Consider the following 144,179-nt stretch of genomic DNA (forward strand, 5'->3'; position numbering starts at 1 on the left):
AACCAGGAGCCTAGAGGGAGCACAGAGCAATGACAACCCGAAGAAAAGGCCAGTGCAGTTTGTGGAAGACCTCTCTGGAAAACATGTGAGTAGCCACTGGGTGGTGTGAACGCCCTCCCCATCAAGTTTTCCCACCTCATTCATTCAGCCGTCAGGCATTTACTGAGCACCTACTGAGTGCTTGCTGCCAGATCAGCCTGAAGGATACTCTTTTGAATAAGCATAGTTTCTTCCTAAAGAGTTCTCAGTACTGAGAGAGTGGGGGGAAGTCTGGGAGGGGGGAGGAGACCCTAGAGGAGGGTGATAGGTAGTGAGACTGGTATTATTAGGGGACAACAGAGAAAGAGCAGGGAACCCAGACTTTATAGGGGGTATTCATAGAAGGCTTTCTAGAGGAAGTGACATCTCAGCTGAGACTTGAAGGATGACTAAGCATTATCCAGGCGCAGGAGGTGGGAAGAAGAAGAGTGTTCAGGCTGAGGGAACTGTTTAAGCAAAGGTCCAGGAGGGTCCCATCCCCTTGCAGAGACCTGGTCGTGCCCCTGAGCCCTGGGCATGGGGGCTGAGAGACTCCCAGCTTTTGATTTCACGCCTGCCTCCTGCTGGGTCTCAGCATGTTGAGATGCCTCTGCTTTTGCTCTCAGCTGGTTCTGAACTTTGCCCCAAGCACAGGGGGGCAATGCCACATGCCCCAGACTCTGCACGCTGGGGCCGGGGATAGAGCTCACATCACAAAGCCTGTGGCGTAGGCTTCATCCTGGAGAGGAGTGGAGAGAAAAGAGGTTAGGAGCCTGCAAGTAGGTGAAGGGCTGGAGCTGCCTGTGAGGCAAATGGAACAGGCTGGAGGGGGGCACAGGGAGCTTGGCACTGGGGCAGGTTCTGCAGCGACACGGGGACAAGAGGGCTTGGTGCTGAGAGCCCGCTGTGTGGGCCTTTCTGAGAACCAGGATGCAGAGTTCTTTCCCCGGACTGGGCCTCCAGCTTCAGGAAAATGGCAGCCGTGTGACGTCCTGAGGAGGGTGGTTATGGAGATGGAGATAGATGGTGACCTAGCTGTCTGGCATTGGAGGGCTGGACAAAGATGAAGCAAATGTGGGGGCTGGTTCACTGGGAAGGAGGCATCACAAGGAGGCTTTGGTGAGGGAAGAGATGGAGGGGAGGTGGGAGACTGGAATCCTGCTTCCAGGCTGCCAACAGCCCCCCAAGCTGCAGCCACACATCGTCCCCCCTCCTGTCCCGCTCTGGGTGAGTAAGCCAGGCCATGGCAGAGCGTTGCCCAGGCCCACCAGTGCAAGGACAGTGCAGAAGCCCAGCTAGCTAGTAGCAGAATCAACAGCTGATTGTGAAGCGCTCCAAAGAAATGGGCAAGGAGGCTGTTGTGTGTGGGGGTGTGTGTGCATGCATAACAGAAGATGAGAGGAGGCAGAGAAAGAGACCAGGAGACTCTGAAAAAGCCTCCCACCAGGCCTGACTTGAGAAGTAACCTGAAGCAAGGAAAATGGACACTGAAGCTGGGGTGGGGTGGGGTGGGGTGGGGAAGGGAGGGAGGGAGCTACCTGTGCTATGAGCCACTGCTGAAGGCTGGTAGCTGGGGACTGGGACAGGGCTCTGATAACTCCTGGGTGGCTGGTGAGGGACCCAACCTGGGGAATGCCCTTGTTTTCCAGGATTCTGGCATTGGAGGGCTGGACAAAGATGAAGCAAATGTGGTAGGCAGATGCTTGGCCCGGAAGCCAAGGTTCTGAGTCTGTCTTCAATAGGCAGGAGGGGTGAGTTAGTTGAAGGCCAGGGCTGGGTTGGGAGACCCGGCATCAGCCACAAATGAGGCAGAGGCTGAGGCTGGAGCTCGCTGGTGATCTGCCCCTCACATCCAGAATCTTCCATTGCCCTGGTGTGAGGAAAATGCTGGGAGCTGGTGCCTGGAGAGCCGGTCACTGAGCTGGGAGTGAGAAACGACAGGGGGGTCTTTGTAGACTGGCCTGAGGGAGGTGCGCAGAGGCCCCCAGACAGAGCAGTGTGGCCCACGGATGTGATGATTCACAGTGAAAAAGACCGGAGGATCATGGGGGTGGGGGGAGAGAATTGGTTTTTGAGGAGCAGGGGACTTTGAGGGGACTATGACCCTGCGAGAGGGCTGAATGGGGCTGTGACTGGGAATGCCTGAGAGGTGATATAGTCCGGAAGGACGTTGTTTTGAAGAAAAACTGAAAGGGGATTGTGGGCAGAAAGCAGGGCTGGAAATCAAGGTGACTCCCCCTCCCCAGCAGAGCACCTGGCTCTGCCCAGACAGTTTACCGAGTGTGGGCAGGGGGTGCGATTTTACTTGGCAAACTTTATACCTCTGAACCCCCACAGTCCAGCCTGGTTGAGCACTGTGGTTCCCAGGCTGAGCTGGCTTTTTCTACGGGGGCGGGGGGAGGGTGGGAGGGCCTTGGCAGGCCCAGTAGCCCCATGACTTTGGGTAGAGGGTGTCTGTTTTCCTGCTCTGTGCTCTACGGGCCTCTGCCTGCTGCCTGGACATGCGAAAGGTGAAGGCAATAGGCTGGCACTCTGGAGCTGGGTGAGGGGAACAGGGTGTTGGTGAAAGAGGTTCTGCCAATTTCCCCTCCCCCCCCCCCACACACACACTCACACGTGGTAGCACCAAGAAGTGACTTCTAGCACCCAGAGATGATGGGTTGAGGCTCTTCAACACCGAACAAGTGGGAAGAACACACCTGCGCATGGTTGTTTCTCTCCTAAGCATGCGTTCAAGACACTATTTTCTGTCTTATGGAAAGTGAGTCCAAGCTACAGGTGTGAGGTAGCTCACCCTCTCTCATCTATTTCTTCTTCAGCTCTAGGCAGATTCCAAAGGAGGGGGGGAAAGCATGTTTATCATGAACATCTTGATGGGCAACTTCCAATTCTACCCATTGGGAAACATGCTTCAGGCAGTACAAAATTCCTTTTTAAGTTTGGCTGTTTTTTTGGGGGGGGGGGGGCAATAGATTTCTCTTCCTAATCATATTTTGCATAAACTATTAGAGTTGATTTACATTTTTGGAGCACAAGTTGGAGGTGTGATGGAGGGGGTTAAGTGAAAGGCATGCCACTCTGGGCTTTAAAAAGTATCCAGAGGTAAACGACAAGATGGATAAAACCAGACTGAGCTAACTACTGAAATTACTAGCAGTCAGCATCCTTATGGTCACACTAGCCTTGTACACGGAAGCTTCCTTCGAGGACCACTCATATTACAGACGTCATCTCGTATAACCTCTGTGTTACAGAGGAGGACATTGATGCAGAGCCCAGAGGTGTCTTTGGTACCTTCTCCAGGACTAGTGTCTTCATGGTATTTTTTTTCAGAGGTCAAAAGATACTGGTGAACTCCAGGCGGCAATCGTATGGGGGTAGGATGGAAGTGGAAACGGCTGGAGGAGAGGGAGGGGGAGACGGCTTAGGTGGGGAAACAGGTGCAGATGGCACTGGGGCCCACCCAGTCCGAGGCACAGGCTGCCTGCAGGGGTGGTGATGGAGAGAAGACACTGGGCGCCGTTGGCAGAAACGCTGTCTCCATCGCCTCGTGGGCAAGCAGTGGAGGGCTGGGTGTAAAGGACAGGGAAACAATGTCGAGGTCTCCTCTAATTCGCATCTCTTCTAGGACTCACGAGGATGCCTCCTGGAATTCTTTTTCAGCTTTCCCGAGGGAAGAGGCAAATCCCTTGGGAGTCCAGGGAGGTTTTGTGCCTCACCAGGTAGACTTAGAGCAGCGATTCTCAACCTGTGGGTCGTGACCCCTTTGGCGGTCGAAGGACCCTTTCACCGGGGTCGCCTAAGAAGACCATCCTGCATATCAGATACTGACATTACGATCCATAACAGTAGCAACATTACAGATGTGAAGTAGCAACGAAAATAACTTTATGGTTGGGTCACAACAAGAGGAACTGTATTTAAAGGGCCAGAAGGTTGAGAACCACTGCCTTAGAGGGATGCAACCTGGCACTGGGCGCAAGCCAAGCCTACCTGCGCCCTGCCACTCCCAGAGGGGAGACAAAGGGAGGGAGGGAGGGAGGGAGGGAAGGAGGGAGGGGGGAGGAAAGGAGGGAGGGAGGGAGCGGCGCCGTGGGCGGAGCCGCCGGGGCTCCCAATCCCCTTCTTTCCCCGCCCCTTCCCCGCCCCCTAATCCCTTTCCACCAACCGCGCGCTGTGGTGGGCGGTGCCGGTCACCAGCCTTCTGGTGCAATTCATCACCCCCCTCCCCGGTTTTTTTCTCCCGAGTCTCTCTTTTTTCCCCTTCCCTTTTTTTTTGTGAATGAAAGGAGGAGGGTCGCGAGCGGTCCCGGGGACTGCAAACGCGCTAGGCGTCCAGGCGGCCGCGCCTTCGGAGCGGGCCGGGCAGAGCAGCGGCGGCCTCGCCCCATCTTCGCTCCCCGCGCGCCGCTCCAGCCTGCGCAGCCCCGGGGACCGCGGAGCGGCCGCGCGCAGCCCCCGGCCCCGGCGCGCCTCCATGACATTGGGCGCCCGGGGCGCGGGGAGATGCTGATCCGGAAGAGGCGATGGCTGCAGTGGGCGCGCGCGGCCGCTCCCGGCCCGCCGTCCTGCCCGGCTCCTCGGGCGGAGTTTCTGATCTGACGCGCCAAGGCCCGGGCCTGTAGCAGGAGCAGCAGCAGCAGCAGCAGCAGCTCGGCGGCGCCGGCATCGTCCTAACTTGCACGCGCGGAGTGACCCCAGACATTTCTCTAAAATGAGCGTGCTTAGCAGGAAGAGATGTGTTCCTTACACTAGAAATCACCCCGTCACATGTAGTGGTGTAAGTAAATGATTAATTTCTCTTATGGCCGCGTTGCAAACAGCTTCTGGGAACGCGCCGCTGCGCCCTGCTGCTCCCTCCGGGCCCTGTCTGCGCCCCTCCTGACTTCCCTTGGCTCCCACTCCTCCCTGGGCGCTAGTTGCAGCTGCTGGGGCCTCAGGTGACAGGGGGACTTACCTTTTCCGGGTTTCTCTAGGGGAAGGGAAGATGACTTGATTGCCTTGGTGTGTGGAGGCCCTCCCCCTTCCCTCTTTACATTTATTTTATTTTTATTTTGTGTGTGTGTCAGGAAAAAAGGTCCAGAGTGGTGGAAATGTTTCCGTTAAAAACCAATGGAATTTGGGTGCTTTGCTTGTCGTTCCGGATATGTGTGTGTGTTTTTTCAACCCAACACATTGCAGTCTGTGCATCTGAGTTCTGGCAAACTGCTGGGAGAAACCTTCGGCACTGGTCGTCGGTGTCTGAGAAGGCTTAGTCTGTGTTAGGCTTGCATATTTGTTAATATGCTCATTCAAGATCCCTTTGGGCCTTGCTGATCACTGGATCTTCCGGGGACTCATCTCTCTATTTTCCTTCATGTCAGAGACTCTGGTCGGAGCCGCCTTTCATTTGAAGGCCACCCTCTCTGCTCATCTCTTCCCAATCCATCCCTCTCATCATCCTCTTTTATTTTTACCTTCATTTTTAGGATAGTCCTCCCTTACCCATTTTGTAAGATGCGAGGTGTGGGATATTGGTTGCTAGGAGACAAGCCAGGCTCCCAGGGAGATTCTGTAGTTTCCTTGACAACCAGACTAGGGCAGCCACAGATGAACAAGCCTCCTATCAGCTGTGGAAGGGGAAGGGGCCTTTTCTGTGTGTTTGTGGGGGTGAGGGGGTGGGATTGGGAGCCAGTGAGGGCTGTAGGTAATCTGAGCGCACCTTGCCTTTGGGTCTGCCCTGAGTACACAGAGCTGGAGAGCAGCGGGCAAGAGGCTGTTTCTGGAAAGGGATCACGGGACCGGGTGGGAGGGAGCCTCTAGGTGACTCTGGGATCACTGAGAGGGGAGTGAATTGTGTGTTGTGATGCCAGGCCAAGGTGGCATGGAAGCTGTCGTTCACGGAGGTTATTCAGGAGTCTCGGAAGGCTTGGGATGAGGCATTTGTGCAGAAAAGTCAAGCGTCATTGAAGGAGAGAGTGCCAGAAGGAAGTGGGAAGTTGAGAAGCTCATGGAGTGGGTTATATCGCCACACATCATCAATGATACAGTAAAGTAGCAATATTTTAGAGCAAAAGTCACATTATCGCTGGTGGCGCGCTAGTCTGCAGTGCAGTAGTAGGATCTTTGTTTAAGGCAGGCCCGATGAACTAAGAGTTCTGCTGGCTCAGTCGGGCCAGGCTGCATCTTAAAGAGCGATATAATTACACATATAGATATGTAATCCAGCATTATATAATCCCACATTACATAAGAAGGCAAGGACCTCCTTTCAGCCCAGCCTCTACTGGCACAAATTCATCAAGATCCAGGAGACTTTCTTCCAAAGCCCTCATACCCATTTTCCAGAGGGCAGACTGACACCCAGAGAAGTGAAGTGATTTGCCCTTTCCTGGATACGACAAAGAAGTTTACCAGTCAGGCCGTTGGGACAGGGGTCGAGGGGGTGAGAGGGAGGAAGCGAAGGAGGAGCAGGGGAAGGATGGGGAGGGGCCGTCCAGTCCAGTCCGAGCAGCAACCAGCAGGTCTGGTGTCTAAACTCACAGCACAGTGCGCGTCGCTCTCCTACTCGGGTGGCTGTCCCCACGTAACCCTGTATGCATAAGGCAGTTTAAACTCAAGTGTTTCTGCCTCGAAATTCCATTCTGTAAAGAGCACACTACTTTTCCATCACAAATGGTGAGGCTCCTCATGGTCGTGGCGGTCTGAAAAGGGAAACCAGGGCTTGAGGGGATTGATCTAAAGTTTGGACAGACAGCAGGAAGATGACCTGTGGGGATGTGAGCGGGTAGCCACAGCCTCAGTACCACCTCCTTAGGAAACCAGACCGCCTTGCCGATGCACTTGTGCATGAGCGCTTTATCATAAACTTGCTGATCTTGGACCAGCACTCCCTGCTGTGCTGGCATCCTCCCTGCCATCAAGAGGCTCCTGGACTTAAGAACTGACCCTCCTTCTCCGTGCCTCCTCACAATCCTCCCCCCCCCCGCCCCCCCCCCCCCCCCCCCCCCCCCCGCCGGCACTAGAATCTAAATGTGAGAAAGAAGTTCTACTGGCTAGTATGTTTTTCTTTTTCTCCTACAGCTGTGTCTATATTTGCATTTGGGGTTCTAGCTGTTTTGTTCTTCAATTGATAAAACAGAAACCGCAACCCAGATGATTCCTCCCAGCGCCAACACACCCTCGCAGCTGCCTGCTTGAGCCCAGGAGCTGTCAAACTAAGGTTCCTGGTCCTCAGCTCAGGAGAGAGAGCAGGGAGGAGGCAGTGTGGTGGTTACAATAAAGGTTGCCCCCCGGGGGACGGTGAGGGTGGGGTGGAGAAGGGAGAGGAATGATGCTGTTACCCTGGACCCTGGGGAGGGACCTGCATGGAGACCCTTGCTGTTCCGGGTCCAGATCCTGTAAAATTCCAAGGAGGAGGCACTTGTCTCATTGAGAAGTCCTTGCTGCGCTTTCTGCTTAGGTTGCTGAGATGCATCCACTTGCGCAAATCCCAGTTGCCATCGTTACTTGGATATTTTGACTCCGCATGCCTGCATGCTGGCATCCAGTTACAGCCCGGCAGGAATGGCACTCCTGGGCGGCTGCTGGTGGCCTGGCGCTCGGACTGGGTGGCTCAGCAGTGAGGGCACCTGGACAGCCTCCACACGCCTCTGAGCTCAGCCTTCCTTGGCCTCGGAAGGTTTTCTCCAAGCTGTTCCAGCCCCCAGCGGATTTCATTCACACAGGGCACGTGAGCAGGGGCAGACCAATGACACTGACCAAAGAAAGGCCTGATAATAATGCCCCAGCTTCTGAGAGGGCGGTGCCAACTGGGGGGCTGCCAGCGAAAGCCCCCTCAAGCCCAGGGCCCCTCCTGGTGGCAGCTTGTAAACACCGACATGACATGTTGATTATAGAAGGTCCTCCTGCTTGTTCAGTTGAACCATCCCCTTCTGAGGGTGGACAAACCTCTCCCTCTCTGTCCTACACAGAAGGGAACTGAAGCAAGCATTTGCCCAGAAACTCAGGCCCGTTTCTGACCCTGTGCTCCCTCCCCCAGCAGCCCCGTCACCCTTGTAGCCCATTTAGGGAATCTCCTTCTAGGAGTGTCAGGTGTCTGCTGGGGGCTGGGGGGTCTCCTAGCCTGAGAATCCCTCTCCCTAGGAATGGGAGGTACAAAAGGGGGTGTAGCTCGCTCCTTCGGAGGCTGGCTGGAGGATGTTTGCAGGGCAGGCCTGGATAGGGGATGGCAAGGCCCACTGGCCGTGGAGTGTATCGTCATTGGCCCATGGTTACCCATTACCTCCATGTCAAAACTGGGCCTGCCGCTGAGTGAGCCAGCCACGCAGGCCACGTGACAGACCCACAGGAGGGATGGGAGGCCCATGGGCTGCTCAGGTGCATCCAGAAGCCTCCCACCCAGACAGATTGGGGGGAACTCTGGCACCTCCATAAAGGGAGCTGGTGGCTTGGAAATCCACGACCGGAAAAGGAGAGAGGCGAAGGTGGAGGCCAGGAGAGCTGCCTCCCAGCTCTGACAAGTCCATTAAATTTTAAAGTGGCCCTGCCCTTGGGCCTGCTGGGAAGGGGTGGGACCTGGCCCTGACTCCGCTTCTCTCAGCTGTTTGTTGCTCTGCTGGCGGAGGAGAGTGGTGATGAGTGAGCTTCCCGGGCAGGCTCTCCTCCCTCTGGGAGAGAGGGGACAGCTCCACCTGGGTTCTCTCCAGGCCTCCTCCATCGAGAAGCCCAGGTGGAGGATGGCGGCCACCAGAGGGAGACAAGTGGTTCATCCGGCAGAAAGGCTCCTCTCAGCCTGAGTGGGCTCTGCTGCCCAGAAAGCTGTCCACTCCTTCCTCCTCTCTGCTCACCTGCTGGAAGAGGGGCGCCCCGGCCGGCCGAGGAGAGCTGCTGGCCCCGGCCCCGTGGGAACTGGTGTGCGAAGCCATCTCGACTGCTCCTCTCTCCCTCAGGTCCCAATTAATGGATTCTGACATGGATTATGAAAGGCCAAACGTAGAGACCATCAAGTGCGTGGTGGTGGGGGACAACGCCGTGGGCAAGACCAGGCTCATCTGTGCCCGGGCCTGCAATGCCACCCTCACCCAGTACCAGCTGCTTGCCACCCATGTGCCCACGGTTTGGGCCATCGACCAGTATCGGGTGTGCCAGGAGGTAAGGCTGCAAGGCCGCTGGGCAGGGGTCCACACCAGGCCTCCGGGCTTCTTCCCAAGCCATTGCTTGGCGTCTCCAACCCTGGCCTGTGCTGAGCTCACGGAAGCCCCGGAGGGTAGGGTGGGGCAGCTGAAGAGGAAGGAGCCCTGGGGAGAGGGCTGAGGGAGCCTACCCCAGTGTGGGTGGTCCTCCACCATTTGTGGTTAGCATGACTGACCTGATGCCGGGGCACAGTGTCTTGTGCAATCCCAGCCCCAGTAATGGGGAGCCCCAGGGGGTGGGGTGGGGTGGGGTGGGGTGGGGTGGGGTTTGCAGAGATGAGAGCTGAGAGAAGGAAACTGCTGGCTGATACCAGAAGGTCAGAGGCTGGTAGACAGGTGATCTGCGGGTGTCGCTGGGAACCCCCATGACCCTCTGCCCGCTTAGACTCTTTCCTCCTGGTCGGCATGGCGGGTGCCCTTGTTACTGAGTCTGTAGAGAAGGATAGAAAGATTGTGTGAGGCACATGGGGCGGTGCTAACTCTGCCCTTCACCCCCCAGGCTGCCCGGGATCCCCCGGGGTGAGCTGGCACCACCCTGAGCTGACACGTGGGCCCCAAGAACTCCTGCCCTTGACTCCGACCGCGCTCTCCCTCCCCCACAGGTTCTGGAACGCTCCCGAGATGTGGTAGACGACGTCAGCGTCTCCCTGCGCCTCTGGGACACCTTTGGAGACCACCACAAAGACCGGCGCTTTGCTTATGGGAGGTAGGAAGCCTCTGCTGCCTGAGGGAGCCTGGGGGCGGGCTTCCCTACCTCCCCCAAAGCAGAGCAGCTCTGAGAAAGTCAAACTGGGAGGAAGGAGTAGAGCGGACAGGCCTGGCGGGCCTCACGGGGAGCAGCGGGAGGTGCGGGGAGCGGGTTTGGAGTCAGGAGGCCTGGTTTCAGTCCCGGCCCTGCTGCCGACTAGCTCTGTGACTTTGGGCAATCAGGGGAGCTGTTCGGAGATGGTTTTTCTCAGTCTCTAGGTGGTAAAAACAAGAGAGGCAGGAGGTCAAAACGAAAGCTCTAAAACACTAAATTAGAGCTACATAAGTGAGAGGTACTATTATTATACATTTTGGGTAAGATCGTGTGCACAGGCCACGTGACAGAGGGGGGACTGCGTGTCGGGCTGGGTGGGTATGCCTGTTTTCCCTGGTTCCAGGGGCAGGTACTCTGCTAGCTTTCTCTGCCCCAAACCTCGCTCTCCCACCCCCAGGTCCGACGTGGTGGTCCTATGCTTCTCCATCGCCAACCCTAATTCCCTTCACCATGTCAAGACCATGTGGTACCCCGAGATCAAGCACTTCTGCCCCCGGGCACCTGTCATCTTGGTGGGCTGCCAGCTGGACCTGCGCTACGCCGACCTGGAGGCCGTCAATAGAGCCCGGCGACCCTTGGCTCGGTAGGGACGCTGGTGCCTAGGAGGGGGCACTGAGGAAGTCAGAGGGAGGGGGTGTCTCCATGGCTCCCTGCTGAGCCCCGAGAGAATCCACTCAGCCTTACATCTCTCCCTTCATTTGAAGCAAGTCCGTGTAGGGAGCCAAGAGTGCCCCGTCTTTCATTCACTCATCTATTCCTTCATCTCTTACACACTATGTTTGCAATACTGAGCAGCACGTGGAGAGAAGGAGAGAAGCAGTTTTGCATAAAAGGAGCCTATCATCTTGCTGGGAGATGAACTTAACACATTGCGGATGGATCACGAGAATTCTTGTGTTTTCTGTTCTAAGGCTTGTGGCCAATCACGAGAATTCTTTAAAAAGATAGTAGCTTGTAAGAACATGTAACAAATACCTTCAAAATGCAATGGGTATTTAATTTGAAAGCGTGCCGTTAACATTTATGTAAAACGTTTTTTGTACTCGTTCCATAGAAACTTATCTGGCCACTGGGTAAAGCTAGCACTAAAACTACTGGCCTGCAATGTGTTAATATGAGAACATGTTAAAAACCAGTGTAAAAAATTGCATGCTGCCTGCCAGAGGGGGAAGTAGTGCTAACATTACTTTGGGCGGGAAATCACCGGGGCCTGACAGGTGCGGAAGGCTCCCTGGAAGAAGAGGGGACTGGAGGTAGGCCTTGAGGGCCGGCAGGATTTGGTCAGACAAAGGAGAAAGGGCAGGGATTCATTAGGATTGAGCAGGGCAGGGGTGAGGCCAGGGAGAGGCTCCCCCGCCCCCCCAAACCTGGTGAAGAACAGGCAGGCCCTAGGGACCTGCCTCCCCCTGTCCGCCACCCTCCCCAACATGACTTTGCTTTGCCCTCTTGAACGTCCAGGCCCATCAAGCCCAATGAGATTCTTCCCCCCGAGAAGGGAAGGGAGGTGGCCAAGGAGCTGGGCATCCCCTACTATGAGACCAGCGTGGTGGCCCAGTTCGGCATCAAGGACGTCTTCGACAACGCCATCCGCGCAGCCCTCATCTCCCGCCGCCACCTGCAGTTCTGGAAGTCCCACCTCCGCAACGTGCAGCGGCCTCTGCTGCAGGCACCCTTCCTGCCCCCCAAGCCCCCGCCCCCCATCATCGTGGTGCCCGACCCCCCCCTCCAGCAGTGAGGAGTGCCCCGCCCACCTCCTGGAGGACCCGCTGTGTGCGGACGTCATTCTGGTGCTGCAGGAGCGGGTGCGCATCTTTGCCCACAAGATCTACCTCTCCACGTCCTCCTCCAAGTTCTACGACCTGTTCCTCATGGACCTGAGTGACGGGGAGCTGGGGGGCCCCTCGGGGCCAGGGGGCCCCCGCCCAGAGGACCACCGGGCTCACCCTGACCCACACCACCACCATCACCACCACCATGGCCGGGACTTCCTGCTCCGGGCCGCCAGCTTTGACGTGTGCGAGAGCGTGGAGGACGGTGCGGGCTCGGGTCCCGCTGGGCTCCGGGCCTCCACCAGCGACGGGATCTTACGGGGCAACGGAACAGGGTACCTGCCTGGGAGAGGCCGCGTGCTGTCTTCCTGGAGCCGAGCATTTTTGAGCATCCAGGAGGAGATGGCAGAGGACCCACTGACCTACAAATCCAGGCTGATGGTGGTGGTGAAAATGGACAGTTCCATCCAGCCTGGGCCTTTCCGGGCTGTTCTCAAGTACCTGTACACGGGGGAGCTGGACGAGAAGGAGCGGGACCTCATGCACATCGCCCACATTGCCGAGCTGCTTGAGGTCTTTGATCTGCGCATGATGGTGGCCAACATTCTCAACAACGAGGCCTTCATGAACCAGGAGATCACCAAGGCCTTCCACGTCCGCCGGACCAACCGGGTGAAGGAGTGCTTGGCAAAGGGCACCTTCTCAGGTAGGGAATGTGCTTAGGAACTCGTAGCCAGGAGGCAGAGGGGTGCCCTCCCAGTGGCCTTCTGAGGCGCCCGGGCTCCGATTAGCGCTCGGCTGCTGATGCCCTGCGAGGCGCTGGCTCCGCCTGGAGCCTGAGCGTGTGGCCAGGTGGCGCGTCCCAGCTGTGGCTTCGGAAGGAAGCGTGTTGTCTGGGTGCGGGGTCGACCCTTGGGGTTGGTTGCCCCACATTCTTTCACCGCATCCTCACGTGATGCTTCGTCTCCTCCTGGGCAGATGTGACCTTCATCCTGGATGACGGCACCATCAGCGCCCACAAGCCCCTGTTGATTTCCAGCTGCGACTGGATGGCTGCCATGTTTGGGGGGCCGTTTGTGGAGAGTTCCACCCGGGAGGTAAGGCTTCTTCGCCTCTGAGATGTGTCATTTAATGGTGCTTTCCTCAGCATTCACGAGGAGATGGGCCTGAGGGAAGTTTATGAGGTGGTTCCCATAGCCAAGGATTCACAATACATCAGGATGGACTTGTGGTAACATCTTGACTCTGTAGTTTAGAAAGCACTTTCAACACATTATCTCAGATCGTCTCCCCCAGCCTCTCGTACATGGCTTAGCATTCCCACTTTATACATGAGGGAAGCGAGGGCCTGAGAGGTTAATGCAGCTGTGGGCAAACTACGGCTAAAAAACTAAGAAAAAAAAAAGACCGTACCCTTTTATGTAATGATGTTTACTTTGAATTTATATTAGTTCACACAAACACTCCATCCATGCTTTTGTTCCGGCCCTCCGGTCCAGTTTAAGAACCCATTGTGGCCCTCGAGTCAAAAAGTTTGCCCACCCCTGGGTTAATGACTCGTGCAAAGTTGTCTAATTAGAAAGGAGAGGCTAGATCTTGAACTTAGAACCTCTGACTCCACACTGTACCTTGCTTTCTCCCTGACACATATGAAACAACTAGAAAAAAGTCCAGTGTGTCCCCGGCTGAACCCATCACTGTTTTCAAGTGTAAGTTTTATTAAGTGAGGCATGGTGAACATAACAGATCAGGATGAGACTGCCATTGAAAAGATACATTTTACACTCACAGACCCAGTAAGAGAACGCACGCACATGGGGGCTGAGGGGTGGAGCACATGTGGAGGCACCAGGATTGTTCAGGAGACCGAGAGCAAGGGGAGCTGTGGGCAATGGCCTTTATTGTGGTTTCCTGGGAAGAAAGGACAGGTAAAGGCAGGGTAAGCTCTCAGATGGGGCTGACTTGGTTCATGTAGCAGGCTCTGGGGCATAGGGGCTGTCCTAGTCATCTGGTGCCTGGCTCTGGGGCGATTAGGGCAGGTGGACAGTGGCTAGGAGTGAGAGCTGATCAAGGAGGTGGTGCGGGTGTGGATTCCGGATTGGTTGGTTTGCATACAAAAGGGATTCCTTTACTGTCTGTAGGAGCTGGCTAGGCCTGGGAGGGGCAGGCCCTCGGCTCAGCAAGGCTCCAGGTGCCACTGCATCACATATGTAATACCTTAATCAATAAAGAAATTAAAAAAAATAAAATAAAATAAAAAGGATGGAAATAATAAAAGAAAAATACAGAAAATAAAAAATGCTTCACATCGTCACCTTTCCCTTTGATCACGGCCACTCCAACTCACTTAGGCCAGAGAGTGTCAGCAGAGCTGGAAGGGGCCTAGCAGTGTGTCCTTAGAACCACTCTCTCAAGTCTGATCTTCGCATTCTCCCAGCTCAGCAGAGTAGCCTAGGCCGCAGCCTTGGTATTCTCCATCTTCCCTGAACTTCTATTACATTAATTATTCATTAACTCAGCCTTGCAGTTAACAAAGTACTACTCTGTGCAGCTGCTTAAAGTGCTGAGTGTGCACACGCGGTTTCCCAGCTGGTCTGGGATGTCTTGCGTGCAGGGGCTGGGTCGGTACTTCGGCCAGGCGCCCCTCAGCCAGCGCTGCCCCTTCGTGAGTGCTCGCCAAGTACCTGAAGGGAAAACTGGACTGAACAACGCAGCACAGTCCCTGCGACGGGGAATAGGAGTTTCCTAGGATTTCCAGGAAGAAGTCCTTTCGGAAGAGAACTAAGCGGAGGTTGAGATCTGAGTGGGTCTCTGATCCTTGACGTGGGCGTGGGGTTGGGATTTGCTAAGTGAGAGACTAGAGACTCTGAAGCCCCAGGGCCAGCCAGCCCCGAGCATCTCTCAGTACCATAGAAGCGGCTGCGAAGCTCCAGCCGGGTCCCAGCGCAGCCTACAACTCCGTCTCAGGAGAAAGCAGTTGTTGAAGCAGCGCTGCTCTGAGCAGACCCCGGAGGCCCACAGTAGCAGCTTCGAGAAGCCAGCTGATGTTGGCTTGCCTGTCCACACCCCACTTGCTCTGCTGCCTGCAGGGCTGGGAGGAGCCAGGGTGTGGCTGTAAGTGACCTGAGGACTGCTGCCCGCATCCTCTAAGCCAGGGTGCCTCGGAAGGGTGCCAGTGAGAACCAGGTCCTTTTTAAAGCTGTTAGAGCCCTGCTCCCTGGTGCGGCCAGCAGATGGGCTAACACAGGCTGTCTCTCTGGGAGGCAGGCCGTTGGGGGCCCCTCAGCAGGTACAGGGGCTGCACAGGGGTGGCTCCCTGTTTGGGGGAGACCGGCTGTGTGGGGCGGGGCCTTCTGAGTTTCTCAGAGTGAGTGACTCTGTGACGCCGACCTCACTGCGCTGCCTCCTCCTGCCCCAGGTGGTGTTTCCGCACACGAGCAGGAGCTGCATGAGGGCGGTGCTGGAGTACCTGTACACCGGCATGTTCACCTCCAGCCCCGACCTGGACGACATGAAGCTCATCATCCTGGCCAACCGCCTCTGCCTGCCGCACCTGGTCGCCCTCACAGGTGACTACGAGTGCGCAGACCTCCCTCGGGGAGGAGGCAGGGAACCCGCCAGCAGTGCTGGCTTCTCCCCCTGGCTCCTCCCTGGGGATACACCGCTAGCACCGAGGGACCCGCTGACCTGCAGGAAGCATGTTGACGTGTATGGGGGTTGGGTGAGGACACAGATGTGATGAAGTGTGTGAGAAGGATGCTCGATGGTCACCAGTAGGTCGTATCCAAAGGCGACTCCCGCCCAACAAAAGGGTCTCCAGTAGATGCCAGTGCCTGGTGCTCCTCTCAGCGTGGCTCCCTCAGGCAAGCCTGAGGGGTCAGAGAGAATAGAACGCAGCTCCACGTTTCCACCCTTCGGTCCTCCTCCTCCTCCCCCTCCTTTGTCTCGTTTGGTCACATAAATCTGCTTTATTCTGTATTTTTTCCTTTTTCTTCTCTTCCCTTTTCTCTTCTATCTTTATTTTCTCTTTCTTCTTCCAGAAACAGACAATGAGCATTGACCTGCCACTCCTCTAATTCACTGAAAGGATTGTGAGAGCTGGAGCTCAGCATTTATTTTATTTTATTTATTTAGTTAGTTAGTTATTATTTAATCCTTACCCAAGAACATTTTTTTAAATTGATTTTAAAGAGAGAGAGAAACATCAGTCGGTTGCCTCCCATAGTCTCCCTAACTGTGGATCAAACCCACACCCCAGGTATGTGCCCTGACCAGGAATCGAACTTGCAGCCTTTTGGTGTGTGGGAAGACACTCCAACCAGCTGAGCCACCCGGCCAGGGCTGTAGCTCAGCTTTTGGAAGGCACTAGCCTTAGGGGGCCCTCAGGCGGAACAGGGAGTGAGGCAAGAGGGGAGCCAAGTGGCAGACCATGAGAGTCGGGGCCAGCAATGCAGGCAGATAGACAGCTCCTGGTGATGCTGGAACTGGAATCTGTGTGGTATTGGTGTTGGCGTTGGTACCTAGACTGGTGTTAATATGGGGGTTATATTCTTGGCTGGTCGGTGGGCAGGCAGAGAGCAGGGCCTCTGACATTGGGTCGAGGTTCAGGGAAGGCCTCAGTGTCAGAGCTGCTGGGGCCCTGGGCAGACGATCAAATCTCAGATATAAGGGAAGCATCAATCTTATGATGAGACATGGTCATAAGGTAGGGCTTAGTCATAGGAAGACAGCAGAAATCATTGATCAGAGCCGGAAGGGTAAGGGCTGAGCCTGCAAAGGGAGTCCAGGGGCCCCAGCGGGGGACACAGAGGGTGTAAGCTCAGGGAACAAGAGGGAGGCTTCTGAAGATCACAGCTGTGACAGCATGGCATCCGCACTGTCCATGAAAAGTGGTGCGGGCTTCCCAGAGCACATAAGCTGTCCACATCCTTGGGCCAAGTAATTCAACTTTATTTTATTTATTTATTTCAGAGAGGAAGGGAGAGAGAGATAGAAACATCAATGACGAGGGAGAATCATTGATCGGCTGCCTCCTGCACGCCCCCTACTGGGGATCGAGCCTGCAACCCAGGCAGGTGGCCTGACCAGGAATAGACCCATGACCTCCTGGTTCATAGGTCAATGCTCAACCACCAAGCCACACCAGCCGGGCAAGTAATTCTACTTTAGAAAGACAATCTCCAAAGAAATGACTCAAAGGAAAAACGTATATAAAGATGCGTCTGTAAGTTTGTTTCATCATGGCGGGCAATCAGAGACAAGTCAAATAGGAACCACTGGTTAAGCACACATGGGTAATTTTCACGGGGTAGCCATTACAAATGTTAAATGGCAGTGATGCACGAAAAGCCTCATAGAAAATAATCTTGAATGACTTTTCCCATGAAATGGTCTACGCACGCTAGAAATCATGTACAAAAATGTATTGTGTATACCAGTGGTTCCCAAACTTATTTGGCCTACTGCCCCCTTTCCAGAAAAAATATTACTCAGCGCCCCCTGGAAATTAATTTTTTTTAATTTTAATAGCAATTAAACAAAGATATATGTATTAATGTTTCTACCTTTTTCGTAAAATATAGTAAAGGTGTAAATTAGAAACATTGAAGTTTGAAATTATGAAACTATTTATTGAACTCAGAATTGAAAGGTAATACAAAAAAAGTTAAAACAAATGCACCTGTGGCCATCACCGCCCCCCTGGATCGCTGCAGCACCCACCAGGGGGCGGTAGCGCCCACTTTGGGAATCACTGGTGTATACCTTATCAAGGATCAGCAGAAAATGCCGGGTAGGTATAGCTGGTGATGCTTTATGTTTTGTGAGGTATGCTTTCTCTGAAGTTATAAATTCAAGCTTAAAACATTTTTATTAAATATAACACAAAACACATGTGTTCAGCTTAATGAATTATTATAAAGCAAAATGACCCGTATCAGGAGCTCGCACCTTCCAGCCACACAGTAGTCTTACACCCGTCCCTCCCAATCACAGTCCTTCCCTCCTCCCCAGGAGTCACCTCTTTGCCTATTACCCTTTGGGGAGGTGCTTTTTATGGCCTCACTTCCTTGGTCTTCATAGTTTTATCATCCAAATGATAAACCTGTTTTTACATCCTTAATCATGTTAGCATGGTTTTATTTTTGATATACTTTTAAAGTTTTTTTTCATCTATAGCAGTGGCTCTGAACCTTCCTAATGCCGCAACCCTTTCATACAGTTCCTCATGGTGTGGTGACCCCCAATTTCATTGTTACAAATTGAACATAATTAAAGCATAGTGAGTAATCACAAAAACAATATGTAATTATATATGTGTTTTCTGATGGTCTTAGGCGACCCCTGTGAAAGGTTCAGAACTGCTGATCTATAGGTACCTTGTTCATTAAAAAAAAAACAATTTTCCCGCCTTGGCCGGTGTGGCTCAGTTGGTTGGAGCGTCGTTCCGTGCCACGGGTTCAATTTCCAGTGAAAGCACATACTCAGGTTGCAGGTTCCTTCCCCGGTCAGGTTGCATGGGAGGCAACCTATTGATGTTTCTCACATCGATGTTTCTCTCTTTCTCCCTCTCCCTTCCTTTCTCTCTAAAATCAACAAAACATATCCTCAGGTGAGGATATAAAAAAAGGGAGAGAGAGAGAGAAAGAGGAAAATTTCCCCTTGCAAAGAACCCACTGATCTAGAAAATTTAGATTTTTAGTTGATTGTATTTCTATGTAGCACCATACTTCCCATAGACTAGTTATTAGACATAGAGGCTAGATCACATTCACATTCCGTTTTCTTTGGGGAAGACAACTTCATAGGTTGTTTCTTTGCTTTTCTCTCTTGTCGTGATGTTATCAGCCATTGAGTATCATTGCCTGGATCCGTTAATTTATTAGCTGCGAAATGGTAGTGCTCCAATTCAGTCATTCCTCCTTTGTTTATCTGTTGGAATATTTCCAGAAAGAGAAAAACTCCTCACCTACTGTTTGGTTAACCAGTGGCATAATTCAAATAGGAGAGGCAGGTGACTGCTTGATTCTTTCCTTTTATCCAGATTTCAAGATAAATTTGTTTCCTGTCCTTTCATCCTTTGATGGTGACCAATTAGGTTTTGTTTGTTTTTTTAAGTATTATTGTGAACCCTTAGATCAGTGGCTCTCAACCTTGGCTGCACATTAGAATCACCTGGGAATCTTTTTAAAATCTTGATTTCTGGGCCTCATCCTCCGGAAATTCTGCTTCTTTGTTATGGGGTGGGGCCACAACATTAACAAAGTGGTTCTATGAAACGAGGTGTTTCAGGATCCTTGTGTTCATTTCCTGCCCCAGACCCCGAATTAGCCCTTTCTCTATGAGATGCTGGTGCCCGAGAGCCGGAAATGGCATTCAGGGCTGCAGCCTGAGCACCAGGAATGCTCCCTCTGCGGCGAGGGCTGTTGTCGCTAGGTCATTTCCATGTCGCTAGGACTGAGCTGGGAAATATATTTTTAAAGATAAAATACCTCAGGAGTTTATACTGATACGGTTAAAATTCAGGACTAAAAGTGTTTACTTCTTCAGTATAAACACTAACTTAAAAAGCAACATTAGTACACGATTCGTTCTAAAATTTAAGTTAATACCAGTAGCTAGGTTTAATCTGGAGTTCTAACCCATAGTTCTCAGCAAACCTGACTTCATACCCTCCCCCTGGCAGTTGCAGTGGCTGATTCCATCAGGGGCTTTCATCCTACGTGTATCAGACGATTTGGAGCAGCATATGTAGCTTGAAAAAATCCTCTTAGACAATACTAACATTCTCCTTCCATTCCCACCCCACTCAGTTGGGGTAGTCTTGCTCTAATTCCGGTTACCTCACTGGTGGGAGCCGACTCTAATCGCCTGTGGCCTTTCCTGGGCCTGCTGGGACTTGCCCTTGGCTTTGTTCTCTCTCTGCCCTGCAGTAGGGCCCCTGCTGGGGGGTATAAGTGAGCACATGGCCACTCATGTGCTCCTTCAGCTGATTCCTGGCTGTGTGTGTCACAGAGCAGTACACCGTGACCGGGCTGATGGAAGCAACTCAGATGATGGTGGACATCGATGGGGACGTCCTTGTGTTCCTGGAACTGGCTCAGGTATGGTGGCCAGGGAAGGGCTCTCTCCAACAGGTTCAACTCTGGGCTCTGTCTGCCCATTGACAGTGAAAGGGGAGGGGCTGGGAGGTGGTGGGTAGGAAGGGAACCCATTGTCAGACTCAGTTCCCTGACTGGGTGAGTCCTTCTCCTCCTCCTGGCCAGAGGGTGCACCCTGACCTGCCAAGAGGAGAGCTGGCGTGGGAGCATGGGGCTGAGACTTCAGGCAGCCATAGGGTAGGGGAGCGAACCCCAGCCTCCTGTGTAGACATGGCTGCTGTCTGCCTGAGGTCAATTAAGGGACACGCAGGACTAAAATTAACTGCCCACCTCCTTATTCCCATACAAATTAGCAGAATCCCCCACACTGGCCCTTCTAGCACTAAAGATCAGTTCTGGAGTTAAAGCATGCCAGATTCGAGGCTTGCAGACACACCTGGGAAAGTCAGCTCTCAGCCTAGTCATCAACACCTTAGTGTAGACTGCTTTGGCCCCGGCCAGGGAAGAGAAGAACATCGCCCGGAGTAAGATCTGAGGAGGCAGACACAGTAGGAAGCCACAGCGTAGGGCCTGGGATTTCCACGGATGCTGGCACAGGACAGAGGCGAGGTGGTGGTGCTGGTGGTGGTGGTGGTCATGGTGGTGGTGGTGGTGCTGGTGGTGGTAGTGGTCATGGTGGTGGTGGTGCCAAGAGCGTGTGTGGCTGTGCCTCTCCAGGTGGGCTCTCCCAGTCACGGCAGGGCCTTCGCCACCTGCACTGAAGGTTCTGCTCTGACAGCAACCGGAGCTGCCCGTGCTGACCCCGCCCTGGGTCTCAGCACGGCGCCCTTCTGTGTTTCCCCAGTTCCACTGCGCGTACCAGTTGGCAGACTGGTGTCTCCACCACATCTGCACCAACTACAACAACGTGTGCCGCAAGTTCCCCCGAGACATGAAGGCCATGTCCCCAGGTGAGCATCCCCGGCAGGACCTGCTGATCCCCCGCTTCACGCTGAAGGGGCCTCCACCCTGGTCCAAATCTCTGACCGGACCCCAGGGCACCCGGAAGCTGCCAAAGGTCCTTGGGCCTAGCTTGACCTTGCAGGAGGGAAGTAGCCTGCAAAGTTGCATCCAGCCAAGCAGAGGGAAACAGCGGCGGCCTGGTGGGCAGGGCAGCTGGGGACCGGTGGCAGCTCACTCCACCTGTCAGGGCTTCTGTGCCTCACACGTATAAAGAAGGTGTGGGACTAGAGGTATTTTCTCAGACTTCCTGGACAGGACACCACAATAAGAACTACATTTTACATGGTGACCTAGGACCCATATAGAAAAGACATAAATTGTTTATAATTCTGCTCATGATACTACACTGGTTTCACAAGGTAGGAATGGCCACAAGCCACAGCTCGGACAACACAGATCCTCTGGATAGCCTCTGAGGCCCTGGGACTCTGCCTTGCATCATGAATGTGCCAGGTCCTGGGGCCCAACAGGAACTGCATGGGCACCTGGGAGAGGTGTCCCTGGCCTCCCCGAGTTCCTGCCACTCGGTGTCCTTGAGGTCCACACTGGGCAACCTCCACTCTGCGGGGCCCTCCTCCCTGCTCCCAAGTTGTCTCTGCACCCTACCCTTCTCTCACCCCTTCTCTCCCTTGGAGCGTTTTCTCTCTAAAGCCCAGCCCCAATCACATCACTCCCGATTCCAAACTTCCTGTGGCCCCTGCACCTTTCGGAATCAGTCCTTACCCCTCAGCCTCGCCTTCTCGGTCTGACCCTCCTGCAGCCCACGCCCACTTCAGCTCAGAACCTCAGCTCTGCCGGATGCTGCTACCTCAGCAGGTGCCGCACCTGCTCCCTGCCTCGTTCTTCGCCCCTGTTTTATTCCCAGTACACATGACGCACCCCTTGAGACCTTCCCATGGGACCTTCTTTAGGGAGCTCTGCAGCCAGGTGGGGGCTCTGTGAAGGCAGGGGCTTCCCCTTGTGGCCCAGGGCCTGGGATGTGCTCCTGGCTGACAGGTCCCCGAGGCATCAGGGTCGGGGTGCGGGTCCCTGGATTCCCTTCACGTCCCAGGGCTCCTCTCGCCCCTTCTGCCTTCCTTCTAACCGAGCCCTACTGCATTCTGCTCCAGAAAACCAGGAGTATTTTGAGAAGCACCGCTGGCCGCCTGTGTGGTACCTGAAGGAGGAGGATCACTACCAGCGGGCTCGGAAGGAGCGGGAGAAGGAGGACTATCTCCACTTGAAGAGGCAGCCCAAGCGGCGGTGGCTGTTCTGGAACAGTCCCTCCTCCCCGTCCTCTCCTGCGGCCTCCTCGGCATCCCCATCTTCCTCCTCGGCCTTGGTCTGAGATGCTGCCGCCCTCTTCTGACTCTGCTGCTCTTGTGCCCACCTGTCCTTGCCCCTCTGCTCTCTGCATCGCCCCCTCCACCTCCCAGGGACAAGGGGACCCACATAACCAGGACCCTAAGGGCAGGGCTGTTCTCACCAGCCACGAGCTCAGCCAGAGAGGAGCCGGGCCTCATGGGTCAGAACAGGGACCCACTTCGGAGGCCCCCAGTTCTGAAACAGGGCGGGGGACAGCTCCTGGGAGGTGGGAGCAGGGGACAGCTCCTGGGAGGTGGGAGCGGGGGACAGCTCCTGGGAGTGCTGACATCCTGTCTCTGGGTTGGACAACCCTAGAGTCAAGGGGGAAACTTCCAGCCATGAGAGCTGTGGTCTGTGGAGGCAGCCCCCTCCCAGTGAGCGCAGTGCACAGGGAGGTCCTGCCTCTATGGGCCATAGTTTTCCACCAGTGGACTTGGGGGTTGCAAGTGTTTTGTGGGCATTTCCACGCGGAGCCTACTCAAATCCTCACCGGAGAAGTCAGGGTAGACAAGCCTTCAGGGCCCCGCCCAAGGCTTCCACTTCCTGGGTGCAGCTGCCAGAGGCCACACCTCCTAGGGTGCCTCCCGGGCCGCCAGCAGCCAGGCCTGGTAAAGGGAAGTGGAGTTGTTCAGAGCTCCAGGCCTAGAAGCAGGGTCTCCTGGTGCAGTGAGAAACTTCTCCCTCCACTCTCCTTCATACTCCGAGATGGGATCCAAAGGAAACAGCTAGAACAGGGAAAGAAGGAAGCGGGTGGAGGGGGTCTGGACGCAGCAATCCTGGGCTCCTCTGGGCTCCTCTAGTTCGCATGGCTTCTTACGGGGTGGGGCAAAATTAGCAAAAAAAGAAAAAGCAACAAACAAAATCACCACCAACAGAAACACTCTAGCCTCTATTCCCTCAAAGAAAGGACAGAAAAAGACCCTGTATGGCTTACATTTTATAAAACCAAACGGGCCCCCGCATTGATGAGACAAAGGTTTAGACTATAGACGTGTTTGGAGCCCTGTGAGGAGAGGGCTGTCCCCTCAGTGAGGGATGCCCGGCTGCCGGAGGCTCTGGGGCAGCAGCAGTCCCAGGCCTCCAGCCTGCGGGCGTTGAGGGCCCGGGGCAGGTGGGGGGTGGGGGGGTGGGAGGGAAGTTGGCCTCGGGGGTTGACCGTGGCCTTGGATGGTTACTGTTGCCCATCATGAGAGGCAGGTTACCCTCCTCACCTTCAGAGGTGACCCCACAGGATGTGTTTTAGAGGGCGGGTTGGGTTAGGGGTCAAGGGCCAGGAAAAAGGTCATTGACTTGGGAATAGGAATCTCAGCGATGCAGGATCCTAGGACAGGACCTGCCTTAGTGCTGGTTTGGGATAAAAGGGGACGAGGAAGGGAGGATGGAGCCAGGGCAGCTCCAGAGTCGGTCCAGAGAAGAGGAGGATAAGGAGAACACTTGCAGCCCCACGGGAGAAGCTGGGCCGCGATGGTCCTATTTGACTCCCACATCCTTTCTAGACAGAAGATAGAGTCCCTCTGATGAGGGTGGAGCCGGAGAGACACTGCTCCGGGGCTCAGAGCTGCGGAGCCGGAGCGGCCTGGCCAGAGGAGGGACTGCTTTAGGGCCAGGCCCTGGAGTGGGTCCCAGGTCAGGCTTCAGGTCTGGGAGAGAACAAACTTGAAACAAAGGAAACCTTTGTAACAACCCCGTGGTGCCAAGACCTAGAGATTTCAGGTTAAGTCTTTGTCAAAAGAAGAAGCAGGAGGTGGCTGGAGTGGCTGTGACCCATGCTGTCTGAGCCCAAGGCCCTGGCTGCCTCCCCTCCAAGTCCTCCAGGGTGGCTGCTGGGTATGCCGGTCGCGTGCTGCCCTCTGCTGGCCGGTCTGTGGCCTCGGGAGGCTGAGGAGCAAAGCGGGCAGTGTATGGTGGGAACAGCTCTGCCCCCAGCACCTTTGCTCTGGGGAAGGAAACAGGAGGAGCCACAGGGTCTCCCAGGAGCTGTAGGTAAGAGCGAGAGCCAAGGCCTACAGAGCGCGAGGCGGGGATGTGGGAGTCTATGAGTTTGCAGGGCAGAGCCCTGGCCAGTGCGGGGAGAAAGTGAGGGTGGCCCAGGAGGCGCAGGTGTAACCCAGAGACACCACTTGGGGGAAGGGGGCAGGCCAGGCCTGGGGGTCCCTCTCCCAGGGAAGGGCATGGAGGAGAGGGAAGGAGGGGCTATAATTCCAGTCCCACTTGGAAATTCAGTCAGAGCAGGAACCCGGCCATGTGGGGCAAGTATGAAAGCACCCGGGGAAAGGAAGGAGGGAGTCCCACAGTGAGAATGGACAGCCCAGGACTCATGTCACTCCGAGCTGTTCCAGAGGATGGGAGGACGGACGCGGAGAAAACAACAAACCCACACTCTTTTTATATGAGGTTTCATATTTAATTTGGTCATGGATTCATAAATACATGAATATTTTGTACTTAATGGCTTTCCTTGTATTGTTATTGATATTTCCAACAAACTTCAAAGGTGCACTTTTCACTGGAGAGAAGCATGAAAAAATACCCAATCACTAAGGAAACACTGAGTGCCTATTAAGTGCGAGGTGCTATGTAAACTGGACATAAAACAAAATGACAACTTCATGGTTTCATGACCTTTTAAATAAATAAACAAACAGGACAACCAGGCAACTAAGAAAGAGACAACCAAGCTGGAACCTGACTGGAAAAGTCATTCACAGCATCTGACGATGTGAGGGCAGAGCGTCCTCACAGTACAGCAAAGGCAGGAAGTACCTGGCCTGTCTCATAGCACCAAGGATGAAATTACGGGTGCAGTTCATGTTTACAGACTAATAAAGGCCTGAATAAATAACCAAATAGGAGGAGGGAGGAGGGAGACAGCCCTGTTAATGCTAAGTTATCAAATATTAGCACCAGGGCAGACAGCGGGAGCAGAACCCTGACCCCTGACGTTCAGCCCCAGAGCCAGCTAGGGCTGAATGTCACCAGTATGACTGGAAGTAGCACATGACCTAGAAGGTACCTGGCACATCTCCCACCCTCCTCACACGCATCCAAAGATGAGGGAAAAGAGACCCAGGCATGGATGCCCAGGTCAGGAACAGCTGACACAGGGCCGCACCACTTCTCACTTGTTAAAATCCACCTATAAATACTCAAACACAACTATCACATGGAAGAGTGGTCCCTGTAGAGCAGGGGTGGGGAACCTTTTACTGCCAAGGGCCATGTGGATATTTATAACATCATTCGTGAGCCATACAAAATTATCAACCTAAAAATTAGCCTGCTATATTTGATCATTTAACTAAGCTCCCTGCTTCTCTTTGGTGAGGTGTGTGACGTATTTGGTGAGGTGTGTAGCTGGTATTGATGTTACTACTGGCAACTGCTTTTTCAGGTTTCCGTCGGTCAGTCTGGAGTGCAGTCAACTCTGGGCGATGGTAAGTTTTGAAAAGAACTGTTACAGGATTCCAGGGCAGAGGAATAGGGAAACAGACAGGAAAGTTAAAACAAGGCCAAACAGTGTGGGCAATTTGCAGCTTGTAACTAACAAACCATTATCTTCCCCAGCCAAGGACAGGAGAGCAAATGGTTAAAAAACCTTCCCTAACCAGAGAATGCAGAAAGGGAGGGGGGAAGAGGAAAGAAAAAAGGGCAGTTTTACTCCCTGAGCGGAGAAGCCAGCAGTCTCAAGGCTGGGCAAGATCGTGTTGCCAGGTGCTGCTCATGAATTCTGGGAAGGCCCCAACAAAGTGAAAAGGGGCCTTGGGAATGAATCTGCACCAAAATAGTCACCAGAGGAATTCTGAGACCTATAGATGGGGGGTGGGGAGGAGCGGTATACGATGCCTCAGACCCCCACCCAACCGGCTCTTCAGATTGGCTGAGGCCCGTCTGCGCTTCATTGATTTTATCCTGAGCATTGATTTTATTCAGATGCATTTGGCCTCCCAACTCATTGAGTTTAGCATGTTTTTTTGCTTTGGTTTTTTAGAGAGAGAAACATCGACGTGAGAGAGACACATTGGTTGCCGCTCCCGCACTGGCCTTGACCAGGGTCAGGGATGGAGCCTGCAACCGAGGTATGTGCTCTTGACTGGAATCAAACTGGGACCCTTCAATCCGAGGGCCGACGCTCTATGCGCTGAGCCAAACCAGCTAGGGCGAGTTTAGCATGTTTTGAGCTATAATGACGCTCCAGATTGGCTATCATTACTGCTAACACACACGAGTTTGCCTTTTACTTCAACAACAAAAAATAATTGTTTGTCCATTTCTCTTGGAAAGACTGACACTCTGCATTAACTTTTCTTTTCTTTGTAGTCGCCATTTGTAGGGTGTCACACCCTTAAGTTTTAATAACTATCCAGTGGGTGTGTCGCCTGCAACGCAATTATTTTGCTTTGATCGCTGTTCTAATCTTGCATCTTGGATTTGAAACATATCCAACATTTGTATCATCGGCTCTAGAGGTCTTTTCTTTGTACCGTAATGTCCTTAGTATTTACCTGATATTCAGGTTTTTTGAGAATTGTTGATTGTGGACGTGTGGATAAAGGGTGAATTGGAGTCATTATCTGTCAGCAAAGAAGCTGACAACATCGTTGTCAATTACTGGAGGCAAGGTCATCCACGTCGCAAGGAATCATCTCATCGCACCTCGTCTCATCATCACGGGATCACAGTAGTTTTGCCACAGTGTGTTAACACTTTCACAGCCTGTACACTCCCAAGCGGCCTGGAGCTGACTGTCCTTGGAGTCACCTCAATACTGGCAGGTGGGCCACGGGCAGCTGACGAGAAGCATACATGTCTGTCCCGTCATGTACTGGATACTGCCCTGGACAAAGCTGCCAGTACTTGAGGAAGTTCTATCATCCAAATGCCTATAGCACTTAAAATGTTCTAGAACCTTTGCAGTGTACTTAAAGTATATTTTATGAACGTCCCGTAATGGACATTCTTGCTTGTCCCTCAAAATTTACATTATTATTATGATTCACTTAATATAAATTTATGTTGCTATGAAAAAAACTAGATTTCCTGAATTTCAAGTTCCACGTGTGGTTGCCTTGGCAGGGCCAGACCAAATGGTTGTCGGCCTTACAGGGCCCGAGGGCCAGACATTCCCCACCCCTGCGGTAAAAGTGGCCGGTCCCCTAATGCTGGACAAGCTCAAACTGCACCTGAGGGAGCTGGAACTCACTAGCACCACCCGCAGAGGTGCGGTGATTCCTTTGCAATTTTGTTAACTTCTCTCATTTAAGTAACACATGTGATCAACCTAGTAAATACATTTCCAAAAAGTTTTCCATAAATATACAAATATATACAGGGTGGGGCAAAAATAAGTTTACAGAAAATAATACAATAATAAACAATAATAATACAAGAACGAACTTTCAACTATAAAAATAAAAAGAGCCCTATCACAGTTAGACATAAATACCTGGACACATAACAACACAGATGGATTATACAAAACATTAAATAACAAGTAAAAAGTAGAAGTCTATTAGAATGAAAAAGTGCCAGGCCTGGCTGGTGTGGCTCAGAGGTTGAGCATTGGCCTATGAACCAATTTGAAGAGAAATTTCTCCAAGCGTATTGATTTCAGAGAGGAAGGGAGAGGGAGAGGGATAGACACATCAATGTAAGAGAGAATCATCAAGCAGCTGCCTCCCACACAGCCCCTGCTGGGGATCCAGCCTGCAACCTGGGCATGTGCCCTGACAGGGAATAGAACCCATGACCTTCTGATTCACAGGTTGATGCTCAACCACTGAGCCGCACTGGCCAGGCATGTAGTGTCCAGTCTTATTTTCCTTTCAGGAGAAAAGGTAAACTAGGAAAGCTCTGGTCTCCAAAAGAGATTCTTTTCACTGGGAAACAGCAGAACCTGCTTCACCCACTTCATAAACATACTTTCCGGACTGCAGCAGGAGGTCCTGCATATCCTCCTTTGCTTTGGTTTCCCCCAGCTTGTCCAAGCTGTCCAGTAGGGTGTTGACTGAGGCAGCCTTCCCCTTGGTGTTGAGCCAGATGGTCAGCATGTGATACAAGGCATCCCGCTGGTCCAACACTTGTGCTTTGGCTATGGAGATATCATTTTCCATGAGGCCCACCAACCTCATGAACGGCTCCCAGCGAGTAAAGGGCACGATCCTTGAGAACTCATAGAAGCACTCCTTCAGGGCTAGATGGGAAAAAGCCACAGAGACAGTCAGGTGAGGTGGAGGAAACCCTGCAAAAAGGGCAGATGTAGACCTAGCCAGTTTGGCTTGGTGGTTAGAGTGTGGGCCCACAAAGTGAAGGGTCTTGGGTGCGCTTACAGTCAAGGACACATACCTCGGTTGCAGGCTTAATCCCAGGCCCTGGTCAGGGCGCATGTGGGAGGCAGCAAATTGATAGTCTCTCTCACATCAATGTTTTTCTCTCTCTGTCTTTCCCCTTCCTTCCATCTCTCTAAAATCAATGGGAAAAATATCCTCGGATGAGGATTAAGAACAAAAAGGGCAGATGTATACTGGAGCGCCCCCTGGTGGTTACCGGCTGCTCGTCATCCCTTACCTGCTTCCCATCAGCATACAGTACTAGAATCAGGCCAGTCTGGGCCTCGCTTGTGCCCATGGCACTTCGGAGAGTCAAGATCAACAGAGAATTCTGCTTTAAGGGAAGGCTGACAGCCACATGGGAGGGGAGATGGACGTCATGGATCGAGCGAGCGAGGAGTATGTGGTAGGAGACAGAGAGTGGGACAGACTGTAGTGCAACAGGCCCTCAGAGGAGGGAGCCTGCACTTATCCTGAGCGTAAGGTCCGGTGCTGCCACATCCGCACCTGTGCACAGCCCAAGGGCCTGAAGGGGGACGATCTCTGGCTCCACACCCAGCTTGGCCTCACCCACCAAACTGGCAGAGTGAGACGGGCACAAACAGACTCTGAGCAAGAATTTAACCCGGAAGCAGAGCAAACCCCACCCATTTCATGGGATTGTACGAAGGATTCAATGAGACGTGTGTGGAATGCACTGCACACCACTGCCCCACAGAAATATAAGGTGAGCCAGGACCACTTATTTATAGTTTTCTAATAGCCGAATTGAAGAAGATAAAAAGGAACAGGCAATATTCATTTTAACACTATCTGGTACTAATTCAATACTTACAAAATATTATATTTACAGGCAATCAATAAAAAAAAATTACCAATGGAATATTTTATATTCCTTTTTTGTATTTAAAATCGGATCTGTACTTTATCATTACAGCTCTCTAAATTTGGCCTAGCCAGAGGTCAGGTGCTCGGGAGTCTCCTGGGCTGGTGGTGGCCTGCTGGACAGCACCAGCCCCTTAGGTGCCCTCAGTGTGGTGAGCCCGGCCCTGAGCAGCCAGGGAAGGGGGAAGGTGGTGGAGAGAAGGACAGGGCAGAACAGAACATTGTTGTGACGGATGGGATGGTGTGCAGTGGGAGGAGGGGGGTGGAGGGAGAGAGGAGGGGAGCGGATTTACTGTCCTAACGGTCCAGTGACCATCAGCCTAGGCCCCCGGTTTCCAGCGTCCCTGGCTCTGTACTGCCCTAACAGCTATGCGGACAGCAGTTAGGACACTGCTCCACTGCCCCCAACAAATCACTCACTTTCTATGGGGTTCTCATTGTTCGCTGGAACCAGCAGCTTCCTTCTCATCTGGGACTCGTCAGTGCCTATCGGTCCCTGTAAAATAGAGTGGAAAACCCCCTGGGTTCAAGTCGGGAGTCCTGGATTCCAGAAGTGAGCCTGACCATCAGAAAGCTGTGTGACCTGGGGCAGCCACCTCCCTCCCAGTCTCTATCGAGACAAAGAGGAACCTCCCTGCTGTGCCTTTCAGACTGTGTCCTTGTGTGCTCATGGAGGCCCATGTTTCCTAGAGTAATGCTCACTCCCTGTCAGTTCCAGCTCTGACAGCTGGACACACCTGAGTAGCCATCACCCAATCAAGACATGGAACATTCTCACCGCCCTGCACAGCTGCCTCCTGTCCTTTCTAGTCCATTCCCACCCACCCCATCAGGAGACAATCACTCCCTCCCAGGCATGTATGTGACTCAAATAAAGAATATATATGAGGGCACTTTGCAAAATCTAAGTAAGACTTCTTCCACAAAGCTGGAGGTGCATTGATCATTAATACTGTACCACACTGATAATCTAAATAAGGAAATGAAACTATTAGATTGTCTCCATGGAGACTGAAAAGGCATTTTGTAAAATTAAACATGAATTCTGATTTTTTAAAAACACCTCAAAAATAGGGGGCTGCATCCATAATGATAAGATTTTCTATATGAAAACAAGAGTCAACATCATTCCTTTAGGTGAAGTATTGAAGGCCTTCCCAATGAAATCCAATCAAGATCGAACGCGCACCTTCTCTAAGCACCTGTGAACATTGTCAGTTCTGGAAACAAAGGAGGCAGGACTTGTGGAAAGGGCAGAAACAATCATTATTTTAGACATGATTATAAATTTTTAAAACCCTAAGGTATAAGCTACAATACTTAAAAATAAATGTGTCCTGCTGGCATGGCTCAGTGGTTGAGCATCGACCTATGAACCAGGAGATCACAGTTCAATGCCCAGTCATGACACATGCCCGGATTGCAGGCTCAATCCCCAATGGAGGGCTTGCAGGAGGCAGCCGATCAATGATTCTCTCTCATCATTGATGTTTCTATCTCTCCCTCTCCCTTCCTCTCTGAAATATAAATAAATAAATAAATAAATAAATAAATAAATAAATGCATATCTTGGTGAATGTTAATAAATATACTAGAAACAATAAATTAGAAAACAGAATTACAATGGGATCCAACCAGTAAGGGTTGCAAAACAAATAAAATACAAAGAAACAGATTTTAGTAGAAACAGGAATTAATCGGAAGAAAAACACAAATCTTAACTGAGTCATAATAAAACTCCTGATCTGAAATGCTATCTTCCTTGATAAGAAAAATATTGAATGTTGAAAGATCTCAATTCTTCCTGGATTAAGGTAAGGTAATATATTTTAAAAATGTTCCAATGACTTTTGTGGAGGTGGGGTAGAGAAAATCTTATAAATAATTCTAAATTTTATATGCATAGAAATAATATATTTTGGCAAGGTATGTGCACTCTCAGATATTAAAAAGTTTCATTTGGTAGAGTATTGTATATAGATGGCATATGCACAAAGATTTCAGCAAAGAATTCTCTCGCCAGTCGGAGAAAGATAAATATCACATGATCTCACTCATTTGTGGAATATAATGAACAACATAAGCTGATGGACAAAAATAAATCCAGAGACTTAGAAGCTCAAACAGACCGTCCAACCTCAGAGGGAAGAGCGGGGGGAGGGTAGGAGATCAACCAAAGGACTTGTATGCATGCATTTAAGCATAACCCATGGACACAGACAGTAGGGGGGTGATGAGGGCATGAGTCAGGGATGGGAATGGCAGGGAGAGGTCAATGAGGGGAAAAGGAGACATATGCAATACTTTAAACAATAAAAAATTTAAATTAAAAAAATAATAAAAGTTTAAAAATAAAATAAAATCATTTTTTAAAAAAGAATTGTATCTCATAATTACCTGAAATAAAAAAGTGGGGGGGGGCTGAAGAAAGACTGCAGGAGGCTTCTACCACTCCCTGAGAACCTTTTTGTACTATTTACTTTTTCTCACTGTGGATAAGCACTACTTTAAAAATGTGAAAAGTGATTAATCACGATCGAGGGATTATTGTCCTTTTTGGTTTGTTTCCTTTTTACTTTATCTTAAAAGAGCATACTGTAGCCGGGCTGGTGTGGCTCAGCGGTTGAGCGCTGATCCATGAACCAAGAGATCAGGTGATGTGTTCCTGGTCAGGGCACATGCCCGGGGTTGTGAACTTGATTCCCACTAGAGGGCATGCAAGAGGCAACCTATCAATGTTTCTCTCATCATTGATATTTCTGTCTATACCTCTCCCTTCCTCTCTCTAAAATCAATTTAAAAAAAACCACACGTGTTAAAAAGAGCACACCATAGATGCAGGAAAGAAACAAAGGAAACAGGAAAGTCTGTAAACATTTCACATCTGATAAGGGAAGAGCCAAAAGCCGAGGGAATGAGAGGATCCATTGTGAAATGGGGTTGGAGGAAAGAGACAGTGACTCAGAACAAGTCAGACGCCTCATGTCACATCAGGTCACAAAGTCAGTTCCATTTGGATAACAACGCTAGATGCTAAAAATCATTGTAAATTTAAAAACTCAAAAAATTAGTGAATTTCATCTTATGTTAAGGGGAATGACTTTCTAAGCTTCTGAGGAATAAAAATTAACTATTTCTACAGGTTTACCACTCAATGTCATACTAAAACTCATGAACTGATATGAACCAAAACTGTATGCACGTGTGTGTGCCCAGAAATTCTACTTCTAAATGCCACCCTACAAATAGGATTAGGTATCTAGACTAAGATTTATTATCATACTAGAGGCCCAGTGCATGGATCGTGCACCAGTGGGGTCCCGCGGCCTGGTCTGCGCCCTCTCCCAATCCGGGACCCCTTGGGGAATGTCAGAGAGGTGGTTTCAGCCCGATCCCCCCAGGCCCCATCCTCTCAGGGAATGGTAGAAGCCTCCTGCATCTTTCTTCCAGTGCATTGAGTGTTTTCTCCCTGGTGGTCAGTTCATGTCATAGCAACCAGTCACATAGGCTTTTATATAATAAGAATTTTGTAATAAGTCTGATATTCCTATTGTTACAAGGAATGGCTTACTAAATTATTTTACAACTACACAGTGGACTATCTGCAGCCCTCATTCAGCCAGTCAACAAAGACGGGGGCGCCCATCCTGTGCCTGCCTGTTCCAGACTCTGGGATATTGTGACATCTAGACAGATAAGAAGACCCAGGCATTCCACAGAGCTAACAGCTCCCTGCAGTGCAGCCCCTTCCCCTTCAGGTCCTGATCTCCCTGTACCATTCTTCCCCAGGACAGCAGTCCTGACCAGCACGGGCCTTTCCCTGCTTCTGACACAGTCCTGGGCCAGCACAAAGGCCAGAACCTGGCATGGCTGCCCCCACTCACCAGTAGAAGCTGTGCTTCTCCTGCGGGCTGCACCATGCCACCTGCCAGCTCTTCCTGTTCCTGCTCAGAGGACAATGAGTCTCTGTTGCTCTTGGCCAGGTTGTGGGCATTGTCCAGAGCCTCAGCCTCTCCTGGGGTTCGTAAGCAACCAAACCAGCCCTTGGGAAGGAAAAGAGCTGACTCAGGAGTCCACACCCAGGCTCCCTAAAGGGTGTCAGGGGACACGCAGGTTCTGCTGCCCCGCCCCTCCCAGGTTCCCCTCCTCTCAGGTTGGCAGAGGCTCAGCACATCCAGGACTTTGCTGTTAGCACCAGGACCCTGGTGCTGTGCTAAGGGGGTTCAGCACACCTGCCTGACACCCCACAGCCCAGAGTGCAGGGCTATGGTCTGGGTGTCACAAGCAGCGGGAAGGACAGGGCCACTTTAGAGAGCCGGGCAGAGCAGCTCAGGACAAACTGAGGCCACACCCACCCAGGGCCTTATTCTGGGCAGGAAGCAGTTCCTCATCACCTGATGTCTCAGGTCCTGGAGAAACCCACTCACTCTGCTCCTGGTCTTGGTGGCCACTCCAGAAACTGGAAGAGAAGGGGGTCTGCCTTAGTGTGGGAGGCCCCCTCTGCAGGGTCTCCCTGCTGGGAAGGGCATGGGCTGGGGCTCAGACACTGACAAGGTGCCTTGGGCCTGGTGACAGGGAAGGGCAATCCAACTCTGGGACACCCTCAGGAAGGGGAAGAAAGGAGGGAAAGAAGTAAAAGTAAAGACATATCAAATCTCTGTTGGGTTCTGCTCTGACCAAAGCTGTAAACCACGCCCCGCTCCCGACCTTCTCCTCCCGACTCTTGTCACCCAGTTGAGGCATTGACTACCCCTCTGCCTTGGCTGAGGGCCCTGCAGATGTGAAGAACTGGCCTGCCCTCCCCGACTTGGCAGGAGAGGAAGTGACCATCAGCCCCAAGACGGGGACTGATAGGACCCCGGCCCTCCACAGGTGCAGGTGAGGTGGGGGCTAGGGGTGATCCCAGGGAACAAGATCACAGCCAGGCCAGAAAGACCCAGAGATTTGGGAGATGGAGGGGTGGGCTTTTCTGTCTGAAGCAGGAAGTGAGGGAAGCAGCAGAGAGTGCCAGTGCCCGCCCATCGCTCCCGCCAAACTCACCTGTAAGGTTACGGCTCCTGCACCAACAATATACAAATGTGCCCAGCAGGGCAAGGACTCCAAGCCCAAAGATGCAGGCAAGTAGGGTCACCCACCATGGTGTGCCTGAGGAGAGAGAGGGAGCAGTGGGTGCGTCCAGGCTGGTGGTCACTGGCTCTCGAGGAACTGGGGCCTCCCCATGGTCCTGGATACCTGATTTTTGGTCCACGCACACGAGGTTGTTGTTGGGGCCACAGTCCCTGGCCTTGACCTTGCCATTAGGGCACCTAGGTTCAAACACAGGGAGCATGTGAAGGGGTAAGAGGAAGAAAAAGAGGGAGCAACACCCACCCAGTGTCCCCTGACGGGAGAGTGGAAAAAGAACAGCCTTCTCCTGTCTGCCTGACGGGCCCTCTCACCCCCTTGCCGGGTTCAGGAGGGACCTGATGCCACCTTCAGCCCCCAGGGGCTCCAGTTAAGTGTTCAGAGCTATACCCACAGGAGCTGGGCCTTCTCTATAAGGCCTGCACTGAGCTTCCCTGACCTGCAGGGGGAGCCCGAGTGAGGAAGTAGCTCAATCCAGCCACAAGCTGAGCCTCATTCTCTAGTCCAGTGGTTCTCAACCTTCCTAATGCCGCGACCCTTTTATACAGTTCCTCATGTTGTGGTGACCCCCAATTTCATTGTTACAAATTGAACATAATTAAAGCATAGTGATTAATCACAAAAACAATATGTAATTATACATGTGTTTTCCGATGGTCTTAGGCAACCCCTGTGAAAGGGTCGTTTGACCCCCAAAGAGGTCGCAACCCACAGGTTGAGAACCACTGCAGTCAACCCTCAATACAAGGACCCTCTTGTCCTCCACCCGTTGACTGTCCCCACCAAGCACAGCCACACTGTAAAAGACCAAATTACTATTGGCTCCTAAATCCCAATAACAGGGAAAACACAGTCTTATTGAGGGAGCAGGGCCCTGGGGGAAGGTGGCGGACCTGGCGCAGGGGTTTGAGGAACCCCTGAAGGAGCTACAGACTCGGGTCATTATGACTTGGCTGTGGACACTTACGTGTTCATGGGCTCATGCCGGCACCAAAAAAACACACACACACAAAAAACAAAACCATTTTGTGATTGAATTGCTATAAAGATGACTGCAAGTATGGCTGCATTGTACACAATCCCTTCCTTCTGATATTAAGAAAACCTATAGCTTTGCATGGGCCACTGACAGGCTCATAGGCCCTGATTAGCAGCCTACTGTGCCCAGTGGGAAGGTCAGCCTGGCCAAAGGGAAACCGAGCTGAGGAGGGGTGGGAAGAGGGTGCTGCAGCGGGAGCGTGAAGACACGCAGATGGCCACGGCGGGCTCTCGTGTCTTACCTTGTGTCGCACAGTAGGCAGAACTCAGGAGAATCCTTATCCTGGTAAGTGCCCTTCTTGCACTGACACTGGGTGTCATTCGTCCTGGTGCATGCAGCTATTTGTACTTTATCTGAAGATAAAGGATAGGATTCGGGGGATACATTTCCATCACGTGTCCCTCAAACCATTTTTCACCACTCAACTGCCCCCCCCCCCACACACACACACACTCAGCTTCACTCAGTTTGACACAGATTTGAGGGTTAGTTTCTGCAGCAATGTCTGTGAGGTGCAAAAAGGACAGCACTGTTCACCTGTCCGCAATAACCACGTACATAAAAAAGGCCATGATTCTTTATTTATTACATGAGGATTGGGAGGAAATAAATATTGGTTTACGGGATGATTAAGAAGGGTCGGGTATAACCTGAGAGACCCTGGGTGGGGAGGAACCCTTGGGTGAGTTCCTCAAACTTAACCCTGCAGAGGGGCCTTAGGCCGTGAAGGCTGAGGAAGGCAGAGAGCTGCCAGGAAGCACAGGGCCAGGAGCGGTCTGGCCAGGACAAGCCCCACATCCCGGCTCCAAACCAGCACTTTCCACTCGGCTACCCCTTCCGTGATGTGGCCATTGAGTCCTCCCTAAAAGGGACAGGTTATTCTCCCACCACTTCCATCTGATGGTTTAAAAGATGTCCCTCCTGTGTGGCATGCATTATAAAAATAATTTCTTTTTTCATTTTATTTTATTGGCCTAAGTCATATCATGAAAAAGGGTATCATGAAGACCACGCTGGGCTGGCAATTAGGTTTCTGATCCCCCATTCGATACAATTATCAACTCATTGCCCGGCGCCCTAACCGTAGGCATGAGGTCTACATCTCTACCTGCAGGGCAGTTAGAGCAGGGGCGGCAAGAAGAGAGGCGGTTGCGACTACCGGTGAAACCCTCATTTTCAGGGCATGGTGTACACACTCTGCTGTGTTCTGGCAGATAGGATCCTGGGAAAAGAGAGAGAATCTGGTGAGTGAATGACCACAGGGCTCCTGGAAGCGGGCAGTGATGGCTAAGGGAGGCCTCTTTCGGCCATCAGTGGAATCCAAACAGGAAAATCCACTCACATCCCTTAGACCCGTGGTCGGCAAACTGCGGCTCTTTGCCCCTTGAGTGTGGCTCTTCCTAAGCCTTAGGAGTACCCTAATTAAGTTAATAACAATGTACCTACCAATATAATTTAAGTTTAAAAAATTTGTCTCTCAAAAGAAATTTCAATCGTTGTACTGTTGATATTTGACTCTGTTGACTAACTAATGAGTTTGCCGACCACTCCCTTAGACCGTCACTGCCAACAGAAATGTATTACAAGCCACACATGAAATTCAAATTCATAGTTGCCATGTTGAAAGGGTAAAAAAGAGCCTCATAGATATGGCTCAGTGTTTGAGCGTTGAGCTATGAACCAAGAGGTCATGGTTTCATTCCTAGTGAGGGTACATGCCTGGGTTGAGGGCTCGATTCCCAGTGTGGATATTTTAGGTTAAAAAATACATAGTGGAGCCCACCCCCTCCGTGGGAGCATGCGCGCGGCTTGGCGCCAATTGCGGACCGCCACAGCCTGTGCCAGCCCCGTGGGGCCCCGGGCGGCTTCAGGGTGATCAGCCAGAAGACACTGTACCCCTTCTCCTCCCCTGGAGGAGGCGGAGGAGAGCGGGGATGCAGCGGTGAGCCCCGCCAAGAAGGCCCAGGCGGGGCAGGAAGAGCCTGGCACACCCATCGCCTCATCGCCGCTGAGCCCCGAGCAGCTGGTCCACATCCAGAAGAAGAAGGCCGGGGCCCTGCTTAGACTCGCGGCTCGCAACCTGCCGGTGAGTTTGGAAAACCGTATTTTAAAGGGTGTCCCAAAATTCACGCAAGAAGTAATTTTGATAGAAAACACAGGGTTATAATTAAAAATTGTAAATTTTTTATTGATTCATAAAGTATACAGTATAGGGTTGTGTATGGAATAGCACATCGGGTAAATGGCCTCCCCGGCTTTGCTGGCACATACGCAAAGAAAGCCGTGGTCTTCACTGGTCTTCATTGTCCCTGCTCCTGGGCCATAATTGGTACTTGGTAATGCTTATCAAATTGAAGGGATTGAAATCAAAGGGCAATAGATATTAGAATCTGATTCAATAAACCAAGTAAAATTAGGCTTTTATTTTTTGTTGTTGCTGTTAATGCTCACGCAAAATTCAAATCTTGCATGAATTTTGGGACACCCTTTATAAAGCTAATGGGATTTGTTGCAGAAGAAGGAAGACATTGCACTGTGTATCCACCCCCACACCAAGTCTTCAGGTGGACCCAAATGTGCAGCACAAGAGACGTGAAGGTTGTCATCCTGGGACAGGATCCATACCATGGACCCAAATGTCGCCCAGTGTGGAAGACATTTACGAAGAGCTGTCTACAGACATAGATGGTTTTGTGCATCCTGGCCGTGGAGATGTATCTGGGTGGGCCAAGCAAGGTGTTCTACTCAAAGCTGTCCTCGTGGTCGGGTGCATCAGGCCAATTCTCGTAAGGAGAAGGGCTGGGAGCAATTCACCGACGCGGTTGTGTCCTGGCTAAATCAGAACTCGAGTGGCCTCGCCTTCTTGCTCTGGGGCTCCTATGCGCAGAGGAAGGCCAGCGCCATCGATAGGAAGCGCCACCACGCGCTGCAGACCGCCCATCCCTCCCCTTTGTCTGGGCACAGAGGGTTTTTTGGGTGCAGATATTGCTCGAAACCGACGAGCTGCTGCAAAAGTCTGGCAAGGAGCCCATCAACTGGAAGGATCTGTGACCCTGAACTGGGTGGGAGGGGGCCCTCTGAGCCGTTTCTAGAAGCTGCCATTGAAGTATTTGTCAGTGACAAAGTCGAATTGAGAAAATAATTGTCCGAGTGATGGTTAAGCACTATGCACACCAGGGAGTAAGTTTCAGTAAAGTGGCCATGCGCCAGGCCGCCCAGGAGTGGCAGCGTTATCCGGCAGAGACTGCACCCTGCGAGAACGTGTCTGTCTTTGCAACTTGGCTCTGGCCTAGAATACGCGTCAAAGTTTTTGGAAAGGAGAGGAAATCAAATTCTCTGGACTCTGTTTCTTTTATGGTTAAAGATGGTGAGACACACACCGTTTTAGTATCTAAGTCAGCTGCTCGCTTTTACCTGTAGGTTAAACGTTAGGTTATAAGGTGTTGGGTGTTTTTATATAGAAAAGCCCCCTTTGCACATGGGCCAGGTCCATGCCCTTTGATCCTTTACAGAGCCCTCAGGCCCCTCCTGGAAGGAAATGGGATTTTTTTTTTTTTCTTTTTTGCCAGTTCCCAGAAATTAGGGGTCAGTTTCCTGGTTATAGCAGAGGAGAAAATTCCTAAGGAACAGTCCTTGCTGTGAGCCTTTAGACTGGCAGAGGCCAGGTGAGGTGGACGGGGCCTTGTTTATATTGTTTTCTGGGTGTTTCTAAGAATAAGCAGTGGAAGTTGAACCGGAGGAGAAAGGGTTTTGTTGTGTTTTATTTTTTTAAGAAGGGAAATGGTTTTCTCCCATGTGTATCCTGAAATGGGAGAAAAGGCAGCATAGTGCCAAATGCTGTTTTTTCTTGACTGAAATCACTTTGGGATACCATTTTCTGCAACACTGGAGAATTTCGCTCTTTTAAAAAATACGTAAATGCCTGGCCAACGTGGTTCAGTGGTTGAGGGTCAACCTATAAACCAGGAGATCACAGATCAATTTCTATGTGGATGTTTTGTATTTTTAAAATATTTTTATTGATTTCAGAGAGGAAGAGAGAGACAGAAATATCAATGATGAGAGAGAATCATTGATTGGCTGCCTTTTGCACGCCCCCTACTGGGGATTGAGCCCACAACCGGGACATGTGCCCTTGACTGGAATCAAACCCAGGACCCTTCAGTCATCATTGATGTTTCTCTCTCCCCCTCTCCCTTCTTCTCTGAAATCAATAAAAAATATATTTTTTCAAAAATGAATAAAAAGAAAGGGATCCCCGAATATCCAAAGCAATCCTGAGGAGAAAAAAAAAAAAGCTGGAGATATTTTGCTACCTGACTCAAATTATACTGCAGAGCTATGATAATCAAAACAGCATGATATTGGCAGAGAAACAGACACACAGATCAATGGAACAGAATAGAGAGCCCAGCTATAAAACCACATGTATATGGACAGATAATTTTTGCAAAGGAGACAGAAATACACAATGGAGTAAAGATAGCTCTTCAGTAAATGGTGCTGGGAAAACTGGAAAACCACATGCAAAAGAATGAAACTGGATTACAGTTTCTCCCCCTGTGCAACAATTAATTCAAAATGGATCAAAGACCTAAATATAAGACCTGAAACAATAAGTGACATAGAAGACAATATAAGTACCAAACTTAGGGACTTTGGTCATAGAGAAAACTTTATGAACTTGACCTCGAAGGCAAAGGAAGTAAAGGCAAAAATAAATGAATGGAACTGTATCAAACTAAATAGTTCTGCACAGCAAAAGAAACTGGCAGCAAAACAAAGAGGCAACCATCCAGATGGGAGGTGATATTTGCAAACAATAGCTCCTACATATGTTTAATTTCCAAAATATATAAAGAATTCATAAAATGCAACACCAAACGAACAACCCAATCAAAAAGTGGGCAGAAGACCTGAAAATACACCTCCCCCAGAATACATACAAATAGCCAATAGATATATGAAAAGATGTTCAACCTCACTGGCAATTAGGGAAATACGATCAAAACTGCAATGAGATACCCCCTCACACCTGTTAAGAGTGTCCATTAGTGCCCTACTGGTTTGGCTCAGTGGATAGAGCGTCGGCCTGCGGACTCAGGGGTCCCAGGTTCGATTCCGCTCAAGGGTATGTACCTTGGTTGCGGGCAGATACCCAGTGGGGAGTGTGCAGGAGGCAGCTGATCGATGTTTCTCTCATCGATGTTTCTAGCTATCCCTCTCCCTTCCTCTCTGTAAAGAATCAACAAAATATATTTTTTTAAAAAGGAAGAGTGTCCATTAGCAACAAGACAAGCAATAACAAGTGCTGGAGAGGATGTGAAGTAAAGGGAACCCTCATTCACTGCTAGTGGGAACGCAGTCTGGTACAATCATTATGGAAAGACATCTGGCGAGTCCTCAAAAAATTAAAAATAGAGCTACCATATGACCCAGCAATGCCTCTTCTGGGTTTATACCCCAAAACTCGAAAACATGTATTCACAAAGGTGTATGCACCCGTATGTTCATTGTAGCATTATTCACAAAGGCCAAGACATAGAAAGAACCAGTGTCCCAAGACAGTGGACTGGTAAAGAAGATGTGGTACATCTGAACAATGGAATACTGCTCAGCTATAAGAAAGGATGAAATACTGCCATTTGCAACAACATGGATGGACCTTGAGAATATTTGGCTAAGTGAAATAAGTCAGTTAGAAAAAGCTAAAAACCACATGATTTCACTCATATGTGGAATATAAAATTGAAACTCCTGAACACAAACAGCAGTGTGGTAGTTTCCAGAGGGAAAGGGGGTTGGGGGTGAAAGGGGTCCTAATATATGGTGATGGGAGATGACTTGACTTTGGGTGATGGGCACATAGTGCAATATATGGATCTTGTAACACAGAAACCCACACCTGAATTCTGTATGATCGTATTAGCCAATGTCACCTCGATAAATTTAATAAAAAAGGGAAAAAAAGAGAAAGAGGGCCAATTCATTTAACTATGTATTTTTTGACCTAACATTCAACATAGTATCAATTCAACATTTAATCAATACAACATATTGGGATAGTTTACTTTCTTGAATACCTCACTCAAAAAGTGAAATCTATGCTCCCTCCAGAGTGTCCAGGGCTTGTGGTCTGCTCTCACCTGCCCTTGTGACTTCTTTACCCCAAACTCACCCTACACTCACCCCAGCTGCCCTCCAGCTTTGCTCAAACAAGCTCTCCCCCTGCCCTTGAGATCACAGCTCCTGGGGGGCCCTCTCCGGACCACTGTGCGTGGCGCTCTGCACTAAAGACAGTTGCTCTCTGCGTCAAGGTCACATCCTCAGACGCCTCACCAACCCAGTCTCTGTCCCACTCATCACTCAATTATCCTCATGGTTCCTATCTCGTCTCTCTGTCACCTTCAACTGTCTGTCTGAGTCCATCTCAGAAGAACAGCTCCAGGAGGGCAGGGGCCTCCTGCCCTCCACCAGTACAGTGCCAGGCACTCAGGAGCCATTTAATAAATAAATACCTGTAGATAAAGAACCAGGAACTTTGGAAATCAGAGGGCTGGGAACACCTGGAGACAAGTCGGGTAAGGGCTGGAGATCAGTGTTACAATGTACCTGGTGGGCACTCCTTCTCTGGGGCAGCTGGTTGCTGGTGAATTCTGTCCGGCTTTATGATTGGGCATGAGGCAACTGGGATCTGTGGGGACAAAGCAGGGATAGGCATCAGTGGCTTCCTGACTCTCCTCCCGCCCCGGACCCCTCTCACATTCTCGTCACCCCAACTACCTAAAGCAAAAAGAACTGGGACCTTTCTTCCAGCCCTATCCTAATTCTTCTGTTTCATGTTTGTCCCTTAGCCTTTGGGACTAGCAAGTAACTCACGCCTGAAAGAGTTTCCAGTATTCTTTTATCTTATACTAAAACAAAATATATTTATTCCACATGTGCAAAGTTAATCTTAAATGGTAAGCACCATTGCAACCACATCAGTAAATCCTCAAAACACTTCAATTCAATGATAGAAATGGTTAGAATGGATGAAGAACAAGACCCAAATACATACTGTCTATTAGAGATGCCATTTAAGAAAGCAAGACACAGATATATTGAATGCAAAGGGATGGAAAAAAGATATATAACATACAAATACTAAGCCTAAGAAAACTGCTGTGCTGTCTTAATATCAGATGAAGTTGGTTTAAGACAAATAGCATTACCACAGGTAAAGAAGGACCTTTTGCTGTGTGAAAGGGTTAATTCCTCAGAGTCATAATAATTATAAATGTATATGTGCCCAACAAAAAAGCTTCAAAACACATGAAGCAAAAATGGAAAGAGTTAAAATGAATGTAACACCCTTTTCTCAGCAACTAATGGAATGATCTGATGAAAACAGTAAAGTAAAGAAAGATTTGAACACTCAATCACCTTGACTTAATTGACATTCACATAACAGATGTGCAGCATCTACAGAAGACACATCCTTTTCTGGTGAACATGGTACTTTTTCAGTCCAAATAAACTTAAAAGAAGTGAAATTATCTCTATATATAAAAGCCTAACATGAAAATTGTGCCCTGGGGAGTTCAATCTGGAGATCGGGAGTTCAATCGATCACTATGATGTGCGCTGACCACCAGGGGGCGGCACAGAACGAAGGAAGGCCCCAGCCGGCAGCCAGAAGGAAGGCCCCAAATGGCCCTGATCGCCAACCAGTCCTAGGGACCCTACCTGTGCACAAATTTTGTGCACCAGGCCTCTAGTATCATGTATATTCTCTGATCTTGATGATAATACATTGGAAATCAATAACAATATCTACAAAGGCCTCCAATGTAATTAAAACCACAATGAGAACAAAAAAAAAAAAATCACAGACATTCCAGAAAACTGGGATCTTAAGCCAGTCAAAGGAATGACATTTCAATTTTTCATTTTTATTTTTTTATTATTATTTTGTAAGGTTTTTTTTGCTTTTTTCTTTGTTTCCCCCCCTTTTTTTCTTTGTTCTCCTTTTTTTGTTTGTTTGTTTGTTCCTTAATTATCTACTTCTTTTCACATTATTTTTTCAACCACGTGAACAGCAGACACATGAGTGGCACACTCTTGTCCAGGGAGTATCAGCCCCGTGAGCAGCCTGCCTCGAGCCTAAGAGCAGCAGCCTCATGTGGCCTGCCCCTGTCCAAGGAGCAGCAGCTGTGTGAGCGGCCCACTTCCCTGTCCGAGGAGCAGCAACCACGCGAGCAGTCCGACCTGTCTGAGGAGCAGCAGCCACACGAGCAGTCTTCCTACGTCTGAGGAGCAGCAGCACTGTGCAGCCCGCCCCCATCTGAGGAGCAGCAGCTGCGCACAGTCTGCACCCTGCACTAGTCCGAGGAGCAGCAGCTGCACAAGCATGTTGCCCTCGCCCAAGCAGCAGCCGCACGAGCAGCCTGCCGAATCCGAGGAACAGCAGCTGTGTGAGCAGCCCGCCCCCATCCCAGGAGCAGCAGTTCTGTGAACAGCCCAGCTCCATTCGAGGCGCAGCAGGAGCCCACCCCAGTCAGAGGAGCAGCAGCCACATGAGCAGACTGCCCATATCCGAGGAGCGGCAGCCCTACGCAGCATGCACCGGTCCGAGGAGCAGAGCCACAACACCCTGCACATGTCCAAAGAGCAGCAGCCGGGTGAGTGGCACGTCCCCATCTGAGGAGGAGCAGCCACGCGTGCAGCTCACTCCCGTCCAAAGGGCAGCAGCCTCGCAAGAAGCCCACCACCATCCGAGGAGCAGCAGACTTGCAATCAACCTGTCCAAGTCCTAGGAGCAGTAGCCCCACAAGCAGCCCACCACCTCAGAGGAACAACAGCAGCATGCAGCCAGCCGCCATTCAAGGATCAGCAGCCACGTGAGCAGTCCGCCCCAATTCAAGGAGTAGCAGCTGCGTGTGTAGCCTGCCCCCATCCAAGGAACAGCACCCACCAGAGGAGCTGCTGCCAACTGAGGAGCATCTGCTACCACAACCGCCCGAGGAGCAACCACAGCCCGAGGAGCCACTGCCACCCAAGGAGCAGCCCCTGAAAGACTCAACATCTAAATATGTTGGTGAGATCAAACATGGGTAGGCAAAGAAACCCCCAAAGGAAAGAAAAGGAGGACTTGCCAGAAAAGCAGCTAAGTGAAACAGAGGCATGCAGCATGACAGAAAAAGAATTCAGATTAAGGATTCTAGAATGCATAAACCGGATGGAGGAAAAAATCAACAACTTATGCAAGAATCAAGAAGAAACGGATGAAAAAGATCAACAACTTATGTAAGAATCAAAAAGAAACAGATGAAAAAAATCAATAACTTATGTAAGAAACAAGAAGAAATGAAGAGTGATATAGCTGCAATACAAAAACACCATTGAAAGTTTCAACAGTAGACTAGGAGAAGCAGAGGACCGAATTATCGAATTAGAAGACAGGGAAGCAAAACACACCCAAACTGAACTGCAATTGGAGAAAAAAATTAAAAGACAGGAGGAGAGCCTAAGGGAGCTATGGGACAACATGAAACGAAACAACATACGAATAATAGGGGTGCCAGAACAAAAGAAAGAGGAACAAGGGTTAGAAAACCTATTTGAAGAAATAATATCAGAAAACTTCCCTGAGGTAGGGAAGAAAAAAGTCACACAAGCACAGAGAGTCCCAAACAAGGTGAACCCGAAAAGACCCACACCAAGACACATCATAATTACCATGGCAAATGTTCAGGATAAAGAGAGAATCTTACAGGCTGCAAGAGAGAGACAGAAAGTTACATACAAGGAATCTCCCATTAGATTATCAAATGATTTCTCAACAGAAACACATCAGGCCAGAAAAGAATGGATGGATATTTACAAAGTGATGCAAAGCAAAGGACTGAAACCAAGAATACTCTATTCAGCAAGGCTATCATTCAAAATTGAAGGGGAAATAAGAAGCTTCACAGACAAAAAAAGGCTAAGGGAGTTTATCACCACCAAGCCAGCAATGCAAGAAATGCTAAAGGGACTGATGTAAAGAGAAGAAATAAAAAGCTCAGAAAGAAAACAGGCACAAAAAATAGAAATGGCTACAAACAAGTACCTATCAATAATAACTTTAAACGTAAATGGACTAAATGCTCCAATCAAAAGACATCGAGTGGCTGAATGGATAAAAAAAACATAACCCATACATTTGCTGTCTACAAGAGACCCACCTCAGAATAAGGGACTCACACAGACTGAAAGTGAAGGGATGGAAAAATATCTTTTAGGCAAATGGAAAGGAAAAGAAAGCTGGGGTAGCAATACTTATATCGGACAAAATAGACCTCAAAGTGAAGGCCATAACAAGAGATAAGGAAGGCCACTTCATAATACTAAAGGGATCAATACAACAAGAGGATATAACCCTGATAAACATATATGCACCCAATGCAGGAGCACCCAAATACATAAAAAACCTCCTGAAAGATATCAAGGGAGAGATCGACAACAATACAATCATAGAAGGGGACTTTAATACACCACTGACATCACTGGATAAATCCTCTAGACAAAAAATCGGCAAAGAAACAGCAATCCTAAATGACTCACTAGATCAGATGGACTTAATTGACATCTTCAGAACATTTCACCCCAAAGCCATGGAATATATGTTCTTCTCAAGTGCTCATGGGACATTTTCAAATATAGACCACATATTGGGTCACAAACAAAGTCTCCCCAAATTCAAGAAGATTGAAATGATACCAAGCATCTTCTCAGACCACAAGGGCATAATATTAGAAATAAACTACAATAAAAACAACCCAAAATACTCGAACACTTGGAAACTGAATAGCAAGTTATTAAATATTGATCAAGTATTACCAATGAGATCAAAGAAGAAATTAAAAACACCCTGGAAACTAATGACAATGAAAACACAACAATCCAAAACCTATGGGACAAAAGGAAAGCAGTCCTGAGAGGGAAGTTTATAGCTCTACAGGCCTATCTCAAAAAACAAGAAAAACTGATAGTAAATCATCTAACTCTACATCTCAAAGAATTAGAAAGAGAGCAACAAGAAAAGCCCAGAGTGAGCAGAAGGAAGGAGATAATAAAGATTAGAGCAGAAATAAATGACATAGAGACCAAAGAAACAATACAGAAAATCAATGAAACCAAGAGCTGGTTCTTTAAAAGGATAAACAAGACTGATGAACTTCTAGCCAGGCTCACCAAGAAGCAAAACCACTGTTCTTAAAACTGCCTGGTACTGGCACAAGAACAGACATATAGATCAATGGAATAGAATAGAAAACCCAGAAATCGACCTGAACCAATATGCTCAATTAATATTTGACAAAGGAGGCAAGAACATACAATGGAGTCAAGATAGTTTCTTCAATAAATGGTTTTGGGAAAATTGGACAGATACATGCAAAAAAATGAAACTAGACCACAAACTTACACCATACACAAAAATAAACTCAAAATGGATAAAGGACTTAAATATACGACGGGAAACCATAAAAATACTATAAGAATCCAAAGGCAACAAAATCTCAGACATATATTGAAGCAATTTCTTCACCGATACAGCTCCTAGGGCATTGGATACTAAAGAGAAAATAAACAAATGGGACTACATCAAAATAAAAAGCTTCTGCACAGCAAAAGAAACCATCAACAAAACAACAAGAAAGCCCACTGCATGGGAGAACATATTTGCCAATGTTATCACCGATAAGGGTTTAATCTCCAACATTTATAGGGAACTCATACAACTTAACAAAAGGAAAATAAACAATCCAATCAAAAAATAGGCAAAGGACCTAAATAGACACCTTTCAAAAGAGGACATTCAGAAAGCCAAGAGACATATGAAAACATGCTCAAAGTCACTAATCATCTGAGAAATGCAAATCAAAACAACAATGAGGTACCATCTCACACCTGTCAGAATGGCTATCATCAACAAATCAACAAACGACAAGTGCTGGAGGGGATGTGGAGAAAAGGAACACTTGTGCACTGCTGGTGGGAATGCAGACTGGTGCAGCCACTATGGAAGACAGTATGGAGCTTCCTCAAAAAACTAAAAATGGAACTCCCATTTGACCCCATGATCCCAATTCTAGGAATATATCCCAAGAAAACAGAAACACCAATCAGAAAGGATATATGCACCCCTATGTTTATAGCAGCACAATTCACCATAGCTAAGATCTGGAAACAGCCTAAGTGCCCATCAGTAGATGAATGAATTAGAAAACTGTGGTAAATCTACACGATGGAATACTATGCTGCTGTAAAAAAGAAGGAATTCTTACCATTTGCAACAGCATGGATGGAACTGGAGAGCATTATGCTAAGTGAAATAAGCCAGTCAGAGAAAGATAAATACCACATGATCTCACTCATTTGTGGAATATAGAGAACAACATAGACGGATGAACAGGGACAGATCCAAAGACACAGAAACAGCAATCAGACTATTAATCCCCAGAGGGAAAGTAGGGGAGGGTGGGGGTAAGGGGAAGAGATCAACCAAAGGACTTGTATGCATGCATATAAGCCAAACCAATGGACATGGACAACAGGGGGATGAGAGCATGAGTGGGGGGAGGATGGGGGTTAATGGGGGGGGATGAGGACACATTTGTAATTCCTTAACTAATAAAGAATTTAAAGATTAAAAAAAAATAAGATTATCATATGACCCAGCAATTCCAATTCAGGGTATATAAACAAAAGAATGCTGGGCTGAGAGGAGGGAACTGAAAGTTGTTTAATAGATATAGAGTTTCAGTTTTGTAAAATGAAAGTAGTTCTCGAGATTGGTTTCACAGCAATGTGAATGTAGTTAACACTACTTAATTATGCAATAAAAAATCGTTAAGATGGTGCATGTTAGGTGTTATATATTTTACCACAATTTTCAAAAAAGTAAATGTGCCTCACAAGCTGTCCTTAAAGGAACCTGTCAAAGTCCCACTAAATACCAAAGTCCTAGAAAAGTGACCATGTCGCAATTTGCATCACAATTTCTGAGCTATAAATGACACAAGAATTGAAGGAATTTGAATGGAATTTGCAAATGAGTAGTACATTATTGATGTTAATGTTCTGATTTGGAGATTGTTTATGTTATGGGGGAGCATGTTCTTGTTTGTAGAGAGCATACAGTTAGCAACTGGTTTTCAGATGGTTCCGGAAGATTTTTGTATAGTTTTTGCAACTTTTCTGTAATTTTGAGAGTCTTTTAGAATATAAAGTTAAGAAAGTCAGAATAAAAGCTATTGTGGATCGTTGAGCTCAGCTCTACCGACTGTATCTCAACAAGATAGAATGCAGCCCTCTTCACAGAAAAGCCTGTCACGTGTTTGATGACAGGTAAGCTCACCGGAGTCCCTTGGCCCTTCCTTTCCCAGGTCCCGCCTTCCCTGGTGCAGGCTCCTTTCTCTGCTCTCAGTGCTATGCCCTCCTGTGTTTACTGGCTCTGTCTCTCATCAGTTCTTTCCCTCGTCATTTTATTACGAAAAATGTTTACACACACAGTAAAATTTACAGACGTGTACAGTGAACACTCACAATGAAATGCGTATTACTTAAGTGTACAGTTCAATGAATTTATTAATTCATACCTGTGTGTAACCCAAATCCTCTGTCTAGATCATAGAACATAGCAGGCCCACAGAACACCCCCTCAGGCCTTTTCCTAGGTAATCCTAATCTGCAACACCTTCCCAAGAGTTGATCATTTTTTCCAGTATTGATTGAGCTTCAGTAAATGTTGAGCCTTTTCTGTGAATGACAATTAAGTCAAAGTGGTTGATAGTGTTCAGATTATACCTTTACTGAGTTGTTGTATTCATCTAATCTAATAGTTTTTATCAACTATTGAGGAAGGTTTGTTATAATTTCCATTAAATCCTGTAGATTTTTGCTTCATTTATTTTGAAGTTCTATTATTAGGTATATACATATTGATAATTATTCTGACTTCTTAATAAATTAATCCTTAAACACTACAAAAAGTCTATCTCTGGCAATATTCTTTGTCCTATTAAGATAGCTGGAGAAGTGTGTGTTTTCTTTAATGTATTTTATTGATTTCAGAAAGGAAGGGGGAGGGAGAGATAGAAACATCAATGATGAGAGAGAATCACATACAAGAGAAGCACATACAAGAATCAACCAACGAATACATGAACGATGGGGGAACAAATCTCTCTCTCTCTCTCTCTCTCTCTCTCTCTCGCGCGCGCGCGCGCGCGCTCACTCTCAAATCAATTAAAAATAAAAATAATTATTTTAAAAAAATCTTTAAGCCCTAGCGGGTGTGGCTCATTTGATTGGGCATCAGCCGATGCACTGAAAGGTTGCTGGTTTGATTCCCAGTCAGGACAGATGCCCGGTTGCAGGCTTGATCCCCAGTATGGGATGTACAGGAGAGACAGCTGATTGATGTTTTACTTTCACGTGGATGAAATAAAAATCAATTTAAAAATCTAAAAAAAAAACTTCAAAAATTTTGGAGACTTACAACATAAGTATATTCAACACCATCCCACCATTCTTGTTGCTATTGGGTTAATATGTCCTAGGATTAACATGGATATAGTTTATAAACCTCCCAAATGATGTATAATTTTTTATAGTGTACAATTTCATAAAACTAAGGGGAAATAACAATCCTTTACATTGGCCACATTTTTTTTATATTTCCAATGATCTTTCTTCTTTCTTAAGATCCATGCTTCTATGGTCTTCATCTTGAAATCTTCATTTAGCATTTTGTATAGTCCAGGTCTACTTGTCATTGGAAAGGGATCAGGCAGGGACCACACATCTTGGAATGTGTGGGTTCTTGACTTTGTGCAGGAAAGAATTCAAGACATGAGTCTGGGTGAATTTGAGAGTATGTCTATTAAAGCTTGGGACAGTAACACAAAGGAAGTGTTTAGCATAGAGGAACCAAAAGCACAGGAATAGGATTGAGCCTAGGTGGAGCTGCTTTGTCTCTTTAGAAACGTGAGACAAGAGGAGGGCCCTCAGAGCTTATGAGAAAGTAAAAGTAGGTGCTCAAGGAAAGGGGGGTGCGGGGCTGCTCACAGGAGAGCACACACTGGGGCCTTTGTCCTAAGGATTTTTATCTGTTTTCTACAGGTGGGAATTTTAGGGGAGGTCTCAATCAGAATATTCATCAGCTTTTCAGGTATGTCTTTTAATCCTATATAATAAAAGCCTAAAATGCTAAGTGTCCAGTCGTCCGTTCAACCAATCAAAGCATAATATGCTAATAATATGCTAAGGCCACTCAACTGATCACTATGACATGCACTGACCACCAGAGGGCAGACAGTCTACCAGTTGACCAGCTGCTATGATGTGCACTGACCACCAGGGGGCAGACGCTCTGACCAGTAGGTTAGCTTGCTGCTGGGGTCTGGCAGATTGGGACTGAGCTAGACAGGCCGGACACACCCTGGAGCCATCCATGGTCCCTCCCTGGCTGGCCAACCTCCTGCGTCCCTCCCTGGCTCTGATCATGCACCAGTAGGGTCCCTTGGCCTGGCCTGAGCCCTCTCACAATTCGGGACCCCTCAGGTGATGTCAGAGACCCGGTTTCGGCCAGATCCCCACAGGCCAGGCCAAGGGAGCCCACTGGTACACAAATTCATGCACCAGGCCTCTAGTATGTTGATAAATCAAAGTGAGCTTATAGTGGGGTTTGGGATCATTTTCTGGTCAGCTTCACCTCTATCTTGGATTTTTCTGGCTCTAATTGTTTTTCTTTATTATTTATTCCCCTGACTTTGTCCATTCTTTTTTTAAAAATATATATTTTATTGATTTCAGAGAGGAAGGGAGAAGGAGAGAGAGAGAAACATCAATGATGCGAGAGAATCATGGACCGGCTGCCTCCTATACGCCCCCTACTGGATATTGAGCCCACAACCTGGGCATGTATCTTTGACTGGAATTGAACCCAGGACTCTTCAGTCTCTAGGCCAACGCTATATCCACTGAGCGAAACCAGCTAAGGCGACTTTGTCCATTCTTGGATTTGCCTGGCACTAATAGCACCAACTGGGTCTCTGTTATCTAACTCCCTGACCAGGGTAATTTAAGGTACTGGCTTTCTGTTTGGACAAATGTAAACTGTCTGCTCCTAAGTGCCTTTGGTTAGGGAGGATGGAGTCTTGTTTATTTCCTAAATGGTAAGCTCTCTTCTCCCCACTTACTCTTTGATTTTGTTTAATGGCTGCCAGCTCTCAGGTTAGGAAACCTAGACTCCACATTAAATGCCTTTCCTTCCTCTTACCACCAAGCCCATCTAATCATCTGCCAGTGTTACTGTGATCCTCAGAGCCACACTTTCCTCTTTCAGGCTGATGCAATCTAATGCAATCTTACCACTTTCCTATTTCAGGGTGATGCAACCGAATCACACATGCTAAATGCTGCTCAGGCCATGTCTGTCTGAGCTCACACGTATAGTCCACATTCCCCTGGGGAAACAATTACCTTTAAAAGTGTTGGTTTGCCCTGGCCAGTTTGCTAAGTGGTTATAGCATCAGCTCAGGGACTGAAGGATCATGGGTTCAATTCTTGGTCAAGGGCACATACCTCAGTTACAGGCTTAATCCCATGCCCTGGTCACAATGCATGCAGGAGGCAACCAGTCGATGTCTCTCTCTCTCTCTCTCAAATCAATGTTTCTCTCTCTCTCCCCCTCCTCTTCTTCTTTTTGACTCACCAGCATCCTAAATCACCTGCCTCCTTCTCCCTTGCATGTCTACTCCCTAAATCATTAAGTTCTCAGGACAATGAGGTTCTGATCAGCATGAAATAATCTTAGGAACAAAGCCTCAGGTCTGTGCACCCCAGAGACAGAGTTTCCTTCAAACTAGAGATAACATCTAGGCCTCAGCTGTGTTTCACCTCCAGGCCCAGAAAAGCAGCAAAACCAAAAGAAGCAACATCATGGCTGACATCAGGACCAGATGCACTGGTCAACGACCGCCTCCCCTGCACCAATCAATTAGTAGACACCAGGACCCCCAACTCCTTTAGTCACCGTGACTAATGATTTCCTCCTATACAACCCATTCCCTGGAAGCCACTGGAGAGCCAGTCCTTTGAATATTAGCTCATCTGTGTCTCCAGGTGAGGGCCACTTCCTGAAAATAAACCCTTACTTTCTTTGCTGTAAACCAGTGGTTCCCAACCTTTTTCTCTGGCCATGCCCCACCTAAGCATCTCTAAAATCCTGATGCCCCCCTTTGACATATAATTCTTATTATCCAAAAAGTAAACTCCTATTCACATGGAGGAAGCCTAAAAGGCCATTAACTTGGTCTAAACAAGCTTCCAAAGAACATGGCATCCATGGAAGAGAAAAATAAAACAAAAGGACAGTTGAAGTACTGAGGAAGCAATCACTAAGAAATTGTTTAAAAATAATAATAATATGAAGGGATATGAGGAAAATAGCAAAGAAAGTTTCAAAACATATACTAGGGAACTGAAATGCACAAATATGTCACAATATATATTTATATACTGTATATAAGGCCCCTAGAACCATAAGAAATGTAAAAAAATCAGTTAATAACTCATTCTCGAATTGCCCCCCTTAAAAATCAAATTGCCCTCCTGTGAGGCATGTGCCCCACACTGGGAACCACTGCTGGAAACTCTTGTTCGTGTCTCGTTGGGCTTTGATGCGTGCAGGCAAATAGGCCCCTTTAATGCGGCAACATAACCAGCCTTTTCAAGATCCCCCCAGCGATGGGACTCTGAGGTACTACAGGGACTTTCCCACTCTCTCCTCAGCTTGGAGAGATTTCTCTTCAAATTGGCACTGGTGCTGCGCTTGTTGCTCAACCCACTGTCATAACACGGCCCTGCCTTGAAGTACTAAAACAGTTCAAACAGTGGAGATTTCAAATAAACTCAACAGGCTCATATCTCCGAACCTATTCCTTTTGTTTCTGTCCCTTAAGAGGCTCTCATTGTTGATCCTTTTGTAGTTCGTAAGCGTGATGATTGGGTGGTTCACGCTCTTCTGTGAGATGTGCCTCCCACAAACCTGAGACAACTTACAGTAAGCCCCACGCTGACTCACTCTGTCACTGTGATTTTTTACTTCCTGGTGAGTTCATTCAGCCTAGTGTGGCCCACTTTTTCCCTATAAGGTTTCTAAAAAGACAAAGCAGCCCCAGCTAGGCTCTCGCCTGTTGCTTCTTCTATCCTCAGCCCTTCCTTCGTTTCACTGTCCCTAGCTGCAATCAATGTACCCCCCAAATCAGCTGGACTCAAATTGTGAAATCTTCCCTGCACTAAGAACCCACACACTACTAGCGCCGGAGGCCTGCTCCCCGTTTGGTAACATGATTATTCTGTGCACTAGTCCTTGTAACACTCCTATCTGACCTGTGAGAAAGCCAAAGGGATGAGCGTGGACATTTGTCCAGGACCTCTGAGCAATAAACCACATTGTTATCCCTTGACACCCTCTTGTTCTTAACCCTCATCTGCTGCTAGCGTCTATCCCAACTGGAACCAAATTCTTCACAATTGATGTGCATAGTGCATTCTTTACTATGCCAGCTGATGGAGATGGCCAACACCTTTCTGCCTTTACTTGGGAAGGAAAACACTCCACCTGGACAGTCTTGCCTCGGGGTTTTCCTGATAGCCCTTCTTATTGCTCATAAATTCTGAAGACTGATTTAAATTATATCATTTTCCCTAAAGGTTTCATCTTATTGCAATTTGTGAATGATTTACTTCTTTGCTCCTCTTCTCAGGTCTCCTCACAGGAAGATAGCATCCATCTGTTAGAACTTTTGGCCTTAAAGGAACGTAAGGTTTCTAAAGAAAAATTACAATTCGTCCCAACTCAGGTTCAATATTTGAGACATCTGGCTCTCCTGGAAGCCATTGGAGAGCCAGTCCTTTGAACATTAGCTCATCTGTGTCTCCAGGTGAGGGCCACTTCCTGAAAATAAACCCTTACTTTCTTTGCTGTAAACCAGTGGTTCCCAACCTTTTTTTTTTTTTTTGGCCATGCCCCATCTAAGCATCTCTAAAGGTGGGGCATGGCCCACCTTTAACAGGCAACAGGTGCAGAACGTAATAACAAGAAGAATTCAAAAGAGAATTAGGACAACATAACAACTAAGTCTACATGAATTTGAACTAGGAGCTCAAACCTGCAGATAATGAAACAAAGACCATTATTATCTTGGATTGATCAAAGTTCTTTTTTAAAAAAATTGACTTTTAGAGAGAAAGGAAGGGAGAGAGAGAAACATCGATCTGGAAGAGAAAAACACTGACCACCATTTATTACGTTCACTCCTACAGAAGGCACCAGACCCTGACGGGAACGTCCCTCAGTCTGATGACCTGAAACTGCAGCTGTCAAATGCACTACATACACCAAGTTTCCCAAGACGCAAAATTAAGTGTCAACTGCAAGGTTTTCTTGGGCTAATAAGCTATTGCTGAAATTAGATCCCAACTCTCTCTCTTATGACAAAACCTCTAAATGTCTTACTAAAGAACAACAATCCTGATCCAATTTTATGGGAGAAACAGGGTGAAATAGCCTTTAAAGGCTTAAAGGAGAGTTTAATAAACCCCCCTGCTCTTGGGCATCCTAACTATCAGATTCCCTTTTTCATTTTTTTTTAAATCCTCATTCAAGGATATATTTTTATTGATTTTTAGGGAGAGGAGAGAGAGAGAGAGAGAAACATCCATGTGAGAGGGAAGCATCAATCAGTTGCCTCCTGTACCTGCACCGATTGGGGATCAAACCTACAACCCAGGTATGTGCCCTGACCAGGAATGGAACCCATAACCTTTTTTGGTGCATGGGACCATGCTCCAACCAACTAAGCTACCCAGCCAGGGCCCCTTATCACTTTTGTGCATGAGAAGGATGAGGGATACCCTTGAGTTACTCACTCAAAAACATGGGGATCACCACAGACCCCCTAGGATACTATATAGTCAGCAGTGACTATAGTATGGCCCCAGTGGCTCAGGGAAACCATATTATTAAGATTCTACGGCATTCTAGACTTGACGTTCTGGAAGGTAAACGAAACCACCCTGCTGACATTTCTGCTAAGAATACTGCCCTTAAAGGTATCAGCAGCAGTCCAACCTCTGTCATGGTCCAAAGAGATGATTCGCCAGTTGAAAACTTAGAAAAACTGGCCAGAGAATCCCAACAACTGGCTTGAAAAAAAAGTAAAACACGATTGGAAATACAACAATTGCTGGTTTAATAGGAAGAGAAAGCTCTGGTTCGAGCCAAATAACAACCCAGTCCTACCAGGAACTCTAAAATGTTTGCTCCTGACCACTCTCCATGCATTAAACCATTGGTCCACTGACAAAATGATAGCATTCATGAATAAATATTGGGGGGGAGATATTAACAAGGCCACAAAAAGTGCCCACCTCAAGTGTCAAACACAGCCCAGGGAAGCCTATTAAATTTGCCTAATGGACCTTTTGTGGTTTGGCAAATAGATTTCATACAGCTTCCCCATTTCATGGATATAAATGAGTTTTAGTCATGATACATATGTTTTCTCACTGGACTGAAGCTTTCCCTTGCAGACAAGCAAATGCCTTTGCAGTGGCTCAAGTCCTGTAAGAGAAGAGCGTTCCTGCTTGGGGGACTCCTCTTGAACTTCAATGATCAAAGAACCCATTTCATTGGTCAAGTGCTACAACAAGTCTGTGCTCTTTGGCTGGTTCCACAACATTTTCACTGTGATTACCATCCTCAATTCTCAGGTTTAGTTGAACGTACTAATGACATTATTACGGTTCAATTGGCAGCCCTGAAGGTGTGGCTCAGTTGGTTGAGTGTCGTCCCATACACTGAGAGATCGCTGGTTCAATTCGAGATCAGAGCACATGCCCAGGTTGTAGGCCAGCAGTGGGCAAACTAGGGCCCTCGGGCCAGATCCGGCCCGTTTGAAATGAATAAAACTAAAAAAAGAAAAAAAAGACTGTACCCTTTTGTGTAATGATGTTTACTTTGAATTTATATTAGTTCACACAAACACTCCATCCATGCTTTTGTTACGGCCCTCTGGTCCAGTTTAAGAACTCATTGTGGCCCTCGAGTCAAAAAGTTTGCCCACCCCTGTTGTAGGCTCAATCCTCATTAAAAAAAAAAAAAAAAAAAATCCTATCTTTAAAAACAAACAAACAAAAAGATTCAATTGGCAGAACTTGAAGAAACTCTTCAAATACCTTAGCCGAAAGCATTGCCACTAGTCATTTTAAATCTTGGGTCCACCCCTTTTGGGACTCATAAGCTTTCTCCTTTCGAGATAATTACAGGACACCCCATGCGTTTGGCTGCTACTTCTTTTGATCCACAGTTGGTAAAGGAAATATATTTCAATATAAAGGAAACCTATTTCAATATAAAGGAAACATATTTCAATATTGTAAAGACTTAATTGCTTCTATTGAAAATAATCATTTCCTTGGAGGACAATCTTTTCACAGTCCCTCCAAGGGAATGAACAACTCAAAATCCACACTCTACAACTTAGAGATTTTTTTTTTTTTTTCTGAAAAAGACATCTCATAAAAGATTCCCTCCAGCCTTGCTGAAAGGGCCCTTACCAAGTACTGTTGACTAAGCTGTGTGCTGCTAAACTCCAGGAAGTAGAGTGGGTACAGGATTCATACCTAAAGAAGGCACCAGACCTTGACAGGAACGTCCCTCAGTCAGATGACCAGAAACTGCAGCTGTCAAAAATTAACTCAGGTGACTTCTGAAGGAAACATATTACCAGAAGGACTGAATCTGGCCTAGACAATGCTTTTCTTACTATTAATTCTTACTAAACGTTTCTCTTTTCCTTGGAAGGAACATGTCCTTGTTTCCATTTCCTATGCTATTGTGGAAAGGAGGCGGCAGGGGGGGGGTGGGGGGGGGACGGGGGGAGGATTAAAAAAAAAAAAAAAGACCCAGGGGCTTGGCTCAGTGGTTGATGGCTCAGTGGCTGAGCGTTGACCTATGAACCAGGAGGTTGTGGGCTCCGTCCCCGGTGTGGGGTGTACAGGAGGCAGCTGTCCTTTATACCAAAAGATGGTGGGTTTAATTCCCAGACATGAACAGGAGGCAAGGAATCGATGTTTTTCTTCCAGATGGATGTTTCTCTCTCTCCCTTCCTTTCTCTCTAAAAATCAATTAAAAAAAAAAAAGAATTTTGATCAATCCAAGATAATAATGGTCTTTGTTTCATTATCTGCAGGTCTGAGCTCCTAGTTTAAATTGATGTAGACTCTGTTGTTATGCTGTCCTAATTCTCTTTTGAATTCTTCTTGTTTGTTATTACGCTCTGCACCTGTTCCCTGTTACCCCTGGACTGAACCCACGCACTTCCTCTCTGACGGAAGAGGCAACACCCAGGAGAGATCCTTCCCGACATCGAGGGGCAAAAAAACTGCTGAAGTTGGAAGACCTGACTGTTGATCAGCGATGCTTTCAGAGAATGTTCTCGATCAACACGGGGGAACTGGTAAAATCTGACAGGAACCTTAAGAAAGCCTAATCAGTCCGATACGTTTAGGGAGGAGCTAGGGCTAATGACAGTTCTCACACTCTACAGTATTCGCGAGAGGAGGCGGGGACCTTACTGTAAAAAAAACTCTGTTAGTAACAGAGCTCTACAGTTCTCACTTCCCTTTCTCTTAACTTCCGTTTGCCATCTTAGCACAAGCCAGAGTGTGCTTGCGGCCATTTCATGTTTTTCAAATACGCCTAGTCGCAAGTAGTTAATGAATCTAGCTCTCAAATAAGGCAAATGTAGCCCCGGCATAAAATTTAAAAGCAAATATCAGGAGATCATATTATTTAGCAGTTTTCTTAACTGTGGCCAGAACACAACAAAAGCAAATATTCCCCCAAAAGTAAAGGTCCAAGGTGGCTGCTATTATAAAGGAAATCAGGCAAAAGAATAATAAAATTGTTTCCTTCCGACTCACTTTCTTCCTGTGTACAGTAGGGAAAACCATCCCTATCTCCTAGGTTTTTGAAAAATGATAGGGAATAATGGCAGCACAGTGCCCAGCTGAGCACAGCACCCAAGCCGCCCAAAGCTACTCAGTGCACATTCCTGCCGCCCACTCCCCACCCTTACCTTGAAGGTGTTGCCAGGCTTCTCTGCCAGCCCTGGCAAAGGGAATGTGGTCCAAGATGGGGACTGAGGCCTCGATGTTCCCCCAGAGGGACAGCTGAAAGCATTTGGACGCACCTGTGCCCCTGCAGCGCCACCTCTGCATCACTTGACGTCTGGCCCCTCTGCACTCCTCCCCCCTCAAGGAGCTGATACCACGGTGCCCATGCAAACAGGTGCAGCCACTGCTGGGGGAAACCATGTGCCCTCTGGCCCTCCCAGCACCAGAACACCGACACCGACCCTGAGGACGTGGTTTGAGCTCCCACAGTCTCCCACAGAAAGGTGGCCATTCCAGCAAGTGCAGAGCAAGGACCTGGAGGCAGGGAAGCACTCAGCACTGGGCCTCATCTGATGTCATCCTTCCAACAGACCAAGGACATGGGCTCCTCTCACTACAGGCAGGGCTGGGAGCATAACTGGCCCCAGGTGACACAGTTCAAGTGCACAGCTGGGATTCTAGTCCCCCTGCCACCTTCCCCTGCTGTGTAATCTGGGTCTCTTGGTCTTCATTCCCAGGCTCAGATGTCTCCTGGATCCTTGGAAATCTCTATTAGCAACGAGGAAGCAAAAACCACTACAGGCGGGTCCAAGCAGCTTGGGCAGTGGGAGAAGCAGCATCAGGCCCGGAAGCCGAGGCTACAGGCAAGCTGCAGGCTCAGGCACCCAACAAGCCAATGCCCCGAGCCCCAGCAAGCGCCCACCTCCTCCTATCCCCCGCACCCCCACTACACACAAACACACACACACACACAGGCCCTCCTATGCGCGCCCCCCCTCCCCGCACCACCACCACCACAATGCCCAAGAGGAAGGCCAGCTCTGCCCAGGGGGCTGCGAAGGAGGAGCCCAAGAGGTTGAGGAGGTTGTCAGCCTCGCCAGCTCCTAAATCTGCAGACAAAAGTGCAAACAGAAGGGAAAGGGGGCACAAACATAAAATAGGCCGAAGCAGCCCACCAGGAACCTGGAGATCTACCTGCGGAAACGAGGAGGGTCCAGCTTCAGAGGAGGCAGGAGAAAGAGAAGCCAAGTCTGATTGATGTCAAATGCCATGTCTATCCGTGGTCCCTGTCTCCCTGCTTGTACAATCCAGAGGAATGTTTTTATCATCCATTTTGTAAATGCAAGCTTTTTAGTCGTTCTAGAACAGCAGTTCTCAACGTGTGGGTCGCGACCCCTTTGGCTGTCGAACGACACTTTCACAGGGGTCGCCTAAGACCATCCTACATATCAGATATTTACATTATGATTCATAACAGTAGCAACATTACAGTTAAGAAGTAGCAACGAAAATAATTTTATGGTTGGGTCACAACATAAGGAACTGTATTTAAAGGGCCAGAAGGTTGAGAACCACTGCTCTAGAAAGATTTTTAGGAATGAGGGAATTCTACCTCACCCCATTTTTCTTATGGAAAAGTGGAAATCCTTTTTTCTTTTCTTTTTTTTAAAGAGGTGAAATCATTTGCTGGTTATTTAATTTTTTGGTATAACCAGAAAATAGTGGGTTGTTGACTATGGGAGGCGTTGGTTGTTCTGCATGTCAGCTTAACATGCCATAGATGGGGTTGTTTTTATATTCTACTAGAGGCCTGGTGCACAAAAATTTGTGCACTCAGGGTGGGGGGTTCCTCAGCCCGGCCTGTACCCTCTCACAGTCTGGGACCCGTCGGGGGATGACCACCTGCTGGCTTAGGCCTGCTCCTAGGGGGATTGGGCCTAAGCTGGCAATCAGAAATCCCTCTGGCAGCCCGGTAGCCCTCGGGGGATGTCCACTTGCCAGCGGGGAGCAGACCTAAGCTGCAGTCGGACATCCTTAGTGCTGCTGAGGAGGTGGGAGAGGCTCCCACCACCACCTCTGTACTGGCAGCCATCAGCCTGGCTTGTGGCTGAGCAGAGCTCCTCCATGTAGGAGCTCACTGACCAACAGAGGGCAGCTCCTGCAATGAGCATCTATCCCCTGGTAGTCAGTGTGTGTCATAGTGATCAGTCATTCCCAGTCTTTCTGCTGTTAGGGTCAGTTTGCATATTATCCTTTTATTATATAGGATAGAGGCCTCGTGCACGGGTGGGGGCCAGCTGGTTTGCCCTGAAGGGTGTTCCGGATCAGGGTGAGGGTCCCACTTGGGTGCCTGGCCAGCTTGGGTGAGGGGCTGATGGTTGTTTGCAGCTGTTCACACCCCCTTCAGGGTGGGGGCCCCCACTGGGGTGCCTGGCCAGCCTGGATGAGGGGCTGATGGCTATTTTCAGGCTGCCCACACCCCCTTTAGGGTGGGGGTCCCCACTGGGGTGCCTGGCCAGTCTGGATAAGGGGCTGAGGGCTGTTTTCAGGCTGGCCAAGCTGGCGACTGAAGCTCCCAGCCTCTCCTTTATTTCTTTTTTTTTTTTTATTCTGGGATTTATTTACCTTCTATAATTAAAACTTTGTTGCCGCTCCAGCTCCCAGGCCACGGCCTGCTGAAAGCAGGCATCTGGGGTTTGTTTAGCTTCTATAATTGTAACTTTGTTGCTTAGAGTGGAGCTCAGAGCCCGGCTGCAGCAGGGAGGAAGCTTGGCTTCCTCCATCACTGGAGCAAGCGAGCCTTCTGCTTGCTTCAGCTGCATGGCTGCTGGCCGCCATCTTGGTTGGGTTAATTTGCATATCCTGCTGATTAGCCAATGGGAAGGGTAGTGGAGGTATGGTTAATTACCACATTTGTCTATTATTAGATTAGATAATACAAAGCATACTAAATGGCAATTTGGAGCCAGTCGTGCATTTACTATGTCCTGAACATTTTCAATCACTTCTGTTCCCGTGTTATTGGTAGAAGTGTTTCCTAAAGAAAACCACTCCTTGATCTTGGCTCTCCCTGTCAGAATTTTGTGCATCTGTGACATTGTTGGTGTGGTAATCCAGTTTTCCTAGTAACTTCATGGGCAGTGAAAGACTGAAAATTTGATTATGTAGCACATATGACATTACGTTGATGGGATGGATATAACAGGGTATCAACATTTGAAGATCTTGGTACCTGATACTCTACTAAGAAATAGCCCCACATTTGAAGCCGGAAGTCACTGGAATAACTTCAGAAAAGAAGCACAACGACATGACTTTACATTTGTGGTATGTATGTTAAGAATTGTGTATGAATTGAAATATCCGTATACTTATCCTAAAACAAGCTAAAATCTCAATTATGAAAGAAAAATACAAAACATACACACAACAAAATGGTATTCCGTTTTCTACAAAGAATTAAAATTCAGTGTGGCAGGGCTGTAGGGAAACAGGAAAACTGTGGACTCTTGGTTTAAGTGAAAAATGTATCCGCTCTTCTGGAGAACAACCTGTCATTACCTAAACGAAAATATAAAATTAACCCCCTGACAAAGCAAGTTCACTTTTGAGGATTTGTGCCATACACAGGGATATGCGGGCCAGACAAGTGACCAGCAAGCTAACACCATGCTGTTGGAATTAGCAAAATCATAAACAGGGTGCTATAGTAATCATTATGGTACTTAATGTTAGGGCCTTAGAATGTAAGACTTAAAGCATGGGTTACATGCTTTAAGCAGCATTTGGCCGGTTACATGCTTTAAGTCTTACATTCTAAGGTCCTAACATTAAGTACCATAATGATTATTATAACACCGGGTATCATCTAAAGCAGCAGTTCTCAACCTGTGGGTCGTGACCCCTTTGGGGTTCGAATGACCCTTTCACAGGGGTCACCTAAGACCATCGGAAAACACATACATAATTACATATTGTTTTTGTAATTAATCAGTAAGCTTTAATTATGTTCAATTTGTAACAATAAAAACACATCCTGTATATCAGATATTTAAATACATTACAATTCATAACAGTAGCAAAATTACAGTTATGAAGTAGCAACGAAAATAATTTTATGGTTGGGGGTCACCACAACATGAGGAACTGTATTAAAGGGTCGCAGCATTAGGAAGGTTGAGAACCACTGATCTAAAAAGATATTCATAAGCGTTAAGAGCAAATAGCACTGGTCCCCCCGCGTCTGCTCTACCCACAATAAAGGTTGTGCTGGTGCTACACGGAGCAAGTGAAGTCTGCATGGACGACATGGACCTCTAACCGGGACTCCTCCCGAGCTTCCCAGCATAGCAAGCGATCCCTCCCCATGAGCTTCACAAGGTAAAAGCGCAACAGGCCAAACCTGAGAGAAGCAGGAAAGGAGCTCGAGGTACCAGAGGCCTCGGGCTCCACTCCCCACACCGTCTCCTTCAGATTTTTTACACAGGTTATGCCCACATGCCCCGGGAAACACAAATTACTTTGTGATCATAGATATCGCTTCTCTGAATTTTGGATTCCTTTTTAAAATTAAAAACTAAACTTTCACGATAGCTGTGATACCTGGTTTGGCGTTAGTGTTTCTATTTATAACAGCAGGAATGTGCCCTGGAGCGGCGTTTCCCGCCGCGCTCACACCTCTGGCTGCGCGCCCTCACCGCGCCAGGCCGGGACTGGAAGCAAGTGGAGTGTCGGGATTTAAAATTCGGATTTAAAATGCGGTGAAGTGCGAAGAAAAGCGGCATTTGGCCGGCTGTCGGCCCACCGACCGGCCACAGCCAAGTCTTACAAGGTGAACAAGAATGAAAAAGTTTGGAAAGGAAGCTCCGGGAGTTTCCTTGTGGATTTCCCCAAAATGACTGGTCCTTCCCGGCGACCGGGAGCAGCGCGGGCTCCCCGTCTCCGCTTTCGAGGGGCCGAATCCGCCCCCCCCCCCCCCACCCCCGCCCTTCTCAGACTGTGCCCAGGTTGGTCTGGCCGGCACAGGCCCGGGCATGCCCCTCAAGAACCCCGTTTGGCCTCCTTGCCCCCCGCCCCCCACCTGCCCTCCAGGAGGGGCGGCGGGCACTCACCAGCACCAGAAGTGACAGGACAACGATCAGGGTGCGGGGGGCCCAGGGCCGCGGCCCGGCTCCCCGCTGTGCCTCCGGGGCGGCGGCGCGCCCCACCGCGCGGCGGGAGGCCATCTGCGCTCGAACTCCCCGCGGCCACGTGCGGTCGGTGAGCGCTCCTGGTCCCCGCGGCAGAGCCGTCGCGGGTCTTCCGTGTATTTCAGGGGAGGGGGCGACTCCCTCAGCCTGCCTAGCCTGCCCGTGCGGGGTGCTCTGCCTGCAAAAGTCTCCCCAGACTGAGCTCAAGACGGGGGAGACGGAGGAGAAGGCAATGAATGACTCACTTCCTAGGTTGACTTTCACGTCCTGGGGCTGGGCGGGGTGTGGGGGGCGGGGGGGACGGGGTGAAGAAGTCCACGCCCTCCTCCTTCCTGATCCTGGGCCGGTAACCAAGGTATCGCCTTTCAACAAGAATCCAGGATCCCAGGGCTAATGCCCCCCATCTTCCTGACTGTGGCTTTCTGCCCACTCCCAGCTTCTACTCCCGCCTTGCCTCTCCCCGCTCATGGACAGGTACTCGTGAGAAGGTAACCCCCATTTTGTAAAACTACTGTTTGGAATTCTCTGCTAGTTTTTAGACAGCCTCTTATTCTAAAGAAATAATGACTTTATGCCCAACCGGTTTGGCTCAGTGGATAGAGCGTTAGCCTGAGGACTGAAGGGTCCCAGGTTCGATTCCTGTCAAGAAGGGCATGTACCTTGGTTGCAGGCACATCCCCAGTGGGGGGTGGGGGGTGGGTGCAGGAGGCAGCTGATGGATGTTCCAACTCTCTATCCCTCTCCCTTCCTCTCTGTAAAAAAAAAATCAATAAAATTTATTTTTTAAAAAATAATAAAATAGTAACTTTGCTTTCTAGCCTGCTTTAGCCTGCTTCAATGATGAGGAAGATGAACTTAGCTGTCTGACCTTGTAGGCCAGAGACTAGATACACCCGTGCTCTCAATGCCATGCCAGGTGCATTTTTTAATTGGATAGAATCGTGTTGTTTTCAAGGCCACCAGCGAGATAACCACTAAGCACACGTAAGGCTGGCTCTTTAATAAAAAAGGGAAGTTCTGCTTGTAGCTTGGCCCAGAATTTGAAAGGCATTTTTCTTTGTGCCCTCCTGTAATAATAAAGTGTGACTCCAAACTCTCCAAGCATTGCTTGATGTATTCCGGTTCTCTGTAACACTCGGACATCACCCACCCAGAGCAGCTCAGTAAGGCAGGAGGTTTCTGGGTCAGGGGCTTGATCTTAGCATCTCAGTAGCTAGGTGGCTGGCTCAGAGCAAAACCCCAGTGAACAAGCGTGGATAGAATGAAGGACACAGAGGTCAGGACCAGTGGGTCTGATTTCAGGTCACCAGGAGGCTTCCACACCTCCCCATCACAACCTCACCTGTCCTGGTAACTCCCGGTCCATCTTGTGGCTTGTGGTCTCAGGTTCTCATGCCCTCTCATCTCAACCCCACTGTTCCCTCCTGCTGCCGGGCAAGCTGGAGGAACCCACTGCAGCCTCTCTTCTGGATTTTCTTTTCCTCTTAGATTTTTTTAAATCTTTATTGTTGAAAGTATTACTTATGTTCCGCCCCCCGCCCCGCCCCGCCCCCCTGGCCTTCACCACCTTATTTTCTGTGTCTTTTGTTGATCTCTTCTCACCTTCCCCTGTAGTCTGTTCCATGCTTCTGTGTTTCTGGATCTATTTTGTCCATCAGTTTATTTTGTTCATTAGATTCCACATATAACTTAGATCATGGGATACTTGTCTTTCTCTCACTGGCTTATTTCAATTACCATAATGCTCTCTAGGTCCCTCCCAGGCTGGCTCAAAAGGCAGGAGATCCTTCTTTTTTACTGCTGCTTAGTATTCCATGGTGTAAATGTACCACAGCTTTTTTATCCACTCATCTACTGATGGGCACTTGGGCTGTTTCCAGATCTTAGCTATTGTAAATTGTGCTGCTATGAACATAGGGGTGCAAACATTCTTTCTGATGGTGTTTAGGGTTTCTTAGGATATATTTCTAGAAGCAGAATCACTGGGTCAAATGGCAGTTCCATATTTAGTTTTTTGAGGAAACTCCATACTGTTTACCATAATGGCTGCACCAGTCTGCATTCCTTCCAGCAGTGTACTAGGGTTCCCTTTTCTCCACATCCTCACCAGCACTTGTCATTTGTTGATTTGTTGACAGTAGCCATTCTGACAGGTGTGAGGTGATACCTAATTGTCATTTTAATTTGCATCTCTCTGGTGATCAATGACTTTGAGCATTTTTTCATATGTCTCTTGGCTACCTGAATTCCACTTTGGAGAAGTGTCTATTTAGGTCCCTTGCCCATTTTTTTTTGTTTTGTTTTGTTTGTGTGGGGTTTTTTTTGTTGTTGTTCTTAATCCTCAACTGAGGATATTTTACCATTGATTTTTAGGAAGAGTGGAAGAGAGAGGGAGAGACAGAAACAGCAAAGTGAGAGACCACACATTGATTGATTGGTTGCCTCCAGCCTGAGCCCTGACCAGGGCCCAGGCCAGAGAGGAGCCTGCAACCGAGGTATGTGCCCTTGACCAGAATCAAACTTGGGACCCTTCAGTCCAATTGTATGAGTTCCTTATATGTTTTGGATATTAACCGTTTATCAGATGTATCATTGCTAAATATGTTCACCCATACAGTGGGCTCCCTTTTTGTTTTGTTGAGGGTTTCTTTTGCTATGCAGAAGCTTTTTATTTTGATGTAGTCCCATTTGTTTATTTTCTCTTTAGTGTCCTTTGCCATAGGAGATGTATCCATAAACATATTGCTATGAGAGATGTCTGAGATTTTGCTGCCTATAGTTTCTTCTAGGAATTTTATGGTTTCACGATTTACACTTAAGTCTTTTATCCATTTTCAGTTTATTCTTGTGTATGGTGTAAGTTGGTGGTCTACTTTCATTCTTTTGCATGTACCTGTCAAATTTTCCCAACACCATTTATTGGAGAGACTGTCTTGACTCCATTGTATGCTCCTGCCTCCTTTGTCAAATATTAATTGAGCGTAATGGCTTGCGTCGATTTCTGCGTTCTCCATTCTGTTCCATTCATCTATATGCCTGTTCTTATGCCAGTACCAGGCTGTTTTTATTACAGTGGCTTTGTAGCATAACTTGACATCTGGTATTGTGATTCCTTCAACTTTGTTCTTCTTTCTCAAAATTGCTGGGGATATTCGGGGTCTTCTTTAGTTTTAGTTCCATATAAATTTTTAAAGTATTTATTCTTTTTTTTTAATATATATTTTTTATTGATTAAGATATTACATATGTGTCCTTGTACCCACGTTACCCCCTACCCCCACCCCGCTCATGCCCTCCCCCTCCTCCCGCGCCCTCCCCCCCCCCCCCCCCCGTTGTCCGTGTCCATTGGTTAGACCTATATGCTTGCATGTTAAGTCCTTTGGTTGATCTTTCCCCTTTACCCCCACCCTCCCCTACCTTCCCTCCAAGTCCCGACAGTCCAATCAATGCCTCTCCGTCTCTGGATCAGTCCCTGTTCATCAGTTTATGATGTTCATTATATTCCACAAATGAGTGAGATCATGTGGTATTTATCCTTCTCTGACTGGCTTATTTCACTTAGCATAATGCTCTCTAGTTCCATCCATGCTGTGGCAAATGGTAAGAGTTCCTTTTTCTTCTTCCTCTTCTTAAAGAATACCTCTCAGCATTTCATATAATGCTGGTTTGGTGGTGATGAACTCCTTTAGCTTTTTCTTATCTGTGAAGCTCTTTATCTTACCTTCAATTCTGAATGATAGCTTTGCTGGATAAAGTAATCTTGGTTGTAGGTTCTTGGCATTCATCACTTTGAATATTTCTTGCCACTCTCTTCTGGCCTGCATGGTTTCTGTTGAGAAATCAGCTGACAGTCATATGGGTACTCCCTTGTAGGTAACTGACTTTTTTCTCTTGCTGCTTTTAAGATTCTTTGTCTTTTGCTCTTGGCATTTTAATTATGATGTGTCTTGGTGTGGTCCTCTTTGGATTCCTTTTGTTTGGGGTTCTCTGCGCTTCCTGGACTTGTAAGTCTATTTCTTTCACCAGGTAGGGGAAGTTTTCTGTCATTATTTCTTCAAATAGGTTTTCAATATCTTGCTCTCTCTCTTCTTCTGGTACCCCTATAATTCTGATGTTGGTACGCTTGAAGTTGTCCCAGAGGCTCCTTACACTATCTTCATATTTTTGGATTCTTTTTTCATTTTGCTTTTCTGGTTGGGTGTTTTTTGCTTCTTCGTATTTCAAATCTTTGACTTGATTCTTGCGCTCCCCTGGTCTGCTGTTGGGAGTCTGTATAATATTCTTTATTTCAGTCAGTGTATGCTTAATTTCTAGTTGGTCCTTTATCACAACATCGAGGGTCTCACTAGATTTCTTGAGGATCTCACTACATTTATCGGCGGTTTCCATAAAATTCTTGAAAAATCTTAGAACCATGGTTTTGAACTCTATATCCAGTCGTTTGCTGTCCTCCATTTCTGTCATTTGTGACCTGTTTCTTTGTCTTCGCATTTTGTCTGCTTCCCTCTGCACTTTACTTTCGTAGCTCCTCTGAGTCTGTGTGCTTTTCTCTTTCCTTCTAGTTGTAGAATTTCCATTCAGCCAGCCTTCCTGTGGTTCTGGATGATGACCATTCTGTCTTTTAGTTGTATTTTTTGAAGTTGTCGGAGGCAGCAATTTCCGGGTGTTTACCTATGTCGCCATCTTGGTTTCTCCACTCTGCCTTTCAATTTGTTTGGCATATGTTCTCATATAACATGATGTCCAGAGGAGAGAGAGCTCCAGGGCTGGCTAACTGAGTGGCTCAATGGTCATCAGGGTCCAATGTCCTTTCAGCCTTTCGGCTCCACCATCCCCCCATGCTGGGTTGTCCTCATGATTAATTCCTCATGGTCACAGGATAGCTGCAGCTGCTCCAAGTATCACAGACTCATTCAACAACGTACATAACGCTCAAGCCAAAGTTGTTCCATGAGCTCCAAGGCCAGTTGACAAGAGGTGAAGACAGGACTGAAAGCCGAAGGCCACACTCCTGACTCACGTCCTGCTCTCCTAAAGTATTTATTCTTGATCTGTGAAACATGCTGTTTGTATTTTAATAGGGGTTGCATTAATCTAGAGATTGCTTTGGGTAATATGGATATTTTAATGATGTTGATTCTATCAATCCTTGAACACAGTATATTTTTCCACTTGTTTATATCTTCCTCTATCGCTTTTTTCCAACATCCTGTAGTTTTCTGAGTACAAGTCTTTTACCTCCTTAGTGAACTTTATTTCTAAGTATCTTAATTTTTTGTTGCAATGGTAAATGAGATTGTTTGTTTAGTTTCTTTTCTGAGAATTCATTATTGGTGCATAAAAAAGCCATCGATTTATGGTGTTGATTTTTGTATCCTGCTATATCCCTGAATTAATTTATTAAATCTAGTAGTTTTTTGGTGGCATCTTTAGGGTTTTCTAGGTACAATATCATGTTGTTTGTGACAAGTGTGAGGTGATACCTAATTGTCGTTTTAATTTGCATCTCTCTGTTGCAGAGTGGTGCAGCCAATGTGGACGCCTTTTATTTCTTCTTCTTGTCTGATCACTGTGCCTAGGACAGTGATGGCAAACCTTTGGAGCTCGGTGTGTCAACATTTTGAAAAACCCTAATTTAACTCTGGTGCCGTATCACATATAGAAATTTTTTCATATTTGCAACCATAGTAAAACAAAGACTTATATTTTTGATATTTATTTTCTATATTTAAATGCCATTTAACAAAGAAAAATTAACCAAAAAATGAGTTCATGTGTCACTTCTGACACACGTGTCATAGGTTCGCCATCACTGGGCTAGGACTTCCAGTACTATCCTATCTAATAGAGAAACATGGTAATTGACCATACCTTTGCTATGCTTCCCATTGGATAATTAGGGTGACATGCAAATTAACTGCCAACAAAAACAGCGGTTAATTTGCATACCTAGGCGCAATGCTGGGAGGCAAAAGGGGAAGGACAGAAGAAGCTGCCTGCCACTGATGGTGATTGGAAACCCAGGCAGCAGGCAAGAGCCGGGTGGCAGGGCAAAGGCAGCCCAGGAGATGAACAAGCCACCCGTCCGAGGTCCCAGGCTGCAGCCACCCGGAGAAGCTGCCAGCCCTGTGGTCCAGGGCGCCAGCACCTGTGGCCAGGGAAATAGGTTCCCTCTTCCCCTACTGCAGTCATTACTTCAATATTCCCCTTCCGAATTTCTCTCCTGTGCTGCAACCCAACTCCACTTTTCATCGGAAGGATACGGAACAGAGAGAGCAGTGTTAAAAGCTTACATTTTTAAGCCAGTAAGGTTGGTACTTAAACATATAAATGGAAAACTAGAGTCCTTAAGGTAACAAAGGCTACAAAGACAGGGACAGCGCATGACCTATTATATTCAGCAATCCATTAAGGAACTGAAAACTTTGCAATGATGACAATTAGTGAAGATATGAATCAACTAAAATAGTTGACAGGGACAATTCTTCCATCTTTGAAAATATCTACATCAAATCTGTTTAAATTGATTTTCATCTGCATAATATAACACATTCTGACAAGACCACCACCACCACCAATGTGGTCAGTGTTGTGCTGATAAATGTTTAATAACTGAGAGATCCCCCTCCCCGAGTGCACAAATTTTTGTGTACCGGGCTACTAGTCACTATATAAAAGGCTAAAAAGCTAAGTGTCTGTCCATCTGACCGGTAGCTATGACGCATACTGACCACCAGAGGTCAGATGCTCAATGCAGGAACTGCCATGATGCGCACTGGCCATTTTAAAATAAACGGCACCACATACATGGTGCTGACAAACCAACACTCGGCTTCCCCCAAGTGGGACATAGGCCCTGCCACCACCCCAGAGCGACACTCCACCAAATTGATGCCAATGCTGCCAAGACCCCATGCCACAAAACGCGGCCCACAGCCCAGCCCAGCCCGGAAACAGTGGCTGTGGGCACCAGATAATGATGTCACATAGCAACACCCTGCTTCCTCTCCCTAGCAACTAGCCTCCTTAGAGTTTCTTCAGCCCAGGAACCTGACTTGCTTTAGAGCCAGGTGCAAACATTTTACAGTTTAACCAAATGTTTGTGAAGTGTTTTCCCATGCCTCATCTCATTTGATCCTCACAGAAGTCCCAGAGTAGGTTGATAGGAGACTTGGTAGAATCCTATTTTCTTTTCATTAGCCAGAAAAACAGAGATTTAGAAAGTTTAGAAACTTAACCCAGCTGAAAAGAAGAAATGGTCGACCTTGAAAATGACTTCAGGTTTTCGCACTGTGCAGAATTATAGTCAAACACTGCTACAGTTAAATATTTTATTCTTTGTTTTCCCTGCGTCATCTACAATAATAATCTACTTTGTGTTGATATTTACTGATGTGTTGCTGACAATTACCTGAACAAGAAGTTGGGGTGCTTCACTGGGTTGGAAAAAGTTTAGCTAAATCAGAAAGCAGGTGTAATTAAGTAAGTTTATTCTATATCTATAAAAGGCTAAGTTGACTCGCACATACACGATACATATAAAGCTCTCGCTGGCACCAATTGCATGCATGTGTTTCAATCTGTCATTATCAATCATGAATTTTGTTGACAGTTATAGAGAAAGGGTGAATAGGTGCCCGGTAAATAATGGATGATTCTTCGGCATGTTCAAAATATCCATGACTAAAGGTATGACGACAGCAAACAGTACTTGCCGTAGACGTAAGGAATCCAGTAAGGAATATTACTGGACACCTAATATTTACCTGACCCTGATGTAGATGCTTTACATCCATTGTCTTATTGGACAATAAGGTGAGGAGGTATTAGCAGCCCATTATTGCAGATTCAGAAAGCTGAGGCCCTGAAAGATAATGACACTTTCTCAGGTGAGGTTCCTACCTTTCATTAATCAAACTCCAGCTCTTCTTATTCTAGATTCTGCTTTTTCTCTCCACTGTGATAAGTCACTGAAAAGCTCACCCAGACAATGGGGCCCAGGCTGCACACTTTTGCATAGAACACTATCGCCTCTGTGTGGGAGGGGTCCCACCTTGTTTCATTTCTTTATTCAAGGTTCCAAGGAAAGAACCTTGCCCAGTGCCTGACAAACCATGTGCTTGGTAAATGATGTCTGTTCAAGTGAATGAATGAATTCTGTGGCTCAGAACATGCACACGGTGCCACGGAGGGTCCTGAATGCTACCCACTGTCACTGGGAATACTGAGAGCTCCCTTTGCCCGTGAGGACAGAGCTGTCCTGCTCCATCCAGATGCCCCGACAGCAGGTCCTCAGGCTGTGGTTCTCCGTGTAAGGTAGCTGGTCAGGGAGGTGTCAATAAAAAAAGCCAACTCTGGATTTTCCAAATCCCTCAATTCCTGTCTGTTGCAGCACCATTGTACAAGACAGGGCAAAAACGATTGTCTACCTGGTACAAGTCAGGTGTGGCCAAGAGGGAAAGTTCATCCCTTTTGTCCATTCTCCACTTCCTGGGCATTCCTATAAGAATCCCTCTGCCACCATGCTTCTATCTGCTATTGTTCTAGGACAGTGATGGCAAACCTTTTGAGCTCGGCGTGTCAGCATTTTGAAAAACCCTAACTTAACTCTGGTGCCGTGTCACATATAGAAATTTTTTTATATTTGCAACAATAGTAAAACAAAGATTTATATTTTTGATATTTATTTTATATATTTAAATGCCATTTAACAAAGAAAAATCAACCAAAAAAATGAGTTTGCGTGTCACCTCTGACACGCATGTCATAGGTTCGCCATCACTGTTCTAGGAGAATCTTACATTTAGATTAACAAGAGCAAAGGTCTTTGCGCAACAGTACCAATGAGGAGCAGTTTCATTATTATCAAACAGATAGGAAGAATTGAGAGGTTTTTTTTCAATGTTTTTCTTATCAAAGAAGATATCAATCCAAGCATTTTATTACAATTCAATTAAAAGGTGTGATTTTCTTCAAATAAATTATTTGTATTTCTTATCAAGGTGAATTCTTTGTACTGTAACCCTGATGAATTAGATCCTCTAGTAAATGCATTTTTAACTGGCTGTTTCTGCTAAGAGTTTCTAATTATCCAGACATAAATTTATTTTATTTATTGTAGTTTAATCCTTAGGATTTTTAAACTATGCAATCATATTAGAGGAAAAAATTGTGATTATTTTACTTTCTCCCTTCCAAGAGTCTTGCCTTTTATTTTATTTTTCAAATTTTTTTTTATTTTGGAGTAATTTAAAATTTTAAACAGTTGAAAAGACAGTACAGAGGATTCACCTATACTCTTCATCTAGCTTCCGCTAATATTAACATCTTACATAATAGCCATGGAACATTGCCAAAACTAAGATATTAACATCAATATAATTAGTTTTCCTTTGTTGTTGTTATTATTACTACTATTATTATTACTATTATTATTAATGCTATTCCACCCGTTTTTCTCTAATTTTTTTCTGTTTTAGAGGCCATATTGCAGTTAGTCTGGGACCCTCTTTTTTATTATTATTAATTTCAGAGAGGAAGGGAGAGGGAAAGAGAGATAGAAACAATGATGAAAGAGAATCATTGACTGGCTGCCTCCTGCACACCCTCCATTGAGGATCGAGCCCAAAAACCAGGAATGTGCCTTTAACCAGAATCAACCTAGGACCCTTTAGTCCACAGGCCAATGCTCTATCCACTGAGCCAAACCAGCTAGGGCTTTGGGTTTTTTGTTTGTTTGTTTTTAGTCTGTGATCGTCTTAAATGCAGATTCTGCATTTTATGAAATATCTTAAATATTATTTATTTATAATCATTTTTTTTTATTTTTCAATTACAGTTGACATACATTATTATGTTAGTTTCAGGTGTACAGCCCAGGGATTAGTCATTACATAACTTATTAAATCATCATCCCACTAAATCTTACACCATACATAGTTATTAGAATATTATTGACTATATTCCCTAATCTATACTTTACATCCCATGACTATTCTGTATAATCAGTTTGTACTCCTTAATCCCATGATCCTTTCACTCATCTTCCCAACCCCTCTTCCATCTGGCAATTATCAAAATGTTCTCTGTATCTATGAGTCTGTTTCAGTACTACTTGTTCGCTTATTTGGTTTTTAGATTCAGTAGTTGATACATATGTATTTATTGACATTTTATTGTTCATATTTTTACCTTTTCTTTTTCTTCTGCTGCTTAAAAATCCTTTAACATTTAATAACTAGAGGCCCAGTGCATGAAATTCATGCATGGCGGGGGGGGGGGTCCCTCAGCCCAGCCTGCACCCTCTCCAATCCGGGATCCCTCGGGGGATGTCCAACTGCTGGTTTAGGCCCGATCCAACTGGCAATGGAACAACCCTCTCCCAGCTGGGACTGCTGACTCCTAACCACTCACCTGCCTGCCTACCTGATTGCCCCTAACCCCTCTGCCTGCCTGCCTGATTGCCCCTAACTGCCCTCCCCTGCTAGCCTGATCACCCCTAACCACCTCTTCCTCATCCCCTGCCACTGTGGCTTTGTCTGGAAGGAAGGCAGGATGACTGAAAGATGTCCAGTTGACCCAGTCTAATTAGCATATTACCCTTTTATTAGTATAGATGGCTTGATGATGAACTCTTTTAACTTTTTCTGTGTGGGAAGCTCTTTGTCCTTCAATTCTAAATGATAGCTTTGCTGGGTAATCTTATTTGTAGGGTCCTTGCTTTTCATCATTGAATATTTCTTAAAAATCCCTCTGACCTGCAAAGTTTCTGTTGAAAAATCAACTGACAGTCATATGTGAACTCCCTTGTAGGTAACTAACTGCTTTCTCTGGCTACTTTTAAGATGATCTTTGTCTTTGACCTGCCTTCTTTGGGTACATTTTATTTGGGCTCTCTATGCTTCCTGGACTTGTATGCCTATTTCTTTCATCGGGTAAGGGGAATTTTCCTTCACTGTTATTTTTTAAATAGGTTTTCAGTTACTTGCTCTCTCTCTTCTTCTTCCAGCATCCCCATGATGCAAATGTTGGTATGCTTGAAGTTGTCCCAGAGGCTCCTTACACTATCCTCATTATTTTGGATTCTTTTTTCTTTTTGCTGTTCTGATTGGGTATGTTTTGCTTTCTTATCTTCCAAATCTCTGACTTCATCCTCAGCTTCATCTACTCCAAGTTGATTCCCTATAAATCATTCTCCATTTCAGTTAGTGTAGCCTTCATTTCTGGCTGGTTCTCTTTTATGTTTTCTACCTGTTTTTATGTTTCCTATCTCTTTGTTGAAGTTCTCACTAAGTTCATCTACTCTTCACCTAAGTTAATTGTGCATCCTTACATGCACCATGTTTTGAACTGTGCATCTAGTAGATTGCTTGTCTCCATTTTGTTTAATTCTGTTTCTGGAGCTTTGTTCTGTTCTTTCATTTGGAACATGTTTATCTCTTCATTTTGGCAGCTTCCCTATGTTTGTATTAGGTAGAGCCAGGCTTGGTAGAGTGGCCTAATGCAATAAGTGTTCTGTAGGTTCAGTGGCACAGCCTCCCTGATCGCACAAGCTGGGCACTTGAGGTGCACCACCTGTGTGAGCTCTGTACATCTGCTTCTTGTAATTGAGTCTTGATTGCTGTGGGTATGTCAATCGGACTGATTTACCCCAAAGCCAATTGACTGCAAAGACTGGGATCACAGACCACTGATCTCCAACTACTGTGGAGAATCAACTGTGCAGGGGCTCACCCCACAGAGCAGGACTTACTTCAGTGGGGCTCTGGTGCCCACTGAGTCTGCTCCTTGAGTGTGTTGCTTGTGGAGGTGGTTAGGTAGTGGTGCTTTGAAATGGTCTGAAGCTGTCCACTGGATGTGCTGACTCTGAGGCCTCCTGGGAGGTGCAGACCCAGGTCAACTGCCACTTGTGTTCTGCCCACAGCCACCCAGCATGAGCTACAAAGTAGTCTGCAGATGGTTGCTATTTGTGCTGGGTTTGGAAGTGCCCAGGCAAGGTCAACCTGTGAACCATAGTGGGCTGCCACTAGTGCCATATGTGAGGCCACTTAGCAAGAAGTACAGGGCTTACTGAGGCCAGATGCTGCTTACTTGGGAAATTTTAGGAAAAATCTGAAGCATGAGCCAAGACAGGCCATTCATATGGAAAAGCCACTGGAAAGAGGAGCTCAGGTGGACCCAAAAATTGGGTGGAGTGGATCCTCAGGGAATTACCAAGGCAGAGCAAACAGTGTGAGCCAGGTTGATGGCTCCTCATGGGAAATCTCAGCAGCTGATAAATCCCTCCCAATTTTTATCCCCCACACTTGGGTGCGGGACCAGCCTGTTCAGCATTTGCACTTCTCCTACCAGTCTTGAGGTGGCTTCTTTAATGTCCTCATTCTAGAACGTCTATTGAGCCAGATTTCAGGTGGTTCTGAATGATGGTGGTTCTGTAGTTTAGTTGTAATTTTGATGTGGTTGTGGGAGGATTCGAGTACCACATTTACCTACACTGCCATCTTGACTGAAAGGAAGTTGCTTTTTATTTTTGTTTCATGTCTTATTGCATATGCTAGAACTTTCAGTACAATGTTCAATGATGGTTTGAGAAGGTAGGAATTTTGGTTTTGATTTGGTTTCATTGGGAAGGACTAAAGGCCTTTCACCATTACTAATGACATTGGCTCTTGTTTTTCAACAGAAAATTTTATTGTGATATATGCATCCCCCTATTCTGATGTTTTAAGAATAAGAATAAGTGTTGCCACCTCTTTCTTCTGCCATTCCTGGTGCTGTTCCTATGCTTGATTGGTGTGGATCTGGTACCTTTTTTGTGAAGTGACAGTTAAGGAGACTCCAGCACTTGCCATGGCCAACAAAAGTGCAAGGAAGGAGTCAAAACTGAGAACAATTATATTAATTTGAAGGTGGCAGAGCAGGATGGTTCTGTGGTGCCATGCAAGACACCACTTAGTAAACTAATGAAAACCTGTTGTGAATGGCAGGGTTTGTCAATGAGGCAGATCAGATTCCAACTTGACAGGTAACCATTCAGTGAAACAGACACATCTGCACTGTTGGAAATGAAGGATGAAGATAGAACTGATAATGTTCCAGCAGCAGCAGACAGGAGGTGTCTGGTGAAAAGGGAACTCCTACTTTACTCCAGAACTCTGTTCCTTCAGACCAAGACATTCTCACTTAGAAAACCACAATTTTGTTTCACCACGTTCTGACTGCTACAGTCAAGTTCTCTCTATTTTTTCATCTTCCCCTTTTTTTCCCTTTCCTGTACATAAAATAACTGATGTACGTGCACAGCATTTTCATTTTTTTAACTAAGTGGACAATGGTATGCTTTGATCAACATCAAATAGAGATGGGATGGGGAAAAATACTGGTTCTGTGGAAATGCCCCTTTCTCTATTAGTGGCATGCTCATTCAACACTTATCTTTATATTCCAGCAAGTTATGTTTTTTCATTTATCATTGTAAACTAGGGACAATGTTACAACTTTTTTGTATGTAGCTTATATGTAGGATAATCTGTGTTTTGATAGGAATAAATTACTCTAAAAGAAATAAAACCTAGATAGTCTTCCCTTCAAGTCAAGCATCTTGTTATTTAAATAAACTTTTTGTTTAAAATGAGGGTGGGATGAGAATAGGTATTTAATTTTGCTAAATGCCTTTTCAGTTTCATTGGGACTATATGATGTTTTATTTAGACTACTATTATGGTGCATTATTGTTAGTCACAACACCTTCATATTCTTGTATAAGATCTTAATTTACATTTTCCAAGATATATATATATATATATATATATATATATATAAAATTTTTTCCCTCTGTTGAGTTTTATTAAAAGCCTGTGAGGAAGTGACTATCTCTTATAGGGATGAATGGGAATTGACTAGAAGGGGCAAAGGGGATTTCCTGGGGTGGTGGAAACTTTCTGTCCTGATTGGGTAATGATTACATATGAGTATACAGTTGTCAAAGCTGAAGTGGAATCCTCAAGTGAGCAGTTTACTGCATATATGAGTAAGCAGTGGCACAGCTGTTTCTGTCCTTTTCCATAGAGACCCAAGAGGGGAGGTGGCAGCCGTAGTTCACACAGCTGGATGATGTTTAATCACATTAGAATCCAGGACTCCTGATTTACATTCAAGGACCTTCTCCGCCGTAGTTACAGGATCCAGCAAAAGCTGAATGGTCTCAGATGAGAAGACTGAGCAAGTTAAAGTTGATGCCCTGGCCAGGTAGTTCAGTTGGTTGGAACACGGTCCCAATATGCCAAGGTTGCAGGTTCCATTCCCTCATGGGGGTACATGTAAAAGCAGCCAATGAATGTATAAATACGTGGAACATCAAATCTATCTCTCTCTCTTTTAATTGTCACTGATATCCTTTTACTTTTAAAAATATATAACCTCAGAGGTGCTTCCAACATGTGACCCAGCCTGGCCACTGCCTCGTCACTCCTTCGGCGAGCTCAGTGGCCAATGGTCCTTGTGGAGGCCCAAGTTATCTTAAAGACCATAGACATGGATTGACAGAGAGGGGAAGAACAATTTTTATGCCTCTGCATTAACTCTCCCTACCTTCCTAGATCCGACCAGTGTTTTGGTTTCATCCACATACACTTGTGAATCTTTGTTCTCAGTGATGAATTTTGTTAAGTCTCGTAATAGGAGTAGCCTGACGGATGAAAGTAATAGCTCGTGCATATCTCTGAAGGTCACGAAATATAAACCTGATGTAAAATCTCTGTCATCAGTGATGCAGCAGCAAAAGTCCCACTGATAATATCAAATGGAGTCATAAAGTTTTCTGTCGGACTATCAGTGTACATGTATACATTAAAAAATAAATGTATTTTTCATCATCATATATTGTGTTTTTGTCACTCGAATGAATTTTATTATTTCTTCAAGGTTCTTCACATATGTACACCTTAAGAGATATCAAGTAGGCATAACATGTTCTCAAAAATTAGGGTTGGCACGCAGAAGAATTTTGAGTCAGAGATTTTGCTGGTTTTGGTACGCACTCACAAAAAGCTCACCCCTGCCTTAGAGAGGTTATGTGCAGACTTCAGAGCACCAGGAGGCTGTGTTTTTGGCCCATGGGTGCCTGGCAGGTGGGTGGCGGAATGGAGTCTACATGGTGGCGGATCTGTAGGGTATGGCTGTCTGGCTCTCGTGCCTGGCCACCACCTACTCTTATGTGGTCTTCTGCAAGGGGCTGACCTGCACACTGCTCATCTTCTACTTGGCCTAAACTTCCCCTACCTCTATGTATTGCGTCTTCCATGATGCTCAACGTCCACTCCAAAATTTGCTGAGGTTCCTGACCTGCCAGCAAGTGACCTTCCTGACCACCTAGGGCTGGGATCTTGTATGTCAGGTTCCTTCCAGGCTGGCTTTCCTGGGAGGGCTTTGTAAATATTGGATCCATAAGTAAAGTTGACCTCAATCTTTATGAGTGGCTTGTCACTGCTGAGTCATTCTCAAATAGATTCATATTAAGATCAATTGAAGACTTTCCACAGACTGAGACAGGCATGTCCTTGGGCTCCCTGCATCAGAGAACACAGCATGGGGTAGAAGAGGGACTCTGGGTACCTGCCTCACAAAAGTGCAGGAAGAGGACTTAGACAAAGTACTGTGTAGCCTTTGAACACAGGAGAGCCCTCACCTACCAGATGCACTTTCCTGGGTGAATAAACCTGTGGTTGATGTACATGTAAATTCACAAAATGAGACCTTATCATCGGAAATGAAAATTGATCTGAGTGAGGCCAACCTCGTGCTTCACAATGGCACTAAAGTACTTGCATATTTGAAAGAATCAGTAAGAAGAAATTCTGCTTCCACATTGGCTCAGGGTAAGACTATGTATCTGTCTTTTGCTCCTGCCGAAGAGCATTTTGCTGGGGTGTCCTGTGGTGTCAAGGAGGCCTGGGTGAGGGACTGGCTGGGAGGTGAGCCCTGGGATCCACAGGACCACAGAGGAGAGCCTTGGGGGTCAGGACTACCATGCTGTCAGAAGCAGTGAGAAATGTGAATTTCTGAGGATGAACCAAGTGCTTTTGTTGAGGAGTGAGGCTCTGAGCTGGAACCGTCTCTCCTGCATTCAGTCCTTCTACAGCACTGAAGTGTTCCCAAATGATGAGACACACTGTGTTTCCCCTGGTCCTTCAGAGCCCATACTTTCAGGCAAACAGCAGAATGCAGGAAAATACTTCCAAGTGTAAAAAGTACCTCAAATGATCTGCAGGTAACACTGAGACTTCTGACTAGGCAAGCTTTTTAAGGAACAAAGCCATTATGCCAGTTAAGGTGGGAGTAAAAATAGTGAGATTAATGTACAAATTTGTGGGGAAGCACAGGATTTGGTTAGAAAGTCTGTAAGGAGGATTCTCTGAAAGGTTAGGGGCCTCTTAGGGCGACCTTGCCAAAGGCAGCAGCCCCTGCCTTGATTTTTCCAAACAAGTCCGAGCCCCTGGGTGTTTTGCTGGAATCTTATGATAAATCTTTTAGACATGACCTTGCAGACATATGTGCTTTCTCAAGGATACTTACCCTGCTGATTATATCTAGAGGTTAATTTTAGTTCAAGCTGTTGTTACAATAAAAGCCTAAGGAGACAAGCAATCGAGGCTGTTTTGGTGCCTCCTTCCAACCAGCCCCTTAGCCTCTCTTTCACAGAAATGTGTGTCAGAGTAATCTATTCATCTGTCACTCAGGGTCTGCTGGCCAGAACCGGCACAAGTTATCTTAGAATGGCTTCTTTCCATTTAGTCTGGTGCAGCCCTGAAGTTCCTGCTCTGGCTTCTGTGTCCAGAGGTGGCTATGCTAATACCATGAACATATAACAATTATCAACATACTAGAGGCCCGGTGCACAAAAATTTGTGCACTCCGGGGGAGGGGAGTCCCTCAGCCCGGCCTATGCCCTCTTGCAGTCTGGGACCCCTTGGAGGATGTCCACCTGCTGGCTTAGGCCCGCTCCCTAGGGGATCAGGCCCAAGCTGGCAGTCAGACATCCCTCTGGCAGCCCGGCAACCCTCGGGGGATGTCCACTTACCAGCAGGGAGCAGACCTAAGCTGCAGTCAGACATCCTTAGTGCTGCTGAGGCGACAGGAGAGGCTCCCGCCACCACCGCTGTGCTGGCATCCATCAGCCTGGCTTGTGGCTGAGCAGAGCTCCCCCTGTGGGAGTGCACTGACCACCAGGGGGCAGCTCCTGCATTGAGCATCTGCCACCTGGTGGTCAGTGTGTGTCATAGTGACCAGTCATTCCCAGTCATTCTGCTGTTAGGGTCAATTTGCATATTACCCTTTTATTATAGAGGATATGCACTCAACATCAGAGTTCCTAAATATATAAAGCAAACACTCACAGAATTGAAGAATGAGATCTCCAGTACCACCAGGAGACTTCAATATCCCATTGTCAATAATGGATGGAACAACTAGACCAGAGATCAATAAGGAAATAGAGGACTTGAACAAAAATATAAGCCAATTAAACATAGACATATACAGTAAACTTTAGCATACAATAGCAGAATACTCATTTTTCTCAAGTGTATATGGAATAGTTTCCAAAATAGACCATATATTAGGCCACAAACAAGTCTTAATAAATTTAAAAGATTAAAATTATACAAATTATTTTTTAATCACAATAAAATGCAAGTAGAAATCAGTAGCTGAAGAAAAACTGAAAAATCTAGAAATGGTGGATATAAAGCAACTCTTAAACAATAGCTCAAAGAAGAAACCACATGGGAAATAAGAAAATATTTCTTGAGACAGCAAAAATTAAAAAAACACAACATATAAATAACTATGTAATGGAGTGAAGGCAGTGTCAGAGGGGAAATTTATAGCTTGAAATGCTTACTTTAAAACAGAAAAGATCTCAAATCAACAAGGTAATTTTACACCTAAAGAAACTATAAAAAGAACAACAAACTAAACCGAAATCTAGCAAAAGAAAGGAAATAGTAGAGATTATAGCAGAGATGAACAAATAAGGGAATTGAAAAATAATCAAGTAAACTAAGAATTTATTCCTCAAAAAGATCAAACAGAATTGGTAAATCTCTAAGATGAAATTTTAAAACTAAAGAAAACTCAAGTAACTAAAATCAGAAATGAAAGAGGGCACATTCTAAACAATCTTATAGTAATTAAAGGTTATAAGGGAGTAAAAGTGAAAAATTATATACCAACAAATTGGATAACCTACACAAAATGGGAAAAGTCCTGGGAAGGGTAAGAGTCTGGAAGCCACTCAGGCTGTCCCTGCTTTGTAACACAGGTCCTAGCTGCCTCAGCCATGACCACAGGGCAGGACTGAGTTCACCAGCCACTAGATGCCCAACAAGAATGAAATGGCAGCTTCTCGGGCAAGTGCTGTCCACCAAGTATATTCTAAGACTGGTCTCCAACCCTTGTCTCTTGGTCCTTTTGGCCCTCTGATTCCTGCAGCTCCTGGTTCTTTATCCATAGGTATTTATTAGATGTATTTTTTTTGTGCCAGACACTTGCTAGTGGAGGGCATAAGGTGAGATAGGAACCATGAGGATACTGAGTGATAGGTGGGAGAGAGACTGTGTTAGTGAGATGGCCTTGATGCAGAGAGCCACTGTCCTTGGTGCAGAGAGCCAGGTAGAGGAGTCCTCAGAGAGCACCCCAGGAACTATGGCCTCAGGGGGTGGAAGCTGGGCTTGTTTGAGCAAAGCTAGGGGGTACCTGGTGTGAATGAGGTGTGAAGAGGTCACAAGGGCAGGTGGGAGAAGATCACACAGGACACTGTAGGGAGCATGGGTTTCATTTTGTGAGTGAGAGACATTTCCAAAAAGTTTTAGGCAGAGAACTGATAGGATCAGATTTGTATTTCCCATGCATATTCTTGGATTAAAGGTGTGTGTGTGGGCGGGGGGGGGGGGGGGGGGGGGGGCGGGCAGTGTGCAAGACTGGAAGTACCTGGTGGGTCCTCCAGGGCATGTCTATAAAGAGTAGTCCTTGGTGTTCTACCTGGAGGGGTGTCTGTGTTCCATATAGTTCTCTGTACAGGAAAGGTACCAGAACCACACCTGGTAGGAGGTTAACTGGGGGATTTGCCCCACACGTTTCCTTCTTTCCCCACTTGGATGAGTTAGGAATTGATCTTCTCTTGAACAAGGGCCTCCAGAGCGGTCAAGAGTAGTACCCAGGGATTCTTAAACTCCTTTTAAGAATATCCATTTCCTTTGTTACTGTGTGCATCATAGGAGTGACTTTTGTACCCTTCCATTAGGGCAAATCCACACTGTACATGTGGGCTTGTCCAGGCGTCAGGAGAAGGACCCAGTCCCAACAAGCACTCAAAAACAACTGTAAATGCAGGAAACTTCAGGTGCCTTTGGTGTGGTCTGGGAGTGAGATGGGTAGGCTTGAACAGGATGGTGAGCAGAGCTATGAGTAGATTAGGAAGGTCTGGGGCCACAGTCAGGGTGAGTGGTTAGTACTTCCTGATGGATAACACAAGGTAGGGCAAAAGTAGGTTTACAGTTGCTTAATGGACAATTATACAATCAGTAATGAAAAATACAAGAATAAAATCTGTGTTTCGCATACTCACAACTATAAACCTACTTTTGCCCCACCCTGTATGTGGGGAGTGAGGTACCAAACTGAAATGCTCAGGTGAATTGAGCCTCTGAGGGCGTGGTGTCTATAGGGCTAGCGGTCCACATCCTGGGACATCAGCACTTCTGTGGTACGTGATTCTGAGTGCTGAGGGGTCCTCTAGGAGGAGACAGTGGAAACTGAAGACAGAGGACACAACTGAGCCCAGAGGACTGGGACATGCAGGTGTCTGTCCAGGGAGATGGATCAGCAAAAGGACTAAGAAGGAATGATATAGCATTGCCATTTTGTAATTGTTTTCTATTCGTAGTTCTTTCATTCCTTTCTTTCTCTCATGCTGTCTTCCTTTGTGATGTGATGGAGTTTTTGGAGTAATAGACTTGAATTGTTTTCTTTTTATCCTTTTTGTGTCTGCTACAGGTTTTTTCTTTGTGTGTACCGTGAGGCTTTCCATCAGTATTAGTGGAGGAGATTTTTAAGATTTTCTTCTGCACTGATATAGTATAATCTTAGTGAGGTTGGAGACTAAAATTTGGGTACGGAATTAAAGAGACAGCATGCAGATGTCTGGGTATCTCCAAAGCACATCTGAGGGAAGAACATATTCAGTCTGTTTTTAATTAGCCACTTTTCTTTTTCAGCCTCACATTGCTGTTTCTGTGGGTCCCTGAGTCCCATTACAAACCCTAGTGTGGGGGAATGAGGTTAAGGTTTGAGTAACTTCTCTTTAACTTCATTAAGGGAGTATTTTAAGCTAACACTCATAAAATTTTTTGTGTCCTTTTAAGTTTTTATAAAAATTTGATCCTTCCACCCTAGCTGGTTTGTCTCAGTGAACAGAGCATCGGCCTGCATACTGAAAGGTCCTAGGTTTGATTCTGGTCAAGGACACATGCCTGAGTTGCAGAATCGATCCCCAGTAGGGCGTGTGCAGGAGGCAGCCAATCAATGATTCTCTGTCATCATTGATGTTGCTATCTCTCTCTCCCTCTCCCTTCCTCTCTGAAATCAATAAAAATATCTCTAAAAAAAATTGATCCTTCTAAAGGTACTAATAGGACATTGGGTTAGGATAAGGACTCTAGAAATTGCCTTAAATATTAAAGCTTTTCTAAATCAAAGAATCCATTCTCTAGCCATTGATGACTAAGGTTTGCATAGGTATACACATTTCAACGTGACTCAAAACAACAAACCTTTTTATAACTTTGTTACCGGAGGTAGGCAAATATTAACAGGAGAGCAAGGGAAGTCGGACATTGTTAAGCATGGTCAGCTGAGAAGCACGAGCCTGTTTGCTTCATCAGGAAGCTACAAATTCACACCCCAAGGAATTACACCATTGTCCCTCCAAGGAAATTAACCCCCCTCCCTTCCTCACACCAGTACTGGAGCTCGGGGTTGGGGGAGGACACAGGGGATGGTAAGGACATGCACAATAGAAGTCAAATGATGCAGGGGGAGATGCTTGACTATAGAGGCTTGTCTGTCTACCTGTGAAAGGGATCATTGGCTAGGAGGGTGGACCTATTAGAAGCCCACAAAAACTTGGGAAGCAGATTGGTTATTTGAAAAAGCTCCTGGTTGTAATCCCAGGAAACAAAGAGTTCTCTATCTTTCTCTCTCTATGACCTGCACTCGCCTGGTGGTTCAGTCCTGCCATTCATTTGTGTTCTCTCCCATCGGAGAACACGCGACCCGCATGATCCCTTTCACAGGTTAGACAGGAGTTACTGTGAAGGACCGAATTTCCTTTCTCTGTGCTGCCTCCCTTGTGCTCGAGCACAAGCTTAATAAAATTTGTCCAGAAATGTCTCTGGTGGGTTCTCGTAATTTCTATTTTGGGGAAACCAAGGACCCCAAACACCAATAACAATTGTAGCCAAATATTTAAGAAAACTAGAAAAATTCAGGATCCAGTCCAGTTTACACAGATGAATAATAACTTTAAAGACAATTGACTAGACTCTAATATCCAAAATTGTGTATTATAGTTTCTATTGAAATTCAGTTTCTCTCCCTAAAATCACCATCATTTTTACCAAAGATTGCCAAATTAAGATTAATTCACTTATTGCATATGTCTAGTTTAATGAATTTGGCCTGATTATTTGATTTGTATAAATACAACAAGAATAGCAACTGATCATATAGGCTCTCTTAAATCTGCTTTGCTGGAATTTCATAAGGACTCTCCAGATTGAACTTTAATTAGCCTTTTGAGGCTAAGAAGCTCCGCCACACAGTTGCCATCAGACTTTACCTGAAATAGCCATAGATTTGGGTAAATTTCTCAGGTTTTGGGAGTTCCCAAAATTGCCTTGAGGTTCTTCTTTTGCCATCTTCCAGAAAAGCAACCTTTGTTCTTTACCTGGAAAGACTTCTATGAATTATGTAAGCAAGATACCAAGCTGTTTTTTTCCCGAGGGGTTGTTACTGGTTTTCAAACTATGTTGTTGTTGTTTTTTTCTTTTAGCAAATGATTGTTTATTGACCAATTCATACATCAATACAAACTGACATGTTAAAAAACAGCCCTTGCCCCGTGAGACCTGAGGATGAGAAAAGTGCCAGGGTCTGGACAAAGTATAAAAGTTATAAATAAGGGGCTTTCAAATCTGAGCAGGAACGGCAACTGCCAGTGGCCTCAGACATGCAGAAGGGGGCGGGCACAGGCCTGGCCACAAGATTCTCTCCCCTCCCATCCCCCCCCCCCCCCCCCCCCCCACTCAAAAGCTGGGGTAGGAGTAGGAAAGGGTGGCTGCCTTCTCACAAACATTAGCTGGAGTATTGCTTCCTCCTTGTGAGGGACAGGCTGGCTAAGGATTACTAAGAACCCAGCCAGCCCAGAGGGCCCAGCCTGAGCCCTATTGGGGATGGCTGTGACTGTATGCCAGTTGGGGTTGGGGGTACAGGTGGAAGTGTGTTTCCAACCCTGACTAGCATAGCTGCAGCCTGCCAGGGGGTCCACCCTCAGCTGTGAGAGTTCTCGGACCCAGGATTTCTCTGTAGATTGGCCATAGAGGTGGTGGTAGTAAGAACAGTAGGGCTGAAATAGGTTTCATCTGTTCAGGTGCACTCAGGCTGCTATGTCGTAATTCTTTAAAGCTTTCTGGTGACATCTAAGTCTTTGCATATGTCGTTCAATCATGATATTCCTGTCAAAGTCTTCCTAATATATAAAAACTCTGACTGGTCGATGGAGGTTCGACCAATCAGAAATCAGTCCTGCAGTCAGCGCTGGGTTGCCACACCAGCGCTGACTGCTTTCGCTGCAGGCACAGTGCCACATCACTGACTGCTGAGGGGGCTGCAAATCAGGGCCAGAGAGAGGGCTGAAGAGAGAAGCAGGGACTGATCCGTTGCTTCTGTGGCAGCTTTTGATCAGCACTTGCCTTTCTCTTTCTCTTCTAGTCTGGCCAGCAGCCACGCCTCCAGCCCATTTCTCTCCAGGCCTCCACAGGGGCTGCTATCAGCCCCACCTTTCTGATCAGGCCCCGTTGATAGGCCCAGAGACACTGACTGGCATAGGAACTGACCAATCAGAACAGAATCTGGATGCTATGAGGAGTGAATGGCTGCCTAGAAGGCAGAGCTTTTCACGTTGATTGACATAGGAACTGACCAATCAGAACCAAATGTGGGTGCTGTGAAGAACCAATGGCTGTCTAGGAGGCAGAGCTTTTGATGCTGACTGATATAGGAACCGATCAATCAGAACCAAATGTGGAGATTTTACTTTCCCCACCCACCACAACTATACAGATTCAGCCCAACCAGAGAATTGCCCAATTACTCCTGTTACCAATACATAAAACAGAGATAGCTGTTACCCAGGAAGCCAGAGGGGCCGGAGGCTTTGGATCTAGTGATGCAGCATTTTGGATACAAGAAATCCATGCTGCTAGACCTACAAAAATTTTACAAATTCAGGGAAAACCAATTGAAGGTCTATTGGATAGAGGAGCAGATGTTTCCTGCATAGCAGGGAAGGATTGGCCCTCTTCGTGGCCCACACACACCACCTCCACTTCCCTAGTAGGACTAAGCAAGGCATCTAATGTAAAAAAGAGTTCTCAGATTTTAACTTGGGCTGATGAAGATCAACATTCAGGAATATTCTGTCCCTATATAATGACGACTATCCCCTTTACATTATGGGGAAGAGATATCTTGTCTCAAATGGGAGTTCTATTATATAGCCCCAGTGATAGAGTAACATCACAGATGCTAGACATGGGATTTAATCCAGAAAAGGGATTAGGAAAAGAAAGTAATACCTCACACTCCTCGACAGGATTTATAATTGGGGCCATTGCCCTTAGGACTGCTGATCCCATAGTCTGGAAATCATCACAACCAGTATGGGTTGAGCAATGGCCCTTAACATCTGAGAAAATATCAGCCACCCAACAATTAATTGATCAGCAATTAGCAGAGGGACATATAGAGCCATCAAATAGTCCCTGGAACACACCCATATTTGTAATAAGAAAGAAATCAGGCAAGTGGAGACTTTTGCAAGATCTTAAAGCCATAAATGCCATCATGGAAGATATGGGCTCCTTACAACCTGGATTTCCCTCCCCTGTGGCAATTCCACAGGAGTACTGTGTTGTTGTTATTGACTTACAGGATTGTTTTTTCACTATACCTCTTCACCTGGCTGATTGTCAAAGATCTGCATTCAGCATACCATCAGAAAACTTTAAACAGCCTTATCAGAGATATCAATGGAAGGTTCTCCCACAAGGGATGAAAAATAGTCCTACATTATGTCAAAAGTTTGTAGATCAGGCATTGCAAGTTATTAGAAAGAAATTTTCAGATCTATATCTTATTCATTATATGGATGATATTTTACTAGCTCATAAAGATCGGGTTACTTTACAGGAAATTCTTACACAGACCGTCCTTGCTTTAGAAGAACATGGTCTAAAAATAGCCCCAGAAAAGATTCAGACTGAACCTTCTTTTTCCTATTTAGGCAGAATAGTACATACCTCTACTATCACCCATCAGCCTTTACAATTAAGAAAAGATCATTTAAACACATTAAATGATTATCAGAAACTATTAGGTGATATCAACTGGGTCAGGTCATATCTAAAAATAACCACTCTTGACTTAAAACAAAACCTCTATTTGACATTTTAAAGGGAGAGTCTAACCCTAAGTCTCCATGACAATTAACTGTAGAAGGAGAAAAGGCTATAGCAAAAATAGAACAGGCCATCAATAAACAGCAACTACAGTAGTGATTCCCAAAGTGGGCGCTACCGCCCCCCGGAGGGTGCTGCAGCGATCCAGGGGGGCGGTGATGGCCACAAGTGCATTTGGGGGCGATGAGTAACTGCTATTAAAATTTTAAAAAATTAATTTCCAGGGGCTGAGTAATATTTTTTCTGGAAGGGGGGTGGTAGGCCAAATAAGTTTGGGAACCACTGAACTACAGTATCTAGATTATTCCAAATCTTGCACCTTAATTATTCTAGCCACTAAATATACTCCTACAGGATGCTTATGGCAGGAAGGACCATTAGAATTGATACATTTACCTGTCACTCCTAGGAAGACTGTAACATCCTATCCCTCCCTAGCGGCCACTCTCATTATCAAAGGTAGATGACGCAGTATCGAACTCTTTGGAAGAGGAGTTACTGAGATAATACCTTATAAAAGAGAACAATTAGACACTATTACAATTTGAAGAAGAGTGGCAAATAGCTATAGGTAACTTCCCAGGACAAATTTTACATCATTTGCCAAGATCACCTGTATTGCAATTTCTCTCCCTACATCCGTTCATATTTCCTATTAAATGTTCAAAAGAGCCATTATCACCTCCCACCTCCTTAGTATTCACAGATGGTTCCTCTAATGGTAGGGCAGTAATAATCATTGACTCAATAACCCATGCTCAACAAACCCTAGAGACGTCAGCCCAGAGAACAGAGCTTTTGGCAGTCATTTATGCTTTTGAACAATTGCAACAGGTTCCCTTTAACTTGTACACTGACTCTCAATATATAGTTAAATTATTTCCTCATATTGAGATCGCCTCTCTCCCACAAGGAAGAACAGCCATTTTCTCTTTGTTAACTCAGCTACAAACTTACATTCATAAACAAGAAAAGGCTTTCTATATTGGACATATTAGAGCTCATTCCTGCCTACCAGGACCCTTAAGCAAAGGAAATTTTCAGGCGGATTTACTAACTCGCCCAGTAGTTTGTACAGCTCTAGAAGAAGCCCGGCAGTCTCATGCCATTCATCATCAAAATGCTTCTACTCGCCGAAGCCGGTTTGGCTCAGTGGATGGAGCGTCGGCCTGCAGACTGGGGGGTCCCGAGTTCAATTCCGGTCAAGGGCATGTACCACCTTGGTTGCGGGCACATCCCCAGTGGGGGATGTGCAGGAGGCAGCTGATCGATGTTTCTCTCTCATCGATGTTTCTGGCTCTCTGTCTCTCTCCCTTCCTCTCTGTGAAAAATCAATAAAATATATTTTTAAAAATGCTTCTACTCTCCGTCTATATTATCGCATATCTAGAGAAGCTGCTCGAGGTATTGTGCGTGACTGTGGCCATTTTCCTACTCATTTTCCTTGCCCTGCTACTGGAGTTAATCCATGAGGAATTAGACCCATGTGACTTATGGCAGATGGACATTACTCATGTCCCATCTTTTGGCAAACTTTGCTATGTGCATGTTTGTATTGATACCTTTTCTCATGTTATCCTTGCTTCTGCACGTACAAGAGAAGCCTTTAAAGATGTAAGTCAACATTTATTCCAATGTTTTTCCTACCTAGGAATACCAAGGGCACTTAAAACAGACAATGGGCCTGCCTTTACCTCTAGAGCTTTTAAAAACTTATGCTCTACATTCGGCATTGCACATACTACAGGAATACCCTACAATCCTCAAGGCCAAGCGATAGTAGAAAGGGCTCACCAAACTTTAAAAACACAAATTAAAAAATTACAAGAAAATGAGTTTAAATATTCCTCTCCTCATCATGTTCTACAACATACTCTATTTGTAATTAATATACTAAATGTAGATTCTGAGGGAAATTCCCCGATGTACAGACATTGGAACCCCGATCTAACTAAACCTAAAGCCCTCATCAAATGGAAAGACTTACTGACAGGAGCCTGGAAGGGACCTGATGTACTTTTAACCTGGGGGTGAGGATATGCTTGTATATTTCCACAGGACGCAGACTCACCTGTGTGGATTCCAGACCGTCTAGTCCCACCTTATGTCACACCACCCTCTGTCTCCACCTCATCCTCCTCCTCCCCAGTATCATCTATATCAGCCGACCCAGAGGGCACAGCTGATTCCTTCCTGGACACCGACACCACCATCAAGCGTGGCCCTGATGGACCCATGATCCAGCCCTTCAACGCACTGACGCTTCGGGAAACCCATCGCCAATGATGCCGCCCGCTGCCAGATCAAAAGGACAACCAAACCACTGACTTGAGGACAGCTGAAATCCCTTGACTGAAGAGGCCAGCAACCTTCTACAGGAACAAGGCTCCGTGAGCACTCCATCCACTATGTTTATAGCTATGCTCGCTATCATTGCTTGTCAGTCTTCCTCCGAGTCTTAAACAACCCAATCCGAGAGGTGGCCACTGATTTACATGCGCTATCATTTAAAAAATAAAAAGGGGGGAATTTGCTGGAAGCTGGCCTATCCTTGCTGCTCGACACAGTCGCTGCAGGGAAGAAACATCTGCACAGCATATGTTTCAAGGGACCTGGCGTATATGGCATACTGTTCTTAATATGTTTGCTCCCCTACTTAACGGTATGTGTTTTAACCAAGATCACCTCTCAGAGAAAGGTTGTTTCCCCAGGTGGGGATTTTTCCCTGGAGTTAAGGTTTAACATGACTAAGGAAGGGAATAAATCAGTAAAACCCCTTAACTAAGTGCCAGGCGGGTTGTTAATCACTTTAACTATGAACAATCATGCTTAAGCTACATAATCTTTACTTAGGATAATCTCCTTCAGTTACTTCCTTGTAGCTTAACAGAACAATAGAGTAGTGACCTTGGAATGCAGATAACAAACGCCCTAACCTTTGGAATAGAATGGATAGGATTAAAATCAACTGGTATAAATACAGATGTAACCGGAGAATAAAATATAGAACCTGGCTAGAAAAAAAAAACAAAACCAAATGTGGATGCTGTGAAGAACCAATGGCTGTCTAGGAGGCGGAGCTTTTGATGCTGACTGGCATAGGAACTGACCAATCAGAACCAAATGTGGGTGCTGTGAAGAACCAATGGCTGCCTAGGAGGCGGGGCTTTTTTTAATTCTTTATTACTTAAGGTATTACAAATGTGTCCTCATCTCCCTCATTAAACCCCCATCCTCCGCCCCCCCCTACTCATGCTCTCATCCCCCCGTTGTCCATGTCCATTGGTTTTGCTTATATGCATGCATACAAGTCCTTTGGTTGATCTCTTCCCCTTGCCCCCTCCCTCCCCTACTTTCCCTCTGGGGATTAACAGTCTGATCGCTGTTTCTCTGTCTTTGGATCTGTCCCTGTTCATCAGTCTATGTTGTTCTCTATATTCCACAAATGAGTGAAATCATTTGGTATTTATCTTTCTCTGACTGGCTTATTACACTTAGCATAATGCTCTCCAGTTCCATCCATGCTGTTGCAAAAAGCAAGAGTTCCTTCTTTTGTACCGCAGCGTAGTATTCCATTGTGTAGATGTACCACAGTTTTCTAATCCACTCATCTGCTGATGGGCACTTAGGCTGTTTCCAAATCTTAGCTATGGTGAATTGTGCTGCTATGAACATAGGAGTGCATATATCCTTTCTGATTGGTGTTTCTGTTTTCTTGGGATATATTCCTAGAAGTGGGATCACTGGGTCAAATGGGAGTTCCATTTTAGTTTTTTGAGGAAGTTCCATACTGTTCTCCACAGTGACTGCACCCATCTGGGAGGCAGAGCTTTTGACGTTGATTGGCATAGGAACCGACCAATCAGAACCAAATGTAGGTGCTGTGAAGAACCAATGGTTATCTAGGAGGCAGAGCTTTTGACGCTAACTGGCATAGAAACTGACCAATCAGAACCAAATTGGCCAGCAGAGGAGGGCAATTGGGGGCGAGATCAGGCTGGCAGGGGAGGGCAGTTGGGGGGTGATCAGGCAGGCAGAGGCAGTTAGGGGCGATTAGGCAGGCAGGCAGAGAGGTTAGTGGTGATCAGCAGGCAAGCAGAGGGGTTAGGGGCAATCAGTCAGGCAGGAAGAGGCAGTTAGAAGTGATCAGGCAGGCAGACAGGTGAGCAGTTAGGAGCCAGTGGTCCCAGATTGCGATCCCTGTGGGATTGGGCCTAAACCGGCAGTTGGACATCCCCCAAGGGGTCCCCAATTGGAGAGGGTGCAGGCTGGGCTGAGGGACCCCCCCCCCCCCCCCCAGTGCACGAATGTCATGCACCGGGCCACTAGTAGTTAATAAAACCAGTTTCTAATTGTGTCTTATTATGAAAAGAACAGATTCTTATTGAATTTATGCAAACAAACATATTGTCATGTAAATAATGATACTCACTAGGAGTTTCTAAATTCTGGAGGGATAAGCTATGGAGAAAATTGTAAATGTTTCAGTACTAATTACAAAGGTATAATTTATTAAATTGCCCAGAGAAAAATAACTTTCCTTATATCAGAAAAACAAAAAAAGAATTTTAAAATCAGTAACATTGCAAACAAAAATTTGTAAAAATGATAGTCACCCTCATATGAATGAGTCACCTTCATTCATTCCCTTATAATCAATTCTTGTTTATCTCTTTTTGTTGTTGTTTATTTTTGTTTTTAAATATATTTGTATTTATTTCAGATAGGAAGGGAGAGGGAGAGAAACATAAATGATGAGAGAGAATCATTGATTGGCTGCCTTCTGTCACCCCACACTGAGGAATGAGCCCACAACCCAGGCATGTGCCCTCACCAGGAATCAAACCGTGACCTCATAGGTCCATGCTCAACAGCTGAGCCACTCCAGCCAGGCAATTCTTGTTTATCCCAATCATCTGCCAGGGTTTCTATTAATCCTCTTATTCCTTAAAGTTCTGCAAATCCTCATCCAGTTTAAAAGTATGGTTTGAAAATTTATTCAATTTATTCTCAGAAACCTATATTTTAGGATAAATTCATTTTCTCCATGGATCTTTCTTTTTTTAAAAAATATATTTTATTGATTTTTTACAGAGAGGAAGGGAGAGAGATAGAGAGTTAGAAACATCGATGAGAGAGAAACATTGATCAGCTGCCTCCTGCACATCTCCTACTGGGGATGTGCCCGTAACCCAGGCATATGCCCTTGACCGGAATCGAACCTGGGACCTTTCAGTCCGCAGGCTGATGCTTTATCAACTGAGCCAAACCGGTTTCGGCTCCATGGATCTTTCTGAAGACAAAAACATATTTGTAAAAGTATCAAAGTCAAACAATAACTGTGACAAAGCTTAAAAAGACACAGATCTGATTATCATGAAATTGACAAGAAAATTTGCCCTTTTCTATAACAACATTTTAAGTTAACAATTAGAACTACAAATAAGCATACATCAGAACTTTGTAGACTCTTGGAGATTTATATAATCTCCAGAACATCCTCTTTAGTAGTAATATATGTATACAAATACAACATAATTATTATTTCTTAATTTAATGAAGCTTCCCATGCAATTTAATCATATCAAATAGGCCCAATTAGTTTAAAATTTCTCTTTTATAAAGAGAATACAAGTCTTTGAGGGACTTCAGGGGCCCATTTTCAGCTTTAAAAAAATTATCATTTTAAAGGATGTGGTTAAATTAAGAAAAATAATCCTTGCTTTCTTGGAAGACCACTTTCCATAATATTTTATCTAGAGTAGAACAAACATAGTAAAAACTTTCTCCTTTTAACAAAGTGAAAAAGAACTGAACTCTGCTTTTGCACCAGCATACTTTTTTTACCCAGTAGGAATAAGTCTTTATTCATTCATTTTATCTTCCCAGGGGAAAAGGGGGAAGGAAAAAAGTCAGCATGTGTTTTACAAAATGATAGCAAGTGGAAGTACCCGGCACAGCAAAATCAACCATCAAATAAACAGTCCCCAGTGATGGAGGTCACCAAAGTCCATGGGCGCTCAGTCCCCTGCAGTTTAGAAATGAATCAGGGAAGGTATCAGGGAAAGAACAGACAGGTATATGCTTTCCTACCCTCCCTCCCACCCCATAAATTCACACGAAGCTCTGGTTTGTAGCAGTAAACATGGAGTTGCATTCGTCCATCTCCTATTAAACAATCTTGTGACTACTTTGACATAAGTTTTTTTGCACCTGCATATGAGTTCCTGAGTGACTTGGGTATATATTCATCTCCCCTTTCTTGGTTTCCCAACCCCTTTAAAAATGAAAGGCCCCCTCATTGCTGCTCTCTACCCTAGGATTAGAGGTTAAAACATAGCAATCTGAGTGGTTGGCATGAATCAAATAGCAAGGAATGGTCTTCACTCAGGATATTGGGAAGAAGGGATGGAGTATTCTTAACTTCTTCAGGATTTTTGCACAAATCATTTAAGAGATGGGGTGACACCCCACACATTAAATGTATTTGGATATATGGGCTTTTTGGGGTGCAGATAAAAGAGGGTAGGAGTCAAGTTTTTAAGGACAGAAAATCTGGCCCAAATTAGGAAATAGGGGAAGAGAAAACAAAAGAAAGGATGGTTCAAGACCCCCACTTCAAGAAGAGGTGTTCCCAAGCTTATGTTTCGGATCCTTTTTCCTGGTGCAGAACCTTTTGTCAAAGATGCTTTGGCTATTTTACTCAATACGAAGAAGTTTGTAAACAATAAAACCCCAAACGAACGTGAAGAAAGACCAACACATTTACACAAACTAGGCCACCTAGCAATCACTAAATCAGTTACTGTGAAGTCCTGCAAAGCCCAGACAAATGCAATGGGTGCTGTATTTCATCAAATGCTTTTTCTGCATCTATTGGTAAGATCATGTAATTTTTATCCTTCATTTTGTTAATGTGATATAACACCATTATTGATTTGCTAACATTGCACCAGCCTTGAATCCCTGGGGTAAATCCCACTTGGTCATGGTGTGTGATCTTTTTAATGAATTGTTGGATCAGATTTGCTAATATTTTGTTGAGAATTTTAACATCTATGTTCATCAGGGATATTGGCCTGTAATTTTCTTTCTTCGCGGTGCCTTTATCTAGTTTTGGAATTGGGATAATGCTGACCTCTTACCAAGAGCTTGGAAGCCTTTCCTCTTGAATTGCTTGGAATAGTCTGAGGAGGATAGGTGTTAGTTCTTCTTTGAATGTTTGCTAAAACTCCCCATGTGAAGCCATCCAGCCCAAAACTTTCGTTTGCTGGGAATGTGTGTGTGTGTGTGTGTGTGTGTGTGTGTGTGTGTTTTATTATTTTTTATTTTTTAAAAAATATTTTTTATTGATTTTTTTCCAGAGAGGAAGAGAGAGGGATAGAGAGTCAGAAACATTGATGAGATAGAAACATCGATCAGCTGCCTCCTGCACACCCTCTACTGGGAATGTGCCTGCAGCCAAGGTACATGCCCTTGACCAGAATCGAACCTGGGACCCTTCAGTCCACAGGCTGACACTCCATCTACTAAGCCAAACCGGCCAGGTCTGTGTGTGTGTGTGTGTGTGTGTGTATGTGTGTGTGTGTGTGTGTGTTAAAATATATTTTAATTGATTTCAGAGAGGAAGGGAGAGGGAAAGAGAGAAATATCAATGATGAGAAAGAATCATTGATTGTGTGCTTCCTGCACTCTCCCTACTGGGGATGAAGCCCACAACTCAGGCAAGTGCCCTGATTTCGAATCTAACTGTGACCTCCTGGTTCATAGGTCAATGTTCAAACACTGAGCAATGTCGGATGGGCTGCTAGGAGTTTTTTTTATTACTGCTTCTATTTACTTAGTTGTTATCGGTCTATTCATGTTTTCTGGTTCAAGTTAATTTCGGATTAACTTTTGGAAGATTGTATGTTTCCAGGAATTTTTCCATGTCTCCCAGGTTGTTCAATTTGTTAGCATATAGTTGTTCACAGTATTTTCTTATAATTCTTTGTATTTCTGTGGTGTCAGTTGTCACTTCACCTCCTTCATTTCTGATTTTATTTGGGTCTTCTCTATTTGTTTCTTGGTGAGTCTGGTTAAAGGTTCATCAATCTTGTTTATCCTTTCAAAGAACCAGCTCATGGTTTCATTTATCTTTTGTATTGTTTTTTAGTTTCTATGTCATTAATTTCTGCTTTGCTCTTTATTATTTCCTTCCTTATTCTGGGCTTTTCTTGTTCTCTTTCTAATTCTTTTAATTGTAGGGTTACATAGTTTATTAGAGATTTTTCTGGTTTCTTGTGGTAGGCCTGGATCCCCTTTCTCTGTGTCCCATAGATTTTGGGTTTTTGTGTGTTCATTTTTGTTTGTTTCCAGAAGTTTTTTTATTTCTTCCTTCATTTCATTGTAACTCATTTGTTGTTTAATAACATGCTATTTAACCTCATGTGTTTGAATATTTTTGAGTGTTTTTATTATAGTTGATTTCTAGTTTCATGCCACTGTGGTCATGAAAACGCTTGATATGATTTCAATCTTCTTGAACTTATTGAAACTTATTTTGTGTCCCAACATGTGGTCTATCTTTGAGAATGCCCGATGTGCACTTAAGAGGAATGTATATTCTGCAGCTTTGGGGTGAAATGTTCTGTAAATGTCAATTAAATCTATATGATCTTGTGTGTCATTTAAGGTTGGTGTTTCCTTGTTGAGTTTTTTTTTTTTTTTTCTAAAAGATCTATCCAGTGATGCCAGTGGGGTGCTAAAGTCTCCTATTGTGACTGTATTACCATAAATCTCTCCCTTAAAGTCCTCCAAAAGCATTGTTATATATTTAGGTGCTCCTATTTTGGGTGCATATATGTTTACCAGGGTTATATCCTCTTGTTGGATTGATCCCTTTAGTAATATGTACTAACCTTCTTTGTCTCTTGTTATAACCTTTGCTTTGAAATCTATTTTGTCAGATATAAGTATTTGCATGGAAAATTTTTTTCCTTCCCCTCTTTCATTTTGTTTGACTCTTTTGTTCTGAGCTGGGTCTCATGTAGGCAGCATATATTTGGGTCATGTTTTATTTTATTTTATTTTTTAAGAGAGAGTGGAAGGGAGGAGGAAAAACAGAGAAAGAGAAACATCCACATTGATTGGTTGCCTCCCACACATGCCCTGGCCAAAGCTGGGGGTTGAGCCTGCAACCAAGGTATGTACTCTTGACCAGAATCAAACCCAGGACCTTTCAGTCTGAAGGCCAATGCTCTATCCACTCAGCCAAACCAGCTAGGGCAAGGTGATGTTTTCTTATCCATTCAGATACCCTTTGTGTCTCCATCTGCAATCAGTGGAAGAAGAATTCCTGCAATGTCGGAAGGAAAAGAATTTCCTGAGATTTCAACAAGAGGATGAGTCATCTTTATTTTCATGAAATTAAGTCCCTGGGTTCTCAATGACTCATTTCCTTCAGTCCCACCATGGAAAAAATCCAATCTTGTCTTCAGCAGGGCAAGAATCAAGGCCACTGCCTAGAGTCTTCACTCCATTTAATGTCAGGTCCGGTCCAGCATCCTGTGTGTGGAGTCCGAGTGGGCCTGGGCCATGTGACTACTTAAGGCCACATGGCTGTGATGAGAGGACGGGTAAGTTCAGGTCATGAGACAAGAGAAAAGCAAGCAGGCTAGAGTGAAGCAAGAGAGAAAACTCTTTGGGGATTATAACCTTCCAAGATCTCTGGCGTTTGCAGTGCTCCACCCTCCTGGCCAATGATCTTTTTCCTAGGTTGGCACCTTCCCTATGTCAGTCCGACTTCACTGCGCATGCACCTTTCTCCCCCTTTGTTCAATCCTGTCCCCTAGTGATCTGCAGGGAATGGACCAGTGGTTCTCTGGGGAGTGTGAAGTTGTAGCTTCTTGATGAAGCTGCCCATATGCCCATGCTTATAATGTCTGGCCTCCCCTCTGCTTTCTTCCTATTACTAATATTAGTAAGTAGCTAATTATGATAATAACAGAAGTATTAAGGGTACTGATGTCTGCAACTTTAGTTGATTATAAAAAACGAGAGGCCCAGTGCATTAAATTTGTGCACGGGGGAGGGAGGAGGCAGTCCCCTCAGCCCAACCTGTACCCTCTCCAATCTGGGACCCCTTGGGGGATGTCTGACTACCAGTTTAGGCCCAATCCCCTCGGGCCTAAACCAGCAGTCGGACATTCCTCTCACAATCCTGGAACGCTGGCTCCTAATCGCTCACCTGCCTGCCTGGTCGCCCCTAACTGCCCCCCCCCCTCCCCGCCAGCCTGATCGCCCCTCACTGCCTCTGCATGCCGGCCTGGTTGCCCCTAACTGACCCCCACTGCCGGCCAGGTCGTCCCCAACTGCCCCCTCCCTGCCGGCCTAGTCACTCCCAACTGTTTCCCTGCCCCCCCCCCCCGCCCCGGCCAGCCTGGTCACCCCTTACTGCCCCCCCCCGCTGGCCTGGTTGCCCCCAACTGCCCCCCCCCCCTTTTGCTGACCTGGTCACCCCACACAGCCTGCTGTTCAGTTATTTGGTTATCCATCATTATCCCCCCTGCCGGCCTGGTTGCCCCACGCTGCCTGCTTGTTCAGTCATTTGGTCATCCCTCACTAACCCCCCTGCCGGCCTGGTCGCCCCATGCAGCCTGCTTGTTCAGTCTTTCAGTCGTCCTTCACTAACCCCCCTGCTGACCTGGTCATAGGCAGACATCTTGTGAGGGCATGAGGGTTAATTTGCATATTACCTCTTTATTATATAGGATAAGATAAATAAATGGATGGATAGAGGGATGGATAGAGAAACATGCAATAAAGCAAATATAGCAAAATTCAAAATTTATCAACGATAGAATCAAAGGGACATGTAGATGGTGTTCATCATATAATCCTTAAACTTTATTAAATGCTTTAAAAATTAAAATAATACAGTGCCGTACAAGGGAAACTGTGAGAGGAAAAACAAGAGAGAGAGGAGGAAAGAATTGTGAGAGCATAGAAAACAAACCTGACATTGTCTGAACTCTGAGGGGGCCCAGCATGGAAAAGAGAGGATTGCGGGATGCATAGGAGCTGCCTCCAAGTGCTTGATGGGTTTTTATCTGGGAGAGGGCTGCATTTTATCTTATTTTGATCAAGGCAGTTATGAGCACAACATAAACTGTTTTTATTTTAATTTCTATTCCTTAAAATTTAACTTTCTATTTTAAAACACTCCAAGTTAAAGAACAGTTACAAAAACTAAAAAAAGGGGGGGGGGGGGTTTAAAAAGTGACTAGCAATTTTTTATAAAAAGTCAGTATCTCCCCAGGTCCTTTTACTGGGTAAATTAGAAATGAAAGCACAGCCTACAGCTGCCTGAGGCTAGGGAACTAAAGGAATAAAATTGGAAAAGGGGCACTTTTAAAAATTTTTTATTGATTTCAGAGAGGAAGGGAGAGGGAAAGAGAGCTAGAAACATCAATGATGAAAGAGAAGCATTGATTGGCTGCCTCTTGCACTGCATGTCCCCCACTAGGGATCAAGTCCGAAACCCAGGCATGTGCCCTGACTTGGAATTGAACCATGACCTCCTGGTTCATAGGTCAACACTCAACCACTGAGCCACACTGGCTGGGGAGAAAAGGGGCAGTTTTAAAAGCAGGAATGGCAAAATTCTCCCATGTCCTACCTCTGTTCCCAACCTCCTTAAAAATTGTCAAGGGCAAATTTTAAAAAATCTCATGACTTATCTATATTTATTAGTAATTCTGTTGATGTTTTTATCTGTTTTTGAAATCTGCATGTTTTATATATGGTGTGATGTTTTCTACATCTGGGTGTTTTGGGGATTTGTAACAGAATAGAAAAACATTACCCTTTCTCCTTTCTGTCCATCCACTCCTTCCCTAATTATTTAAACCCTTAGGGTATCAGATTCTGGCCAACATCAAATTGTTTCAGGTTTGTTGACCACAGAAACAGAATGTCTGTCAAGCCAAATATCTTGACTTCAGGTGTTTTAGCCCTAGGCCCATGAAAGAGGACAACACCCTCATGAAGCCAGAAAGAAAAATTCCATAGCTGTGATGCAATGATCAAACTACTCCCTACTCAAGACTCCAACTCCTTTAGCCACCATCCTATATAATAAAAGTGTAATATGCAAATTGACCCAATAGTTTCTAAAAAATTGTAAATAGTTGCTAACAAGAACCTATGTTCTCAGAGGTTATAAAATGTATGTTAACTAGGGGAAGAGTTCCTTTTCCCCAACTGTTGTTAGTGGAAGTGGAATTCTTGCAATATCCTAAGAAAATGCATTTTCTGAGACTCTCACAGGAAAATGAATGATTTTATTTCTTTTTTAAAAAAATACATTTTATTGATTTTTTTACAGAGAAGAAGGGAGAGGGATAGAGAGTTAGAAACATCGATGAGAGAGAAACATCGATCAGCTGCTTCCTGCACGACCCCCACTGGGGATGTGTCTGCAACCAAGGTACATGTCCTTGACCAGAATCGAACCTGGGACCCTTCAGTCCACAGTCCGACACTCTATCCACTGAGCCAAACCGGTTTGGCTGAATGATTTTATTTCTGTGGAATTACTAGTACATCCCTGAGTTTTCAAGGTCCCTTTCCCTGTGGTCCACCAAGGAAGAAGTGTAACTGGGATTCAATAGGGATAAAATCAAAGCCAGTGTCTAGAGTTTCCGTTACATATTGGAGCAGTGTCCAATCCACCATGAGGCTAGCTTCGCTTCTGTTCCCTGCTGCAGTCCATCAACCCATTGCATGTGGGGTCTGCAGGGCCACATGGCTATGAAGGAAACATAAGCAAATGAAAGGAAGCAGGAATGACAGAACCCCATGAGCCAAGAGCTAAGAGCAAGGAGAGAATTTTTTTCTTTAGGGGAATATGTATTCCCAACTTTTTGCAGGCTTGCAGTGGTCCTGTCCACTTTGGCCACAAGTATCTACCCGACGTCACCCTAACTTCACTGGGCACGCATCTATCTCCCCATTGTTGGGCCCCTTTCCCCAGTGATCTACAGGAAACGGGCCAGTGGTTCTCTGGGGAGTGTGAAATTGCAGCTTCCTAGTGAAGCTGCCCAAATGACATGCCTATAATGTCTGGCCTCCCCTTTGCTCCTTTCCTATTATTAATAACTAGCTAATTACAACAGTATCATATTCATAAATTTGCCAATCTAAAAATAATTATTGGTTTACTTTTTAGTTGACACTATAAGTTGATATTTCTAAGGGCTAAGAATTCTAATTAAAATGGAAATCAAATGTTTATTTTGGGGAATAGAAGGTATAAGGTATAAAGATACATTTTTGAGAATATTAAAGAAAACGGTCCTAAAGTTGGTTATTTCTGAATGAGTATTGTAACCTAATATACATACATACATATGTATATAGCCTTGCAAGAAGACTAGCATAGACTTTTTAAAAAAATTCTCACCTAAGGATATTTTTCCATTGATTTTTAGAGAGTGGAAGGAAGGGAGGAGAAAGAGACACACACAAACATTGATTGGTTGCCTCCTGCACGCAGCTCCAGTTGGGGCCCAGGGAATCGAACCTGCAACCGAGGTATATGCCCTTGACTGGTAATCAAACCCATGACCTTCTACTGTGCAAGCCAATGGTCTAACCACTGAACCAAACCAGCCAGGGCCTAACTTTTATATAGGATTCATAACTTTGCTTAGATTAACCTGTAAACCCACTTAGATTACCCTAGATTATATAAGACTTGTGTAACAATATCCTGTATTTTGCTAAGAGTTTAACAGAATGGCTGACTTACTTAGTGAAACTTCCTTCCAAACCTATGCCAGAACTGCTTTATAGGGATATGCCAGAATGATTTGCAGAACCAGGGGTCTGATTCGGCTCAAACCACCAGAGGCTGGCTGAAGTGGCCTGGAGGACGTTATACTGACATCACATAAGCTATTCTCATTATACCCTCATTAAGATACTAAAATCTCCTCCAGGGGTGGAAATTCTCCGCCATTTTTAAACATGTGATGTATGTATTGGCATGTTTTCTAACTACACATGTTCAGGAATGTCACCACCAATAAAAGTGATGACAAAGTTCACCTTGATGTTTGTGTATGATTTTCTTGAATAAAGATGAACCTGATCCTCTAGACACACACCACTTTGGAAAATGACACCCAACCCCCACCTCATGTCCCTGTTTGCCTGCTCACAATAAATTACGTTCCTTCTCATAAAATCATCTTGGAGTTGTCTTTTTTTCTGGCAACTGCTTCGTAATTGGACTTGTTTTGGCCTGGTAAAAATTCTTACAGGAAAACTAAAAGGGATGAGAAAAGTTGTAGAATGTTCATAAGGGGAAATCTTTTTTTTTTTTTTTTTAATTAAATCTTTATTGTTCAGATTATTACATTTGTTCCTCTTTTTTCCCCCCATAACTCCCCTCCTTCCAGCTCCCACCCCACCCTCCACCCTCACTCCCCACCCACTGTGTTCATCCATAGGTGCATGATTTTTGTCCAGTCACTTCCCGCATCTCCCACACCCCTTTTCCCCCCAAGAATAGTCAGTCTATTCCCTTTCTATGTCCCTGATTCTATTATAATCACCAGTTCATTCTGTACATCAGGTTATTTATTCACTTGATTCTTAGATTCATTTGTTGATAGATGCATGTTTGTTGTTCATAATTTGTATCTTTACCTTTTTCTTCTTCTTCCTCTTCTTAAAGGATACCTTTCAGCATTTCATATAATACTGGTTTGGCGGTGATGAACTCCTTTAGCTTTTCCTTATCTGTGAAGCTCTTTATCTGACCTTCAATTCTGAATGATAGCTTTGCTGGATAAAGTAATCTTGGTTGTAGGTTCTTGGTATTCAGCACTTTGAATCATAAGGGGAAATCTTATATATGACTAGAGGCCTAGTGCACGAAATTTGTGAGCAGGTATGGTCCCTAGGCCTGGCCTGCAATCAGGGCCATTTTCCCCAGCTGCCTGCAGCTGGCCCCACCCCCCACCACCATCAACCCCTGGTTCCCTGTTCGCCATTGGGTGATTGCAGCCTGAAGGCCAGAGGAAGAGACTGAGAGGTCAGCATTCCCGCCTGCTCGCCAGCCCTGCCACCTGTTGCAAGTTGCCCTCTGTGTGTGGGGTGACTGGTGGGGCAGGGGCCTTGGCCTGGCGCCAGTCAACTCCCCCGCCAACCACTCCCAGTTCCCTATTCACCATCGGTGATCGGAGCCTGTGGGCCGGGGAAAGGGACCAAGGTGGTCAGTGTACCTCATAGTGACTGGTCGAGCGGTCATTCTGCTGTTAGGGTCAATTTGCATATTACCCTTTTATTATATAGGATAGAGGCGAGGGTGTACAGGTGGGGGCCAGCAGGCCTGCCCTGATGGGGTGGGGGTCCCCATTGGGGGGCAGGGCTGGCCAGGGTAAGCGGCTGCAAGCAGTTTGCAGACTGGCCACACCCCTGATCAGGGTGGGGGCCCCTGCTGGGGGGGGGGGGGGGGGGGGCGGGGCTGGCCAGGCAAGGAGCCATGGTTGTCTGGTCTCTGGTTGTTCTGCCGTTTCGGTTGCTGGGCTTTATTATATAGGACTAAGCTGAATAAGAGTAGAATAAATTTAATTAAGTAGATGAATTTAAATATCAAAAGTAAGCTGAATCAAAATTAGTTTTGTTCTTTTCTCATCTATAAAAAAAGTTTTTTGAGGAGAAACCAAGATGGCGGCATAGGTAAACACCAGAAATTGCTGCCTCGCACAACCACTTCAAAAATACAACTAAAAGGACTCCACCAAGATGGCAGCATAGGTAAACACCAGAGACTGCTGCCGCAAACAACCACTTCAAAAATACAACTAAAAGACGGAACGGACATCACCCAGAACCACAGGAAGGCTGGCTGAGGAGAGACTCTTCAACTAAAAGGAAAGACAACAGCATACCCAGGCTTAGAGGAGGCGCAGTGTGGAAAATTTAAAGGTACGGGGGTGCACGTGCAAAGCGGGCTGGTGGCTGAGGGTGCGGCTGTCGTTTTCAATCAGGAGGGAGTCTCAGACTCTGGGCTCCAGATCCGGGCGAGTCTCTAGGGACTCAGACTCAAACGGGAGAAGCGGGATTGTCTAGCATCAGTTGGAACGTGAGGGCAGCTTTCTCTCCGAGGTTTGCAGCGGTTACCGGGGTTCTGAGAAGCAGAGCCTCTAGGACCCGGACCGAGAGCAGCCATAACTGCTCCCTCCACCCACGCTGTTGATCCTGCCCCGCCCAAGCCCTGCCGCAGAGCCATTGGCCGGATCGCCTCAGGCAAAGGCTAGATTAGCACCTCCCCAGAGGATAGAAGTTTTCCCACAGCTGATTCTCACAGCCAGTCGGCCTGGTGGTCAAATCCCTCTAGTATTAACTACAACAATCAAGGCTTAACTAGAACAAGGCTGCGCACAAAGACCACAAGGGGGTGCACCAAGAAAGCATAAAAAATGCGAGACAAAAAAAACATGACAGAAATGGAGGATATAGAGCTAAAAAACAAAATTTTGAGGGCTTGCAATAAACTTGAGGAGAGCCTCACGAAAACTAATGAGACCCTCGATGCTATGATAAAGAAACAACTAGAAATTAAGCATACACTGACTGAAATAAAGAATATTATACCCAATAGCAGACCAGAGGAGCGCAAGAATCAAGCCAAAGATTTGAAATGCGAAGAAGCAAAAAACACCCAACCGGAAAAGCAAAATGAAAAAGAATCCGAAAATACGAAGATAGTGTAAGGAGCCTCTGGGACAACTTCAAGCGTACCAACATCAGAATAATAGGGGTGCCAGAAGATGAGAGAGAGCAAGATATTGAAAACCTATTTGAAGAAATAATGGCAGAAAACTTCCCCCACCTGGTGAAAGAAATGGACTTACAGGTCCAAGAAGCACAGAGAACCCCAAACAAAAGGAATCCAAAGAGGACCACACCAAGACACATCATCATTAAAATGCCAAGAGCAAAAGACAAAGAGGGAATGGCAAGAAATATTCAAAGTGATGAATACCAAGAACCTACAACCAAGATTACTTTATCCAGTCAAAGACTTGAAATACAAAGACGTAAAAAACACCCAACTGGAAAAGCAAAAAGAAAAAAGAATCCAAAAATAGAAAGATAGTGTAAGGAGCCTCTGGGACAGCTTCAAATGCACCAACATTCGAATTATAGGGGTTCCAAAAGAAGAGAGAGAGCAAGATATTGAAAACCTATTTGAAGAAATAATGACAGAAAACCTCCCCTACCTGGGGAAAGAAATAGACTTACAAGTCCAGAAAGCGCAGAGAACCCCAAACAAAAGGAATCCAAAGAGGACCACACCAAGACACATCATAATTAAAATGCCAAGAGCAAAAGACAAAGAGAGAATCTTAAAAGCAGCAAGAGAAAAACAGTCAGTTACCTACAAGGGAATACCCATACGACTGTCAGCTGATTTCTCAACAGAAACTATGCAGGCCAGAAGGGAGTGGCAAGAAATATTCAAAGTGATGAATACCAAGAACCTACAACCAAGATTACTTTATCCAGCAAAGCTATCATTCAGAATTGAAGGTCAGATAAAGAGCTTCACAGATAAGAAAAAGCTAAAGGAGTTCATCACCACCAAACCAGTATTATATGAAATGCTGAAAGGTATTCTTTAAGAAGAGGAAGAAGAAGAAAAAGGTAAAGATGAAAATTATGAACAACAAGTGCATATCTATCAACAAGTGAATCTAAAAATCAAGTGAATAAAAAATCTGATGAACAGAATAAACTGGTGAATAGAACAGAATCAGGGGCATAGAAAGGGAGTGGACTGATAATTCTCGGGGGTGGGGGGTGGGGAAGGGCTGTGGGGGGTGCAGGAAGAGACCAGACAAAAATCATACATCTATGGATGAGGACAGTGGGGGGAGAAGGGGAGGGGCAGAGGGTGGGGTGGGAACTGGGTGGAGGGGAGCTATGGGGGAAAAACAGAGGAACAACTGTAATAATCTGAACAATAAAGATTTAATTTTTAAAAGTTTTTTGTATTCTACTCGAGATATTTTAAGTTTTTTCCTAGAAACAAAGATTCTATGTTTTATTAAAATAATTTTCTATTTTATATTGTCTTTATCAGGTCCTTGATTACTTAAAAAAACAATCTTCTCAATCCTAAGGAAACTTTTGTTAAGTCTGATCAAATAATTAAATCAATAACCTCTCCCCTGGGAACTGACTTTTAGGCCACTTCTCAATGGATATTCCATTTGCTTAGACCACAGTCCACTTGCTTAAACCATTATCTCTCCCTCTGGACTTTCCCAGAATCCAACCTGCACAGAGAATTCTCCGCACGGAAAAAAGCCTGCTTAGAGTCCTTTAAAAACCTCTGACTCCTCATCTTTGGGTGCTGGCGCCATTTAGGGGCTCAGTCCATCAGGGTATCCAGATGACCTAATAAATTCATAATTCTTTACCCCTTTTGGCCTCATGCATTCCTCCTTTGGTGACCCTGACAAATAGCTAACCAGTGTTTATGTTTGATATCTTTTATTGCCACTTTGGGTAAATAGATAATTTAACATTGTTTCATAAAGATATATGATCTTTTTAGACAAATATGTTTGACAACCTTCCTAGGGTTCTAATTTTAAAAAGAAACTCTTAATTTGGAAATGGCTTTGGGTTGTTCCAATGGGTCCCTGGAATGCCTCGAAGATTTGCTTTAGAAAAATGGCGGTGGAATAGATGGACGTGTCCCAAGCCTTGTCCCAGAGCAGATAGAATGAGCAGCTGAGACGAATAACATCCACCCCAAACTGGCGAAGGAGACTCAGCTGGTGAGACAATTTGCAGCTGGGAAGGGCAGAGGTCACCTGGATAAAGGTAAAATCAAGGATCTGGGCTGGAGAAAACTGACAGATCTCCGAGCCCTGAGGGTCAGAGGGAAACCGCACGGCACTGAGACACGTCCCTTGGTACAGGCACAGCATCTGACTGTGGGAAGGAGGTCCACCAGGACTGCTGGTGGCAGGGGATTCTAGATCTGGGTCCACAGTAACGAAAGACTGAGCCCAGAGGGTGCAGCCTAAAGGGCTGCCCAGACCGCGCAGTGCTGGCAGGAGAGAAGCTCGCAGAGGCGCAACTCTTTCACCTCTCTGTGGCCGTTGCTTTTCTTCACAGAACCTAGTACATAGGACCTTTTGGATACGGACACTCACCCATGGCTGAGGTGCAGGAGAAGGTGCGGACTTGTGGAGTCTGGGGAGAAGAGAGGGTCCAGGAGAAGTGGCAGCGAGTCTGGCACTGAGTCATACCTGACACTCGGGACCTGGGCAGCCATTTTCTCCTGATAGCCCCTCCCTCCAGTCTCCAGGCAACCAATACAGCCACACCCAGAATACACCCTGAATAGTACAAAGAATTTTAAAAAATCTGAATAGTCCCTGAGAGTCCACAGGGACTGGCCTAAAGAGAGGCCTTCAGTCCCAGCAACAGGAAACTGAGAAACCCAGACAGTACAGAAGACTGGGATCTTAAGCCAGCCAAAGGAACGACACTGCACTTTTTCATTTTATTTTTATTTTATTATTATTTTATCATATTTTTCATCTTTTTTCTTTATTTTCCTTTGTTTCTTTATTTTCTATTTCTTTTCGCATTGTTTTTCCATCATTTTATTTGTTATTTTTATACCATTTTTTAAATCATTTTTTTTGTAAATTTATTATTATTTATTATTATTTTCTTCTCATTCTCTTTCTTCTTATCCACTCATCCCCTTTCTACTTCCTTTATACTGAACTGAGGTCCTCCCCATATTCATCCATTTCTTAACCTTATTTTCTGTATATAAGATTCTGCCCCCACCCTCTTTACTAGGTATTTGGTGTTTCTTTTGGTCTACCTGTTTTGGTTTACCTGTTTGTTCTCTGGTGTTTTCTCCATATATATGTATATACACATATACACATATATATATATACACATATATATATACACACACACACATACATATACATACATACATACATACATACATATATATTTCCTTTTCTTCCTTTTTCTTCTTTTTTTTTTTATCTCTCATACCATTTTTTTTCTGATATCATTTGTGCTCTCTTCTCTCTTTCCTAATTCTCTTTTCTCTGCTGGTCACTTATATTGGGGTTATTGGTGTCGTGAGTACATTCGTGTTTTGTTCCCTTTGTGTCATGTCTTGTCGAGGTGAATTGTATCTGGTTAAGGGCATGTACCATGGTTGCAGGCACATCCCCAGTAGGGAGTGTGCAGGATGTTTCTCTCTCATCAATGTTTCTAACTCTCTATGCCTCTCCCTTCCTCTCTGTAAAAAAATCAATAAAATATATTTTTTTAAAAAGAAAGAAAGAAATGACATAGAGACAAAAAAAATTACAAAAGATCAATGAAACCAAGAGCTGGTTCTTTGAAAGGATAAATAAGATTGATGAAACTCTAGCCAGGCTCACCAAAGAGAGAGGACCCAAATAAACAAAATCAGAAATGAAAGAGGAGAAATAACAACAGACCCCACAGAAATACAAAGGATTATTTTAAAAAATACTATGAATAACTCTATCCCAACAAACTAGACAATCTGGAGGAAATGGACATATTCCTTCCAAAACTCAGTCAGGAAGAATCTAAAAATCTCAATAGGCCGATAACTATGGAAAAAATTGAAACAGTCATCAAAAAGCTTCCAGCAAACAAAAGCCCGGGGCTGGAAGGTTTCACAGGGGAGTTTTACCAAACATTCAAGGAAGAACTAAAACCTATACTCCTCAGACTATTCAAAAAAATTCAAGAGGAAAGAACACTTCCAAGCTCATTCTATGAAGTCAGCATCACCCTAATACCAAAACCAGGTAAAGGCAACACAATGAAAGAAAATTACAGGCCAATATCCCTCATGAACACAGATGCCAAAATCCTCAACAAAATTCTAGCAAATTTGATCCAGAAGTACATCAGAAAGATCATACACCATGACCAAGTAGGATTTATCCCAGGGATGCAAGGATGGAACAATACTTGCAAATCAATAAACATGATACATCACATAAGCAAATTGAGAGATAAAAATCACAGTCATATCAATTGATGCAGAAAAAGAATTTGAAATAATCCAGCACCCTTTCTTGACAAAAATTCTCAGCAAGATGGGAATAGAAGTAACATACATCAACATAATAAAAGCCATATATGACAAACCTACAGCCAACATCATACTCAATGGGCAAAAACTAAAACCATTTCCCTTAAGAACAAGAACAGGACAGGAATGCTCACTCTCACCATTCCTGTTCAACATAGTACTGGAAGTACTAGCCATTGCAATTAGACAAGAAGAAGAAATAAAAGGCATCCAAATTGGAAAAGAAGAAGTAAAACTGTCCTTATTCGCAGATGACATAAAAAACCCTAAAGACTCCATCAAAAAACTATTAGACTTAATAAATGAATTTGGCAATGTAGCAGGATACAAAATTAATGCCAAGAAATCTATGGCATTTCTATACACAAATAGTGAACTTACAGAAAGAGAGACTGAAAAAGTAATCTCATTTACCATCACACCAGAAAAATTAAGATACCTAGGAATAAATTTAACTAAGGAGCTAAAAGACCTGTACTCATAAAACTACAGGACACTGAAAAAAGAGATAGAGGAAAACATAAACAGATGGAAGAACATACCGTGTTCATGGATTGGTAGAATCAACATCATTAAAATGTCCATACTACCCAAAGCAATCTATAGATTCAATGCACTCTGCATTAAAATACCAATGGCATATTTCACAGACCTAGAACTAACTCTCCAAAAATTCATCTGGAATTAAAAAAGACCATGAATAGCTGCAGCAATCCTGAGAAAAAAAGAACAAAGTTGGAGGGATCTCAATACCAGATATCAAGCTGTATAACAAAGCCACTGTTCTCAAAACAGCCTGGTACTGGCAAAAGAACAGACATATAGATCAATGAAATAGAATAGAGAACCCAAAAATTGACCCAAACCACTATGCTCAATTAATATTTGACAAAGGAGGCAAGAACATACAATGGAGTCAAGACAGTCTCTTTAATAAATGGTGTTGGGAAAATTGAACAGATACATGCAAAAAAATGAAACTAGACCACCAACTTACACCATACACAAATATAAACTCAAAATGGATAAAGGACTTAAACATAAGATGGGAAATCATAAAAATACTAAAGGAATCCAAAGGCAGCAAAATCTCAGACATATGCCAAAGCAATTTCTTCACCAATATTGCTTCTAGGGCAGTGATGGTGAACCTATGACAGGCGTGTCAGAGGTGACACGCGAACTCATTTTTTTTGGTTGATTTTTCTTTGTTAAATGGCATTTAAATATATAAAATAAATATCAAAAATATAAGTCTTTGTTTTACTATGGTTGCAAATATCAAAAAATTTCTATATGTGACACGACACCAGAGTTAAGTTAGGGTCTTTCAAAATGCTGACAGGCCGAGCTCAAAAGGTTCACCATCACTGTTCTAAGGCAATGGAAACTAAAGAGAAAATAAACAAATGGGACTACATCAAAATAAAAAGCTTTTGCACAGCAAAAGAAACCATCAAAACAACAAGAAAGCCCACTGCATGGGAGAACATATTTGCCAATGTTATCACCGATAAGGGCTTAATTTCCAACATTTACAGGGAACTCATACAACTTAACAAAAGGAAGATAAACCAATCAAAAAATGGGCAAAGGCCCTAAATAGATACTTTTTTAAAGAGGACATACAGAAGGTCGAAAGACATATGAAAACATGCTCAAAGTCACTAATTATCCGAGAGATGCAAATCAAAACAACAATGCAGGACCATCTCACACCTGTCAGAATGGCTATCATCAACAAATCAACAAATGACAAGTGCTGGAAAGGATGTGGAGAAAAAGGAACCCTTGTGCACTGCTGGTGGGAATGCAGACTGGTGCAGCTACTGTGGAGAACAGTATGGAGTTTCCTCAAAAAACTAAATATCACCAGAACCGGTTTGGCTCAGTGGATAGAGCGTCGGCCTGCGGACTCAAGGGTCCCGGGTTCGATTCCTGTCAGGGGCATGTACCTTGGTTGCGGGCACATCCCCAGTGGGGGGCGTGCAGGAGGCAGCTGATTGATGTTTCTCTCTCATTGATGTTTCTAATTCTCTATCCCTCTCCTTCCTCTCTGTAAAAAAATCAATAAAATATATTTTTAAAAAAACAACTAAATATGGAACTCCCATTTGACCTAGTCATCCCACTTTTAGGAATATATCCCAAGAAGCTAGAAACACCAATCAGAAAGGATATATCCACCCCTATAATCATAGGGGCACAATTCACCATAGCTAAGATTTAGAAACAGTCTAAGTGCCCATCAGTGGATGAGTAGATTAAAAAACTGTGGTACATCTACACAATGGAATACTACGCCGCAGTAAGAAAGAAGGAAATCTTACCATTTGCAACAGCACAGATGGAACTGCATTATGCTAAGCGAAATAAGCCAGAGAAAGATAAATATCACATGATTTCACTCATTTATGGAATATAATGAACAACATAAACTGATGAACAAAAACAGATCCAGAGACAGAGAGGCACTGATCAGATCATCAAGCCTCAGAGGGAAGGTAGGGGAGGGTGGGGGTATGGGAGAGAGTTAAACCAAAGGACCTGTATGTATGCATATATGCCTAACCAATGGACACAGACAACAGGTGGGTGAGGGCATGAGTGGGGGGCTGGGGGGTGGGGGGGCAATGAGGGGATAAGGACACATATGGAATACCTTAATCAATAGAGGAAAAAAAGATTTGCTCTATCTCTACTTATTAGAGAACTTTAAAAATAATGAGGCCTATCTGATATGCAAAAATTACATGGGAGGCTTTGTCAAATAAAGAAATAATAAGACTCTGCCCAGTAGCTCAGTTGGTTAGGACATCTTCCCGATATGATATGCCAAGGTTGAGGGTCAGATACCCAGTCAGGACACATATAAGAATCAACCAATGAATGCATAAAAAATAAGTGAAACAACAAATCGATGGGACTCATCTCTCTAAAATAAAATAAAAATAATTATGCTGTATGTGCATGCATATATGCTTATTACTAAAATGAGTATTCTAGAGATTATGTAAAAATCTCCATGAGTCTACAATGTCCTGACCTAATACTATAATACTGGCATTTATATTTACCTATGTATTTACCTTTGCCAGTATTCTCTATTTTTTCATATGGCTTGAAATTACTGTTTAGTGCCCTTTTATTTCAGTAGAATTTCTTGTAGAACAGGTTGCATGGTATTGAATTCCATTAGTTTATATTTGTCTGGAAATATCTTAATTTCTCTTTCATTCTTGAAGGATAATTTTGCTGGATATAGAAATCTTATGACACTTCTTTAATACTTTCACTTTTTAAATCTTTATTACTGGGAGTATTACAGAGGTTCCATCTCCCCCCGCCCCTCACTACTCCCTCCCACCCTGCCCCATCTCAGGCCTTCACCAACCTATTGTCTGTGTCTATAAGATCTTTGGTTAATCTCTTCCTGCTCCCCTCTCCCTTTCCCTCTGAGATTCATCAGTCTGTTCCATGTTTCCATGCCTCTGATTACATTTATTCACAAGTTTATTTTGTTCATTAGATTTCTTGTTCATTTATTTTTATTTTGAGTCAATAGTTGATAAATATGTATTTATTGGCATTTTATTGTTTATATTATTTTATTTTTTTCTTCTTTTCTCTTCTCAAAGAATACCCTTCAACATCCTATATAATAAAACCCTAATATGCAAATTGACTGAACAGTGGAATGACTGTTCGCTATGACACACACTGACCACCAGGGGCAGATGCTCAATGCAGAAGCTGCTTGCTCCCTGTGGTCCATGCACTCCCACAGGGAGAGCGCCGCTCAGCCAGAAGCCAAGCTCACAACAGGCGAGCACAGTGGCGATGGTGGGAGCCTTTCCCGCCTCTGCTGCAGGCAGGCGGTAAGAAGTGAAGGGTCCCAGACTGCAAGAGGGATGTCCGCTGAGGGGTCCTGAACTGCAGGAGGGCACAGGCTGGCCTGAGGGACCCTCCCCCACGCCAGTGCATGTAATTTCATACACCAGGCCTCTAGTTTCATATAATACAGGTTTGGTGGTGTTAAACTCTTTTAGCTTTTTCTTATCTGTGACGCTCTTTATCTGACCTTCAATTCTAAATTATAGCTTTGCTGGGTAGAGTAATCTTGCTTGTAGGTCCTTGCTATTTATCACTTTGAACATTTCTTGCCACTCCCTTTTGGCCTGTAAAGTTTCTGTTGGGAAATCAGCTATCAGAGAGAAACATCGATGTGAGAGAAACACATCGATTGGTTGCTTCCTGCACAAGCCCTGACCAGGGCCTGGGCCAGGCAGGAGCCTGCAACAAAGGTATGTGCCCTTGACTGGAATCAAACCCTGGACCCTTTGGTCCTCAGACTGACACTCTATCCACTGAGCCAAACTGGTTAGGGCAATAAAAGTATTTTTTAAAAAAGATAATATGATTTTTATCCTTTCTTTTGTTAATGTGGTGTATTACAGTGATTGATTTGCAAATGTTGAACCATCCTTGTGCCCCTGGAATGAATCCCACTTGATCGTGATGTTTTTTTTTGTTTTTTTTTTGATGTACTGTTGTATTCAATTAGCTACCATTTTGTTTAGGATTTTTGTGTTTATGTTCATCAGGGATATTGGTCTGTGTTTTTTCTGTGTGTGTGTGTGTTATCAGTTATTGGTATCAAGGTTATATTGGCCTCATAAATGTGTCAGGAAGTACTGCCTCTTCATTTTTTTTTTTTTTTTTGGAAGAGTTTGAAAAGGATAGGTTTTAATTCTTTTTTGAACATTTGGTAGAAATCTCTGGTGAAACCATCTGGTCCTTTTGAGGGAGGTTTTGGATGGTTGGTTTAATTTCCTCACTGCTGCTCAGTCTATTTAGATTTTCTAATTCTTTATGATTTAGTCTAGGAAGGTTATATATTTCTAGGAACTTATCCATTTCTCTAGGTTATTGAATTTGGTGGCATAAAGTCTTTCATAATATTCTAGTATGATCCTTTGTATATCTGTGATATCTGTGGTAACTTTTCTTCCATTTCTGGCCTTTTCCCTTTTTTCCTTAGTCAGTCTAGCCAGGAGTTTGTCAATTTTATTAATCTTCTCTAAGAACCAGCTCTACATTTTATTGATTTTTTGTATAGTTTTTTTTGTTCTCTATTTCATTTCATTCTACTCTAGTTTTATTTACTTTCTTCTGCTGACTTTGGGTTGCTTTTGTTCCTCCTTTTCCAGTATTTTAAGATGTAATGTTCGGTTGGGATTTCTCTAGTTTCTTGAGATAGGCCTGTAATGATATAAACTCCCCTCTTACTACTGCTTTTGCTGCATCCCAGAGATTTTGATATGTTGTGTTATCATTCTCATCTTTTATTTCTTCTTTGACCCAGTCATTTTTTAGTAGTATGTTGTTTAATCTCTATTTGTGGGGTTTTTTTACTTCCTCTTTGCAGTTGATTTATAATTTCAAGGCATTGTGATGAGAAAATATGCTTGGCATAATTTCAATCTTTTTGAATTTGTTGATGCTAGTTCTGTGACCCAACATATGGTCTATCCTTGAGAAAGTTCCATATGCAATGGAGAAAAATGTATAACCTGATGTTCTGGGATGAAATGTTCTGTAAATGTCAATTATATCCATTTGGTCTACTGTTTCATTTAAGGCCGATATTTCTTTATTGATTTTTTTATTTGGTTGATCTGTCCAGAGCTGTCAATGAAGTATTAAGGTATCCAACTATAATTGTGTTTTGTTTTTCCTTTTAGTTCTGTGAGTTAATATATTTTGATGTTCCCTGGTTGGAGTGCATATGTATTATGAGTGTTATGGTTTTTTTTCTTAATATTTTTTCTTAATGTTTTTATTGATTTCAGAGAGGAAGGGAGAGATAGAAACATCAATGATGAGAGAGAATCATTGATTGGCTGCCTCCTGCACACCCCCTACTGGAGATCAAGCCTGCAGTGTGGGCACATGCCCCAGACCGGAATTGAACCCTGGGCCCTTCAGTCCACGCAGGCTGACATTCCATCCACTGAGCCAAACCAGGTAGGGCTGTTATGTTTTCTTGATGTAATGCTCCCTTTAACATTAAGTGTCCATCTTTGTCTCTTATTACCTTCAGTTCTATTTTGTCAGATATAAGTATGACTGCACCTACTTTTTTGTGGCTATTATTTGCTTGGAGGATCATTATCCACCTTTTTACTTTGAATCTAGCTTTGTTTTTGCTGTTTAGATGTATCTCTTTTTAAAAATATACATATTTTATTGATTTTTTACAGAGTGGAAGGGAGAGGGATAGAGTGGAAGTTCCCTTCTACATAACTTTCTGTCTCTCTCTTGCAGCCTTTAAGGTTCTTTCTTTGTCTTTAATATTTTCCATTTTAATTATGATGTGTCTAGGTGTGGCTCTTTTGGGGTTCATCTTGATTGGGACTCTGTGTTTCCTGAAGTGGAGTGACTTTTTCCTTCACCAGGTTAGGGAAATTTTCTGCCATTATTTCTTCAAACAGGTTCTCCATTCCTTGCTCAGATTCTTCTTCTGGTACCTCTAGGATGTGATTGTTTTTGCATTTCATGTTGTTACAAAGCTCCCTTAGGCTCTCCTCCTGCTTTTTAATTTTTTTCTAAATGCCACTCTGAATGAGCATTTTTTTCTACCTTGTCTTCTAATTTGCTTATTCGGTCCTCTGCTTCTATTAGTCTACTGTTTATCCTTCCCAGGAAGCAACAGCTGTGTCACTTTTCAGATATGCTTGATTGTTATTGATGGTTGCTATCTTTTTTTATGCTGCTGTAGTTCGCATTAAGTTCCATAATGTTCTCATTAAGCTGCTTGTAGTTCTCACTAAGTTGCTTGAGCACCCTTATAACCATTACTTTGAATTCTTTATCTGAAAAATTGCTTGCCTCCATTTCATTTAGTTCCTTTTATGGAAATTCCTCCTTTTCTTTCATTTGGAGGTTGTTTTCTTGTCTCCCTATTTTTACTGTCCCTTTGTATTTGTTTCTATGTATTAGATCAAACTGCTATGCCTCCCAGACTTTATGGAGTGGTCTGGGAGTAGTAGGTGTTTTATGGGTGGTAGGAGTTTTGTGGGGCCCAGTTGTGCAGTCTCTTAGATCTCCTGAGCTGGGTGCTCTAGGAATGCCACTTGTGTTATTTGGGTTCTCCTGTTGAAATTGGGTCTTGAATGTTGTTGTCACATTCTTGGATGGAACCTCCTCTCAGGCAGGCTGACTATAAGGCTCACTCCTGACCACATCATGCAAGCAGTTGTGAAGGTGCTGACAGAACGGAAAAAATACAACAAAACAAGAAACAAAAGAATCCAAACAAAAACATACACAAGACACCTACAATAACAACAAAAGCCACCATCAGAAAAGAGAGAATTATGAAAGAGAACAGAGAGTAAGAATAATAGAAGGAAAGAAAGAAAAAATACGAGAAAACAAAACAAAAAGGGGGGAGAAAAGGGAATATGAAGGGGCAGACATGAAATAAAGAAAATAAGAATAAAGAACAGGGGAAGGAAAATGGTATAAAATAAAAAAGAAACAAAATTTTGAAAAGGAAAACTGAGGAGAAAGCAGATAGACCCAAAATAAGAAAAGGAAAAAAAATGAGAAAGTAGGAGAAAAAGAAAAAAGGGGGAAAAATTGAGTAGGAAAAGGGAAAAGTTAGATATAAGAATGAAACAATAGAGATTAAATTAATAACAAGTCAATAAAGCAAATAAAGAAGATAAAAAAGAAAACAGAGAGCCCTAGCTGGTTTGACTCAGTGGATAGAGAGTTGGCCTGCGGACTGAAGGGTCCCAAGTTCGATTCTGGTCAAGGGCACATGCCCAGGTTGCAGGTTCAATCCCCAGTAGAGGCATGCAGGAGGCAGCCAATCCAGGATTCTCTCTCATCATTGATGTTCCTATCTCCCTCTCCCCTTTTATCTGAAATAAAAAAAAATATATTTTAAAAAAAGAAAAAAGAGAAAAAAAGTGGTGTGGTGTTCACCTCAGCAGAGTTTAATGCCTCCTGAGAGCTCCTTTGGATCCTGCTCTTCTGATAACTGCAGCTGACTGTTTTGGGTTTCCCAGGAGGTACTTAGGTGCTAACCACTGTCAGAAACTGTCCTCCTTTGGCTTTCAGCAACCTGCTTGAAGCTCCATGAGATCCACGGTTTATGTCTGTCTCCACGGGACTTGGCTGTGCACAGAAGGGGCCAAGCTGCTCTCTAAAGCAGGTTAGCAGCATGGGGCACACGGCTGGGTCAGTAAACTTCCCCAGGATCCCTGGGCTCCACCTCAGCCCGCCTTTGCCTGGCTGTCTTAATCACTGAAAAGTTGGTTTCTGAAAGGGCTTTAGGCGGAATCAGGAGTCTAGACCCCTGGGAGGAGGAGGTGCTGTTCAGATTTCAGGGAGAGTGGTGGCTGAGTTTCCCTGTCCAGAGCTACTCCTCTGTGAGTGGCCCAGAATATTACTGCCCTTGGCTGGGCAGAGATCCTCGTATGTAATCCAGTGCGATCAGCTGGAAACCTGGAGTTTCTATCAACTCTCCCTTGCTGGGGAAGCACCAGTCAGGTTTCCAAACAGTCCCACCCCCAATCCAGTCACTGATGCTAAGACTGTTGAACCCCACAGGCTTGGCCTCTACTGCTATCTCCTCTGCTAAGGTCAAGATACAGTGTATTGCAGGCAGGACTTCTGAGGGTGGGGCAGGTTGTATCACCAGGGTGGGTTTATTTCCTTTTTCTGGGCTGTGCCTTCTGTGAGTGGCTTGTTCCTCTCAGGAAAAAATAGCCATTTTGGTTTGGGGGGGGATATGACCAAATGCAGGACTCCCTGGTGCTGCTTTTCCATGTCTCCCCCCAGTGCTTCCCACCTCAGCCTCTCCTTAGAGTCCACACTGCCCTCCCTCAACCAAAGCCTCAGGTAAGTAACTGCAAATGAAATTCCTGTGCTCTGGGTTAAAAACAAAACAAAACAAAACACATAAAAATAGCAACAGAGGCTTTCTCTCGGAGCAGCTCTGGTCTTCCGGACAAACAGCAGCCCTGCTGCCTTTCAAGGCTGGATGTTATGTGGGCCGCTGGTGTTGGCTCTGGTGGTCCGGGCTGTGGAGCCTCGCCTGCGTTCCAGGCCTCGGTCTTCTGAGGGAAAAGACCCTCCTGTAGCCGAGAGATCCCTCCTCACGCTTGGCCTGCTAGCCATGACCGCTGGGTCAGCCCCTTTTGTGACCTTGCCCTTTCTTCCAATCTCCAGGTGTTTCCTGTTCTTCCTTGATATAAGTTTCAGCTGGACCTCAGTTGGTAATCCTGGGTATATATGTTCCCCATTTTAGTTTTATTTCCAGTCTGGACCTGGGAGGAGGTACAAGAAAGGTCTGTCTATTTGGCCACCATTGTTTTCCTTGGTGGACATTTCTCATAACTATATTTGTTCTGATATATTTCCTTGGGCAAGGGAAAAATAAGAAAAATAATATGCAAATGGAACTACATCAAACTAAACAGTTTTTGCACAACAAAGGAAACCATCAACAAAATGAAAAGACAGCCCACTTAACAAGAGAACATAGTCATCAATGATACATCTGATAAAGGGTTAATATCCAAAATTTATAGAGAACTCATTATAACTCAACACCAAAAAATAATTTAATTTTAAAATGGGTAGAGGACCAGAATTGGCAGTTCTTTAAAGAAACCATTCAGATGGCTAATCTATACTAATAATAGCCTAGGGCCAGCAGGAGGGATGACCAAATGTGGAGGGGGGAGGGGCAGGCGCTGCAGGTAACCTCTGCCTCCGAGGTTGACTCCAGCAGGACCTGGGCCCTCCCCTCTGTGGACCAGAGGCCCCTTTCCTGATACCATATTCCCGGGATCTCTCAGACCCGTTTGTGGAAGTCAGAAAACACTGAGTGTGGTCATCCCACCCTGGGGACTCCCAGGGCTTACGGGGGGGGGGGCGGGGAGGGGACTTGGTGGGGTCCCCTCTGTTGTGGTGTCCAGAGTCCCATTAATGTTTCCTCAGGGTCCTCACCTTGACTCTGGCAGGACTTGGGCCGGTCCTCTGCGTATCTGAGGTCCCGCTCCCTGTACCAAAGCCCCCGAGTCTCTGAGACCCAGATGCAGAAATTGCCTGCTGTCGATTCCCTCCTCCCCAGCACCCACCTCACCTCTCTGCTGCTCAGGAAGCTGAAGCCATGGAAGCGCATCCATCCACCTTGGAAGACCATCTTGGATGCGGTGTGTGTGCCCGGAGCCCACCCTGCCCCGGGCCTGAACCGCCAACAGGCCTAGGCCTGGGCCTGGGCCATGGACAACTTCCCTGTGCTGAGCCGCCCCTCCTGCGATGCCCGCCTCTGATAGGAGCTGCAGTCACCTCAAGGGGAGGCCCAGGCACCAGACTGCACAGCCCTGTGGCTCCTGAACCAGCCAGGAGGTGCCAGCCCCAGAGGGGACAGAGGGTCGCGGGCTCCTGGTGCCACGCTGAGCCCAAGCCACCCGTACCAGCGCTGAGCACCCAGGCTGCACCCCAGGAAGCAGACAGAAGGCAGCCAGCCTGCTCCAGGAGCTCGCACCCCTGAGGAGCCCTGCTGCTTCTCTCTCTCCTGAGGGACGCACAGACTTTCCTGGGACAAATCCTTCCCCGAGTGTACTCAATAACATGCTAAGGTACTGATCTGGCTTTTGCATCTACTCATCTCTCTGTTCTCTTCTGGAACCCATGGACCGCGATTAAACCACGGATCCCTTAAAAAAAGAAATCACCTGTTGTCATCATCCTGCCCTGGGTGGGATGATTCTGTTCTAGGGTTCAGGGTCCCTCCCTCCTTCCTCATGTTCCTCACCTTGAGCCCTAGCAGGTCCCAGGATCCTCCCGCTGTTAACCCAAGGCCAGCTCCTCAGATCAGGGCCTCACTGCCCTGAGTCCTCTGCAGTAGGTCAGTGTACCTCACATCTGGTACCAATCCCAGCAATTCTGAAGCCTGATGGCAGGGGCTGAGATGGATTCTGTAGGGTCCTCTAGTCCTGCCTCTGATCCATACTTTGACAGGGCCTGGGCCTCCTGTCCTCAATCCTCAGACCAAGGGTCTGACTACCCGAGTTCCCTGAGGAGCTGGGGAGGGGGGGGGAGGTGCAGTTTTCAACATACAAACAGGAAGCCCAACTTTGGGAATTTAAATTCCTGCCTCATTCACCTTATACTGTTAAACCCCAAATCTAGATACTGTACCTACTATGATCACCCCCAAGATTTTAAACAAAACTAAGATAACCAGTTGAGCAACTCTATTCATTAAAGACAGCCTAAAGGCAATGATTTCAACCTTGAAAACAGAAAGCTGGGGAGAGCCACATGGACAAGGGTGGGGTGAGATGGAAAATTTCTCTGGTAGTAGCCAAGAAGTAAATGGTTTTCAAGGTGCATAAGAGCAACCTGTACTAAGGAAGCAGGATAATTCACATCTCCACAGAGACAGTCACATTACCTTGAAAAGATTTTAGGTAAATCTTATGAAAACTAGCTAATGGTGAAGGATGAGAAAGAACAATGATCCACTGAAATGGGTGGCCTAGGGAAATGTTTGGAGGAAGCATCATCTCCCTACCATGTGACCCATCAGAATTGAATATGGGGTCAATAATTTTGACAAGGCTTAGGAGTGCTAAAGAAATGCCCCCTTTCTCTTACCAAAGCATCTCAGCCTCCTCACCCCTCCCCATGGAAGTGTCAGGATGGTGTTTTATGATGTCTAAGTTTCTCTCCCAGAGCTACCATTAGCTGGAGGGGAGGCTTCCTGATTAATTAAAGCCTAGGGGGTGTGGCCCCTCATTGTCCTAGAGAAAAGCATATGTTCAGGAGGCCTGGGGTAGGGCCCTGGGAAATTTTGACATGGTGAAGATGACCAGGTAACCACAAACTCCTAGCACAGTTATGTAACAACAAACCCCATTCACCAAAAGAAGGTAAAAGAGGAAGAAGCCCTGTTAACCTAAGTCCAGTGTCAAGGACAAAAGGACCACACCCGGACTTCTCCTCTTCTTTAGTGGCATCTCCCCAAGACTCCCTGGTCTTGCCTGGCAGATTCCATACTCAACCCATGCTTTTTCTCATGAAGGCTTTTTTTCCCTTTCATCCCAGCTATTTCCCCACAAACCAATGTCCTTCTGCGCTCACTCTGTTGTCCTTCCAGGTACTAAAGACATCCATGGGGGTGAAAAGATGTCTTTAAGGGAGTTCAAGGAAAGGAGCCTTTCCAAAATTCCTACCCCTTCAAGAAAACCTACAAAAGCTATAAAGCCAACAAGATGTGGCCATGATCACAGGCCAAATGAGGAACTGAATAAAAATGATCCAGAAAAAGACCAAGACAATGTAGAAAAATTCACCATCTCAAATGATAACTTGGGCAGTCAATAACTTCAGAGCAAGGCCAAAGACCTCAGAACTATCTATGAAGTCTCTTGAGTTCTGGCCCCCAAGAAATGTTGACAGTATGGAAGCCAAATTTTACACCTACAGGGTACACCAATCGTGATGATTAAAATAAAATTGGTAAGTGGTTCACTTCCAGTGTAAGCATAATTTGAAGACAATTTTTATTAAATTTATTGGGATAACATCTATATTATAAAAGACCAGGGGCCATCACATCCTAAACGACCAGACAGACGACCAGTCACCAGGCATGGGGGGGTGGGGGGGAGCGGGGGAGGCGGATGAGGTGAAGTTGTTAGCCTCTGGCCCAGGCTGAGTGGAATCGGAGAGAGGCCTGGAGAGAGAGGCAGGGCCTAATCAGCAGCGACTGCGGCTGCTGGCAAGGCCTGGGGAGAGAGAGGGAGGTGGGACCTGATCAGCAGCTGCCACAGAGGCTGTGGTTCAGGCCCAGAGAGAGGCCCGGAGGCAGAGGCAGGCAGAGGGGTTAGGGGCAATCAAGCAGGCAGGAAGAGGCAGTTAGGGGTGATCAGGCAGCAGGCAGGTGAGTGGTTAGGAGCCAGCGGTCCCGGATTTGGAGAAGGATGTCCGACTGCCAGTTTAGGCCCGATCCCACAAAACCGGCAGTCAGACATCCCCCAAGTGGTCCCCGATTGGAGAGGGTACAGGCTGGGCTGAGAGAAATCCCCTCCATGCATGAATTTCATGCACTGGGCATCTAGTATATATATGAAAAGATTCTCAGAGTCACTAATTACCAGAGAAATGAAAATTAAAACCAGAATGAGGTATCACCTCACTCCTGTGAAAAGGGCTGTCAGCAATAAATCAACTGGTGTGGCTCAGCTGGTTGGAGTGACCTCCTGTGCAACACAGGATTGTGGGTTTAAGTCCAGGTCAGGGTATATACCCAGGTTGTGGGTTCAATCCCTAGTCATAGTGTGTATGGGGGCAGCCTATCAATGTTTTACTCTCACTTAGATATTTCTCTCTCTCTGTCTCTCTCCCTCTCCTTTCCTCTCTCTAAAATCAATAAAAACATATCCTCAGGTGAGGATTATATAAATAAAGAAAGAAACAAATGTTTGCAAGGTGTGGAGAAAAGGGAACCCTTATGCATTTTTGGTGGGAATATAGATTGGTGCAACCACTGTGGAAAACAGTATGGAGTTTCCTCAAAAAAATTAAAAATGGAGCTGCCTTATGATCCAGCAATTCTACTTTAGGGAATATATCTCAAGAAACCCATTTAATTTCTTTAATAGATACATGCCTATTCAGAGTTTCTATTTTATTTTATTTTTATGTAAGTTTTGGTAAATTGGTTTCCACCCCACCCCCCAAGGAATTGGTTCATTTTATCTAGGTTTTCCAATTATGGACATATAGTTTTTCATAGTAGACACTTATAAGCCTTTTAATATCCATGGGATCTATAGTGATATCCCTTCTTTAATTCCTGACATCAGTTTGTGTCTTCTCTTTTTCTTTGTTTTTTTTTTTTTTTCTGTACATCAGATTATTTATTCACTTGATTCTTAGATTCACTTGTTGATAGATGCATGTTTGTTGTTCACAATTTGTATCTTTACCTTTTTCTTCTTCCTCTTCTTAAAGGATACCTTTCAGCATTTCGTATAATACTGGTTTAGTGGTGATGAACTCCTTTAGCTTTTCCTTATCTGTGAAGCTCTTTATCTGACCTTCAATTCTGAATGATAGCTTTGCTGGATAAAGTACTCTTGGTTGTAGGTTCTTGGTATTCAGCACTTTGAATATTTCTTGCCACTCCCTTCTGGCCTGCAAAGTTTCTGTTGAGAAATCAGCTGACAGTCGTATGGGTATTCCCTTGTAGGTAATTGAGTCTCTTTCTCTTGCTGCTTTTAAGATTCTCTCTTTGTCTTTTGCTCTTGGCATTTTAATTATGATGTGTCTTGGTGTGGTCCTCTTTGGATTCCTTTTGTTTGGGGTTCTCTGCGCTTCTTGGACCTGTAAGTCCATTTCTTTCACCAGGTGGGGGAAGTTTTCTGCCATTATTTCTTCAAATAGGTTTTCAATATCTTGCTGTCTCTCATCTTCTGGCACCCCAATAATTCTGACATTAGTGCGCTTGAAGCTGTCCCAGAGGCTCCTTACACTATCTTCGTATTTTCGGATTCTTTTTTCATTTTGCTTTTCCGGTTGGGTGTTTTTTGCTTCTTCGAATTTCAAATCTTTGGCTTGATTCTTGCACTCCTCTGGTCTGCTATTGGGTATAATATTCTTTATTTCAGTCCGTGTATGCTTAATTTCTAGTTTCTTTATTGTAGCATCGAGGGTCTCATTAGTTTTTGTGAGGCTCTCCACAAGTTTATTGCAAGCCCTCAAAATTGCATTTTTTAGCTCCATATCCTCCATTTCTGTCATGTTTTTTTGTCTCCGCATTTTTTATGCTTTCTTGGTGCACCCCCTTGTGGTCTTTGTGCGCAGTCTTGTTCTAGTTAAGCCTTGATTTTTTTAGTTAATACTGAGGGATTTGACCACCAGGCTGACTGGCTGTGAGAATCAGCTGTGTGGAAAACTTCTGTCCTCTGGGGAGGTGCTAATCTAGCCTTTGCCTGAGGCTATCTGGCAAATGGCTCTGTGCAGGGCTTGGGTGGGGCGGGATCAACAGGGCGGGTGGAGGAAGCAGTTATGGGTGCTCTCAGTCCCTTCCCAGAGGCTCTGCTTCTCAGAACCCCGGCAGCCGCTGCAAACCTCGGAGAGAAAGCTGCCCTCAGATTCCAACTGATGCCGGACAATCCCGCTTCTCCCGTCTGAGTCTGAGTCCCTAGAGACTCGCCCGGATCTGGAGCCCAGAGTCTGAGACTCCCTCCCGACCGAAAACGACAACCGCGCCCTCAGCCACCAGCCCGCTTTGCGCGCGCACCTCGGTACCTTTGTATTTTCCACACTGCGCCACCTCTGAGCCTCGGTTTGCTGTTCTTTTTCCTTCTAGTTGAAGAGTCTCTCCTCAGCCAGCTTTCCTGTGATTCTGGGTGATGTCTGTTCCGTCTTTTAGTTGTATTTTTGAAGTGGCTGTTTGCGGCAGCAGTCTCGGTGTTTACCTATGCCGCCATTTTGGTTCTCCCTCTTTTTCTTTGTTAACTTGGGTAGAAATTTATTCATTTTATTTACTTTTTCAAAAAACCGGCTTTTAGTTTTATTGATATTTTCTATTGATATCTTCTTTTCTTTTTTTGATATCTTCTTTTTTTTTTAAACTTTCTGAAAACTTTTACTTATTTTATTTTTTAATGTTTTTCTTTATTGATTAAGGTATTACATATGTGTCCTTATCCCTCCATATCTTATTTTCAAAATAATTGTTTTCTGCTCTATTTTTTCTTCTTCTGCTTACTTTGGATTTAACTTGCTCTTCTTTTTCTAGCTTTCTAAGATAATTTATTTTAAGTCTTTCTTTTCTAATATATGCATTTCATGGTATAAATTTCCCATCATGCACTACTTTTGCTCCATTCCACCAATTTTGGTAAGTTATTTTTATCATTTTCATTTAGTTCAAATGTTTTAAATTTTATCTTGAGATTTCTTCTCTGATTCATGTATTATTTAGAAGTGTGTTGTTGATCTCTATGTAGTCTTGGATTTTTCAGATATCTTTCTGTTATAGATCCCTATTTTAATTCCATTGTGGTCTGAGAGCAGATATTGGTTTTTGCTTTTTTTTTTTAGAGAGAGAGAGAAAGAGAGAGGGGGGAAGGGAGAGGGAGAGGAAGAAACATTGATGTGAGAGCAAAACATGAATATGCTGCTTCCTGCACACCCCCTACCAGGGATTGAGCCCCCAAACCAGGCATGTACCCTGACCAGGAATCGAACTGGCAACCTTTTGGTGCATGAGATGACTTCCAACCAACCGAGCCACACTAGCCAAAACTCTACTGCATTTCTTTTTTATTCTTTCCTACACTATCAATCTCTTTGCTTATGTTATTTATCTCTTTCTGTGTGTTGTCTTCTTTTTTCCCTAGAATCCTTAGCATATTAATCAGTTATTTTAAATTTCTGGTCCAGTAATTCCAACATTCCTGTCATTTCTGATTCTGCCTCTGGATGTGTGCTCTGTCTCCATAAACTGTGTGAGTTTTCATTGTTGCTTTTGCCTTTTAGTATGCATGCCCTTGTAGTTTTTGTTGAAAGTTGGACATAATGTATTGGGTAAAAGGCACTATAGTAAACAGGCCTTAGTGATGTGGTGGTAAGATGGAGGGGTGGGGATGCTGTTCTATAGACCTATGATTAGGCCTCAGTCTTATAATAAGCCTGTGCCCCCAGGTTGTAAGCTTCACCAGTGCTTCTCAGTGCCCCTTTCCCCCCACGTTGGGACAGGATAGCTAGAGAGGGGTGAAGTTGAGTATTTTCCTTTCCTTGTATCAGTTAGATACTGATAAAAACCCAATAGATTAGATGCTGGTAAAATAATTTCTTTAACCCATGGGCAGGTTCTGAGGGTTGACAGTTTGGAGAGATTTGAAAAGGCACAAGGCGGAAGGGGAGTGGCCTAAGTACAAGGTGTGCTCTGACTGACTGGAGTGCTATCCACTTTTCCTAGCCTGGACCAGAGGACATACATCCCGGGTCTGGTGCTGCACTAATGCTATGTCATGGTGACATCATTTCACTGTCTCTTATTTTAATTTCTGGCTGTTGGAATCCTGTAGTCCTATGTTTTTGGTCCTAGCCTGCGGTATATAAGAATCATGAACTTAAAAATGAAAAAGGGAGGTAGAATTTTTCATGACCTATGGCAGTAAATATTATAACCTAAAACATATAGGTTCATTAAACTAATGAATTTTTCCACTATGGGATAAGAAGCTTAAACCCCAGGAACTATAGGAGGTCAGCATTACTGATTAATATTAGCATGGGTATTTTGACATAGACAAAACAGGGGGCTTTCTTTGCCAGTGAATTGTGTAAAATACACTGCCAATCACTTGTCTCTGTCCACCATGATTACTTCTGATATTCAGGTGAAATTACTGAAGAAATGTGCTTTAAGCCAAGCTTTTGAGATGGTTCTCAGCCCTCAATCAAAAGAATTTACCCCAGCCTTGCCAGTGTGGCTTAATGGTTGAATATCGACCCATGAACCAAGAGTCACAGTTGATTCTAGGTCAAGCACATGCCCAGGTTACAGGCTCTATCCCTAGTAGGGGGAGTGCAAGAGGCAGCTGACCAATGATTCTCTCTTCCTCTTCCTTCCTTCTTTCTGAAATCAATAAAAACATATATTAAAAAAATTTTTTTAAATAATTTATTCCAGAACTTTCCCTTTTTCCTCTAAAGAACAAGAATCTTCTCCTGGAGGAAATTCAAAAGAATTTAGAAGCCGCAGAAGAAAGACACAAATCTCATGAAACAGGTATTGAAGCAGCTTGCTGAGAAAGGAGAGCATACGAAAGAAGTGCTTTAGAAACCAACAGAAGAAAAGAACTACAGAAAAATTTCGTACTTTGGTACTGGTTCTCACGAAGGTTTCTGTATGTGGGTTCCTGCTCCAGTAAGTTGGATTCTGTGGATCTGACTGTCTGTCTCTCCAATTTTTTGTAGTAGCAATTTGACCTTTGATCTAAATCAGTGGTTCTTAACCTATGGGTCACAACCCCTTTGGCTGTTGAACGACCCTTTCACAGGGGTCACCTAAGACCATCCTGCATATCAGATATTTACATTACGATTCATAACAGTAGCAACATTACAGTTATGAAGTAGCAATGAAAATAATTTTATGGTTGGGTCACAACATGAGGAACTGTATTTAAAGGGCCAGAAGGTTGAGAACCACTGATCTAAATTCTCTGATGGATCTAAGAAGAGTTGTTGATTTTAAAAAATATATCCTATCTAATAATAGACAAACATGGTAATTAACCGTAACTTCTCTACCCTTCCCATTGGCTAATCAGGGTGATATGCAAATTAACTGCCATCAAAGATGGCGGTTAACCACCAACAAAGATGGCGGCTAATTTGCATATATAGGCACAATGATGGGAGGCAAAAGGGAAAAGATGGAAGAACGGTGACAGGCAAGAGCTGGGGGCTGCCTTTGTTCACACCCCAGCCAGTGATCGCCATTGGAAAGCCTGGCAGCAGGCCAGGCGACACCCCCCGGCCAGGGGTGCCAGTGATCGCCATGGCGATCAGAGGAAGAGAGCCAGGGTGCAGGACCCCCAGGGCCAGGGGTGCCAGCTGGCCTGCGGGCCCCCTGGTATGCGATCGCGAAGGGAGGGGCTGGGCAGAAGGCACGGCAGCACCCTGGGCACTGGGTGCAGGCCCAGGGTGCAGCCATGCCTGTGGCCCTCTGATCTGCGATCGCTAAGGGAGGGCTGGGGGTGCAGGCTTGGCAGCACCCTAGGCACCCCAGCACCTGACATGCCAAGTTCAGGGGTGAAATGACTTTTCCCAACCACATCTGCAAATATCCTGGGGAAGGCATCACTGAAGAGTTCACAACAACTCTCTTACTTGGCAAGGAAGAAAAAAGTTGGCAAGGGAAACAATCCCTTACGTTAAAGTTAAGGTCCCTCTGAGTAAAAAAGAGTATTTCCAATGTAAAGGAGGGAGCAGGCAAACATAATAGGTTCTCATGACTTCCACTGAAGTTTGAGCATATGACAGTCAAAACGAACACACAAATTAAAACAGAGAGTGGACATTCAAATGACCCGAATTAACTGTCACTGTTTGTTCCAATAGCAGCAATGCTTATGTGATAATATAGTTTAACAAACATACAAAACAAGTCACATGATAAGAGAGGTTTGGCTTCTAAAGTAAATTGAATATGTTCTTTTTTTAAAAATTTTATTTATTTTTTATTTTATTTTATTTTTTTATTAAATCTTTATTGTTCAGATTATTACATTTGTTCCTCTTTTTTTCCCCCCATAACTCCCCTCCTTCCAGCTCCCACCCCATCCTCCGCCCTCACTCCCCACCCACTGTCCTCATCCATAGGTGCACGATATTTGTCCAGTCTCTTCCCGCATCTCCCACACCCCTTTTCCCCCCCAAGAATAGTCAGTCCATTCCCTTTCTATGTCCCTGATTCTATTATAATCACCAGTTCATTCTGTACATCAGGTTATTTATTCACTTGATTCTTAGATTCACTTGTTGATAGATGCATGTTTGTTGTTCACAATTTGTATCTTTACCTTTTTCTTCTTCCTCTTCTTAAAGGATACCTTTCAGCATTTCATATAATACTGGTTTGGTAGTGATGAACTCCTTTAGCTTTTCCTTATCTGTGAAGCTCTTTATCTGACCTTCAATTCTGAATGATAGCTTTGCTGGATAAAGTAATCTTGGTTGTAGGTTCTTGCTATTCATCACTTTGAATATTTCTTGCCACTCCCTTCTGGCCTGCAAAGTTTCTGTTGAGAAATCAGCTGACAGTCGTATGGGTATTCCCTTGTAGGTAACTGAGTTTCTTTCTCTTGCTGCTTTTAAGATTCTCTCTTTGTCTTTTGCTCTTGGCATTTTAATTATGATGTGTCTTGGTGTGGTCCTCTTTGGATTCTTTTTGTTTGGGGTTCTCTGCACTTCCTGGACCTGTAAGACTATTTCTTTCACCAGGTGGGGGAAGTTTTCTGTCATTATTTCTTCAAATAGGTTTTCAATATCTTGCTCTCTCTCATCTTCTGGTACCCCTATAATTCTGATGTTGGTACGTTTGAAGCTGTCCCAGAGGCTCCTTACACTATCTTCGTATTTTTGGGATCTTTTTTCATTTTGCTTTTCCTGTTGGGTGTTTCTCGCTTCTTCGCATTTCAAATCTTTGACTTGATTCTTGCGCTTCCCTGGTCTGCTGTTGGGAGTCTGTATAATATTCTTTATTTCAGTCAGTGTATGCTTACTTTCTAGATGGTCCTTTATCACACCATCGAGGGTCTCATTAGATTTCCTGTACATCTCATCATGTTTATCGACAGACTCTAGAGGCCTCTTGAGAGACCTCAAAAGTGTGGCTCTGAACTCAATATCCTCCCTTGATAGTTTTGTCCTGTTTCTTTGTCTCCGCATTTTTTACGCTTTCTTGGTACACCCCCTAGTGGTCTTTGTGTGCAGTCTTGTTGTAGTTAAGCCTTGATTGTTGTAGTTAATACTAGAGGGATTTGACCTCCAGGCCGACTGGCTGTGATAATCAACTGTGTCTGCAGTGGAAGAACTTGTGTCCTCTAGGGAGGTGCTAATCTAGCCTTTGCCTGAGGCTATCTGGCAAATGCCTCTGTGCAGGGCTTGGGCGGGGCAGGTCCCACGGGATCAACAGGGTGGAGGAGGGAGCAGTTATGGCTGCTCTCAGTCCGTCCCCAGTGGCTCTGCCTCTCTGTCCCAACAACTGCTGCAAACCTCGGAGGGACCGTAGCCAGACAGTCCTGCTTCTCCCGTTTGAGTCTGGGTCCCTAGAGACTCACCCGGATCTGGAGCTCAGAGTCTGAGGCTCCCTCCAGATTGAAACAGACAACCGCGCCCTCAGCCACCAGCCCGCGCCGCGCGCACTCCGCACCTTAGTATTTTACTTCAACACTGTGCCTCCTCTGATTCTCGGTTCCTCCTAGTTGTAGAACTTCCACTCAGCCAGCCTTCCTGTGGTTCTGGATGATGTCCGTTCCATCTTTTAGTTGTATTTTTGAAGTGGTTGTTCGAGGCAGCAAACTCCAGCGTTAACCTATGCCGCCATCTTGGTTTCTTCTGAATATGTTCTTTAAAAATTCTCATGTCCTCCCCTCTGACTATAATTCTTAATTTTCCAATCAGAAAATTACCCCAGGTGATCCAGTAACATGTAGAATTTCAATAACCTAACTTATTTAAAAACAAACAAACATCCCAACCATTTTTAAAATATTTAAATTGATATTTTAGGGTTAAAATTATAGAACATATTTAGATCCCAATATATTTTCTGAATAGAAAATATTTCAGTTTTTGATTAAAAAAAAAAACAACATAAAAAATATATAAGTGACACATTTTCCCAAGGAACTCTGAATTAGTACCTTTCCCTCTAACTTTCTTCAAATTAAGAGACTCTATGGAGTTCCCTATACTGCACAAGTTTTAATGAAAGAAAATAAGACTTTCTAAGAGCATCAAATATATGTTTTGTTATTTACAAACATATATACTCATCTCTCTCTCCCTCTCTCTCTCTCTAAAATATATTCTTACTGATTCAGAGAGGAAGGGAGAGGGAGAGAGATAGAAACATCAATGATGAGCCCTGGCCGGTTTGGCTCAGTGGATGGAGTGTCGGCCTGCGGACTGAAGGGTCCCAGGTTCGATTCCAGTCAAGGGCATGTACCTTGGTTGTGGGCACATCCCCAGTAGGAGGCGTGCAGGAGGCAGTTGATTGATGTTTCTCTCTCATCGATGTTTCTAACTCTCTATCCCTCTCCCTTCCTCTCTGTAAAAAAATCAATAAAATATATTTTTAAAAAAAGAAGAAGAAAGAAACATCAATGATGAGAGAGAATCATTGATCAGCTACCTCCTACATGCTCCATACAGGGGATCAAGCCCACAACCCAGGCATGTGGCCTGACCTGGAGTCAAACTGTGACTTCCTGGTTCATAGGTCGATGCTAAACCACTGAGTCACACTGGCTGGGCTCAATTCTAATTTATAAAGTCATTCCAAGGACATATACAGCTTGAAAAGTTTTGGAAGTAGTTTCAAAAAAACTAGCTTTTAAGTAACAAGAAAACAGTTATAGAAGAAAGTTTAAATTAAAAGAAAAAATCGTTTTGATTTATTCAAGAGTGGGAACATCCTCCATGAAAATGTGTACCTTGACTGTGGATGGCTGGGAGGCCTTATCACACCTTAGGAATTCAAATGCTTCTTAAAATGAAAAGAAAGAGAGTTTCATCTCATTTCTCTCCCAGGGTAGATGTCTGTCAATAGAAGGTGGACATCAATAAAAGGAGGGGCTTGCACAATCAATCCAGAAAGTCAGCAATCTATGAATAATCCAGAACCGAGTATTTATCTCCTCTGCCACACACCCTCCCTCCCAGCCAGTGAGCAAGATAATTACTCTCAAGTCAAGCTAAGTGCCCCCCAGTCACAGTGGCCCAATGCTGACATACAAAGCATACAAATAATTCTCACTCTGGCATAAAAGTAACAACTTTCTTGGAAGAAAAGCAGATACTGTAAATTTCTCAAAGTCTTCCTGAAACATTTTTTAAAGTAATTTTTACTTCTTCAGAAAAAATGCCATGGGAAACCATCTGTAATAAAATGCCCATTCTATAAAATAATTCATCTATACTAATAAAAGGGTAATATGCTAATTAGACTGGGAGACCTTCTAGATCAGGGGTGGGCAAACTTTTTGACTTGAGGGCTACAATGGGTTCTTAAACTGGACCAGAGGGCCGGAACAAAAGCATGGATGGAGTGTTTGTGTGAACTAATATAAATTCAAAGTAAACATCATTACATAAAAGGGTATGGTCTTTTTTTTTTTTTAGTTTTATTCATTTCAAACGGGCCGGATCCGGCCCGCGGGCCGTAGTTTGCCCACGGCTGTTCTAGATGTTCTTCTGGACAAAGCCATGATGGCGGGGCCGAGGTAGAGGCGGTTAGAGGCCAAGAGGGGAGGGCAGTTGTGGGTGATCAGGCTGGTGGGGGGCAGGGCCGTTGGGGGTAAGCAGACCAGCAGGGGGGCCAGTTGGGGACAAGCAGGCCAGCAGTGGGGGTCAGTTGGAGGTGATCAGGACAGCAGGGGGGCAGTTTGGAGTGAGCAGGCCAGCAGGGGGACAGTTGGGGATGAGCAGGCCAGTGGAGAGGGAAAGTAGGGGCGAGCAGGCCAGCAGGGGGGCAGTTTGGGGTGATCAGGCTGGCGGTGGGGCAAGCAGGCCGGCAGCCGGGGGGGGGGGGGCAGTTGGGAGCAAGCAGACCAGCAGGCAGAGTGGTTAGAGGCAATCAGGCAGGCAGGCAGGCAGGTGAGTAGTTAGGAGCCAGCAGTCCTGGGTTGCAAGAGGGATGTCGGACTGCCGGTTTAGGCCCGATCCCTGTAAACTGGCAGTAGGACATCCTTCGAGGGGTCCCAAATTGGAGAGGGTGCAGGCCAAGCTGAGGAACATACCCTCCCCCGTGCATGAATTTCATGCACCAAGCCACTAGTACATATATATTTTTTAAATTGATTTCAGAGAGGAAGGGAGAGGAAAAGAGAGAGAGAGACATCAATGATGAGAGAGAATCTTTGATTGGCTGCCTCCTGCATGCTTCTTAACTGGGGATCAAGCCCAAAACCTGGACATGTGCCCTGACCAGGAATCAAACAGTGATGTTCGATTAGTTGACGCTTAACCACTGAGCCACACTGGTAGAGCAAGAGTTATTGAATTTTAGTTTGTTCAACTTTTTACTGGTTAGGACAGAGTGACAACTTCAAAGTTACTCACATGCTGGACTGGAAATAAAGAGCAAAAAGTGAAGAGTGGAAGAGAAGACTGTAAAATCAAAGAAGGGTAAATTCTTTGGGGTGAAATTGGACAATTTCACAAATGGTCACTGACTGGGTAATCCTAAAAGATTGTGGTCGTGAATGGATAGACAGCAACAGCTTTCTGTGGTTTAAATGCTTTGGAAAAATAAGCAAGAGAATTTCCCACATCTGTGATTGCTCTAACCACTCAGTAGGCAACTAAATTTAGAGGCATTTCATCTCAAAACAGCTAAAATAAAATAAATCATTCAAATAAGTAAAAGTTTTAACTATTTTATTAGTATATTATATTTAGACTAGAGAATGGGTGCAAGAATTAGTGCACCAGTGGGGTCCCTTGGCCTGGCCTGCAGGATAGGGACAAAACCAGCTCTCTGACCTCCCCCAAGGGGTTGCAGATTGTAAGAGGGTGCAGGCCAGGCCAAGGGACCCACCAGTGCATGATCGGGGCCGGGAGGGACGCTGGAGGTTGGCCAGCCAGGGAGGGACCATGGGAGGGCTCCAGGGTGTGTCCGACCCGTCTCACTTCATCCTGATCCCTGATCAGCCAGACCCAAGCAGCAAGCTAACCTACTGGTTGGAGCGTCTGCCCCCTGTGCTCAGTGCATGTCATAGCGAGCAGTTGAGCAGACTTAGCATATCATTAGCATATTACACTTTGATTGATTGAACAGCTGACCGGAAGACCGAACACTTAGCATATTAGGTTTTTATTATATAGGATAAGTGTTCTTAGGAAAAAGGATAGGCCTTGATGGAATTACTTCTTCACTCATAGTTTGATTAATTAAATTCATTCATTCATTCAACAAACTGAATCCTTAGGATGTACCAGGCACTGTGCTATACACAAAATTAAGAACACTGTTTCTGCCAACAAGTCTCTTAAGCTAGTCAGAGAGACAGGCTCATAAATGGAAACAGAAAATAATGTGGCACATAAAATGACAGAGAGGTATACAAGGTGGTAGAAAGAAAAGGAAGGACATTGAATCCAGCCTGGAGCAGGAGGAGGAAAGGCTTCCAGAACACGGTGGTGCCTGAATATTAACAAGCCCAGCTTCTTCTCCTCTATATCTCATAGATTATGTACAATGTATTTTTTGTCTCATTCCTCCTTTAGCCAAGTTCTAAGGCTGTAACTCCTAGAGATAAGAAATAGAAATAACTGGATAATGTGACAGGGCATGCATATTTCTGTAAAGATGATGAGGCATCCCCAGCAAGCAGGAGAGAGGACACGGAGCATGGTGCAGCCTTACAGAAGTGCTGCGGTGTTTGAACCCTCAGACAAGTTCGTGCATGATGGCTGGAGTGAGGCTGCGCAGGTGTCTGACCAAAAACACGTTGGGGAATCAGCAAATAAATACCACTGCCACGATACGGTGATGTGACATTTTGTTCTTTGAACGCTCCAGAGCTTCTGCAGTCTACACATCTACAGTAGATCTTAATTTGGAATTAGAGAGTGGGTGCTAGAAAAAAAACTCAAGATCATAGTGCAGAAACCTTTCATTCACAGCGGAGGCCTCTGAGAGGAAATTGGCCTGAGGACATGCAGCTTATTTATTAAGAGAGATGAAACCAGAATGTGGATCTAGGTCATTTCTTTAAAAAAATATATATGTTTTTATTGATTTCAGAGAGAGGGAGAGAGAGACAGAAACATCAATCAGAGAGAATCATTGATCGGCTCCCTCCTTTATGCGCCCTACTGGGGATTGAGCCTGCAACTCGGGCTTGTGCCCTGACCAGGAATTGAACTATGACCTCCTGGTTCATGGGTCAATGCTCAACCACTGAGCCACACTGGCTGGGCAAGGTCATTTATTTATTCATTAAAACAACTGGATGATATCTAAGTGCTGAGTGCTGAGTACAGAGTATGAAATTTATACTCATTGATATTTCTCTATGGTCCCCCAACTTCCTGCCCCAAATATCATACAATTTTACTCAAAAATACTTTAGATGTATCTTCAAAACATAGTAAGACATAGCCACCATATCACTGTGTTCAATGTAATTCACTAATATCTAGCTAATATTGAAAGTATCTAATTATCATAGACAATTTTTTATTGTTTGTGCACGTTAGATCCAAATCACATGCAATAACGTTGCCCACTAAAGTCTCTTTTTTGCCATTATTTGTCATTATCTAGTAGAATTCCAGAGTCTGGACTTGCTGATTGCAATCTCAGGTTTCATTTAACATATTCCTCTACCTTCTGGTTTGTTTATTTATTTTATCTCCAGGGTCACACAGCCAGTGAGTGGCAGAGGCCAGATTCATATTCAACTCTGGTGGCTATTACATGGTTCCATTAAACAAATCCCTTTCACCTTTTAAAAAGTTCAACGAAAAAGAAAATCAATTTATTCTTCACACACTGGACACATGTTCATTGCTCATATGTTGTTTGTGAGAATCTTATACATATGAGCTCTCATTCTAACACAGTTCTAAGATTTTAGAAGGACGAGGTTGAAGTTATGCACTTTTCCATTTATAACATTATTTCTTCAGCACCACTATATGTCATAGCAAGATACTATATGTCAATCATTGCACCTTCCCTCGGGGAAGAGGGAACAGGACACAGAATAGTAAGTGCTAAACTGTACAGCCCAGGAAAAAGACCAACAGTGCGTCAGGACTGTCCGAGAAGGTTTCAAGGAAAATTAGAACTGAGCTCCAGCCTAAGGGAGCAGAATATTGACACTGAGAAGGAAACACATGTAGTAGGGAGTGTGGACAATATTAACCTGGCAAACTCAGGGAGGCCTGCCTGGCAGCCTTACAAACTCAGAGACTGAAAGTAAGCATATGGGACGGTCTGAACTTAAAACTTAACTAAAATCGAGTCATGGTGAGTACTTACACCTAGGCTGGTGTCTCCCTTGAAGAGGTCAGTCTTTATCCTAACTGGGCCTCTTGTCTTTTTGCATGTGCCTTAACACACCTTTGGGAAGTCAGAGTAACCCCCTTTTCCCAGACTCTCCGGGCGCAATCTCCCACCAGAGCATGAGACCACCGAGCCCCTCATCAATATCTTGTTGCCCAAATACCATCTGTATGTGCTGTAAATATCAATTGTTAACCATCCTGTATCCGCCAATGTAATAGAAGTATTTGTCTCTTCATTTTAACCCAATGGTTCTCAACCTTCTGGCCCTTTAAATTCAGTTCCTCATGTTGTGACCCAACCATAAGATTATTTTCGTTGCTACTTCATAACTGTAATGTTGCTACTGTTATGAATCGTAACGTAAATATCTGATATGCAGGATGGTCTTAGGCGACCCTTGTGAAAGGGTCATTCGACCGCCAAAGGGGTCGCAACCCACAGGTTGAGAACCGCTGTTGTACCCACTCTGAGATTTCCCTGCTTTGCTTTCTCCCGCCTCCCTGACCTACCACCATGTAACCCTCCTTGTGCCTCCTCCTTTGATAAAACAAACTGCAAAACTGCCATTCTCTGAAGCACTTTCTCATTCCGTTAAGACTTTGCTTCCAGGCAATTGTCAGTCTGGCTCAAATAAACTCCGAAAAATTCTCTGTATGTTTGGACGTTTCTTACACCGCCAGCAGTAAGAGTAGCCGACGCTAACATACCTCTCAGTCAGCGTGTGCACTGTCACGGCGGGGGCGGCCCGCCGACCGCCGACCTCCAGGAAAGGAAGTGCAGTGGGTTGGGTTTAAACATCTGAAGGAAGGTGGTCGAGCCGCGGTAAACGGCGATCCACCGGGGCCATCCGAGGGCCTCTGGCGCCCCTTAGCGGGACTGCGGTTCCACTATCCGAAACCACAAGGTGGAGGCATTATCATTTTCCTCCATAAAATGCTCCCACAAACCACGGCTCGAGGGTGCGCTCTACGCACCTGCACGCTACGCAGGCGCAAAGCTTTTCTTTCCTCACAAAGACGGCGGGGGGTCAGGCCACGCAAATAGAGTCATCATTCCGCTTCTAGGCGCAGAGGGGGCGGGGCCACGCATGCGCCGTGAGGACGTGTGAGACTTATTTCACGCGGGGAGATGGTGACGTAATGACAGAGGAGGCGGTGGTCAAAGAACGGAAGCCGGGAGGGAACGAGGGCCAAAGGGGACCCGGGCCAGGCTAGTGTTCGGAGTCTTGGCGGGGCTGGGGTTCCGATGTGGTCCCCGGAGCGGGAGGCCGAAGTCCCGGCCGGGGGAGACCCGGCGGGCCTACTGCCCCCCGAGTGGGAGGAGGACGAGGAGCGCATGTCTTTCCTGTTCTCCGCCTTCAAAAGGAGTCGCGAGGTGAACAGCACCGACTGGGACAGCAAGATGGGCTTCTGGGCGCCGTTGGTGCTGAGCCACAGCCGCCGCCAGGGGGTGGTGCGCCTGCGACTGCGGGACTTGCAGGAGGCCTTCCAGCGCAAGGGTAGCGTCCCGCTGGGGCTGGCCACGGTGCTGCAGGACCTGCTGCGGTGAGGGCGGGCCGGGGCCGGGGCCGGGGCCGGGGCCTGGGCTGGGGGCGGCTCCCGAGGGCAGGGGTCCGCGGGTTCCCCGACGGCGCACGCACCGCGCCCAGCCGGGGTCTGCCTCAGAGCAGCCTCCGTGTTGGTTCATAGGCGAAGGAAGAGGACGACCAGGCGCCCGGGGTAGGGGTGTCCGGGGGAGATGAAGACGGGTCTGGGGATGGTCCGATTAGAGGCGATCCCGCCGGTAAGCGGAGGAGCCCCCCTGGCGGAGGTGGCGGGATCTGTCTGGACCGGAACCCGGTTCTGGGGTTATTTCCTAGGGCCTCCCACATGTCATCACCCTGGAACAGGTCAGGGAGGTTTACTGAAGGAAGGAAGGTCAGAGGTAAGAAGGGGGCCGTGCTGGGGAAGAGGCCAGGTTGTAGGGATCTTGCCAACAGCCCCAAGCACAAGCCTTGCGCCTGGCCTATGTTGGCTTGTCCTTGGCGCAGGCTGTTTGGAGCAAAGTGCCTGCCGGATGCTGAGGGCCTTGCTGAATGTCCCGGCGCTCTGAGGAGGTCCTGTAGGTGCAGGTGCAGGGTTTTGGGTACCCGAGGCCATAACATGGGTACCTAACAGATGAATAGCGCTTCAGTGTGCAGATACTTCGCATAGACCGTTTCCTCTGACCTCCTCAGCAGTCCCGTGGACAAGATGGAACTACCCTCAGCAGTCAGAAAAAAAACAGCCTCAGACAGACCGAACACGTACTGGGGGTTATTCAGCGGCTTAGAGATAATGCCAGGACCGGACCCTCGTCCTCTGATTCTCAACCATTTGCACGTCACATTGTATGTATCATCCTGAGAGCAGCCTCGCCAGCCCCGTGCCTGCCTCCCTCAGTGAATGAAGAAGTCCGTCAACTTTGCGATGCTTTTAGCTTGCTGTTCTTCCTGATTCCAGAGTCTCCCGTCTCCCCAGCGCCTCCCCATTGGCTGACGTGGATGGAACAAGCTATTCTGAAACGTCTCTTTTCTGAGCAAGTGTGCTGTGGACAGAGTTTCAGTTCATGCCCGAAGTGGGGTGCAGGGGAGACGGTAGCTGAAGAGGTCACTGAGGGACAGGACCGGTCTGGGCTTCCTTATTGCAGCTGGACCATCCCCTACCACTGCAGATGCAGAGTCCTTTAATTCCTCAGTTTCTCCTTTCCTGACTGCTGGCACTCTGCTGACACTTCCTGGTGTTTGACGGCATCTGGAACCTGAAGAATTTCGGAGGAAGATATGCTCCTCGGAAGCAGCATAGCACAGTAGTTTAACAGCTTTGCTTGAGGGCCAATGGCCTGGCCTCAAATCCTTGTTCTGCCACTTGCTAAATTATGCGACAATGGGTAAATTCTCTGACCTCGGACACATTGTGTGCTTAGTTTGACCCTCGGACACATTTAAGGCTTAGTTTGACCAATTATAAAATGGTGATGATTATTGTGCCTAGGTTTATTGGGAGGATTTAAAGAGATATTCCTTGCATAGTCCTTAGCATGGTGACTAGCCCATGGTAAGCATCAGTAAATGTAGCTACTACTACCAGTACCATGAAATACTTGTCTTCTCTCCCCTCTACTCTGGGAACAGCAGAAAATCCTTTCTCTGAATTCTTTGTATTCTTATGACTTGCATTTCATAGTGATCCATTACTGTTGTTTTCATTTTTATCATTTTTGAGCTCCATTTGAGCTTCTGTTTTGGAGCCAAATTATAGTCTAGATTTGACCTCTCCACCTTCTCAGCCCCTCCGTTTTCTCACTAGCTAAAATGAGCTGTGAGGCTGAGAGCCGGAGCATAAACATAGTAGCTGCTCATCGTAGCTGGCACAGGGTAGCTGCCTACTAAATGGTGTTGATGGTCATGACAGATTCCTCATTTGGGGTCAGGGGTATGTGGGGACTGGAATGGGACATTGCGTTACGCCTACTGTATGCCCTTTTCTTTCTTTGCAGTCGCGGGGAGCTGCAGCGGGAGTCAGACTTCATGGCTAGTGTAGACAGCAGCTGGATCTCCTGGGGGGTCGGAGTCTTCCTGCTGAAGCCCCTCAAGTGGACTCTTTCCAACGTGCTCGGGGATAATAAGGTTCCTGCCGAGGAGGTGCTCGTGGCTGTGGAGCTGCTTAAGGTGGGTGCTCGGAAGGGAGGGCTGGGTGTCCTCTGGTGTGCTGACGGCTCCTCCACACCCCTTTAGGCATCACTAGAAGAAGAACATAGTTTTTTACATGGTGATGGGCAGTAACTGAGTTCACCTAACCTCCCTTATTCCGTACTTTATTCTGTAGCATTGTTTAGTTGTTAGTTGGACTGCTACATCTCAAAGGTGATTCTCTGTCTAGGAATTGTCACTAACATACAGTTGATTATTTTCTGTATTTGTACAGATTCGTGATAAGCTAACAGTTTAGAAAATGCTTTGCCTCCTGTAGTTTACTGACAAGCATTTCCTGAGGACCTTGTGACTGTCAGCTTTGCTTCCCACAAATCAGCAAACTAGGTTCAGATTTTCTCTTCTCTGGCTATAACCTTCCCCATTCCAGCTTACTACAGGCCTTACAGGTCACCAGGCCCTGATCCCGTCCTGCTCTCCTGGTCAGTCAGCCTCCTGGCCTGTTTCCCTACCCAGCCTAGAGCATGCAGCTATGCCTGCTTCCCTCCTTGTACCCTCAGCTCCTTTGCCGCTCTCCCGGTCCACAACAGTGGCACCAGCAAATCCACCATCTTAGCTCAACCCCACAGTCTCCATCCCTGCCAGAGAAAGTCACCCTATCACCAAAATTGGGTTCCTTTCACAGTCCTGGGCTTTAGGAGGACCCTAGAGCCACTCTGCAGCCTGGTTTTCTTGTCCTGGCCCAGCCCCTCACACGCTCCCTCCATTCTCTGCCCTCTCCGCTATCTGCAGACACTTGATGGAGAAGGTAGACTCTCCTGCGTCAGCGCCGTCAGTGTTCCGTTTACTGCCTTCACTGTAACCTCCTCTAAGCCCTTCCTCCTGGGCGAGCCCAGAGGTGAAGTGCCCTTCCTCTCTTCCACTGGGTTCTTGAGTCTGCCCCTACACTGCTTGCCCCTGGCCCATCAATTAGCCCTCGATCTGTATATTCCATCTCCCTCTCTTTGGTGCTCACCGCCTTCAGCCTCTAAACCCACTCAACTCCTGTGTGGGACCTGGGCCGCTGCCTAGTTCCTGCTCTGTCTCCTTCTTGTCCAAGCTTTGTCATCACCACTTCCTCGCCTCCCACACTCTCTTTGACCTAGTGCCCACCTGCTTCAGCCCTACCGCTCCACCAAAACTGCTGTGGACAAGATTAGAGTAACCTTTGAGTGACAGAGAGAGGTAGGGAGGGGGAGGAAGAGAGAGAGAATACAGGTGCCTGAACTGTGTACTTTGCAGAAGCATACTGCAGACAGTAGCTATATTTGAAACTGCAGACCAAACCCAACATCGGGGTCCTTGCATAGCCGTGGAGGCTTCCACACAGCTGGATGCAGCTCAGAGTCCCTTCCCCTGCCCCAAGAGAAGCTCGTTTCTCCTCCTCTCAGCAGACCTCCAACCTCTCTGCCTCAGACTGAGAAGGAAGCCTCCAAAATCCACCACCTTTCCCAGCCCCCCAGGATTGTTGACTGAGCAGTACTTATTTTCTTCAGGGAGACACCTCTCTGCCCCACGGCACCCCGCCTCCTCCCTCATGGATATCCCCCGACCCACTGCTTAGCCAAGGCCCCAGAGAAGCTATAGGGTGGCTTGGGGGGTTCCGTGCCAAGCCCCCTTCCTCTGTGCAGTCTTACCTCAATATCTCCAACCTGGAGCAAAGGGAGACAGATCCATTTATCCCCACACGAGTCCAAAAACAAAGTTTGGACTCAGTCTTTTGAGAGCAAAGGCAGAGATGGACGTGGAAATGGAATTACATAGGTCTTCCAAGAACCACCTAATATTTGGCAGCAATGTAGTTTAATCCTATTTAGGTAGAAAAATAAATCTTCTAGCTCTGTAGGGGCATGGTCCTGTTATATCTATACCCAGTGTATGTCACTAAACAGAACATGTACTATTTAATCTCATTCTGCTTTCTAATATTTGGTGACTTCACTGTTTTCTCCTGGGATGGAGACTTACTTATCTCCTTGAAACTAAAGGGTCTTATCTGGATATTTTCTGAAAGAAAGAAAACCTACTTCTGAGGTAAATTGATTTTCTCAAGTCTAGTTATAGAAAGCAATCAGTCATTTTTTATTTGAAAAAAGTACAAAACGAAAAATGTGCTCATTGATTTTGCTATTTTAAAAAAGTATACAAAGAAATGAAAATTTCCTTTCTGTTCATCCCGTTTCTGTCTCTTTGGGTATGTTCCCTTCCCAGGTACGTGCACAGACGCGCTGGTGTGTGTGTGTGTGTGTGTGTGTGTGTGTGTGTGTGTGCGCGTGCGCGCGCTAACAGACATTTGTTATTGACCCTGTCTCACACTATTATATTACTTTACATTCTATTTTCTTGTTAGCATTCAGTACTTCCTGAAAATTTTTATCTACTTGTTTGTTTATTTATTGTCCTCTACCAGAAGAGAGCAGTTGCTGGGACCTTGGGAGCACAGTCAATGAATATTTGTTGAATAAATAAATGAATATGCACATACATACATATGTATGCACATATACTCCATTTTTTCCCAGAAGTAGAATCTTATTTTTTTTAATATATTTTATTGATTTTTTACAGAGAGGAAAGGAGAGGGATAGAGAGTTAGAAACATCGATGAGAGAGAAACATCGATTAGCTGCCTCCTGCACACTCCCTACTGGGGATGTGCCCGCAACCAAGGTACATGCCCTTGACCGAAATCGAACCCGGGACCCTTCAGTCCGCAGGCCGACGCTCTATCCACTGAGCCAAACCAGTTAGGGCTGGAATCTTATTTTATCTGTTGGTCTGAAACCTGCTTTTTGCTCTTTTCACTCTAATGTATCATGAGCATCTTTCCAGGTCCCTCCACAATATAGATTTACTGCATTCTTTTGGATGGCTGCATGATAAGCTATAAATATGCCACAATTTATGCAGTACTTACCACACGGATGGACAGTTAAGTCACTCCAATTTCTCTGTTACAAAAAAAAATATGTATTTGACAGCTTTCTCTGTACATCTATGTACTTCTTTTATTTTTATGAAATTGACTTCTGGAAATGTATATGTACATTTTACATTATAACAAATTGTCAAATTACTTTTCAGAAATTTGTACTAATTTGCACTTTCTTTAAGACTACATTAAGTGTCCAGTCTCCCCGCATTCTCCGTCAGTACTGGATAATATCAGTCTTATAAAATTTGCCAATTTGATGAACAAAAATGATACTTCATCAAATCAAAGGGTTTGAGCATCTTTTCAACTATCTATTAGCCATTTACATATCCCCTTCTGTGAATTGCCTATTTATATCCAGTTTTTATATTGGATTGTTAATCTTTTATATCAATTCATAGGAATTGTCTATGTATGATGTATATGTGTGTATGTGTATTTAGGTTTAGGGCTATAAATACTGTTTCTCAGTCTCTTGTTTGCTTTTTATTTTTATGTATGATGTCTTTACCATATAGAAATTTTCCTATTTCTGTAGTCAGATGTTTCCATTTTTTAAAAAATATATTTTTATTGATTTCAGAGAGGAAGGGAGAGGGAGAGAGAAATAGAAACATCAATAATGAGAGAGAATCATTGATTGGCTGCCTCCTGCACACCCCACACTGGGGATCGAGCCCGCAACCCAGGCATGTGCTCTGACCAGGAATGGAGCCATGACCTCATCATTCATAGGTCGACATTCAACCACCGAGCCACGCCAGCCAGGCTCAAATTTTTCTTTATGGCTACTGAATTTCTGGTCTTGCTTAGGAAGGCATCTTCTACTTTAACATTTTAAAAATATTTTCTTCAAATTATTTTACGCTTTCATTTTCTCCATTTAAAGTTCAATAATTTGGTATTTATTTTTGTATATGTGGTGAGGAAAAACTATTTTC

The 144,179-nt window shown here is 45.6% G+C and overlaps 4 protein-coding genes, 1 non-coding gene and 1 pseudogene across 7 annotated transcripts in view; 5 read left to right on the forward strand and 1 right to left on the reverse strand.

The window, feature by feature from the left end:
• Positions 1-4,222: 4,222 nt before the first annotated feature.
• Positions 4,223-23,319, forward strand: RHOBTB2 (Rho related BTB domain containing 2). Its single transcript, XM_070416590.1, is given in 11 exon segments — positions 4,223-4,798; positions 8,949-9,150; positions 9,794-9,897; positions 10,391-10,576; positions 11,452-11,710; positions 11,712-12,468; positions 12,741-12,859; positions 15,181-15,331; positions 19,776-19,864; positions 20,706-20,811; positions 21,973-23,319. Coding segments are annotated over 10 exon segments (2,181 nt in total). The 5' UTR covers positions 4,223-4,798; positions 8,949-8,958; the 3' UTR covers positions 22,191-23,319.
• Positions 23,320-24,595: 1,276 nt separating this feature from the next.
• On the reverse strand, positions 24,596-63,887 carry LOC139011205 (tumor necrosis factor receptor superfamily member 10A-like). 2 transcript variants are annotated; one of them, XM_070416591.1, is made up of 10 exons: positions 63,688-63,887; positions 42,194-42,275; positions 36,690-36,803; positions 35,823-35,934; positions 34,651-34,724; positions 34,459-34,563; positions 33,813-33,877; positions 33,303-33,461; positions 29,839-29,914; positions 24,596-28,397 (listed from the first exon to the last, which is right to left on the reverse strand). In XM_070416591.1, the coding sequence occupies exons 1-10, from the start codon at positions 63,799-63,801 to the stop codon at positions 28,081-28,083; spliced, it is 1,218 nt and encodes a 405-aa protein (XP_070272692.1). In that variant the 5' UTR covers positions 63,802-63,887; the 3' UTR covers positions 24,596-28,080. The 2 variants fall into 2 exon arrangements, with proteins under 2 accessions (XP_070272692.1, XP_070272693.1); XM_070416592.1 differs by lacking the exon at positions 33,303-33,461.
• LOC139010072 (uracil-DNA glycosylase pseudogene) lies at positions 37,272-38,632 on the forward strand (annotated as a pseudogene).
• On the forward strand, positions 53,590-53,693 carry LOC139011962 (small nucleolar RNA U13). The gene has a single exon (XR_011471761.1). It is a non-coding gene; the product is annotated as a small nucleolar RNA U13 (small nucleolar RNA).
• A 14,991-nt stretch (positions 63,888-78,878) lies between the features above and the next one.
• Positions 78,879-80,068, forward strand: FAM220A (family with sequence similarity 220 member A). The gene is given in 4 exon segments (XM_070417026.1): positions 78,879-78,893; positions 79,397-79,905; positions 79,907-79,968; positions 79,971-80,068. Coding segments are annotated over 4 exon segments (684 nt in total).
• A 57,683-nt stretch (positions 80,069-137,751) lies between these two features.
• CHMP7 (charged multivesicular body protein 7) overlaps positions 137,752-144,179 on the forward strand; it is an 11,817-nt gene continuing 5,389 nt past the window's right edge. The window contains exons 1-2 of one of the 2 annotated variants that reach the window (XM_070416593.1): positions 137,752-138,138; positions 140,111-140,282. In XM_070416593.1, coding sequence (XP_070272694.1) covers positions 137,840-138,138; positions 140,111-140,282 — 471 coding nt within the window. In that variant the 5' untranslated portion in view covers positions 137,752-137,839. The remainder of the gene's footprint in view (positions 138,139-140,110; positions 140,283-144,179) is intronic. The other variant, XM_070416594.1, reaches the window with a different exon arrangement.

Source organism: Myotis yumanensis, unplaced genomic scaffold (assembly GCF_028538775.1).
Source record: "Myotis yumanensis isolate MYYU_CA2020_CCGP unplaced genomic scaffold, mMyoYum1.0.hap1 SCAF_5, whole genome shotgun sequence".
Lineage (NCBI taxonomy): Eukaryota > Metazoa > Chordata > Mammalia > Chiroptera > Vespertilionidae > Myotis > Myotis yumanensis.

What these genes read in the sequence shown, in the direction of transcription:
- LOC139011205 (XM_070416591.1), bottom strand. Translation starts at nt 63,801, where the DNA reads ATGGCCTCCCGCCGCGCGGTGGGGCGCGCCGCCGCCCCGGAGGCACAG. An exon ending in TCCTGTCACTTCTGGTGCTG is followed by an intron (nt 42,276 to 63,687) that starts GTGAGTGCCCGC and finishes TTGTCCCCACAG; the next exon opens with ATCCCAGTTGCCTCATGCCC. An exon ending in TGCCTACTGTGCGACACAAG is followed by an intron (nt 34,725 to 35,822) that starts GTAAGACACGAG and finishes GTTTGAACCTAG; the next exon opens with GTGCCCTAATGGCAAGGTCA.